The 144179-nt window shown below is 38.0% G+C and overlaps 3 protein-coding genes across 3 annotated transcripts; 2 read left to right on the plus strand and 1 right to left on the minus strand.

Annotated features, from left to right (window-relative positions):
- Nucleotides 1-7038: 7038 nt before the first annotated feature.
- Nucleotides 7039-13068, plus strand: LOC149782864 (sequestosome-1-like). Its single transcript, XM_089935182.1, has 3 exons — nucleotides 7039-7409; nucleotides 11358-11453; nucleotides 12779-13068. Exons 1-3 carry the CDS (start codon nucleotides 7241-7243, stop codon nucleotides 13066-13068), a joined length of 555 nt encoding a protein of 184 aa, XP_089791308.1. The 5' UTR covers nucleotides 7039-7240.
- A 1010-nt stretch (nucleotides 13069-14078) lies between these two features.
- On the plus strand, nucleotides 14079-16690 carry LOC149782865 (uncharacterized). The gene is made up of 4 exons (XM_089934399.1): nucleotides 14079-14295; nucleotides 14536-14807; nucleotides 16034-16178; nucleotides 16559-16690. The coding sequence occupies exons 1-3, from the start codon at nucleotides 14106-14108 to the stop codon at nucleotides 16151-16153; spliced, it is 582 nt and encodes a 193-aa protein (XP_089790525.1). The 5' UTR covers nucleotides 14079-14105; the 3' UTR covers nucleotides 16154-16178; nucleotides 16559-16690.
- A 5307-nt stretch (nucleotides 16691-21997) lies between these two features.
- Nucleotides 21998-73629, minus strand: LOC149782866 (mitochondrial calcium uniporter regulator 1-like). Its single transcript, XM_089934400.1, has 7 exons — nucleotides 73376-73629; nucleotides 56272-56385; nucleotides 48109-48212; nucleotides 41725-41826; nucleotides 36762-36875; nucleotides 35300-35414; nucleotides 21998-32732 (listed from the first exon to the last, which is right to left on the minus strand). Exons 1-7 carry the CDS (start codon nucleotides 73557-73559, stop codon nucleotides 32677-32679), a joined length of 789 nt encoding a protein of 262 aa, XP_089790526.1. The 5' UTR covers nucleotides 73560-73629; the 3' UTR covers nucleotides 21998-32676.
- Nucleotides 73630-144179: the final 70550 nt, after the last annotated feature.

The raw sequence follows: 144179 nt of genomic DNA on the forward strand, positions 1-144179 counted from the left end.
GCATTGTTTATAATAACGCGATTGATCTAAATTTATATCACATTTTTTCCACTGGAGCGTCAATGATCTCATTCGGCCACCAATACCTTCTAAAATTATAGTTCTATCGCTAAGTATAACAGCAATCGCCTTAAAATTAGCAGCACCAGGATTATGTATTTTGGCTTTAAAATGTATATCAACCACGGATTGTTTTAATAAATCAAGATGTTCTAGTGAAAAATAATAGATCGGATATAAATTTGTGAAATCTAATTGTGATATTTGTAAACCAGTATCAATATTTTGATCTCGCCCCATAAAACTTAACAGGCGATGATATGCACGTGCTACTGAATTAGTTTCAAATTCTAATGATATCTCCTCAGATGGTTCCTGATGTCCGTTTATTCGCAATGATACTTCACTGGCATCATATTTATCAAATACCATATGACTAAATATTTGATTATCTGCTGCTGTTCTTTCACTTCTTTGAAGAGCAATAAAGATATGTCTTGGTGCAGAAACACCTTGCTGTGATGATATATGCCAAGTGAAAGGATTATTTACGGTGGAATTAGCACTATCTGTGACCGTTGTCAACCAGGAAATTACTGATTTACCACCTTGATTCATGAAGGAAAGTAATTTACCTTCTTCAATAAGTGACGGAGTCATCACTGGCATCCACAGTGTAAGTTTAGATAAATACTACTTTACCATCAACGACACCAGCAACATCTTTTCTCCAGATAGCATCGTTGCTATCACCCTTTCGATAAAGAACAACCGTGTGCTTAGCCCCAAAACTTACTTTTCTAAAATCTCTACAAAATCCAAATATATGAGATAATGGAATTGCGCATGAAAAATTTCGACGATCACCTTTTAACATATTTTTACGTGTAGCAAATCCTAGATTATAGCTAGGATTGGCACTTTGCAGTGTTGAAAACGCAGCAGCTGGCTGAGCTATCGTTCCAGGTACTTGAGCAGCCCCGGCATTTTGACCTAATTGTACTTTAAGAAATGGTTCGTGATCAGCGTCATCAAAATTATCCTTGGCAAACATCATACTTGGCCCGGTTGATCTGGTATAATCATCTGAGTACCTTGCTAGGCCTATAATTGTTGTAGCAACATCGACGTTATCGTGAATCGATTCAATTTCTTTTCCATCAACCATGCATATGGCACTCTTGAATAATGCCATAATGCCATTGTTGACAAATCCAACTTTAACATTTGCGTTGTATGATCTATTAACACCGTGATCATCAACGGCGGTTGCTACAAGTTCACCTACAACTTCGATAAACGCCTCACATGGCAGAAAATATCTACTCGTATCATGAACCTGAAGTTCAGTTCGTCCACTTTGATCTGGTATTTTTGCGTCATATGAGTAATACTGATAATCGCGCACTGATTCGTCTTTGCTTACTGGTTCGTCCATGTCAAAAGTAGCATTAGATACTCGCGAGAACATTTTTATTGTAAATGTTATCTTCTAAAACGAAGACCACTTCCTGATATCATGCTAGTATTTATTATTTCGGTTCCTTGATTTATCAACAATGCTAGTTTTTTATTTGCTGCATCGTTTTTTATCTTTTTGTGACGTCGCTGGGCATCGCTGCGGTGCTTGGTAATTTTGCTGCAGGTTGTTTTCGGCGTACTAAATTTAATATTCTGTCTTTGACGGCGCTAAATGCTTTACTGGCAGCGCTACCAATGGCAGCGGTTGCTTTATCACGAATAAAATCCATTGCTTTCATTGATAATTGTTTAACGATGGGTCCCGCCTTAGGAGCTATTCTTGTGATGAAATCTTTAACGGTATCACCTAATCCGGTACCGTAGGTGAATTTGTACATGGGTAACTGCGCATTCACCACCCTGACAGGTACGTACTTGAGATAATTTTTATGCACGATCATCTTATTTAATTATTTATCTTTAACAACTAGTCGCTGTAATCGTCGATGATTTCATCGATGAGATCGCGGTACACGCTGATATCAATAATATTATCTTGAAATAATCTTCGACAGATATTAGTTATTTCCTGCTCGTTTTCATCCAGTAAGAACTTTAATCGTGATACATCGTTGACAACGTTGTCGAGGCAGATAGAATTATAACCGCTACCAGTAGCACCAAGTGATTTTAGTAAATCAAAAGATTCTTCTTCAGGAGATTGTGGTGCATCTTGAAATTCTTCTTTTGGAGATCTTGGTCTGTGAGATTGTTTTTTTTTCCTCAGCTATAAGTTTTGCAAATTCTTTAAAACCCTGATCTTTCATATTAAAATTTTCATTTTTAGAAGCAAAATATAATGAAGGAATCCAAATTTTAGGTGTTATTTTATTAATATGTTCAGGTTTTACATATTTATCTCTATCTTCATATTCAAATGCAGCAATTTGAATTAATTTATTTCTGTTCTCAAAAGTATCAAGAGCTCAGAGGTATCAAGAGCATCATCGGTAAATAGATGCGTGGGAAATATTTTTTTTACCCGCTGTGGAGGCTGCGGTAGAGGTTGTTGTGGGGGTTGCTGTTGTAAAGGTTGAGGTTGTTGTGGAGGTTGTTGCTGTAATTGTTCAAGATATCTATCTATCGCATTACTAAATGAAATAAATCTAGGATCAGATCCTCTGGCCTGATTAGTTCCATAATATATATTATATATCCACCTGTACCATGCTTCACGACTTACAGGCTTATTGGCGTATTCAGGTTTTAAAACCTCCCCCTCGTCGATTAAATGTCATTACAGCAATTTCAGCTAAATTATCAACGTTTTTAATTGCTCTTATACCATGAATACTATCTTCAGTAAATTTGTCAATCGCAGTAACCCTAGCAGCGGCTTGTTCTGTGTCATCATCAATTATCTCTGTGTCATCATCGGGTGTTTCTTCAACTTCAGTTTCAGTTTCAGCTACAAGTTTAGGTTTAGCTCGGGGTTTATATTTAAGTTTAGATTTAGATTTAAATTTAGGTTTAAATTTAGGTACAGGTTGAGCTGCAGGTACAGGTACAGGTTGAGGTCGAGTTTGTTCTTCAGTTTGTTTTAACACTGGAAGGATACCTCTTTTTCTCACATCGGGGTCTTCAGTATCTCCCAGTAGAATTTTTTCAGTGGTTGCAGTGAAAAGGTTTGAATAATAATTCAGCTGACTCAGCAAAACCTTGCCTTGCATCTTCAACTGCTTGTATTTTTCGTTTGACTGATTCTCTCACTGGAAGATATTTCTTTATTGATTCTAGTCGTTCTCGTGCTAATCTAGTAGTATATGCTTCTCCAACATTCATGATTATTAATATATCAGTGATTTTAATTTATATAGTAATTTTTTTTTTTTATCATAAATTTACAAAATATTTTGAAAAAACTACAGCAGCAGAGGGGCCCGTCCTGGAATTGTATTTTTATATTCTCGCATGCTTTTTTAATCATCGTGGAAGCGTTTATTTTGGGAAAGTAGCCTTTCTTCGAACAATATTTTCGTAGAAGGTTTATTTTTTTAAATACCCTCTTACCCACCCCCATTCTGAACAGTGAAAAAGCAAATGGAGATTTTCGCAAACGAGTACAAGCATACATAACAAAATGTAACAGGATGAAACGGAGTTAAGTGAGATTTTAACGAAGGAACTGAAAGCAATTTTGCGAATGGGGTGTTTATTTATAGTGTAATTGAATGATGAATGAATCGACACCAAACTAGTGCGCATAAAGTGCAATAATGAAATTAACAATGATGCACAACGAGTGAAATAATCGATATTAGGAAATTATATCGTTCTATACAAACTAATCAGAACATGTAACATACAAATAATGAACAAGATCAACGAATGGAAATCATATGCAAATATAATTTATATATGGATCTATTAGTGTAGATAATATCTGGAATTTAAAAAAAAAATTAATAAGGTTCCATAGATTCATACACCCGTACTGATTTAACGGAAAGTATTCAACTGGTGACTTAAAGCTGATGATCATTAACCATTTCCGGTTCCACCGATAACATCGAATGATCAAAGACCCACCACGCATTGCCGCCCTTCGTACGCTCGTGAATTTGTTTCGTTAACAGGACCGGCCCTAGGATGTGCGGGGCCCAAGGCAACAATTGATGAGCGCGGGGCCCCAAGCAACAAAAAAATTGCATTGCGGAGTAGCGCAGGACCCAAGGCAGTTGCCTCGTACGCCTTGCCCAAGGGCCGGCCCTGTTTGTTACGTATTAAATAATGTATCTACTGTACAAGATTATTATTATTATTATAACCACGTTGGGACATGAATCTGTATTCGACAAGAATAATCTCACTGAATTTGAAGAGCTCTAACATTACACATCCTTTAATACATGCAACATGTACATTAACTCGTTAATTCAGTTATAAAATTACTAACTTGAAACAGATTATAGTCTATCTAATAGCACGCGATATACGACATATGTCTATCTGTAAAATTAAGAATAAATACTGGAACATCCAATATATCAAACAATTGTATTATACAACACGGAAAAATAATTAAATTTTATAGTTCACATACCTCTACAGCTTAAGATTATTGGTGAATATCTATTTAAACAAAAAGATCAATACCAGACAGAACCTGCTGTAAGAAATGTTGCCTTATATGCTTTTTGTTTCTCAAAAATGTAGAGCTTCGCGACAAAACTCGTTATACTGTGATAATATAGTCAGACTTGAATCTGTAAGTACCCTGGCTATGGTGAAATCCACGTCTAGAGAAAGTATACAGTTTTCTCACTGTCAGCACTTTGCTCATGCAGCATTTGGTGAACTGAATTCAGCATTTTGAAATAACTTTGGAAGAAAACAGATCACCCTCGGACACTACTGTACGCAGCAGCTACACTCGAGTATATTTTGGCTCATTAATAAATAAAGCATTGTCATTAAGTACACAGTCATGACAACTGTAACTTTTATATTGTTTACTTCTGCAATGCCGAGTACGTTTCTTAATTAAAATAGGATATCAATATTTCTCACATCAATTTAATAAAATATAATCTATATTGGTCAAGATAATGAACATTAAAATATACGTGTAATATTGGTTGATACAGTGTTCATGTTTTAATATACCACACATATCATGCCATATTTTCCAAACTCGGCATTATAATATAAAATTTACTAATATGAGGAAAATTTAAGACAAATTTAGTTAATTATGTATATTACTGTGGGCCCTAAAACGCCGGATAATCATTTTACATTGAGGTACAATGTTCACATCAAGTCATGGAGACATGGTCGCATTCAAGATCCTAACTACTACTACCACCACCACTACTACTACTACTGCTACTAATACTACCACTAATAATAATAATAATAATAATAAATATCATTATCTTTTGCAGACACAATAGCTTTAAACAATCATAACAAGAATTAAAGAACTGTAACAAAATACCACAACTACCATCAAACAATAACTCTAACAAATGCAAATACTATCACTACTACTATCGTTCTTGTTAAGGAATACTATCACAGGACGTTTCTCTGTTTCATCAAAATCTTCGTTCTATACAAATGCCGTCACTGTCTGCGACATTATAGATAACGTGAGGAAAATAACAAAAAATCCTTGGAAGATGTTTTCACTGTCCCAAATCTGAGTAGATTGAAACTAGTTGTGTGGCGGGGGTTTATATAGCAATGTGGAGAAGACCTACTATGAATAGAATCCGTATATATAACCGTTTTATCAACGATTCCTGCTACTTAAGACTCTAGTTCAATATCCTAAAAGTTGCTCCATGCAAGTTTTAGGGTTCCCCATAAATTCGTTTGCGTGATTGCTGTGTAATATATACTTGTATTTCACCCAATTCGAAAAATGCAAAAAACTGACAACGAACAGTGCAAAACCAGTATCTAACTAGCCTGAGCGCTTTCGACTCTTAATGAGTCTTTTTCAAAGGTCAATATAAAATATTGAATAAATTTAAAGGTTTCGATCCTGTAGAAATAGTCATGTAAAGTTTTGTAAACAGAACGGTTTTTCTGTTTTATTTGTTTGTCTTGTGTCTGTTTTGTATTTTGAAAAAGACTCGTTACGAGTCGAAAGCGATCAGAAAGTTAGATACTAGTTTTGCACTGTTCGTTGTCAATTTATTGCATTTATCTTAATCAATCCCTGACACACGTGATCCCTTGCTTGATCCAGTGCACTTGAAAAGACTGTTGTTCGCCATTTGGTTTGTATTCTTTATATATATTGTTTAAATCATAAAAAAATAAATAAGACGTGCGTGAATGAAATTAGATTGGTAACCGGTTCTGTTACCAATTTCTTTTCGCGAATAAAGAGTAATGTAGATCACGAGTTTATAATCTCTACGAGATGTTAGGCGCCTGCAAAGTCAATCGATCGTCACTTTTAAGCAGCATTAATTTCAGACTGGGTCTATACATGTGTTTGACCTGGAATCAACATTTGATTGTTTTGTGAAACTATAATGAATATATGGTACATACAAGTCAGAAGTAAATTGAGAAGCCTTATATGTTTATAACAGTTGACGTATGTATTAGAAATAAGAACGTGCATGCATATTCGTAACATAGTCCACAGAATATACTGCTGTACCATTGGTACATCTGACCCCCCCTTCCCCGATCTCTCTCTCTCTCTCTCTCTCTCTCTCTCTCTCGGAAATGTTTTGTATAAACGTATCTGGGAAATAATTATTTCTGTTCATGTTTCTTTACTAATTCATTAATTTATATGAAATAATAAATTTATTAATTAATAAATTTAATTTAAATGCCTTCCTTCGAAACAGTTTATTGTCATGATAACCCGAAATTAAAGGAATAATGCGACCAAGCATAAAGAGATCACAGAGATTTTTTTAATACACTATCTTGACGAGCTATGTATAGCAACATGTATAGGTATAGATATGACCAACAGATTGGTCCTTTAGGCCGAGGTTAATTTAGAACGACCTTGTGACATAACATCAAGGTGTTGAATGGATTAGTACTGACTCGGCAAATTTTACTCTCGAGTCTTCGTATACAGTGACTATTTTCATCAGTGATTCGTTGTCACAAATTGCTGCCAGTAAGTCTCGGTATAAAATGTATTGAACGACAGTCTAAGTTTTAGTACGCTCTGAAACAAACAAGGAACGCTAGCAATTGTTTAGTTAAGGATAATTCCCAAAACGTCCGGAGAAAAATGTCACTGACAGTGAAGGCGTTTCTGCTGAAGTCGGGATCGGGAGACGAAGAAATTCGCCGATTTTCTGTTCCTGCAGATGTTTCAAGCTGTTACGATTATCTAAGCAAGAAAATTTCCGATATCTTCCCTTCGCTTCGACATGGCAGGTTTACTCTATACTGGAAAGGTAAGAAAATTGTTTAGTTTATATGTCAGCAAGTAGAAATAAATTGACCATGCTATTTTTTGCTGTTGGTATGAAAAATCTCCAATAAATAGATGTTGGGTAGAGGAAACAGCCCACCAATGACAAGTAAAAAGGTTAAGTAAAATTTAAGAACAATAAAGACTTTTATCACGGAAGCCAGAAATATAATGAAATAGATATATAAACAGAGATAATAAAAAAAAACTAATAACCAAAACGTGAACCAACTATGGCTGGTGAGGTAAATGTCTTTATATTTTGTCTACGTATGCTAACATGTAAGACTGATAAGTTGACTTTTATGCTCTTGTACTAGTCACATTGTGCCCGGATTAAGGATTTTGTATTTCTTTGGGGGCTGGTGGTGGTGACCTTGCAACAGTTTAACTGTCCTTAATGTGTGTACATGCATTTATTATAGCTATTTGATGCTAAATATTAGGCTGTTTAGACCTATATGTCGTCTCTTGAAACGTGTAATTTTATCAACGGCAACCGGGAATATCAGTACCGATACATTGATGTATCACAATGATATAATCCAGAATGTTTTCATTAATCCTGAAGCAATGTTTTCAATAATCCCAAAGCAGTGTTCGAAAAGCCAATGAACTAAAATATCATACAAGTATTGTAAGCATCAGATCGTTATAACTTTCCACGATGAGGAAATAGCAATTATTCACAACTGTTATGAGGAATTATTTATATATTCATGTAAATTACAAAGTGCTAATTGACTTCTGGACTAACACATTTGTTTAGAATTATTGTGAGTTCAAAGTCGTTCTGGGTTGCATCATTCGTACGTCAAGACATTCATGACTATTGGAATTCATTCGGCACGTTTTATACCTTTGGATTTGTTATAGGACAATTTAATGATCTTTCCTAATGTTTGTGCCATTGTAAGCATCAGATTGTTGTTATAACTATCATAATGCGCGTTGCATAAAGGCGTTAGCTATGCAAAGAAACTTAGTAATACAAATTCTTGCTAAATATTTTTAAGTAGTCTTTCCTTTCTAACGTGATAGATGAGCCTTTTGTTTTTAGTAACGGTCAGGATCTCCATTGTTTCCCAACCTTTCCGTAGACCACTTGAATGGAACTCAGAGGACCGCGTACCAGTCTGAAAACCTGATTTAGGCAAATATAAACATTGATAACGTTTGATCAATGAGATTTTGAAACCCGTCAATTCCAGCCATTGGTTAGCAAATAACACGAAACCCATCACGTCCAGCCCTTGGTTAGGAAATGACACCATGAAACCAAGTCATTCAGTTCTTGTCAAATTTAATCTGAATTAAGTTTCTTCTTAACACTGCCTAGTCCAGATGTATCGTCTTTCCCAATTTTGTTCGGATTAGACGGGAGTCTCTTAATACAAAGCATTCGTAATGACAAACACATTTCTAAAATGTCTTATTTGAAGTGGATAAAGCTGCATTACTCTGAAACCATGACATAGATGGGTGATGACTTAAAAGGGCTGGGATCTAGAGTGGGAATTAAGAAAAATGAAATGGTTAGTCTATATTGATCTCGTTTTCCCTGGGTTGGTCCTGTTATATTGCCGATGAATTAAGCTCACCTGGCAGTAATTGAATGCGTCCGTTGTGCATCGTCAGTCAGGTGTTGTTAATCGTGCATGTCCGTTCGTAAATTTTTTTTTACCACTCTTAAAGTCCATATTTACGTCTGAGTCAAACTTAGAATAGGGTTGATATTATAAAAATCTAGGAAGAGTTCGACAATGAGAGACCTCTGCTTATTAAAGAGGTGATCTTATATTTGATTGTTTCGCCTAGTTAATACTTCGGATGACATATTTCTGATTGGATTTTCATCAAACTTGGAAAGAAATGCCTGTATAAATATCTTGGACGAAAATAAGCGAGATTCTCCATAAAAATGAGGTGAGCATGTATTTTATCTGCTGAACTGGTGGTCGTATTTAGGAACCGGGTTTGATAAAACTTAGAATAATCTGCTTATATTAATATCCCCGACAAGGGCGATATTGAGCAAGATTTATGAAGACTAATAATGCAATCCTTCGTCTGATTGGCTGATCTTGTAAACCTTCTCGAGGTCGCACTAGACTACTTAAAATTGAAATGTAGAGTCAAACTTTGAATGAATGAGCATTTAAACTTTTTCATTTTGTCTGAAATTGATGGATTTTGTTTTTCTGTTCTAACTCAGTTCTGGATGTCAGCTTATAATGGACTGGGTCAATTCAGTACAGTAAGGTGAATGTGATTTCAGTTGGAAATATTGTCGAAATTACAGTAAAATTTAGTGTGTATCAGGTTTTCCATTACATGGGTCATGTCATGTTATTCGGAAATGCAGAAATAAGTACATTTTGAGTAAATTCAAAATGCATGTTGCCATTCTTATTACCAGCTAAAGAAGACGCGCGTTCATACCCTGTCACTATTATGGTCGCTGTTTGATGGACTGTGGCTATGACCTATATCATAGTGTACATCTTCGATCGCTAGCTTAATGTTGTATCAATAGTTAAACTGGGAAACTTGCGAAGCAGTTGTGACAGACCGTTTAGCCAGCGGAAATGAACTTTTTCTTCTTGTTTTATTTGCTATGATGCTCTTAGTTTCTTACAAAAACCTTCAGTTGCATCATTTTTATTGAATTTAGTATTTTGACTGACGTCTAAAATGGTACGTCTCTGATAGATATGCGATACCCTTTGGACTCAGCATGCTTTTCTATGCTATTTTTATAGATGCTATTTTGATAGCTAGTAGTGAGACTGATTATAATCTGAACCATTCTATTAGCGAAAAGTTACTAATATTTCTCCTAAATAACTGTTTAAATGATCACAATGGCGTTTTCAATTACTGCATCTCTCGTATTTGTTGCTGACATTGCGAATATGACGTTCCTTCGTTTCCTTTCAAAGTTTCGTTTGTGACTCAGTGAGCTCGTTCACATCATTAACTTTATCATCTGTACTTTCAAATGGATGTTTTTTTAATGTAAAAACATATCTAATCAACCAAAGCGTCTACGATCATGAGTGTACATGGTTTGTTTATAAAGTAGTTCTTATACACGAGACTATTTTTAGATCCACGTGTCGTGCAGAATGAAGCCGAGTAGTATCGAAAAATATTGCACGATTCGGACTGTAAATTTAACGGAGCAAAACATAAGCATTTAATAAATATCAAGATCCTGGAAAATATAGATAATCATCAAGCTCCATGCATATTGAGGTGATATAGCTTCTGATTGGCTGATCTTGTTATCACTCTGCAATCCATAATTCTAATGTGATGTTGATCGGTTGGAGAACGGCTTACATTATAAACATCTTGAACAATATGGAAATGGAAAATAATACATGCATATTGAAAAGGTGATCTTGCATCTGATTGGCTGATGTTGTTACTCGCTTCTAGCCATATTTATGATCTGATTTCGATAAAATTCAATATATATGCAATATTACTTTTATATACCTTGCTTCTGATTGGCTGAGCTTGTTGCCTTGATAAACTACATATTGCATCCACCGACTACAGAATTTGTTGGTTGGTGTATTATCATCAAAATCTTGGATGACTGTTTACGAGAAAGAGACATTGATTGTGCCATTATCTTTAGACTTCTTTTTTATCTTGATAACAAGGGAAAATCAAAATGATTATATAAAGATGGGAGATATTTTACATCGGTTGTCTACTTACAAGACTACGTTAGCATGTGTAGTGAAATTGTCAACTGTAAAGTTACGTAGATCGGGTTAACGATAACATAACCAATTTGTCTCTAGTTATTCTTCCAAACTAGCTTCAAAAGGTGCACTTAAAGACCATGCCTGCATATTTTAGGAACTGTATGATATTTTTAAAGCCCGATAATAACCGAATATCAATGACATTGTAGATTCCGATGGAGATCAGGTGGCTTTCTCCACGGATGAAGAATTGATTGAAGCTCTTGGCTTTGTCAAAGACAGCCTCTTGAAGATCTATGTGCGTGGTAAGTGTCATAAACTACTAATTACTGAGCTCGTATATTCTACAACATGGATAATTGGGTTGAAAAATGCAAGAAATTGTTGCTTCTTTAGTATATCAGAATTTGTTTTATTTTATGTGCTCGATCACTTCTAATAAGTGTTTCCGAATTTACGACGGTCCATTAAGTTTTGAGCAGTTGCCATCTTTCTTAAAATAGATCGATGACTTCTAGTCTTATCGATACAGTAGGCTTATAGTAAACTGAATTAAAATTGTTAGGTGTTTAGGCTCTCATAAACAGTAACAAAGAAAAGGTGAAGAAAACAATCTTTGTAAAATATAACAAATAATTTATTTCCCTAGAAAAACAAGGTAAAAGTGGGAAAACTTACGGTTTTAAGAATCAAATTCAAAAATAATCCAAGAATAATCCACGAATTAAAAACTAGAAGTACTAGTAATAAATATGATCTAATGAATTTGAGTTCGGAGTCCCGACGAAAATCCAAACTAGAAGGCGATGGCGATGGCGTATGCTATAACCTATATAGTACGGATGTGTCTACAGTTCTTTGTTGAACCACAGAAAATATCCCGGTGTTTGAAAGTTTAAATGCTTTGTTCAAGAATTTTGTATGAGCACTCAAATATTCCAGGGAAAAGAATTAATCTTTTAGAATCCAAATAATTTGAATAAAAATTAAAATGTAACTCAACTGGCCACAACAAAACTTTTAGTGTCGAAGGTAAAAAGCCCAAACTGAGATTATTTCTTTAAACATCGGTATAAAACCTGACTGCTGCTTAAAACATATGCCCGCATGAGGATCAACCCTCCTGTAAAACCAGAATTTCGAGAACATCGTAGAAGCTATTTACGTCTAAAGCCACTTAGCACCAGTCAGACTCGATTTCCCTCTTATACTCATGCATTAAGAATGAATAAAAAAGGTGTTTACTAATTTTGAATCTAGGTCAGAAACTATGTCAGCATTAGGTGTTTACGACAAAAAAAGTCAGGTCAAACTAATTTCTGGAAAAAATCAAATTCCATTAAACAAAATTACATTACTTTAACATGTAATGAAATAAACATTTTTTGGGAAAATTTTAAGGAAACAATTAAAATAAATCAAATATAAATTAAATCAAATATACATAACACATGTAATATTTAGCAATAACCAGAAGACAAGTGTTTCCTTGCTAGGTTTTGAAATGTCAAAGTCAAAGGGAAGGTGCTATATATTTTCATTTAAATAACAAATATTGATGGCGCATTTCCTATTGAAAGGATATCACAGCAATTTCATGTTATTTATCCATCATACATTTTTATTGCAGAGAAAGCTTCGAATGATAGTTCGAAAGATGCTAAGGCTGAACTTCATTTAGGAGTGGGATGTGATGGGTGTGATGGGGCTGTCGTTGGGAATCGTTACAAGTGCATGGAGTGCCCGGATTATGACCTGTGTTCCAAATGTGAAAAGAATGGAATCCACAAGGAACATGACATGATGAGAATAACCACCCCTATGGAGACGGGATATTGTAAAGCATCTCTCACCGGACATCATCCTCATATGGGGTTTCCTTTTGAATCCCATGAACCAGAATTACAAGGCGCAAGTTAAATTTTTATACATTATCCGAGTCTGATGTATAATGTCTTAATTGAAAATATAGTAACATTAACAGAGTGAAAATATTTAAGATTTACTGGCTAGTTTTTGATCCAAATTTTGAGAACGATATATAAATTACATCTCCGTCCAGCACAGCGACTGTCTGTTACCAGTGTCACATTCTGACCAATCTGAGGACACGTCTTGGAATTTACCTATTATTACTACTTCACGCGCGAATCGGTTCAAGTGGTCTGTCTTGAGTTCAGTACGTTACCTACTTGACTTGTACTATATGACGTGTCAAATTTCAAATTTGTTTTATTTAGACACCCACTGTCCAATTCTCACTTCATACTTAAAAGTTCCGTCAACCACATACTTTTTGAAGTAAAAAATTATTTTAAAGAAATCATGGTAATTTAGTAGAGACCGATCATTCTTGTCAAATCCAAATGGTCGTTTATAAAAGAACACTAAAATACAAATTCTTTTAAGTACGTATTGAACCTAACCTGCTTCAGTACCTAAGGACCCGAATACTATATCAACGTCTTTATAAAATGATTTTCTTGTAAACATTTAGATACATTTCCATCGCATTATTTGCCATAAATTGAAAATTTCGGCAAAATAGGGTGACAATATGAATTTGTGCATGTTTTATAGATAAAACTATCCAAGTGTCCGTGGCTTTAGCTGGAGAACTATGATAAAGAACGGTAACCAAGATATATACGGAATAATTCATAGGTGGCTCGTTCGTTACAGGAATCTAAATTGTCAGGTGTGTTTTGGGTTCGCTTGCAAACACCGTTTGATAGACGGTATTAATAGATCCATTTATTTTGAATTATACATTGTCATATTAACACAAAGCTCTAAAAACATATGTGGTATATAGCATGAACAACTTATACAAAGAAACTATTCTAGCATACTGATGTATCAAGGGCTTGCTCGATAGAACTTTGACTTGTGAATTTGTTTAAACTTTGTTCTCAAAATTCCAGCCGTTTGTTATCCCACACTATTTTCGTCGCTGGATGCAGAAGTACATGAGACGCTGGTTTAGCCGAAATGGTCCTGGACGTTCGACTGACAACGATACCGAGGAGGCCAAAATTCAAAATGGAGATAAGCCAAAGAACCTTGAAACTGAAGAGCACGAGAAAGACAGAGCAAATGTGGAAAAAAAGTTTGAAAAGTCTGTTGCTTCCCTGCTTGACCCTTTCGGTAAGTATTTGATTTAAATCAATGCGCTGAATTCTAGCAGAATTGTTTCTAAAATATTGTAATTTTTGGTCAATAAAATATTCACTGTTAAAATAACTTAAGTACGAAAACTCAAGTGTAAAACTTGCAAACAGCTGTTATAATATACCCAGATTACATACTTCAGACAGCAACGAAATATCTAGAAACAAGTCATGCCGAGGATAAACAATGAATACATTATTGCATTCTCAATTCTAGATATAGACGATTCTATATACATAGATCGCAACGGAGATCACAGCATATGTGGTAAGGGCGATCATGGTAGCTGCTTAGCGCGCGGAAATCGTATCCAAGGCATGGAAGTTGGATGCACATGGAAACAGATGGTGGAAAACTATGAGGGTGAGGAACCATCAGACTCGGTGCTGGTATCATTTGTTTCTGGAGAGAAAGCGAAGGATAACGGTACCAAGTCCATAGAAACGGAGTTTGAGAAGCGACCATCTTTATCTTCGCCCATGATGTCGGTACGTTCTATTATTATAATTGCTTTGATTAATGTTTGTATTTTATACACCTGCGATAAGACGGAACGTTATTATGCTATGAATACGTATATCCATGTTACCAATATTAGTTTCCGCACATTAGCTTCAGTCGTCGACCATTTACAGGTACCATACTTTCTAGACGGCATGGCCTAGGGTAGAGAAGACTACTATCGGAATCGGTCTCGAAAGTTTGAAGGTCATAGTCAACGAAGACTAAAAATAGACACCTTTCCGCACAATTCTCCATCTATTGTTACCAAACTATGTGGAAATCTTCAATGGAGTAAAGAAGTCTATTGATTTATCGGGGTAAAAAGGTCAAGGTTACTGTCTGATACAATAAATACGGTTTCAGCATAGTAACTAGCGTTCTCATTCAGCAGCAATTACCAAACTTTGGGAGTGGCTTGAACTTGGGATATGGAAGAACCCTATCGATTTCAGGCTACGTAAAGACGAATGTTAAGGTCGTTCTGAGTTTTGAAACAAAAATGCTTTCCACTCAACTATTAGTGGGTTTAACATAATTTTTTCAGCACATGATAGGCTATACATGGCAACCATTATATTTGGTGGAGCAGGAACCCAGGAAAAAACTCCAGGCAGAACAAGCAAACCACGGGAAGCTACAGGCAAGATCTTGACGTACCCTCGTTAGCAGAGTCTCGAACACATGCGGGCATGGGTGAAATGTATGTGATCTGTAACGATGAATGCCTGATACCACTTAGCTACCTGGAGCCCTCACACAATAACATGATTCTCCATCACTAATTACCAAACGTTGGCATGCAATTAGTGTAAGGAAATACCCCTATTGTTCACTGTATCATTTACTGAATAAACTAAATTTGCCAGTGAAATACTGATCTTGCTCTGCTGGTATTTTTTTCTTTTTTTATTAGTCACTAACTTTGGATTCCATGTGCATACATTCCTTGCATACGTTTCTTTCCTTCTGTGAGATTTTGATTACTTCACATCGATCTAAATCGAGGGCATTTCAAATGACATTCAACCAAAAGAATTCTAACACAAAAAAAAACTATGAAACTACCTTAACTATTCCATCTTTTGGAGTGAATTCATGAAACTGAAGAACCAGGAATAATGGAAGTTGCTGCTAAAGAAAATGGTTTTATTTATAATAAAAACAGTGATTTTACTTTGCACATCAATAGTAGTGTCGTTTTTGTTTTAAGGTTTCCAAGCAGCCGGAACCAAGATCAACTTCCAGTTCCCAAGTTGGTAATACAGTGCTGAAGGTCAATTCAGCAATCAGCAGAGAAACGGAGGCCCCATCTTCTACCCCATCAGAATAAAATCGTCTTCTTCCACTGCATCCAGGTGAGTGTATGCATATCAGATAAATACATAATTTTGTTTTAATCTGAAGCTGTTAAAATAAGATGAAAACTGGTTTACATTTTATAGTTTAACGTGAGGATAATAATAAACGCTAAACATTTTCAAACTGAACGAATTGAGACCTGGTGCATACTGTTATTTTTATCACGGTACCTAAATAAACTTGCCTATTTACAACATTAAAAAATTTCTTCAAATGTTTCATAACTAGTGTTATTTATGTACATGAATGTTGCTTCCAATCTTTCTTGAAATTGACTTTCATTGGCTGACGTAACTCTAAAGCGTCAATATTAATATAGCACGAGAAAAATGCATTGTCTTTTAATTTTAGTATTTCATATTTTACGTCCCTTTAGATCCGAAATCAATGAAGCTCTGCAGCAGATGCAATCCATGAGGTTCGACAATGATGGCAGTTGGCTGTGTCTCTTTGGATGGAGACATAGCCACGTTCTGGAAGCCTTGAATTTACCTAGTGCAGCTTTTACACACTTGTGATAAACTCCAGATGGAAACCTGACCTAAATCACACAAGGATAACATTGAAAATATATAATTTTTAAACATGCAGCACATTAAATCTTGAAATTACGTGTAAATGTTTCAGTTGAAAAGTTTGTGGTATTTGTCTTTTTTTAAAAAAAAAATATTTTTCTTTACAGTATCAGTTATAACTGTACATGTTTTGGTAATACATCTGATAGATTAGCAGCCAGATTGTGCCCTCATGTAAGTAGGATCAAATATGTAAGGATTTTAAAACTTTCAGCATTTCTTTAGGTTTATTAAAATGTGCGACTGGATTACTTTGTGTTTTGCCCACACCTTGGGCCGATATATAAAGTAGCGGTGTAAAATGTAATGTAAGCCACCTGCAACTTGACCCCTGGGATATTTATTTATTAAGTTATGTGACATTTCTTATGTGTTAATGGGCAATATTTGGTTAAAAGTTGTGGCAACTGGTTTTTATTGTCGTTGAATGTATTGACCCTTTATGGGCAATTCATTAAGGTTTGTTCTAAGATCCTATCATGTACCTGTAATTTTATCGACCCTTTGGAAATTCATTAAGCTTTGGTCTAACATTCTATGTTCCAGTAATGTCAAATGTAGTACAATTTGATTCTTAAATGAAGCAAGTGACAAACATAAAAAGCGTCTTCTCACATTTTGATTTATAGCATTGATACATGAAATTATATTGCAATAGTTGAGACATTTGAAAGAATTATGGTCTTGAAACAATATGAGCATACATTGATATTTCCTGGGTAAGAGAACATATATTTGTGAAAATGAGTGAAGAAAACATACATCTGCAGAGTTGTGATCATTGTGATTCATTTGTCAAATTCACTTGATGTCAATAATGGTACTAAGTAAATAACGGTAAATAACAAGGAAAGAAGGATATCCATAAAACCTGCGTTAATTGTTCTGCTAATAAATAGTATTCTCTAAGCAATTTGGGTTATCAATCATGTAAATACTTGTGTAATGTTTTTAGGAAGTGCTTTGGATATTTCTTTTCTTCTCTTCTCTCTCTCTCTCTCTCGTATATTTTGTACAAGGAATGTACATTTTCTTTTGAACAGGATATGAAATGTCTTTGCTTTCATATTTAGCAAAAAAACTAATCGTACAAACAGATTGAAGGGTAGATATTTACATCCAAATCAAATTGCAATTCTTCGAGAATTTGAGGTTTTATTTGATTTTTAAATAGTTTTTAACTTACCTGGTCAATTGCTTCATTTGGGGGCTCAAGGTTGTTTAAAGGGCTTGCCTTTACCGATCATTACCATCTCACCTGTCCCTGTGGGGTCGAGTTTTGGTCTCGGCCAATGTGAAAATGTAAGAAAGCATGTTAGTTGCTTCCCGTGGGTCAGTGGTTCTTACCGAGGTTTTCCTAGGCTCTTCCTCCACCATTTATATTTGCTGCCATGTATAGCGTATCATGTGCTGAAAAATGACCTTAAACCCCAAACAAGAAGAATACAAACTGCTCGTTATCACTCTCAAATCGTTATTTTCATGTCCAATTGTAAGCACTTGGCATATCACAATCTAGGATGAGTTCGATAACAAGCATGATCCATCCATATTAATTAATACAGTCATGATGCAACTGATAGGCTGCGAGTGTTACCACTTTGGAGGTCATATTTATCAAACTTGGAATATATACTTAACAAACTTAAGTCTCGAACAAATTTGATAATGAGTGATCCACACATACTAATGAGGTGTTCTGACGCCTAATGTACTGAACTTCTAACCACTAGAAATACCATAGAATCTGACTAAATAAGAACATTCGATCAACACCTTGTATATGCACAGTGATAATGAGCAAGTTCGATGCATACTGATGAGGTGGTCTTGTATTTGATTGGCTAGACTGGCCACCATCTTGGCGACTATTTCTGATGAGATGGTTATCAGACTTAGTAAAATGGTTTATTTCAAGATATCCACTGAGTCTTATGACAAGATCAGTGCGTCCTAATGAAATTAGAAGTTAATAAACTTGTTTCAGTTTGTATGGAATGGTAATGTTTTTTTTATATATAAAATGTTTATTTCTTCTCTTAAAAGGAGAGCAAAGAAAGGAACGAAAGATACTGAGTATTGAGAATGTTTTTGAATTAGTTACACCAGATAACAAACTCAAAAATACACACGAGCTACACGAGATTTTAAAAAATAGAACTAGATGCATACATCTTAATAGAACAGCTTATAAAAACTATCAATATGCTTTCAGGATTAAAATGAATAATTCATCATTTATAACTCACCAAAAGTATGAAATAGAAATGTGATAATGTAATACCCAAAGTTGGTGAAATAACTGGTCATAAGATTACTTTCTGAAACTCATGAATCGTTACAATCTTGTGGCACTATTATTATAATGAGTGTTGAGCTTGGACAACAGAGGAAACATTTGATTAGACGTGTAGGTGTCAAGGACAATGTCCAATTGCAGGCTAGCACAAGCTATGTAACAGTCTTTAACTACAACTGTTGATTATATATTTTGCTCCAATAAGAACATATTTAAAAACCAAATGTAAGTTTCTAATTATTCCTGCAGTGAATCATTTCTAAACATTAGCACAATTTACAATTCTTACAGATTTTGAAAGCAAATCTCTCATCCTCATGCTAAAGACTTCATCAGCAAACTGATCTTCCTCTACTGATTATTAACATCACCCGAGGGAACAGTGAGCGATGTTAAGATTGTCCCAAATATGCGCCATCAATGTAATGGCCCCAGTATGTGTTCATTGTTGATTTGTGTGCATGGATGTAGATATTCTAGCCACCCCCAACCACCGCTAATACTAGGCTTGTTCTTGATCTAAGATTTTCAATCAGTAGCAAGATACAGTATGGCCTGGACAAACATTGTGGATGTATCGTTATACTTCAGAACTTGAACATGGTCTTCTATATTCATTAAATCTCGCGTTTGATGTCCTTTCCGTTTCCTAAAGATGTCCGTGATGGCAATGGCTTTCACCCCGTTCTTCACACTTTAATTGTGATAGATAAGTCCACATATATCTTCCATATCAGTTTTATCCTTTGGGTGAACTAGCACATGTCTTAGGGTCTGGCATGACTGAAAACAACATTAATTTTGTGTCGTTGAAAAATGCGCTTTACGGGATTGAGACGGCAGGTCCTGGCCCACTTGCTAATACTTTTATGGACTCGTTGAATGTACAAATTTAGATATAAAACTGTTACAAACCAACAAAGCAAAATGTACCTCGATTAGAACTCAAAATAGATGAAAAATGACTGAAAAATACTAATACATATTGACTCCAGAATCCACCATCTGTCTTTACTATGGAAAATAAGGCAGATATCTATATTGCGAATATAAATGACTTCAAATTAGATAAGTTTATTTTGTCTGATTTTTACATAGGGTGTGGTGGAATCTTGTCTGGCAGTGAAACCATAATATGGTAGTCCCAAGTTACACTTCATCACATCTTCAGAAGTGAATTTGTATAATGGCAGTCAGTTTGTATAGCATTACACTGTATAACAGAATGAAAACTATCGAATGCTGCGTGTTTACGTATATTGACGATACTTTACATTTTGCTGCTTACTTATTGAATGAAAACTACAACACATCAGGTATACAGCTATCACGGTAATGATCCTGTAAAACTTAGTTTGATTCTTCACGTTCAGTTCCAGGTACTGCATAAACGTGCTTAGTCTGTCTTAACAGATTTGACGACGATGTAGACTGTTAATTCATTGTTGTATAAGTAGGTACGAACAATGATTGACAACCTTCCTAAATTATTTCTAAATTGGTTTTTCTTTTACCCAGTTATTCATTTCCAAAATTCTGTATTCTTTTATCTCATCCAGAACAGCTAACGGATCAAAACATTTTGGTATGTCATCAATATTATGATACACAGGGTATATCTTTTCATTTAAAATTGACATTACTCATCTGAACTCAGCTCAGATGAGCAAAGACCTGAATAGGAAAGAACTGTTAGAATGCCATAGATGAGATAAAGAAGAAATGTACAAAATTCACTAAGTTAAGGCCACAACTGATTGATGATGAATCAAAGTTTTGAATACTGACTAGTTTATAAAATTTTCCGACTTAAAAATCGAAGATTTTACAAGTAGGTGGAATAAGGAATTTAATTAAAATAATAAATTAAAATTTATCTTCCTTGTGAATATTGAAATAGTTTGCACCATATAAATATCTAAGTTTAATAACAATAGAAAATAAGTTTAATTTTAATTAAATATTGAAAAAATTTATTTAAGTTCATCGGCAATGGAAAAAATTTAAGTTTTCTTTTGTGCAGGAAACCAGATAATAGTCTAATGCTCTACCATAAAGTGTTCTAAAAAATATAATCACAAGGATTCAATATATTAGAATTACTTTTCAACCTTTGTTTGAAACTGTTAAATCAAGATCACATTTAATGGGTTAAATATATTAATAAATTGGAAAATATAAGATTTCATACTCCTGAAGAAGTAAAGGAATCAAAGGGAATGGAATAGTACAAGAAAAAGAATATGCCTAAGGAGAGGAACAGGTAGATGATATAAATGAGGCAAATGAAAGAGATGCAGAAAGAAATATTTGCAACATGCAAGATAGAAGTGAAATCAGTGAAGGTTCACTTTAAACTTCCAGTCGGCCTCTGCAAATATACTCTTGCAAGTGGCCAGGAGTAAATACAAATACTGACTTTTTCTAACTCAACTCTCAGTAAATTTTTGTTTTTTTTAATATATTAAATGTTCACTCTGCCAATGTAAATATTCAGTTTGGCTAAAAGTTGTGCTAATGTGGATGTTTTAATAAAACCAATGCGAATTATGTTAACACTGATAAATTAAAACTATTAACGAGTAGCACTTTCATAGATTTACATGACTATTAATGAGTAGCACTTTCATAAATTTACATGACTGAAGGAAAAAAATGCCCTTTCAAAACAGCTGCCAAGTTTATTTCATATGATCAAATCAAACCACTCAATTTGATCATGTTGGTCAGTCACTGAAATACAGTATAAACGAGTACTCATGGCTTGAAAAGGTGCACAGTGAAATTTGAAAATATAAACAAATTTGAAAATTATTTGAATATATTCATGTGCATGCAGTTGTTGAATACATTAAACCTGTTGCAGTTATAGAAAAGGAAATGGATCAGCACGATGTGTTGATAGTTTTTGTAGGATGCTAAAAATAATGAACAATATCACTATATAAGCATTAAATTTATCTAGATTTGTATTTACACACAAAGACTAAAAGTACATATGCATGAAGTGTTGCTGTTACTTCAAGATATATGAAAACCTACAGGTAAAATCAAACAGTTGACATTAGACCTGAGGAAGATTCTGTTGTTAAATTTAAAATGATCATCAGCTTAGTTTCATGTTGTTTGTGGTGAATTTTAACGTATACTGTTAGAAATGACAAAGAATCTACATTGCTAATAATAGTTGAAATAAAAAAAACTCGTATGAATCATCTTAAAAGTTCAAGGATAGTTGCAATGAAGCTGGAATGACAAACAACAAACACATTCCAATAGCAACTGCATGTACTTAAGAGGCAGATCAGAAAGAATGCTTACTATATTGTATTACTGATTGTATTCAGGTATTTTATAACTGTTAAAGAGGACTGCAAAGCTTGTGGATGAAAAATTGAGATACGATACTGTGAAACCTATTACCCGCCCTGAAGAACATAACATGTATTTAGAAATAAGACATTGGAAAACCAACGATAAAGCATGTGAAACCTATGACCTGAGAGTCTCCAACTTGGGTTTATAACTTATCATACCGTATGGCTTTTATAATTGCTATCTGACCCTTGCCTTGGAGGAAGTTGCACAAGCATGTCTATAATCATCACTGATGAAGACAAAATGCATTTCAATTTCACTATCAGTTGTCATATTTGTGATAAGATTTCGAGAAACATAGCTTGTTATCATGACCAATTAAGAAGGTAATGTAGATGGCCTGCAGATAACTAGTGCAATTTAAATTTCAAACTATGCCTGAAGCGATGTATCAAAACTAAATTATTTAGCAATTAATTATTTACACCAGGACAATAATTTCCTCAATAAGAATTTTAAATTTCAAACTATGACTAAAATACAATACATTAGATCAAAACCAGATTATTTATCAATGAATCACTTTTACAAGCAAGTAAAAATTTCCTTGATATGAAACTGAATAAAAATGACTCAGCTGCAAGAACATCCTTTATACCAGCATAAACATAGACATGTAGCCATACACATTCCTTTCAATGTACTATCAGTATAGGACAATTTGTTGAACTTATATTTTATATGACTACTCAAGCTTTATAAAATAATATTTTGTCAATAAATCATTCAGACTGGCTTATAACTACGTGATAGATCATTCACTGCTTAATTGTTTTAGCAATATTTATTGCTACCACTCCACTATACGTTTATAACTTTCCTTAGAAAACAGCTGAGTTAGATTTACAATAACATGGTGATATCTCTATAAATGTATATAATATAAAAAACTGGTAGTAAGAGAGAGGGGTGTTTGGAGGAGACCCTCGTTTGGAAATTATACTTTTTCCAGAATGTTTGGCATGTTTTTTTTATATACTACAAATTAATTTTATTATAATTGATTAAAAAATATCTGGATACAATTTGTTTGAAACTTTAGGATGAAGACATGCGTCTGGAAAATCCACAAAATTCATTCCAAATGCTGGAAATTATAACAAATGACTTCACTGTGTGATGTGTATATTTAATTTGTTTTGTGCTTGACCTTTGTCCATGATTAAGGGTATAGTTTTGGCCTATCTGACTTTTGTCGTTTTTCTAAAAAGATGTTAGTTATAGCCGAGTTCAGGACCTAGCCTTATTTACTAACTTAGAATGTAAAGGACACAAACTGGTTTACAATTTGATGGAATTTTTTTTTTTTAAAATGACCCACATTCTGGGCAGTCTAACGTGTCTTAGCTCGAGTAAATGTAGTGCATATATATATATATATATATATATGACAAAGTAGACAATAAAACAATTATTCATTCCTGTTTTAAATTCAATCTGTAGAATCATTTACTGTTGTCTACAGATATAATTTGAGAGGAAACTTAATTATCAACTGGAATTACAGAGTGCCCATTTGCTTTTTGGACTAAAACTCTGTCTATTGTGAATTCATTCAAAGGCATTCTGGATTATATCATTATGATACATCAAGACTATTGGTACATGAGCACCTTTAATACTGGAATTAATTCAGAACATTCTTTACTTTTGTACTTGTGATACAAAATTAAGGATTACTTGGTATTTAGGTCACATTACTGAAAGTTCCTCTTAAATTTTTATGTTGTGACTTTGAGAAACCTATTTGTTAATGTTAGGGGCCAACCATTTAGTATGTATGCATGGAGGGTGAAGGGGTAACCCACATGCATATGCTTGCATATGGGGGGGGGGGTCTACTGATAATGTACATATGCAGAAGAAACGGGTGTGTGAAAACTCGATAATAATTTGTCTAATACGTAATGTGTTTGACTGCATTTGAATTTTAGCAGACACTAGACAAACCTTTTAAAGTTATGCAGTTTATTTCTTTGATGCAGCCAGACATTCAACGTCAGTGAACTGTTTTAATAAACACGTTAATATCATTAATCCTTGATTGTTTCTGCGTGGATTAAATATAGGCTGTTCGACAGAATTCAGGATGGGGTGGGGGTGGGTGCATCAAGTATACATATGCATGTGTACAGGGTGGGAGAAGGGTCAAGCTTTGCCAGATTTGTACTAAATGGATGGCCCCTTACTAAACTTGTTGGTTTTGCCTCTTTCTGCTACTTGGTTTAAGACCATAAAGTCATAACAGAAAATTGAGGATCCCTCTGGGATCTGAATTCCTTCAAAATATTTCTGATATAAAATTTATCTTTAAAATTAAAATTGATTTTATGGGAATTTTCATTGTCCTGGATAAGGATTTGAATTTGGTTGCTGTTGTTGTTGTTGAGCGGTTTAACGCCATTTTTCATAACACGATAGGTTATGCATGGCAGCCAGTATTAATGGTGGAGGAAGAACCCGGGAAACCCCCTGGAAGAACCACCAACCCATGAAAAGCTACAGGTAAGCTCTCTCACATACCCACATTGGCCGAATCCTAGACTTGAACTGGCGCAGACAGAGGTGAGATGGCAGTGATCCATAATGGAGAGCGCTTTAGACCACTCAGCCAATCGGGGCCCCTTTTGAATTTGGTAGATTTGAGAAATCTTTAGCGGAACCAGCAAGCATTCACAATGTCATCAAATAAAATATATCATGATGTTGAAGTTGTAGATTCTACACCTGTGAAACAGCATCCTTTTGGGATGAATCCTTTCATGCATAAATGTTTTAAAAAAGTGATTCAATATAAAGTGATGACGTTAGGTATGAAAAATTCTCCATCAACATTCCTGTGTTTAATGAACATGATAACATCTGGTCTAGATAAATGTGATGCACACATTGATGACATCTTCATCTACAATAATACCTGGACAGATCACTTGGAAACCATTCAGAAATTCTTTGATCAGCAGCTCAATGAAGCAAATCTGACAAGTTAGGTAAAAGTGAAGTCTGCTGTGATTGTGTCACAAGTTAAAGTGAAACCTGTAGAAGTTAAGGTCTAGGCTATCTCTGAACACCCAGTGTCTGATGGTAAAAAGTAACTGATGCAATTTTGGGTATGGCTGAATATTAACTGATATTTTGCTCAGATTTTTCCATAATTGCTAAATCCCTGACCAATTTGTTGAGTAAGAAATTTAGGTTTCGTTTATCTGACAAATAATAATAATAATAATAACAATAATAATAATAATAATAATAATGAGGACTTTGTATAGAGCCTAATCTTTAGAAGCTCTAAGCGCTTTACAACATTAGACAACAGCTATAAGATAAAAAAACATATATAAGGATATGATTACAAACACAAACACCATGAAATTAGAAAACAGAGAAAAAAAACATGCTGTGAATATTTAAGGTAGGAAACATTATTAGGTCTTTAAGTTTGTTCTTGCAGTCGAAATAAGTGTTTTGAGAGCACTCTTGAATGGGATCACCGTGTCTTTGTGTCTAAGTTCAGTGGGCAATTCATTCCACGTTACTGGGCCCTGGTATGCAAAAGAACACTGTCCATATGACTTTGTTTTCATAGTGGGAATAATGAGTATACGATTGTCAGAAGAGGAACGTAAATATCTTGCTGGTGTGTACACATGGGTGAGGTTGGATAGGCATGTTGGACTAGAGTCTGTCAGTGAAACGTAGCACAGAGAACAAATTTTGTGTTTGATTCTGGATCGAATGGATAGCCAGTGTAGGGTACAGAGCAGTGGGGAGGTGTCCTCTGATCATGGTACTCTAAGTATGATCCAGGCAGCTGTGTTTTGAACTTTTTGAAGTTTCTGGAGTAAATATTGAGATGAACCAGACAGAATTGAGTTACAATATTCCAGTCTTGAAAGTACTAATGAATACACAAGTGTTTTAGTGGCATCAACTGAAAGATATTTGTGAATGGAGCTGATGCATCTCAGCTCAAGATATGCAGCCTTTCATATGTTCATGACATGTTGGTGCAATGTGAGAGTACTGTCCAGAGTAACACCTAGGTTTCGTACTGGTTGTGTGAATTTAATGTTGGTATTGCTGATATTTGTTTGAGGTAAAGGATGTGAATGAGAAAGTCTTTGTGTTGTAATCAGAATGGCCTCAGATTTATCATCATTCATCTGCAGCTTGTTACATGTCATCCAGGATTTCACATCAGAAATGCACATCTCTACACATTGGATAGTAGTACCAACTTCAGTTGGGTGGCTAGATTTGTATATTTGGGTGTCATCAGTGTACAACTGGTGAGACACTGGATGGTGATCTACGACACTTGAGAGCGGCTGAGTGTATAGGATGAAGTGAACAGGTCTGAGAACAGACCCCTGTGGAACACCACAACATAGATCAACTGGGCTGGAGTATATTCCATTTGCAGATACAATTTGTGTCCTGTTGACCAAGTAGGACTTGAACCACAGTAAGGCTGTATCATGAATGCCAAATACATGCTGGAGATGGTGAAGTAATATATCATGGTCTATTGTGTCAAATGCTGCAGACAAATCAAGGAGGGTGAGGACTGTAATCTTTCTGCTATCCAAAGCAGAGAGAATGTCATTAACTACTTTTAGAAGAGTTGTTTCAGTACTGTGGCAAGGGTGATATGCAGATTGTACATTGCTAAAAAGACTTTGAATTCAGATGAGATACAAGCTGGGATTGAACAACCTTGTCTAAGATTTTTTTATATGAATGGGAGATTAGAAAGTGGGCAGTAGTTCTTTAAATCATTATGGTCTAGTGTTGGTTTGTTCAGCAGAGGCTTTACAATGGCAGTTTTGAAAAATGATGGAATTCCCCAGATGAGAGAGAGGTAATAACATCAGTTAGTGAAGGCAATACTGGATCTAAGCACTCAAGTAGTAGTGATGTTGGAATTGGATCAAGTTCACATGACTTTGGTGCTCTCTTCATCAGGACTGTATGTACAAAATCCATAGAGACAGGTTCAAATGCTGCTAATAGCTGCTGCTCAAATTCTGTATCCCAACTGAATGGTGATGACGAGTCAACTGAAATTGTGGTGTCAAGCTTATCTCTAATGGTTTGTACATTGTCACGGAAGAAATTTGCAAACATGTCTGGAAGGTTGACTGGAGAGAAGGTAGTTGGAAGTGGTGTAGATTTGTTCCTTGACATTAGCTTGTTAGTAATCTCGAAGAGCTCTTTGCAGCTGTAATTTTCCATGATCTTAGTAGTGTAGTGGACTGATTTCGCTGCATGGACTATATCTGTTGCATTCTTCTTAGCGGCTTCATATATTTGCTTATGAATAGTGAGTCTGGTGGAAAACCAAAGCCTTTCAGCTTTACGGCGGTCTCTTTTAGCATTGCGAAGCTTGTCCCTAACACTGCTATACCATGGAGAACACTTCTGAATTGATACTCTGCACTTGGTAGCTGGGGCATGTTTGTCGAGCAATGAATGCAGGCAGTTATCGAGTTGTTCTGCTGTAGGAGGTAAGCAAGTTATTAGGTTTTCTTGGATGTCTTGCATTAGTTTGGTTCTATTTATCATACAGAGGTTTCTCTTAGTAGCAGATGAATGTGGAGGGTTAGGGACTGATACATCAAGATGGCATATAATGCAGAGGTGATCTGATGCAAGTTCATGGGATACCAGGGAGGACTGTATAATGTAATCATCAGGTCTATGAAGAATCCAGTCTAAAATGTATCCATGTTTATGGGTGGGTTGGTTAACCGCCTGTTTGAGGTTGAAAACATTAATATGATGTGTGTGGGTTTCCAGGACAGTCAAAGTGAAAGTTGAAATCTCCAAGAATAATCAGGTTGCCACCTATCAAATTTCCATGTGTGAGAAGGCTTTTGATAACTTAAAGTCATATTTAAGAGTACACCAGTTTTTTCAGCTCCAAAATTCAGTTAATTATTTAAATTGGCTGTTGATGTAAGTGATGTAGTACTGGGGGAGTACTGATTCAAGAGGATAGAAAATGGCATAGATCATCCAGTGTGTTATTTTTCTAAAAAACTAAACAAGCACCAGAGAAATGATTCCACAATTAAGAACAGTTTTCTTTAATAATGGCTTTGCAACACTTAGCTGATACTAATTCAGCTCATTCTCTGTTTTTTTTATTATGTGATCACAACCTCTTATTTTCAATAACAAAATGAAAATAAAAAATCCAAGATTGTTGCGATGAAGTTTGATATTATAGGAACACAACATTGATATTAGGCACATCAAGAGAAAAAGAATGCAATTGCATAAGCACTGCCACTTGCAGCATGCTGCTTTTTGTGACATTCATAAGACATCATCCTATGTAATTTTAATTATTATAGTATCATATGTATATGAGACTAATATGTAAACAAAAGCTGTATTTTACGAATCTTCATTTTTCTTTATGAGGGCAGGTATTATGTATATCATGATGTGTGCTTGACCTTTGTGCGTGAGTGAAGACAGAGTTTTGGTCTACCTGACTTTTGGCCTTTTTTTAAAAGATATTTAGTTCAATTTGAGTTTCAAGGCCTAACTTTATTTATGAACGTAGGATGTATTGGAAGCAAACCTGCTTACAATTTTATGGAATTTTCCTTTTAAAATGACCCACATCCTGGACATTTTATTGTACCTTAGGTCAAGTGAAATTAGTATATATAGGACAAGGAAAAGAATTATTCATTCCTGCTTTAAGTTCAGTCAGAGGAATCATTTACTGATGTTTTCAGATATAATTTGAGATGAATCATTTAAATTATTAATTAGAAATACAAAGTGCTCAGTGACTTTTTGGACTAAAACAATACTTTGGGTTAATTGTGAACTCATTCATAGATATTCTGGATTATATCATTCTGATACATAAAGACTAGTAGTACATCAGCACATTCAATATTGGGATTTATTCGGAAAATTCTATACTTTTTGAATTGTGATAGAATATTTAGGATTATTTGGGATTAATTCACAATACTGGAAGAGTCTTTTGATTTTTCACAATGTATTCTGGGGAAATAAATTGTTTGTTGAATTTTACTAAACTTGTTACTATAATAATAATAACAATAATGACCTTATTTAAAGAGGGTGACACAATTAGCTAAGAACTAATCTACCTTGAGGCCCTCATACAAAGGAATTATTTTTTTTTAGCTGCATCTCTGAAGCCACTGGATATATTGGGTTTGGAAGAATGAAACAGAGTGGTCATTTCTAATCTCAACTGGAATACTATTCCAGGGCAGAGTTCCAGAGTATTGGAAACTTTTTTTAAATAACACCTTATTTGGTTTGGGAATTTTATACTGTTTGGTAGACATGGATCACAGGTGGGGAGTATTACCAGATAGCCTATACTGGAACAGTGATTGTAAATATTCTATTATGAGATATCCTGTACATTAATTTGGCTTTTCTCAAACAGATTCGGTCTTTAATAGGTAATATTTTTAACCTACCAGCTAAATTTTCCTTGCTTTCTTTCTGGATTGATATTAGCCCAAATGCTCTTTTTTGAAGATGTGCCAGCTTTGCTATGTTTTTATCAATTTGAATTACCTCATATTGTATTACAGTAGTCTAAATAGGGTTGTATGTAACTGTTATAAAATAGTTTTCTGTGCCTTTCAGGAAGACAATGTCTTATCCTACTGAGAAGCCATAAACTTGAATCGACTTTTTTTTACTGATATGTTTGATAGGTACAGTCCATGATAGGTTATTATCTACCAGAACACCAAGTAGTCTATCATGACAGACCATTTACAAATTTTTATCCTTCCATGTCATAGTTCACCACTATCAAGATTTGTCTTTCTTTGCTGTGTTGAGATAAGTAATATTTTAGTTTTACCAGTATTCACCACCATGCCATTGCATGTGCACCAGTTTTCGTTTGTTTAGGGCATTCTGTAAAGAAATTTCAAGTTCAAGCTTTGTGTTTTGGATGTCTGACAAAGTTGTGTCATCTGCATAGAGATCTGTAGATGATATTGAGTCTCTTATTAGTAAAAGTGGTAGGTCATTAATAAATGAAATGAATAGTAGTGGACCTAGAATTGAGCCTTGTGGTACTCCATATCTAACTGTTACAGGTTCAGACAGAACATCATTTATGTAAACATGAACTTGTGCTTTTCACCCATCGATTCATGCATCACACTTTATTTTTTAAGCAAGATGGCTAAAAAAACATTGAGCCAAACCAGACCAAATCTGACATTCAGATATCTTGCATGGATCCCAATACAAGATTTAGGTTTTGGTTATTGTAGCCTTATTTTTCTTTGTATTTCCTTCACATTTTTAATTGTTGTGACTGAAATAAACCCTGTAAGCACAATTTAGCAAAATTATCTCAAGGTAGTCAAATTAACTTCTGTATGCTTATTTCTATTAATATATTGACAGCCTGATTATATTTTCATCTGACTGTAGAAACTTTTCCATTTTAGTTCAAATACTGATTTTGAAAAAAACGTTTTTGCAAAAATAATTGCATGTACATGTATATGGGCTAAACAAAAATTTCAAGTTTGAGAGAAACAATCTACCCTATTGATGACTGTTATGATTGTAACATATTCTAATTCAAAGTGATTACAATGAATATCTGTCTGTTAACCTTATTTCAATTCTTCTTGCTATCCTTTTATTTCTTCCTCAATCAGCCAAACACTGTTATATCTTATTGATAAGCATCAATGTTTAAATTTTACAAACAGCTGTACTAAGGTACCATATATACTTGCTTACAAGTTGAAACCAAATGTAAACAGCACAGACCCAGATATGTTATCACATTATGCACCAGCAGATCTTGGTCTATACAGTTTGCTAGGAGTAATCAGTACAACAGAGACCTCCACCTAATGGTGCATTATGTGTCAGATGGCAGATCATGGTCTATACAGTTTGCTAGGAGTAATCAGTACAACAGAGACCTTCACCTAATGGTGCATTATGTGTCAGATGGCAGATCATGGTCTATACAGTTTGCTAGGAGTAATCAGTACAACAGAGACCTCCACCTAATGGTGCATTATGTGTCAGATGGCAGATCATGGTCTATACAGTTTGCTAGGAGTAATCAGTACAACAGAGACCTCCACCTAATGGTGCATTATGTGTCAGATGGCAGATCATGGTCTATACAGTTTGCTAGGAGTAATCAGTACAACAGAGACCTCGACCTAACGGTGCATTGTGTCAGATGGCCCAATCAAGGTTTATGTTCTTTGTAGTTGGACTCGACTTGTGAGTATACACAGTACTTCAATGATCCATAAATGCACACAAAAAAGCAAATATGATCTAAATATTATAATAAAATAAGTAAAATATTATCCAGATCTTATAACATATGGACAGTATTTTGTCCCTAATTTACATCAGATTTTCTTGAAATTATTTGAATAAAAAAATAAGCAGTCTGATATTTTTAAAAAGAATACAAAAGAATATATTGTAGAAAATGTCACTATTTGTGTTCTTTATTTACATATAAATAAAACTGAAAAAATTCCTGACAAAGACACATTGAGGATATGAAAAAACTGGGCCCCAATTCACATAATTTGGCTCAAAATCTTACTGAAAAATAGTCTGACCATTTCCAGTAAGATTTTTTTGTCTGGGTTAGATACATTACCGTATCACTGACCACAATCTACCATCAAATAACGTGCCAGTAAATCAGGATCCATATTGTTTGTTTTAATAATTACTCCTAACAAACTGCATAGATCCAGATCTGCCAGTGCATTATACAATGGCAGACCTGGGTCTGTGCAGTTTACAGCTAGATTTGACAAATAAACATATTATATACTGTACACAATATGTTGAGCAAAGTTTTATGATTGAGGGTCCTGGTAACATAAAACACAATAAAACAAGTGTTATTACAACCCAATGTTTCACCTGCATGCATTGACTTATCTACCATATCTGACTTTGTCGATGACATTAGTGTCACCATTATCACCACCAGAAAAGTTACATCTTTGTTTCACCATGCTAATGCAAGAAAAGTGAAAATGGAGTTAATATTTCTCCCAGGATAATTCTTGTTGAAGTCAATTTATTATCTAGAATTAAAATGATGCATATCTTATATATCTGAAGTATCGAAAGTTATACATTATACTTTAAAATGATGAAACAATCACTCACATTTATGACTAAAATAATCAAAAATAATGCCTAATTAATCTGCTAAGACCACAATCGTAGAAAGCCCAGACACAGCGTAAAGCATGTCAATACAGTACCTGAAAGTAAAAATAAAAAGCATTCAGTTTATTTTCAGTCTTGGGAGTGAAAAAAAGATTGCAGCTTGCTGTGAAAAATATTCCCACTCCCATTCCCATTCAAGGATCCTGGCTTTTAAATTTGACCATGGAATCATTCAGGATAGTCCAAATGGATAAGAGCTGTATTCTTTACCTTTGTATAGTGTTCCTCTAACTGTAAAAGGTGTAGACTGAGAGCTTCATTTGCATTATGTGACAATAGATCTCAGTCTATGCTGTTCTGTTTGAGATTTGATGCAAACTTCATGGACGCTGATCTACCTCTGCAGTATGCTGTGGCAGATCTCAGTCAACAATGTCTATTTCATGTGAACGTACTCAATTCGACACATGACGTTCAATAAATGTAATTGTGTCCCTTTATTCAAAAGAATCTGAATATTCCTTTTATTCTTCTGTACTGATTATTAACACTTTTGAAGAGGCTCATTTTTTTCTTTCATCTTCAATATGTGTCACTTGCTGGATGCCAAATTTTAAAAATTTCTATAATCAAGTTTGATCATGCAGAAGCTTTACATGAAAAAATATGGGCAGATTAAAGCATGAGGCAGTACCGTAAAGTTAGTCTGTTTCCCTAAATAACTCACCTAAATCTACTATAAAACCCTGATCCAAATCAAACAAGAATGATCAAATTATCCAGAGTTTACTGAAACAAGCATATTTCTGTAGTTTTTGCTTTTATTCCTAAGTCCGTATTTTAAAGATCATTTTCATAAGACTTACAGAAAAATCATAAGGGTTGGCAGGTCTGTAAACATATCTTTCTAAAATGGCTTACCTACTATCATTCAGTTCTTAAAAGTTTACCTTAAACGTTAGATTTTGTTATAGTGCAATGATTTCAGATTAGCCTACTGTTGACCCTAATCATTGTCAGTGCATGCATCAAGTATTATTTTAAATGACTTAGCCCTTGGGAAATTTTTTCATCCATAAGCCTACTACAGTATTTGCTAACTGTAAATAATCTAGTCCTGAGTGTATTAGAAATTTTGAAGTGAATATATATTTCTAAGTTTGAAGTGAATTTCAGTTTTATGGTTTGTTTTGTGTTATAGTGTAAAACTGAAAATTTGGGTTGAAATTTGTTTTAGTTTTTGAAGTAGATGGATTTCTCTTTCCTAAAATATAAATGATAATATCAAAGAAGGAAAAATTCAAGACTCCAAATAAATTTTTGTGTTTTGGGGATCTGGTATATCAAGGGCTCACTATGAGGGGTTTCAATGTATATTTAACACCAACAGAGTGCAAAACCTAGGAAAAATGCATGAAAGTATGATGACAGAATGATATACATGCACATTTACCACATGTCAGTATTGCCTGTCTGGTTTCTAAGCAACCCACTGAGAATAAAGGAACTACCATATGCACTCACTTATAAGATGAATCAAACTGCAAACTGCACAGACCCAGATCTGCCATCACATAATGCACCAGTAGATCTGGATCTGTGCAGTTTGTTAAGAGTAATGTGTAGAACAAATGAAACTGACCATGATCTGCAAGTGTATTATTCCTCAACAGATCAGGATCTTTGTTGTTTGCAGTTTGACTTGATTTATGAGTGAGTATATGGCAGTTGCACACACAGGAATTATCCTATATACAATACTCATTACAACATTGCATAGAAGCCACTGAGTATAACACCTTACAGATAGTGAGACCACCTTATAATGAAGTACAATACAGTTAATCGAATAGGCTCCAAAACCACATTTGTCATTTAACAAAACGTTATAATGAAGGGATTTATAGTGAGGGAGTGCTGTATATTTAACAGTCATAGCATGTTAAATTCAACTCAGTAATGTCTGCCAAGTTTATAGGCAATACATTACAAGCTGTAAAACTAGTTGCAAACACAAGAATGATACCTCCGTATTAACATTTAACACTAAATAGGGGCAGATCTTTGGATAATTATATCAGCAGATGACAACATAATGATAAGCATATGTTGACCTCATGTCAATGTCTGCCACATTTCAGGACAGTTCATCAAAAATTCATCAAAAAAAAGGAAAAGAAAAAAAAAGGACATAACTCTAGAAAAAGACATTTGGGCCTGAAGACAAAATGATGGTATTGATAGTTTAGTCTTTTATTAATGAATGACATATGCTTCAAAAGTTTTTTTTTATCTGAATTTTTTCTCCACAGTTAAGCAATATAATTAGCAAAAATTTTTGTTGTTAGTTTAAGGATTATTTGAGCAGTGAGTTAATGAATAGTAAAGGTCTATTCTCTCGATTTTTGACAATCACTTTTCAATTTCTGATGTAAGGCAAGCCATTCCTCCACTATTTGAAAACAATATTAGTCTGTCTTATCACTGGAAAACAAAAAATGTGTCTGAAACAGTAGTGCTTAAAAACAAATTGTTTTAAAAAAATGTCTGACAAAATTTCAAAGCATGAAAACACTAATTTTGACAAAAACTTTTGTGTCCCCCCCAAAAAATGTCAAAAAGCAAAGAGTAGATATGTTAATTAACTGACTCATTTACATACCAGCTGCATATTTCTGGACATCATTTCTGTATTGCTCATAAGTAGTTCGTAAGTTGGCTATTTCTGTATCTATTTTGTTGCTAAGTTTCTGTAGATCCCTTTCATTATGAGCATGCTGAAAAAAAGAATTCTGACACTAAACAAAAAATCGTCAGTACTCACAAGGACTAGAATCTTGGCTGTTTATGTTTAGCAGCAGCCAACTAATCACACTGTTAGCTTCATGAGATGTTACTTAGATAAAGCATAAGAGCGGGAGAAAAGTGCTAAAACTGAACATTTGGCTTAGTGCCCCCCCCCCCCAGAGATGCATAAAACAATGCAAGATTTGTTTTTATTGATTGTTGGCAGATGCATTTAAATGATTATATAACCTTTAAAACACTTAAATACAAGTCAAATGTTTATGCAATTTTTCCCCCCTAGATTATAGGTTTAAGAGTTTTACCAAGGCTGCAATGATAAAGAGACATATATTCCTAACTTTTCATTAACAACAATAAAAACACTGTTTGTTGAAGAACCATCACTGGATTTGTCATGAGTAAGTCATGATAGGTTTAATATTAGCAACAACAGCTGCATGAATAATATACTCTTCTGTAATGTTACTATATTAACTGGTCCCTGTGATTAATAATTTTAAAATCCAAATCAGCTCCTTGATATGACTGCTTGTCCTAACAAAGTGCTCAATGCATATGTTATTTAACGCCTCAATGCATATGTTATTTAAGTCCTCAATGCATGTTATTTAAGTTCTTAATGACTATTTTATGTAACTCCTCTAAATGTTACTTATGTCATCAGTGCATGTTTTTTAAGCCATCAATACATGTTAAAGTCCTCACTGCATTTTATTTAAGTCCTCAATCCATGTTATTTAAGTCCTCAATCCATGTTATTTAACTCCTCAATCCATGTTATTTAAGTCCTCAATCCATGTTATTTAAGTCCTCAATCCATGTTATTTAAGTCCTCAATCCATGTTATTTAACTCCTCAATCCATGTTATTTAAGTCCTCAATCCATGTTATTTAAGTCCTCAATCCATGTTATTTAACTCCTCAATCCATGTTATTTAAGTCCTCAATCCATGTTATTTAAGTCCTCAATCCATGTTATTTAAGTCCTCAATCCTTCTGATATTGAACCCCTCAATGCATGTTATTTAAGTGCCAACTGAACGTATGTCATGTCCTACAATTCTCTGATGGTTTGCACTGCTAAAGTAAAATATACACTGACTTCAAAACCTTTTGTGGGGTACCAATTTTTGAATTTAAAGAGACAATGTACAATGAGTGAAAACAATAAGACACTGTCTCCATTTTACTAAGTGAAATACCATCAAAAATATCATTTTGTTTTAAATCACAAAAACATAAATGCACAAAACTAAATGAATTCACAGCATATTAACAAAGCATTGTGTGAACAAAGAGACACAAATTATTTCTACCGCTTCTGTAGCTCTGCTCCTTTCTAGATTTATATCTAAGGTAACCTGTCCCTTTAGTTTCTTGATCTCATCATCCAGATGTTGCTTTAACTGACGGATCTCAATTGATTGTTTCTGAAAGAAAATGATAACCGTGAAAACGTTTTTTCTTTGAGCATAATAATGATGGAAATGGATCTTGGAAACATTGACAGTAAGGCAATGTACACAGGAATCAATACCCTGGATTTATTGGCAGTGAGGAAATGTACAAAGGAATCAACACCCTGGATTTATTGGCAGTAAGGCAATATACACAGGAATCAACACCCTGGATTTACTGGCAGTAAGGCAATGTACACAGGAATCAACACTCTGGATTTATTGGCAGTGAGGAAATGTACAAATGAATCAATACCTTGGATTTGTTGGCAGTAAGGCAATGTACACAGGAATCAATACCCTGGATTTATTGGCAGTAAAGCAATGTACACAGGAATCAATACCCTGGATTTATTGGCAGTAAGGCAATGTACACAGGAATCAATACCCTGGATTTATTGGCAGTAAGGCAATGTACACAGGAATCAATACCATGGACTTATTGGCAGTAAGGCAATGTACACAGGAATCAATACCTTGGATTTATTGGCAGTAAGGCAATGTACACAAAAATCAACACCCTGGATATATTGGCAGTAAGGCAATGTACACAGGAATCGATACCTGGATTTATTGGCAGTAAGGCAATGTACACATGAATCAACACCCTGGATTTATTGGCAGTAAGGCAATGTACACAGGAATCAATACAATGGCTTCATTGGCAGTAAGGCAATGTACACAGGAATCAATACCATGGATTTATTGGCAGTGAGGAAATGTACAAAGGAATCAACACCCTGGATTTATTGGCAGTAAGGCAATGTACACAGGAATCAATACCCTGGATTTATTGGCAGCAAAGCAATGTACACAGGAATCAACACTCTGGATTTATTGCCATTAAGGTGATGTACAAAGGAATCAATACTCTAGATTTATTGGCAGTAAGGCAATGTACACAGGAATCAACACCCTGGATTTAATGGCAGTGAGGAAATGTACACAGGAATCAATACCCTTGATTTATTGGCAGTAAAGAAATGTACACAGGAATCAACACCCTGATAGCAGTGAGGAAATGTATACAGGAATCAACCCCCTGGATTTATTGGCAATGAAGAAATGTACACATAAATCAATATCCCAGATTTATTGGCATTGAGGCAATGTACACAGGAATCAATACCACGGATTTATTGGCAGTGAGGCAATGTTCACATGAATCAATACCCCAGACTTATTGGCAGTGAGGCAATGTACACAGGAATCAATACCCTTGATTTATTGGCAGCGAGGCAATGTACAAAGGAATCAATATCCCAGATTTATTGGCGGTGAGATAATATAGACAGGAATCAATACCCTGGATTTAACTGAAGTGAGGCAATGTACACAGGAATCAATATCCCAGATTTATTGGCAGTGAGGCAATGTACACAGGAATCAATATCCCTGATTTATTGGCAGTGAGGCAATGTACAAAGGAATCAATATTCCAGATTTACTAGCAGTGAGGCAATGTACACAGGAATAAACGCCCTGGATTTATTGTCAGTGAGGCAATGCACACATGAGTAAATACCCAATCCTGCAGTGAAGAAATTTAGTTTACTCAGAAAATCAGTTGAAATTTTTTTTGCAGATTTTCAAGAAAAATTATTTTTTTGGGGGAAAATTAATTTTAATTAAGTAAATCTTAGTTCTGTTATTACTTTGCCATCTCATTTTCTGGCAAAAATTCCTAGCCCAAGGTGAAATTCCCTCCTCCAATTAGCTGCTATAAGCCTAGAATAAAAATTAGCCACATTCTAATGCCTTATCCAATTCCATCATTGGGAATATCGTCCATTTTTGACCAAGCCAATACTAAAAGAACATCAAAGTGGGAAGGTTCATATCTTTAGATAAAAACACACAAAATGTTCTGCTTTGACATGAATGACCAAGAGACCGGTCTCCGGAGCTCAAAGCACCTGATAAGTTCTGAGACTAAATGGTAAAGACCATAAAGAGTTTAGAAGTATTAGTGATGGCTGTTCCTTAGCCTCTAACGATTTAAACTGAAAAATCTCTTTTTCTTAAATCAGTGATAAGAAAATCCACAATAGTTGGAACAGTTCTTCATGAATAAACTTGTTTAATAGGCAACAATGTTCTTGCACTGTTTGAAGCAAAAATTTCAGGGTTTTTCAGGGTTTTTTTTCCCCTGGATGAAACTGATTTTTTTCAAGGTTCACTTATGACACTGAACAGAATTTTAAAAATTTTACATTTGTAAAAAGAAGATTTTTAAAAAAATCCACTTATGTCTGGTTCATGGCATAAAATCTACTTTCAATATAATTTGACAACAAACTGTGTATTTAATGCAGTCATCATTGTCACGGACACCCAGAGCAAGGGATTCTACACTGAAAATTGCCCCAAGCTGTTAGTTGTTGTTGTTGTTGTTGTGGGGTTTAACGCCATTTTGCAGCACATAATAGGCTATACATGGTGGCCAGTATTAATGGTGGAGGAAGAACCAGAGAAAACCCCGGAAAGAACCACCGACCCATGAGAAGCTACTGGCAAGCTTTCTCACATACCCACACTGGCTGAATCTTAGACTCGAACCGCCGCAGACAGAGGTGAGATGGCAGTGATCCGTAACGAAGAGCGCTTTAGACCACTCGGCCACTCGGGACCCCCCCCCCAAGCTGTTAGTACATTTATAAGTATTTAGCATGGTCTGATAGTAAAACTTCACATCAAAGGAAAGTTTGGGGTGTCAAAGGATACTATTGATGAAAATTATTAACACCTTGTTCACAGTGTGAACTACCAAATAAAAGGTTAATCACAATACATTTTTGTCAACTTACCAAATGGGGAACTCAGGAAGATGGGCTTTATTAATTTTGTTTTTATTACAAACACCGAGATTGCACATCACAGATGTGTTGGCACATTGTGATGATAGACAAATCTTCATACCATCTCCAGTCCAACATACCTATCTGACCTCACCCATGTGTACACACCAGCAAGATACTTATGCTCCTCTTCTGAAAATCATATACTTCCTAATATTGAAATAGCAGCTCTCTTCTAAGTCCCACTTCATCTGCCAACAATGCAGTGAAAGGGCATTTGTCAATGCATGTACACTTAGTGCATGGCAAACTGGTGGGGTGGGGTGGGTGTCCTATCAAGCCTTTTATGCCCACATTTTTCAGTGTCTTGTGAGATTCTAAACGGGACCCTGGCAAGCCAAGTGGTCTAAAGCAATCTCCTTAACTGATCACTACCACCTCTTTTTGTGTGGGTTTGAATTTCAGGCTTGGCCAATGTTGGTATGTGAGGAAGCTTGCCAGTAGGTAGGTTGGTGGTTCTTCCCAGGGTTTTCCTTGTTTCTTCCTCCACCTCCACTATACTGGCTGCCACATATAGCCTCTCACAACAACCACAACCAAAAATCTTTCTAATAAGCTGAAAGAAAATAACCCAAACAAACAAATGATGAATAAAATTGCAAAGTGTAATTAATACCTACCCGGTACTAACAAGTAAAATAAATTTATGGAAGCACTGCTTAACTAGTATGTGAAGAAGATTCAGCATAATTCAAGAGAATGACACTTGAGTGCACTGATAAAACAAAAATAAATGTGAGGACTGCAGAAAAAGGAGACATGATGGTGACATTTTTATTTATAACAGTTGTCAGACATCAATATTGCCTAAATGCTGGAGTTATTCCTTTCCCAAAAACATGTTGAAATTTGGATGGATCAAGATTTATGGGTTGCTTTCATGGCCAGGCGAAGATGGACAAAACTGATTAGAATTAAGTGTTTGCACAGAAGTATGCAGAATAGCATGTCCAATTGATAATTTGAAGAAAAAAGGAAACAATTTTAAAAAAAAAAATAATATGTAAAACTGAACATGACTAGAATATGGGTAGAGAACGCCATAACTTTTGGGCTTTGTTTATCTTGTCTTCTATAGGAAAACTGAATTCCAAAATGCATTTTTTAAAATCCTGATTTGTCCCAAAATATAATACTTCATCAGGTTGATCTGTCAGAAACTTGAGTGACTCTTTACTTTCAGTGTTTGAGTTGAAGGAGAGGTGGGGGGTGTTAAGTTTTGTGATTAATAATAATAAAATACAAAACAATGGTTTCAGATATTTAACTTCTGACATATTAAGCATGTATTTACATGTTTACATCAACGTAAATCACTAATCAAAATTCCATCTCATGAACAGAGTTGAAATTTTGTATGACAGCATAGTTCTCAACAACTATATTTACAATATTGTTATATTTTTAATTCATTTATCTCAAATGCAGCATAAACAAAAGTCTGTTATTATTAATAAAGATAAAACTGTATACTAAATACAAAAACATGTTCTGAAGCAAATGTAATTTTAATTGAATACGTTCTCAAACCTCTTTAAAATTCATGATTTACTAAAATAAAACAAGTAGGTTATTACAATAATACTTGAGATACAAATATAAATATTGTCTCCAGCAGTATAATTTTATGCAATATGGTATTTTTTTGACTTTTATAGAATAATAAAAATAATTTTTAATAAACATTTCACTGAAACTGAAACACATTTCTTTGCCAAATACTGAATGTTTGTCAGTATTTAACAGGTCATCATATAACATGACATGGTTTGGTAGGTGACGCAATCTGTTATCTCACGTCAGGTCAATTCAAAATTGTCAAATTATGAAAATGTATGTGATGTTGAAAAGTTTCAATAAAGTCAAAGAGTCTTAAATTCTGTACTATTATACATATACCCACAGACAGAAATATAGAGAAAAAGAAAGAGCAGACCGAAGGAAAAGTGAACATAGTCCCTTACCTCTGTGTCATTTCTAATCATAGTGAACTCACTCTTCTCCAATATCACCATGTCCTTCTTTACAGAGCCGATGTGGGACATTAGCTGTTGTACCATTATTTCCTGTGGATATTCAAAATCAGAATTGATTAAGTTTATAACAGCAGTAGAAAATCAAGTTAAAAACTGTAAACAACATGCCTTTGAAGGTTAAGGTTCCTTATTCTCAAACCACTTTGAGCCAAGAAATCAGCCCAAGCTCAATGTCTCAAAGTGCTGATGGGTGCTGTAACTTTAATAGGAACTGAGGTGGAGTCAGAGAACTTTATCAGGAATTAAGGTGGAGTCACAGGACTTTAATAGGAACAGAGGTAGTATCATATGACTTTGATAAGATTTAGAGGTGGAGTCATAGAACTTATAGGGATCAAGGTGGTGTCATAGAACTTTAATGCAAATAGTGGTAGAGCCATAGAACTTTAATGCAAATAGTGGTAGAGCCATAGAACTTTTATGCGAATAGAGGTGGAGTAATAGAACTTTAAAACGAATAGAGGTGGAGTCATAGAACTTTAACACGAATAGAGGTGGAGTCATAGAACTTTAACATGAACAGAGATGGAGTCCTAGTACATTATGGCTTTTCTTAATTTGGTTCCCTTTCCTGTAAAATCAAGATTCCAGTGATGCAGATATTCTCCATGTATGGTGCATTTCCTGTTTTTGAAATTCCTCTTGAGTTTCACGCCCAGAATGTTTCAACAATTGTGAGCCACAGGTTTGCTTGAAGTTGTCATGTTAGAAGAAAATGGATAATCCGGAGAAAACTAATGACTTTGATTTGATGACTTTTCAACCCTGTCGTGTGCTGAAAATGGGTGAAATGTAGAAGTGCCAATAATGCATGGTGTCTCAGATTGTTTTGTTGGCTGTAGACCTTTTACCTTTTGATCTGTCTCTACCCGGCATATGGACTTAACTATTCTTGATTGTATTTTTTTTCTCATGATTATTTCTGAAACAAAAGCAGGAGTCACTTGAAGGAACTGATTCTCTAGTGGCTTAAAAAAGTTTTGAGGAATTCAACATGGTTCATAAAACTTTAGAGTGACAAAATTCAAGGACTTATCAAGGACTTTATCCAATTTTTTTAAAGGACCCTGAGGCCCAGCACACTTTAGGTATATTTAGCACTGGCCATTTGAATGATTAGTGAGAATGTTGTAATTTCCTGACAAGGGGCTTTCTAATATTTATGCAATAGGCTTGAAACTTTATAATTAAGAATAAAAATAAAGATCATAGGAGAATAACAACACTTTATTTCTACAAAAAAAAACCAAATGAATTTAGACCTTTATATGAAGAACAAAAAATACCCCTATAGATTACATAGCAAATAAGGTACACTAGGTTCAATAGTTCTTTAAATTCTTAACTCCAACTACACTACAAGTACAACTAATGGAGATCAGAGTCTGCTTGTATGACAGTCACAAATCATCATATGAAGAACAAAATACAATGGAAGGATAAAAAGTAGACAAAGTAGAATAGCCACAATTTTTTTCTTTAAATTCTACACTCAAATATATAATTTGTACACATGACCACACTACAACCAATGACTTTTTAAGTACTAAGTTCTTTAACATGGTCAGCAATTTCCTTTTTGATAGTTTCCATTTCCGACTGCTTGTGCAGGTTCTCTTTCTTTAATAAACTGGCTTGTGTAACAAAGGAGATTTTTCTGGTAGCTTGTGCCTTTGTCTGATGTTTTATCAAGATGCTGGAATGCTGTCCTCAATCCTTTGCTTCTATTTCTTCAACTCCTCCAAAGCTTTCAAGGTCTGTTTTCTTTTGGCTGTCTGTGTAGCTGATTTGGTCTTCAAATGCTCATCCTCAAGGTTCTGTATGTATCTTTGCCTAACCAACTTGCAGGACATCAGAAGTTCCTTTGAAATTTGTACACTGCCAGGCACAACACTTTCAAACAAAAATCAACAGGAAGGAAATTTAGATTGTGATTCAGAGTCGATAGCCGTGTTACTTGGTAAAGAAAAATTTGTAGAATGTTTCAATATGGAGGCATAATACACCATTATTTCACTTTCAAGTATATGGAAAATTAATTACCAGGTCTTGTATTATTGTTTTTGACACCAACCGGGGTTGAACACACACTTCCCAGGCATTTTGCTCCAAGTGAAATGGGTAAGCTCTCACAGAAAAATACCCAGATAAATCTTCCGCATTCTCAATGCAACGTACACGTGTTTATCCTTTGCCAGGTGTGAATGCAGCCTTCTGAATATTCTGTAGTGGTCAGAGTTTATAGAGATTGCCAAAGCCCACCTTCTCTCTCCGACACACTTCACGAAAACACATTGGCTGACCTCGTATATAGCGATTTGCATAATTTATGTGCACCTGAAGTTGTCCATGGCAGACAAAATTGATTTCTGGAATAACTTTGATGCAAGATATGATGCATTCATGTGGCATCTGCAAAAATATGTCATGTGTTGCTGCGTCTAATTTTTTATATCTGCAACTGTGTGATCGCTCATCAAAATTTTACAGGTACATTTATACGTAGATGTAAGTATATTGTGTAGAAAGCAGCCTTTCTGTTAATAGGCATATGGCCATAATTTATGCCCTAAGTTTGGTTGCAACACTAAAAACATCAAGAGACTTCCAGCAGACTTCCAAAGTTTAGATCATATGCTGAAAATCAGATGCATAATAAATTGTGACCATTTTTGTGTAAATTTTTCATTATCTTTTGTTTCGAGAGTTTGAACAGCTGATTCACCATGATTTAAAGTACAAAGATGTACCTCTGCCGCAGAAAGTAAACTGATGAAGAATGATCGTTAGAAAAGATTCACGCACTTTTTAATGCTCTCTGTAATCAGGTCTGTGCACAATTATAAATGTCTGATTGGTCACATGCTGTAAAGCACACAATAGCAAATTTGTAAACCACCCAATAGCAAACAGTTTTATTTTGATTACATGACGTAATGGTATGAAAAGAAACTTTCATACATTTGTTTGTCGATTAATTTTATATTTTTCAAAGACTGAGGCTTATTATTTTCAAGTACTTTTCAAGGATGAATTGAATTTCAAGTAGTTTGCAAAGTACCGTGCGAACCCTGTTCAAGATAAGACCCATTTTTCCTTTTAAATGCTGCGTGTTAAAGCCACATCTGGTATTCTTCAGCAATAACATGATTTTCACATTAACTGCTCTTGATGTTGGATTGGAAACATTACCATTTACATGAACAAGACATCATAAGAAATCTTCTGGTGGAAATCACATGATGATAAGATTTTCAATTCAGGAGAAGTAACAATAACAAGATTTTCAAGATGGCCATGGGATAGCCATACTAGTCATCACATTCACATAGGTGTCAACTTGTATGGTTTACCTGTAATTTGTACTGTTTTCTTCTTTTTTGTCAATGTACAGCCGTACAACCGTTTTGTGCACATCCGGGACTCTTGGCATAATTTTGTTTTAGCATGAGAATTCAGTGAGACTATGGCGGCCCGAAACAACCAATCAAATCATACTCAAAACCGTGCTTTTGCTTTCATAATGAAACGAGTTTCATTCATGGTTCAACTCCAGTGTGTGAAGATCTTGTCATTTATTGCTTTGAGATTAGACGCTCACTCAGATTTCTAATATCGACTAACTACCTGTGTAGTAAGTATGTTTTCTTATTTTATTATTTATATTACTATCAAATGCATAAAGTTTGCATCAATTTTCATACTTGACATAGTGTGGCAATCATGTTGGTGTAACCATAATTCATCCGACTTTTCTGTGTGGAGATAAAGTCGATTGATTAAAATTTTTAACAATATACTAATTAAAAATAAATACTCTACTGATTTTAGCACCAGCATTTTATTGTGCTGTTATAGTTTTGAGTTAAGTTTGTCAGATAAGTAATGCAAACAGGAAGATGCATTGCCATAATGAGGGACGTAGTACAGATGCTGAGTGACTCGAAGATGTGTAACACTGCCAATTTATATCAAGTCTGTGACCAAAACTGGCACACCATATAGCAAATTCATAACTTTCAAGCACCAGATATGCAATTTTACTAGAAAAGATCAACAGCTTACGTGGTATAAACTTCCGGAGTGCTACTTTGTAAAAAAAAAATTATTTCTATATTTCAATTTTTGGATAGCTCCTGGCGTAATATCTTGGGGTTTATGGAGACAAATATAAATTCGTAACATATTTGTAATCTGGAGATCTTCCTTTATCACATGTCAAATCTACATTTTTTAATTTTGTTTTTATTTCTCTCATCTAGTTCGAATATTCCATCCATCAAATGGCTAAGCCTAACTAAAAAAAACGCAAGCTTGAAGACACTGACCGAGGTCGTGGCATGTTTCAGGCTGATTATATTAAAGTCTTTGCTGGCATTGTAGATGTATCCAAGTTAGGATCTTCACATGCTTTTTTTACCAAAATATGCAGTAAAGACATTAAAGTGGTAATGTCAAGCATAAATGATCTGGAGGAACACTTCAGGACAAAACTGCATGAAAGAAATTTTGAAATGAAGAAGAAAGCATCCATCAAAAGCTTCTTTGCTTAGCCAAAGCAGGAAGATGATAGTGCTTTAAGTAAAAAGAATGAAATAAAGTTTCAGAAATGTAAATAATTATGTAAATATGTGTCATAATAATTTGTGTATAGCATTTGTTGTTTTAAAACTGTTGATCTTATATAATGTATTGAATACATTTTTTCATGTAAGGATTATTTGGTCTTTGTAAGGTTTTTATTGGTCTGGTGTACAGGTTTTCATCTCAAAAGGTTGACACCTATGCATTCATATCCATTTCATTTAAGAAAACTATCTTTCTGTGAAGACCATTTTGATATAAGCATCTGTTTATGAAGAGAAGCAACATGATTTTCAAATTGGCTTCTGTGCCGGCCCCAGTGGAAGTCCAAGTGCACTAATTTCATTTAGGATCAACTAGACCTTGGGATGAATGTGCATGTAAACTTGCATGGCAATCCTTTTTCATAAGAGGAGGAGTGATGACAAGCTTATGCTTACATATGGACACATTATGGATGACATATATTATGCCATCCCAATAAGTTCTTCTGGTCAATGGCCAGTATAGCTAAAACATTAAAAACATGGTAAATAAAGAATTGAAATAACAAAAAGTACAGCAAGATCACAAGTCTAAAATGAATAACATATTTTTTAATATCTTTAACTGTTGAGAGTTGTGATCCAGAAATGAAAGTGTGAATGATGGATGGATGGATGAATGGATGAAGAAAAATATTACAAGTATTGAAACTGAAAATTGTGAATAGTTTTTACTATTCACAATCTATCACTTTCTGTATTTTTATATCAGGACCACCAGTCTAATATGTCAATAGGAAAAGGCATGTCAGGACTACCAGTCTAATATGTCAACAGCAAAAGGCATGTCAGGACAGCTAGTCTAATATGTCAGTAGCAAAAGACATGTCAGGACTACCAGTCTAATATGTCAATAGTAAAAGGCATGTCAGGACTACCAGTCTAAAATGTCAATAGCAAAAGTTATGTCAGGACTACCAGTCTTATATGTCAATAGTAAAAGGCATGTCAGGACTACCAGTCTAAAATGTCAATAGCAAAAGGTATGTCAGGACTACCAGTCACATATGTCAATAGTAAAAGGCATCTACCAGTCTAAAATGTCAATAGCAAAAGGCATTTCAGGACCACCAGCATAAAATGTCAACAGCAAAAGGCATGTCAGGACTACCAGTCTAATATGTCATTGTCAATAGTAAAAGGCATGTCAGGACTACCAGTCTAAAATGTCAATAGCAAAAAGGCATGTCAGGATTACCAGTCTAATATGTGAATAACAAAATGCATATCTGGATAACCAATCTAATATGTTAATCAAGTTTCCTACCAATATCCGGAAGTTTTACAGCTTTACCCTGGAAACAAAAGTGTGGATTATGGATGGATGTATGGCCAAAAGAAGGGACAAAAGAAATAATGAAACTGAAAAATAGTGACTAGCAAAATACGCATCTGGAACATTATATTTACCAAGTCTGAACAAGATACCTTGAACAGAATGAAAGTTGTGCTCAGGAAACAAAAATGTGTAAGAAGTAAAGAATTTACCATAACTGGGATACAAACTGATAAACTTTTGTAAAATTAATTATTAGTCATTTCTAAATATGATATAGTGCAGAATACACTTTCACAAGTTACGTTTTTCTTTTCCAAAGTAACATTTTTATTCCCATGATAAAAGTACTGTGATTTACAATAAATATAAACCAAATCCTCTTTCAACACAACTGTTCACTGATACCTGTTGTGGTTTGGTCACAAGTGTTTTTGTCTGATACTCTATGGTGGTGTTGATCACATCTACAAAGGCTCGAGTCACAACTTCTGCCTGCTCCCTTGGAAAACCTAAACATAAATTACTGGTAACAGCCAAGTCAACTATCAAAAAAGGAGCGTGCTTTCTCCTTTAATTATTTTCTGAACATACAAAAGAATGTGCATATCAATAAAAAATAAAATAGGCATGCAGATAAAGAGGGTTATATAGTACCAACTTTACTCGCTTATACGTCAAACTGCAAAATACACAGAGCCAAATCTGACCTCACATAAAGCATCAGCAGATCTGGGTCTGTGCAGTTTGTTAGGAGTAATCAGTAGAAGAAACACACAGACTCTGATCTGCGGGCACATTAAGTGAAGGCCGATCTGGGTCTGTGCAGTTTGTAAGGAGTTATCAGTAGACCAAACACACAGACCCTGATCTTCTGGTACATTAGGTGAAGGCAGATCAATGTTGTTTGCAGCAGGACTTGACTTGTAAGCTAGTATAGACAGAACAAATTTTCTTGTGACAAGCTTTTTTTATTTAACTGATCTAGGCTACTGTATTTTAATGTGTGATTCATTACTGAACTGACCTAGGCTACTGTATTTTAATGTATAATATATTACTGAATGGACCTAGGCTACTGTAATTTAATGTATAAAATATTATTGAATGGACCAAGGAATTTTAATGTATGATTCATTATTGAACTGACCTAGGCTGCTGTATTTTAATGTATAATCTATTATTGAATGGACCAAGGCATTTTAATGTACTGTTAAACTGACCTAGGCTAATGTATTTTAAATTATGATTCATTACTGAACTGACCTAGGCTACTGCATTTTAATGTATGATTCATTACTGAACTGACCTAGGCTACTGCATTTTAATGCATGATTCATTATAAAACTGACCTAGGCTACTGTATTTTAAAGTACAATCCATTAATGAACTGACCTAGGTTACTGTATTTTAATGTATAATCTATTATTGAATGGACCAGGGCATTTTATGTATGATTCATTAATGAAATGACCAAGGCTTCTGTATTTCATTATTGAACTGACCAAGGCTTCTGTATTTTAAAGTACAATCCATTACTGAACTGACCTAGGCTACTGTATTTTAATGTATAATCTATTATTGAATGGACCAAGGCATTTTAATGTATGATTCATTATTGAACTGACCTAGGCTACTGTATTTTAAAGTATAATCCATTATTGGACTGACCAAGGCTATATTTTAAAGTATAATCCATTATTGAACTGACCAAGGCTACTGTATTTTAAAGTATAATCTATTATTGAATGGACCAAGGCTACTATATTTTAATGTATGATTTATTATTGAACTGACCTAGGCTACTGTATTTTAAAGTATAATCCATTATTGAACTGACCTAGGCTACTGTATTTTAATGTACAATCCATTCCTGAACTGACCTTGGCTACTATATTTTAAAGCATGATTCATTATTGAACTGACCAAGGCTACTGTATTTTAAAGTATAATCCATTACGGAACTGACCTAGGCTACTGTATTTTAATGTATGATTCATTATTGAACTGACCTAGGCTACTGTATTTTAATGTATCATTCATTACTGAACTGACCTAGGCTACTGCATTTTAATGCATGATTCATTATAGGACTGACCTAGGCTACTGTATTTTAAAGTATAATCTATTATTGAATGGACCTAGGCTACTGTATTTTAATGTATAATTCATTATTGAACTGACCTAGGCTACTCTATTTTAATGTATGCTTCATTATTGAACTGACCTAGGCTACTATATTTTAATGTATGATTCATTACTGAACTGACCTAGGCTACTGTATTTTAAAGTATAATCCATTATTGAACTGACCTAGGTTACTGTATTTTAATGTATGATTCATTAATGAACTGATCAAGGCTACTGTATATTATGGTATAATTCATTATTGAATGGACAGAGGCTACTGTATTTTAAAGTATAATCCATTATTGGACTGACCTAGGCTACTGTATTTTAATGTATGATTCATTATTGAACTGACCTAGGCTACTGTATTTTAAAGTATAATCCATTACTGAACTGACCTAGCCTACTGTATTTTAATGTATGATTCATTATTGAACTGACCTAGGCTACTGTATTTTAATGTATGCTTCATTATTGAACTGACCTAGGCTACTGTATTTTAAAGTATAATCCATTATTGAACTGACCTAGGCTACTGTATTTTAATGTATGCTTCATTATTGAACTGACCTAGGCTACTATATTTTAATGTATGATTCATTATTGAACTGACCTAGGCTACTGTATTTTAAAGTATAATCCATTACTGAACTGATCTAGGCTACTGTATTTTAATGTATGATTCATTATTGAACTGACCTAGGCTACTGTATTTTAATGTATGCTTCATTATTGAACTGACCTAGGCTACTGTATTTTAAAGTATAATCCATTACTGAACTGACCTAGGCTACTGTATTTTAATGTATGCTTCATTATTGAACTGACCTAGGCTACTATATTTTAATGTATGATTCATTATTGAACTGACCTTGGCTACTGTATTTTAAGTTATGATTCATTACTGAACTGACCTAGGCTACTGCATTTTAATGCATGATTCATTATAAAACTGACCTAGGCTACTGTATTTTAAAGTACAATCCATTAATGAACTGACCTAGGTTACTGTATTTTAATGTATAATCTATTATTGAATGGACCAGGGCATTTTATGTATGATTCATTAATGAACTGACCAAGGCTTCTGTATTTCATTATTGAACTGACCAAGGCTTCTGTACTTTAAAGTACAATCCATTAATGAACTGACCTAGGCTACTGTATTTTAATGTATAATCTATTATTGAATAGACCAAGGCATTTTAATGTATGATTCATTATTGAACTGACCTAGGCTACTGTATTTTAAAGTATAATCCATTATTGGACTGACCAAGGCTATATTTTAAAGTATAATCCATTATTGAACTGACCAAGGCTACTGTATTTTAAAGTATAATCTATTATTGAACGGACCAAGGCTACTATATTTTAATGTATGATTTATTATTGAACTGACCTAGGCTACTGTATTTTAAAGTATAATCCATTACTGAACTGACCTAGGCTACTGTATTTTAATGTACAATCCATTCCTGAACCGACCTTGGCTACTATATTTTAAAGCATAATTCATTATTGAACTGACCAAGGCTACTGTATTTTAAAGTATAATCCATTACGGAACTGACCTAGGCTACTGTATTTTAATGTATGATTCATTATTGAACTGACCTAGGCTACTGTATTTTAATGTATGCTTCATTATTGAACTGACCTAGGCTACTGTATTTTAAAGTATAATCCATTATTGAACTGACCTAGGCTACTGTATTTTAAAGTATAATCCATTACTGAACTGATCTAGGCTACTGTATTTTAATGTATGCTTCATTATTGAACTGACCTAGGCTACTGTATTTTAAAGTATAATCCATTATTGAACTGACCTAGGCTACTGTATTTTAATGTATGCTTCATTATTGAACTGACCTAGGCTACTGTATTTTAATGTATGCTTCATTATTGAACTGACCTAGGCTACTGTATTTTAAAGTATAATCCATTACTGAACTGACCTAGGTTACTGTATTTTAATGTATGCTTCATTATTGAACTGACCTATTCTACTGTATTTTAAAGTATAATCCATTACTGAACTGATCTAGGCTACTGTATTTTAATGTATGATTCATTATTGAACTGACCTAGGCTACTGTATTTTAAAGTATAATCCATTATTGAACTGACCTGGGCTACTGTATTTTAATGTATGATTCATTATTGAACTGACCTAGGCTACTGTATTTTAAAGTATAATCCATTACTGAACTGACCTAGCCTTCTGTATTTTAATGTATGATTCATTATTGAACTGACCTAGGCTACTGTATTTTAAAGTATAATCCATTATTGAACTGACCTAGGCTACTGTATTTTAATGTATGCTTCATTATTGAACTGACCTAGGCTACTATATTTTAATGTATGATTCATTATTGAACTGACCTAGGCTACTGTATTTTAAAGTATAATCCATTATTGAACTGACCTAGGTTACTGTATTTTAATGTATGCTTCATTATTGAACTGACCTATTCTACTGTATTTTAAAGTATAATCCATTACTGAACTGACCTAGGCTACTGTATTTTAAAGTATAATCCATTATTGAACTGACCTAGGCTACTGTATTTTAATGTATGCTTCATTATTGAACTGACCTATTCTACTGTATTTTAATGTATGCTTCATTATTGAACTGACCTATTCTACTGTATTTTAAAGTATAATCCATTATTGAACTGACCTAGGTTACTGAATTTTAATGTATGATTCCTTAACGAACTGATCAAGGCTACTGTATATTATGGTATAATTCATTATTGAATGGACAGAGGCTACTGTATTTTAAAGTATAGTCCATTACTGAACTGACCTAGGCTACTGTATTTTAATGCAAGATCCATTACAGAGTAGAACTTACCAATGCAAATTGGACTAGCAATCTGGCACATGGATTAGGTGATTATGGCTTGCATTCCAAACTACTTTTGATGCTCTTCAACAAGATACATATAATACAGTAAAACCTGTCTTGAAAGACCACCTCTTATGCCAAAGGACAATGTTCTCTCAAGACAGTTGGTTTCTAATAACTGGTAATAACATTATATAATTAATAATTCTGTGCATGGAGAACCCAGTCTCACAGGATATGTGGTCTTTGATAGCAGCAGTCTCTCAAGACAGGGGATGAAGAGGTTACGGGTGGTCAGTTACCTAGTTATCAAATTTTGCAACCAGTTACTGCCAATACTTGAATAATCAGCAGTGTTTTGGATAATCATTACAGACCTAATTATGATACATGTACCAAATTTCAATGAAATTTGTCAAAGAAAACTTAAATTCTGGTTCACAACAAAATGTAGAAGACAAATCTTGACTTTAAAAGTGGATTCTAAAAGGGTTTCTTCATGGGCTGAGGGAAGCCAATGTATAAAATCTTTACCAATGCTTTGTGCAGTAGTTTGCCAGTAGCTTCCCATGGGTATGTGGTTCTTTCCAGGATTTTCACGGGTTTTTCTGCCACCAGATTTACTGGCCACAATGTATAGCCTATCACGTGCTGATAAACCAACAACAAAAATAACAAAAATGAAGTGCACTGCTTCAGGAATTTCTAATTAAGAGGAGGATAAGTGCAAAACCTTCAGCAACGCGGGAACTTGCATTGATTCTTGAAGAATGCTGCACTTTTTTAAACAAAGAGTAATTTTTATAATAAAAAGAGGGAATTCAGCTGAAATTTTTTAAAATTTCATTAGTATTTTTTCTACAAACAGAAAAAGCACCTTCATAAATTATCCTACATTAAATAAACAGAAAAATAAGTGCAATAAATAGAAAGTGACAGTTTGGAGGCAGTGTTTAGAGTTTTTAGGACTGGCAGAGGGGTGGGGCTTGAAAAGAACTGAAGAATTACAGGAGGATGCAGAGTGGAGTGCCCTCTATTTCTGTCTGGAGCACTGGAATGCAATAGCCAATCATATTTTAGTGATAACAACCTTGACCTTGGAGATACTGACTCCCAAATTAATAATGTCCTTCCAAAAGTTATGGGAAACAAATGTGCACAATATGTAACTTAAGTTATTATCTAGAAACTCAACACATAAATAAACCTAGTTTAAAAAACAGTGACCTTGATCTTGGAGGTAATGAATACAAATCAACAGGGCTATTTTTTGAGCTATAAGTAACATGTTCTAAGCTGCAAGGAAATCTGTTCCCAAGAATTTAAGTTATCATCCAGAAAATAAATTGGATGGCTGCCTATCCACATGGACAGGAAACTACAGTACCCACAGCTTCTTGGCAGTAAAGAATTTCCAGAAATTCAAGACAAAACCATTTCTTCCTTTTTAACTGTGTGCAACAATGCCATTTGCAACCATGGCAGCATTTTAGTACACAAGATCAGCACTATTACATTTTGGACCACAGAGGTATTTTAGATAGCAATAATATATTTTATAGTGAAAACCCCAATTCTGACATAATTTTATGTTGAGCAGGAGAAGCAATAACAAGATTTTCATGATGGCTGCTATGGTGGCCATATTGGATGTCATATCAGCACTGTTTTTATTTTGGGAAAACTAGACATTATAAGAAGTCTTCTAGTGAAAACTCCATGTAGATATGACTTTACATTCATCAGGAGTAGCAGTAACAAAGTTTTCAAGATGGCTGCCATATTGGCTATAATGTATATCAAATAACACCATTTCATATAGGTTCAACTAGACATCTAAAAAAGTATTTTAATCAAAACCCCATGTTGACTTATATGACTATCCATTCAAGAGAAGTTGCAGTAATGATTTTCAAGATGGCCACTGTGTTGGCCATCTAGGATGTCTGAGGACACCATTTTAATATAGACCAATTAGACATCATAGAAAGTGTTCTTGTAAAAACCCACTGTCCATATGACTTTTCATTCAGGAGGGTAATGATAGCACTGTTTTCAAGATAACTACCAATAAGCTATACTGGACATCTGATAGGCATCATTTTCATCATTGACCATCTAGACATTGTAAGTTTTTGTGTGAAAACCCCATGTTATCATGACCATCCATTTAGAAGGAGTAGCAATAATACAATTTTCAAAATTGGTTGCTGTGACAATGCATTGAAAGAAAAGATGGATGCCCAAGATTGGCTGCTGTGGCAATACATTGAAAGAAAAGATGGATGCCCAAGATTGGCTGCTGTGGCAATACATTGAAAGAAAAGATGTGGCAGCCATAATGGATGTCCAAGATTGGCTGCTGTGGCAATGCATTGAAAGAAAAGATTTGGCAGCCATAACGTATGACCAAGATTGGCCGCTGTGGCAATGCATTGAAAGAAAAGATGTGGCAGCTATAATAGATGCCCAAGATTGGCTGCTGTGGAAATGCATTGAAAGAAAAGATGTGGCAGCTATAATAGATGCCCAAGATTGGCTGCTGTGGAAATGCATTGAAAGAAAAGATGTGGCAGCCATAATGGATGCTGAAGATTGGCTGCCATGGCAATGCATTGAAAGAAAAGATGTGGCAGCCAACTGATGCCCAATAACAAACTTGTGCTAATGGATGGATATACAATGGAGGCTGGACAACAGGTCATTTCATGAGCTCTTTTGGTTTAATACCAGCATAAAAACAACCCCCAACCCCCAAAAATTGATTGTCCAAATGTAATGGCCAGTGCGGATTCATTAGTTCTGGTTAAAAGTATTTGGTTCCGTAATTACTAAGATGCTTATTATTCAATACATTGTCTATTAAGTATCTATTATACACAAACTAGATGGCACAATCCAAATGAAATGGCTATCTAGCAATCTACAATAATCACAGTCAACTTTAAATGTCTAGCTTTTGTGATCAGAGAAAAGGATAATGTTTTATAAGTTCTGTAGAGACCCTATAAGGTATAACACCAAGCTGAATAATACCACTAACAACTATCAATGGTACAAAATATATCAAAAGTAAAACAAAGTTTCTCTACCAAAGGCTTATATGTCATTTTTTTTATATACAACAGAATGAAAAAAATCTTAATCCAAACAATCACCCATTTCATTTCTGTGTATGAGATCAGAAACAAATTTTTTATTTTTTGGGGCTTTAATTGCGAATTAACCTTTGATGATCTGGCCTTCCATGTAGGAGAAACTATGTACTCTCGAGCTAGAGATCATGGAAAATCAAATCAAGAAAACTGAAGCTCCAGTCTAAGGAGACAAATGAAGTTTTGCTACAAGCCATTTTAAGAACAGCACTACACCATGCCCATGTTGGCTGGTACCATACCCTTTTTGTCATTCACAATAACATAATTTTTCATAAAGATACTGTACAAATGGGCATGGTGAACGTTAGTAATACAAATAAAAAGCAAGTCCTTTCCCTTGCTTCTTTTGTCCTTGACTGAATGTCTTGTTCTACACAAGTCTTTAAATGTTGATTGGAAATGTTATTATTGTGTAATTACCTGCCTTCTCCAGTTTTGTCACCAAGGCCAGTGTGTCAACATACATAATATTGGATTTGGTGGCAGACAAGTTTACATCTCGAGACTCTCCCTGATTTGAAAGAGCTGAACTACCTGGAATAATAATAATAATAAATAACAAGCTATATAATGAATTTCACATGTAATCATATGCATACTATCACGAGTCTATGGTCTTAAAATGAGTAATAGAAAAGAGCAAATAGCAACAAGCTTTGTAAAATTCAACAAAAAATGTATTTCCTGAGAACACAAAATGAAAATGTGAACATAAACATGGTATTCTGAATTAAATGCCAAATAATACTAGAATATAACACAAGTCCTGATGAATAAAGTTCTAAATGAACATTAGTGGAATTCTACAGTGCAAGTCACATAACTCATGTATACAGTCTAAGTCACTTTTTGCAGCTACAGTTGTCATTTTTGAGAATTTGATAACACATACCTTTAAATGGCATTTATTCGCTGTATTTCATACCTTATACATCCCAATTCCATTCAAAATTATTGTATAAATTCCTCGAAAAAATGATTAACAGCAAATTCAATTTTATAAAATGTACTTGGACATTTTTAGACATAGTCAAGCAAGCAGGGTGATCTTGCTCAGATCGGTTTCATCATGCGCTATGATGTAAAAGGGAATGTGATTGTGGTAGGGAAAAAGTTGTACTACAAACATTGAGATTAATAACAAGCTAATGTCAAGGAACAAATCAACACCACTTCCAACTACTTTCTCTCCAGTCGACCTTCCGGACATGTTTGAAAACTTTTTCCGTGACAAAGTACAAACCATTAGAGATAAGCTTGACACTACAATTTCAATTGACTCGTCGTCACCATACAGTTGGGATACAGAATTTGAACGGCAACCATTAGCAGCATTTGAACCTGTCTCTATGGATTTCATACGTACAATCCTGATGAAGAGTACACCAAAGTTGTGTGAACTTGATCAAATTCCAACATCACTGCTGCTTGAGTGCTTAGATCTAGTATTGCCTTCACTAACTGATGTTATTAATACCTCTCTCTCATCAGGGGAATTCCCATCATTTTTTCAAAACTGCCATTGTAAGGCCTCTCTTGAAGAACCAACACTAGACCATAACAATTTAAAGAACTACTGCCCAGTTTTTAATCTCCCATTCATATATAAAATCTTAGAAAAGGTTGTTCTATCCCAGCTTGTATCTCATCTAAATTCAAACAGTCTTTTTAGCAATGTACAATCTGCATATTGCCCTTGCCACAGTACTGAAACTACTCTTCTAAAAGTAGTTAATGACATTCTCTCTGCGTTGAATAGCGGAAATATTACAGTCCTCACCCTCCTTGATTTGTCTGCAGCATTTGACACAATAGACCATGATATATTACTTCACTATCTCCAGCATGTATTTGGCATTCATGATACAGCCTTACTGTGGTTCAAGTCCTATTTGGTCAACAGGACACAAATTGTATCTGCAAATGGAATACACTCCAGCCCAGTTGATCTATGTTGTGGTGTTCCACAGGGGTCTGTTCTTGGACCTGTTCTCTTCATTCTGTACACTCAGTCGCTCTCAAGTGGTATAGATCATCATCCAGTGTCTCACTAATTGTACGCTGATGACACCCAAATATACAAATCTAGCCACCCAACTGAAGTTGATGCTACCATCTAAGGTGTAGAGAGGTGCATTACTGATGTGAAATCATGGATGATATGTAAGAAGCTGCAGATGAATGATGATAAAACTGAGGCCATTCGGATCACAATACAAAAACTTTCTCATTCACATCCTTTACCTCAAACAATAAATATCAGCAACACCAACATTAAATTCAAACAATCAGTACAAAACCTAGGTGTTACTATGGACAGTACTCTCACATTGCACCAACATGTCATGAACATATGAAAGGCTGCATATCTTGAGCTGAGATGCATCAGCTCAATTCGCAAATATCTTTCAATTGATGCCACTAAAACACTTGTGTGTTCATTAGTACTTTCAAGACTGGACTATTGTAACTCAATTCTGTCTGGTTCATCTCAATATCTACTCCAGAAACTTCAAAAAGTTCAAAACACAGCTGCTTGGATCATACTTAGAGTACCACGATCACAGCACTCTTCCCCACTGCTCTGTACCCTACACTGCCTATCCATTTGATCCAGAATCAAACACAAAATTTGTTCTCTGTGCTACGTTTCACTGTCGGACTCTAGTACAACATACCTATCCTGATCTCACCCAGGTGTACACACCAGCAAGATACTTAACGCTCCTCTTCTGACAATCGTATACTCATTATTCCCACTATGAAAACAAAGTCATATGGACAGCGTTCTTTTGCATACCAGGGCCCAACAACATGGAATGAATTGCCCACTGAACTTAGACACAAAGACACAGTGATCACATTCAAGAGGGCTCTCAAAATTCACTTATTTCGACTGCAAGAACAAACTTAGGACCTAATAATGTTTCCTACCTGAAATATTCTCAGAATTTTTTAAAACTTTTTTTTATTTTTTGATTTTTTATTTTTTTCTTCTTCTAATTTCATGGTGTTTGTTTTTGTAATAATATTATTATATGTTTTTATCTTATAGGTGTTGTCTAATGTTGTAAAGCACTTAGAGCTTCTAAAGATTAGGTGCTATACAAAGTCCTCATTATTATTATTATTATAAACAGAAACTTGACAATGTCATCATTTATAAACATAGTCTGGGAAAACACACCCAGGAAAATATCTGCACACAAGTTCTGACCAAGATAATGATCATAATATTTAACCTTCACTCACAGAGAAATGTAAACTATTTATTAGTTGTTTACAGAATTTAAAAAAAATATCAATCATTCTAGTCAGGTAAACATTTGGACAAGATCAGCTACAAAATACAATTTTGCATAACTCATAGCACATAATAACAAATAAAAACCTAACAGTGTCAGGTAAATATACATAATAATACCATGTACATCTCAATTTAAGCATCAGTAAATGGCAAACACACAGCCTAAAGTAATCTTTTGGCATATTTTCACTTTCATAAAATGATCAAAATTTACAATTGTTCTTAAAATAAATTTTTGACAGAAAAGACAAATTAAAATATAATGGAAGTACTATTGGATTTCTGTTAACACATTTATCAGTACTAAACATGTAAAATGATTGCTCCTTCCAGGCCAATATACTGTAGTGGGACCAATAAAACTGCCTGTCTGCTCAATTGTTTTGACTACAGCAACATGTTCAAACCTTACTGTAACTGATGTTACCACTAGCTGGTACAACTCTATGTATCCATCAAACCTTCTGAAGGTTTCACTGCACCACATGACTTACTTTTCAACAATAATACTGTGACCATTTATAAAGAAGTTTTTATAAACAGTGTTTGCCTTTTTACAAAAACATAAATAATGTATGATGTTTCTATGAATAATAGGTTAAAAAGACTCAGTAAAATTAACACCTACATACCACTTTTGAATTTAAGATGTAGCAACTGCAGGTACTATCATTAACTGAAAAGTTAGAGGTGAATTCCCTCATCCCCATGGGATTTAATGAGGAAAAATGGAATGACCTGAAACTATGACAATGATTTTTGTGTATTTGTTTTATTTATTTTTTATTTCACAATTGCACAATCCTAAAATAAAGCAATGTCTGTATGTTTCATGTCCATCATGCTCTTTGATATGTATTGTTGTCATGTGTATGTTTCACTTGTACATGACTGCTCTGGTGGCCTAGTGGTTAGAGCGTCCGCCTCGGAAGCAGGTCATGGGTTTAATCCCTGGCTGAGTCATACCAAAGACTTACAAAAATGGTACTAACAGCTGCCTTGCTTGGCGCTCAGCATGAAGAGGTTAGTGTTAGGACTGGTTGGCCTGGTATCAGGATAATATGGCTGGGTGGGACATCATGCTACATGTATTTGGCATGATGCCCTTGTGCTAGACACCACTATAAACTGCCACACTGCAGATATCATAGCGATATGACTGAAAAATTGTTAAAACGTTAAAAATCCAAATCACACACACACACACACTTGTACATGTCCTTGCTTTTTATGGATCTTTGAAAAACAACTGTAGAACATTTAACCAATACAAAATCTCAATAGACAGATCCACAGGTGGGAAGTGGAGAAATAAGAATTTTAGAAGATGGGTTAATCTCACAAACTACATATACCCTATGTGTTTTGTTTCTTTTAAAAATAATCTAAAATTTTGTAATGTTTACATGCATGTGAAAAACACTGGTCATTTACAGAACTATTAAATTCTGGTTATACTGTTTTACATAATAAGAACTTTATTCAAAAGAGTTCTTTTCCTTTCTAAGCTACACATAACAGTACAACTTCGATGGAGGGGGGCGCCAAGTGGCCAAGTTGTCAAAGGCGCTCACTGTTCAGATCACTGCCATCTCACCTCTGTCTGCGTGGGTTCGAGTCTCAGGCTCAGCTAACGTGAGTACGTGAGAAAGCTTGACGGTAGCTTCTCATGGGTCGGTGGTTCTTCTTGGGGTTTTCCCGGGTTCTTCCTCCACCAGTTATACTGGCCGCCATATATAGCCTATCTTGTGCTGAAAAATGGCGTTAAACCCTACAACAGCAACAACAACAACTTTGATAGAGAACCCTCTATGAATGATTTGTTAATCAATAACACGCTGCAACTGAAATTAACTGCTCTAGTTTTGTCTGTATAAGTATTTGCTTCAATAAAAATCACAATAATGTTAGTAAATCTACATCTAACTTATGATAGATAGATATTCACTCTCAATGTTAACGTAGAGAAGTTCATTTTACAACTAGTTGCATACAAAGAAATCTACAACACAAAATGCAGTAATATCATTAAAGTACATGTATTATAAAATTATACATGAGAAAAAGCTGTATTGAGATCTTAACACTGGAACATAATATTTCATTTTATGGACCGTTTATAACTGGATGCATTTTAGAACCATATAAGAAGAATGAACAGCCATGTAGATCTCAATAGTTTCCAAATGGTAGGGGTAGGGATGGACCCCAGGGTGAATACCAGTTGCATATAAAATCTATATGGTTTTAGAATGGGAATCACAAATGCATATAAGTTGTGACCAAGAGGCTAAATCCCTTGGGTTAGGGAAGGACCCTTGGGTAAATATCAGTTGCATGTACAAGCCTGTCTTTTCATGCCCATGTCATGATGTGGGGTGAAGTTCTGAAGGGAGTTCAGGTATAGACTACAGGGCATCACCCAAAGGTTTGAGTTAGACATGTGCTGACACTTGGGGCATTGATCACATTTACTGATATGAGTCATGTGTGACATACATCCCAGCAGGTTTGTTGAAGTTAGCATAAAATCACTCCAACATACAGTTTTATCCCAGGAGGAACGATCAATATAACAAAAGCGTTGGCGCAATCTACACCCATAGAGCTATCATGGACCCAAGTTTCATGTGTCTGTCAAATGGTGTCAAGATGAGTTCAAGGCCATTACAAACATAAATATGTACAAATATGTGTATATATGCACAGACAAAATTAATATGTACATCTACATGTATATGTATATATGCATAGACACATCAATATTAACAATATATATATATATATATATATATATATATATATATATATATATATATATATATATATATATATATATATATATATATACATATGTACATCTATTAGTAAATATACAAAGACACATGAATGTGTACGGTACATCTATATGCACAGACAAATATTTAATCTAAATATATATAATACATATGCATGTACACATGCACAGAAATATAAATATGAATGATACATCTATACGTACATAAGCACAGACAGATAAATATGTACATCTATATGTACATATGCACGGACACACAATTCCTTAAAAGCTCAGGGGTAACAAATATTCTCCAGTTCTGGTAACATGTATACTCATTATGTATACTCATTATGTATACATGTTGTTAGTAAGTGATGGAGAATAAGCTGATTCTATACAGAATTAGACCGCTCTGATGGAATAATATGGTTATAGTGTCTGCTTCGGATGCTGGAGGTTGTGGTTTCAAACCCCAGCCAAGTCATACCAAAGACTTATAAAAATGGTACTAACAGCTGCCCTGCTAGGTGCTTAGCATTAAGAAATTAAGTGTTAGGACTGGTCGGCCGATGTCAGGATAATGTGACTGGGTGGGACATCATGCTATATGTCTGCATCTTGATGCCTCAGTGCTAGACATCACTATAAACTGCCACACTGCAGACATTGTAGTGATATGATTGAAAAATTGTTAAGCTACGATAAAAATCCAAAACACACACACTCTATATGGAATTACCTGTGCATGTGCTGATAAAGCAAAATGAGACCAGTACTTGGATTGCAAATTCCAGTCATGCAACCAACAAATTCATGGAGATTTATTACAGCCTACTGTGATTAAACTACACAAACAGCTGAGAAAGTTCAGATTCAGGACAATACACAAAAACCTCATCTTGGCTAGATAAAGTTCCGATATGTTAATCAACTCTTAAGATTAACATATTGTAACCTTGACTAGACACAATGTAAGAACCTAGAATCAGACAGTAATCTCTACTGATAATGGAACTGAGGACCAGGCTAATAACAAATATTACAAGTTGAAGAATAGCCTTGGAATGTTCTGTTATGTAAACATTATCCATGAAGCTAATTTCATCTCGTAATCATCACTGGCAATAATAATAATAATAATAATAATAAATAATAATAATAATAGTAATAATAGTATCATTATTATTGCTGTCATTGTTTTATTATTGGAGTTTAATCACAGACAAATGTTTAGAGAAAGAAAATTAGTAAAAAAGCTATATATATATATATATATATATATATATATATATATATATATATATATATATATATATATATATATAAAATAATAATAATGATTAGTATATATAATGTATTAAGCACCTAAAGTACCAGTATTGGGCTAAACCAGCTCATTTAGATGCACGCATAGATTTTCGGAAACTTCTCTTTTTTTTTTTATAAAGTTTTTTAAACCATGGGTTGGTGGGGAGTGTGTGTGCTAAGGTAGGCAACAGAAACAAGGATGGTCGGCCTACAGGAAACATATTTGTTTGTGTGACTCCTCTGTGCAAAGCAATTCACACACTATGGTCATGGTACATGGTTTTAAACTAAAGTTATGCAAAATCCATTTTTCTATGGGTTCCTTTATTATCCAAAGTATAAACAATCCACAAACATTGATACAGGTACATGGTTGAGACTGACATTTTGGTGAAGAAAATTAGCAAAACATTTTCAGCCAAAGTCACAGTACAAGCCATCCATAAAGTTTAGCCCAGGCATGTGATGTAGAGCTTAAGTCATGTGGAAGCCATTTTTATTATTTCAGTCAGTGACCCTGACCTCTAATCCACCAAATTAACTGGTTTATTCCCTACTCTAAGTGCAAGACTTCTACAAAGTTTAGCCCAGATCTGTAATACAGAACTAATGGCACAGCGTGGAAACCATTTTTAGCTGGCCTCTACAAAGTAAATGAGAGCTACTGTACCTGGCCGTGGAACATATCCAAGGGAGATAACTGCTATAAGGTCCTATCAGACCCTACATTTGAATTGCCTCTCCTAATCTATCACAAAAATTACCTGAAAGGCCAGTGGAACTATACCAGTTACTAATTGCATTAAGACCCTACAATTTGCTAATATTATTAGTAATACCAACTATACAAACTACATTTGGTAAAGAAAATGGTTACTATGCTACAGACATGATGTAGATTGAAACCCATCCATGCCAGCAAGCATTTATAAAATAAAAAGATTTGCTGAAGGAACCAAAATCTGACATTACATAACCCCCTTGTTACAAGCCTAGCACATTTAGTGTGAGTGGTGTTGTTTGATAGGCAATGGATCGTATAAGTTGTTTATGATGGGTATATGTTTCTTCTTTGAACAAACATGGATTTGAAATGAATGGCTCTGGTAGTCCATCCTTTTCATCTCAACATGCCACACACTTCCGCAAGTTAAAAGATTTTAAATTTATGCTACCTAACTTTTTAATTCTGAACCGGAATGTCTATTAAATGAGACATACTGGATTCACCATTTTGATACTGTGTACCCAAAAGGTTCTGATGATGAGATTATGTATAGCAATAAGAACTGATCAATTCAGATAGGTAATTCTATAATTTTTAAAGGAAAACCATCTTCATTTCTTATGTTTTTACTGTTTAAGTTTTCTCTAGTCATACAGTTATCTTTATGATACAGTTTTATGTATCTTTAAACATGTCAATTTTTATCTTTTAAGATGTCATTTTTCTATGCTATTTATGTCTCTAAGATACTGAACAAAATTGTATCTTTTAACATGTAATTATTCTATGCTTATGTCTCCAAGACATTGAATAAAATTGTATCTTTTTACATGTCATTTTTCTATGCTTATTTACGTATCCGACATACTGAATAAAATTTTATCTTTCAAATGTAATTATTCTATGATATTTATGCCTCAAACATAATGAATAGTTTTATCTTTTGTCATTGTTCTGGGCTATTTATGCCTCGAACATCTTAAATAAATTTGTTGCTAGAACACATCTGTACCATTCATGCAATGTTGCCATTTTATTTATTATGTCGATCTCCCAGAAACCAAAGGGGTCTAATAACATAATTAATTATCTCAATTAGCAATAAAGTGAAACTGGTCTCAGATTTTAAGTGTTGGCATCGTCTATATTAAGTAAAAACCTAAGACAGATGATTTATCATATGCACCCAAATACTGTACAAATATGACCCAACATACTCAAGTGCCCTACTATCCAAGTATACTTGATGTGCATTAGTAAAATATAAAACCTCTGGTATATTACACAGGGCAGAAATAATTGGAAAATCCATGGTTGTCTTTGGGCAACTAGCTCTGAAAATAGATTTACCCAGCAGATTTTTTTAGGTTGCCTGGTAAATTACTGCAGTTGCCTTAAGACTACTATAATCAAAATTATTCAGCAACTTTAGTCAGTCATATATATTTAGTTAGTTCAAGTTGCACACATACTAGTAATTCACCATCAGTCCTGCAAATGGAAAAGTGTCATCGAAGTTTGTAGCCTTATTAATCATTAGCAAATAAAAGATAATCAATTTCCTTTTTGAAGCCATCTTGTTGTCTGTCAGCTAACTAGGGGCTGCTGAGTGGTCAAAGGCGCTCGAGCTTACAGATCACTAACACCTCAAATATGTCAGAGTGGCTTGGAATCTCAGGCTCAGACAATGTGGGTATGTGAGAAATCCTGCAAGTAGCTTCCATTGGTCTTTGGTTGTACCTGGGTTCTTCCTCCATTAGATATACTGGCCGTTGTGTATAGTCTATAACATGCTGAAAAGTTGTGGTAAACTGTCAGCTTATTACAAAATGGCCACCATGACCATAAACCTATACATATTTTATATTTATCTGGAGTTTACATCATTATGGTTCTAGTTATCCTTAATCCAATCCTATTATTAATCCCATGTCGAAACTGACAGGAACTGTAAATAGAGTTTTGTAGTATTACCATCATACCGGTTACTGCTGTATCTTTCTTCCAGTGGTACACAACACAGTACTTTTTCACTGTATCAATACGTTGTTACTTTCAATTAGTAAGATATGTTCAAAAATTCCCAAGGAATCTTGTTACAACGTGAACTTAATGAGATTAACAGCATGTTTTCATTATTCATGACAAACTAGTTCAATAACATATTTTTATTTGCAAAATGGATATTTCTGTCACAATTTAATGGTGAATATTACAAATATATTTAGGATGCTTTAATTACATCACTGACATATGTCACGTATGCCAACATAGTGGCTAATGGAATGTTTTAAAAAATATTCAGGCCAAATCCAACTGTTGGAAATATTTCTGTTTAAAAAAACATGCAATCTTTTAGTTATTTACTAGCATATATGAATGTGCTAGGTATATTTATTTCTTTGTAGTAATGTTATCATCCTAAAATTTTCACAAGCACACTTTTCTTCCTTTAGAACAGTACTTAATTTCTTGAGTCCACTAAATATTTTCTTCTTTGTTGAGCAAGTGTGTTTCATGTTTACTAGCCCTCTCTCTGATAAGCATCTTGCCGAGGTGTTGGCATCACAGTCAAAATTTCTTGTGTAGCTAGAAAACTGTAGGCTTCAGTATCAACACTTCCTTTTTTTTTCATTATGCTTTCTAATGTCTTTCACAGTATCAGCTACAGTGTAAGCTTAAACACGCTATTTTAGTTACAGTGTTTACATTGCACCTAATACAATTAACATATGCACAGCAAATAAATTCACCTACTATAAGGTACTGGTCATTTAATTTGGGGGGAGGGCTGTTGTTTTCTCTTGAGCTGAAACATTTTCTTTTCTTTTATCTCAAGATAATTATATTTTCCCCAAATAATATCATGGATACATTATGGTGTTACCGGTATTTGGTATATATTAGAGCAAGATATTTTTCTAGCTACCGACAGATGGAATTAAACAAGAGTGTCATACTCCTGCCCCCAAACATTGAATTGTTGGTCCTTAATATAACTGTGCTGATGTTCAACATAGCATTCCAAGAGCAATGTCTGATCTTGTACATGTTGGGAAGCTCGCAAATGTTTGGCAAATAACCCCCAAGTTTTGTCCTATGAAGAGAGGTCACTTGTGAAATATTACACCATAATTCACTACCATAAAATTGTTTGGGAAATATAACCTCTTTGATCAAGTTTGAAGTAATCAAAGGGTCTAAACCATTCTTTTTAATGCCAATACCAAACAGACAATGAAAAGAACTTTCACCTTTCCTGCATGCTTTGACTATATCATCATGTGACAGAAACTTTGACCTATGCCAGATGTGTTGCAAATTCAGCAACTGTCACACATCCAACTCAAAATTTCCCTCTCTTTTACGTTAATAGCTAGTAAATTATAGGCTTTATCATGAAATTACAAAATAAAAATATGTTGGCAATAATTAAGGAAGTAAACATTATGACCGCTTCTGTGGCCAAAGTGGTTAGAGCATCTGCCTCGGATGTGGGAGGACATGGGTTGAAATCTCAGTACAGCTATACCAAAGACTTTTTAAAAATCATACTAGCAGCTGCCTCACTTGGCACTCAGCTTAAAAAATTGTTCAGTTATTATATCACTACAAAGTCTGCAGTGTGGCAGCTTAAAGTTATGTCTAGCACTGAAGCATCATGCTGCAGACATGTAGCATCATGACCCACCCAGTTATATTATCCTGACACTAGGCCAACCAGTCCTAACACTAATCTCTTAGTGCCAAGTGTACAAGGTGATCTGATGCAAGTTCAGGGGACACCAATGAAAACTGTAGAATATTATCATCAGGTCTATGAAGAATCCAGTCTAAAATGTGACATTTGTTTATGGGTAGGTTGGCAAACTGAGTATTTGAAGTTGAACATGTGAATAGAATCTAGGAGTTTCGATGTGTATGGGTTTTAGGACAGTTAAAGTGAAAGTTGAAATCTCCAACAATAATCAGGTTGCCACCACTCAAATTTCCAAGGAGGTTAGGAAACTTTCCGGTGGTCCTACCGACTGGGTGTTGAATAATACAATGTGCAGTGGTTGATAAGACTTCAAGATTGATGATTTAAGTGGAATTTGAATTAAGTTTTCCAAATTGATGGTTGTGACGTTCTGTCGTATTGGGGTGGGGTTCTCCCAATATAATTTAATTAAACTAAATTGAAAGTTCCACCCTGGCTCGTTAGGTTAGAAAGTTAAATTAGTGATGATGTAGATTTACAGCTCTGAGCCCCCAGTTAGCAATGCCGACGGTTAAATTATAGAGAACATGAAGATGAAATTCAATCAATAACAATTTAATAAATGTGATAATTTAAAAACGATAACTTCCAATCACTCGTCTTTCCCTCGACCAAGTGACAGCCTAATTCATCCCGTGATTTACAGTGTGAGTTCGATTTTCCCCCTGTCCTTGCATCTACTCATCTATTTCTTCCCGCTGATTCTTCCTTCTTTCCGTTCCTCTAACTCCTTCTTTGTCTCTGTTTCCTCTCTACTATCTCCTCCGGCTTCGCTCCAGACTTCAACTTCTCCTTTCCCTCTCTATTATCTCCTCCTCCAGTTCCGCTTCCAGACTTCAACTCCACCCTCTTCTTCCCTCCTTTCCTCCGTCTCTCTATCCGAGACAACGGGACCAAACTTTAACTGGTCTGTCCCTCAAAGCTTCCTGTGAAAAACCACAAGGCGTTAACAAATGTTTTATCGAACCTCACCTCACACTATAACGACAATTAACCATCAGATAGCTGTCACTGTCTCGGCCACGCATGCATACACATCGAAATTCCCACACACTTCTTGCAGGGTAAAAATGGCGTAATAACACAGTATCAGTGAATTGTTATATAGACATCAATACATTGCGTCACGTCAGTATATACACATATATATTTAATCTCATCGTACTACAATCTGACAAAATCAGACGCATGTCTGTACATTACAAATATTCAACAATGGCAAAATCTATAATCATATGAACATATGTGTTAGTCTACTATAAAATACCCACATAGTAAATTACAATATTAACTCTTATGACGGCTGGCAAGCTATATAATTCTTTACAAATATCAACTCATTTCTTCAAAATATGCAAACATATTAACAAAACAAAGTAATTCTTCGTACTACGATTCTAGTACTAATAAAGTATACATACGACCTACAATTCAAATGCAGTCGCATTCCACAAAGACCGAACAAATATCTACTGACCTTTTGAAGCTTTCTGTACTTAGACCTTCCCGCTCTTAAGATTTTCGCGCCAATAACGAATGGCTATTCGGAGTTACGCTAACCTCTTCTCTGGGTAATTTCTCTCAGCGAACTAACTTTTGCCGGAAAACGCAGGGATATCATTCTACCCAAATCAAGGTCTCCCCCCATCTCGATTCTGATTGGGTGGCGCTGTGCCCCTGTCCAATCGTCTTAGCGGCCAGTTCAACCTGTCTGTCTGTTTGCAGGGGAAAGAAGTTAGGACACTCCCACTTCTTCAGGCAATTTCTTTTGATCTTGGAAACATTTCGACACCTAGGTGATAATTGGCTGTCTGTGACTTTGCAACTCCGATGTCCGGTTCTTCTATTCTAGCCACAACAATCTTACGTAACGGATTAGTGCTAGCCTTCGGCAATGTTCGACATCAAACAATGACCCGTCAGAATTACCTTGATTATACATGTTTCAAACTGGGCTACTCTGGGTCGGGGTAAACATGACACCGGTTGAGTTTTCAAATTGCTGTGAAGGAAAGGGCAAAAGAGAGATTAACTGCAACTTTTCTTCCTGTTCTATGCTGGTTGGTTTTCAAATTCTTTTTCTGTCGCCATTCACATCCAAGTAAAGAATAATGTAGTCCCAGGTCATTAAGTCTAGTGCACAAATGTAGTATGGATACCAAAGAGTGGTTATTTAAGGCATCTTAGCATAAATGGGTCAACTGGCAGGTATAATATGATGAAATCATGTTAAAAAAGAAATGACGGTTGTATATTAGTGGGGCAAAATGAATGAGAAAAATTTTAATAGTACTCTTCACCAAAGCAAGTAAATGAAGAAACACATTCCAACAGAAGAGTCGATGCATGATAAAATCACTAATCTAAATAAATACTGTCAACAATCACATCATGAAAATTGGCAAATCTGGAATAGTTGCCTCAAGCTTGTTAAGCGATAGCAACCATTTTTGTCAGTATTTTGAGCTGGGATATTTTATTTTCTGTGCTCAAGATAATTCCTTTTTTAAAATAACATAATGGATACAACATTTTGTTATCTTGCTATAAATCAGTGCAAGATACTTTTCAACTATGTGTGAGTTGGAAATTAAAAAGAATCCTGGGCCCCCTCACCTAAAATTAAAATTGTTGGTCCCTAATATAATTACAGTATAATGTGGTATTATTATAGTATGGTCAGAAATACTGGGGTATAAAATTTTTTATGGAACCCAGCTCTAACATGTAGCTAACACATTTAGATTATTGTGGCCTCTTGCTGACAGCAATCACACAGCACACAAATATGGAATTACATCTGGAAACAAATCTGGTTCCCTGCTGTTGATACCCAGTGGGTATAATTTTTAACATGACCAATCTTGTAAACAATATTTTTGGTTGCTTAATTGAACTTTCACTTTGGGGAAAATTTGTTGCTTTGATATACAAAATTTCAAAAGCTTTCACAAATACATCACATTTAGCATTTATAACATACTTTTTTCATCCCAAATTAATTTAGCTAAAATGCTGTAAAAATTCCTGCCTGTCAGAATTCTTGAATCATAAATAGTTTGACTATTCTTCTTCTAAACTGGAAAGCAGTTTTCCACCGTTAGGTTTCTAAATAGTTGAAAATAGTGGTTACATTTGCAGCCATTGTTTGCTATTCAGGCATGCCTTTCAAAGTTCATGCAAAGTTAATAGCTCAATCTATAGATTTGTGCGGATCCCTTAAGATGTCACAGACAATCATAAGCATTTTAGGGGCCATCAAACCAATGGTTACTCCTATGCTGTTCAATATATAAAGTAATTAGATTTAAGGGCCTAGCTTAAGCCAGATATTATCTCACCAACTCTACAAACTTAAAAGAATTTAATCAACTCTTACCAGTTCTGTATCATATATCTACAACATTTAATTAGTATGAAGTGGAGACTAAGATGTATTATATACTGTCCCTTCTGATTACTGACGAAAACAACTTAAGGAAAGTAAATCATGGCCTAACATGGCATCGACTAAGCTACAATGACAGTTCAATCCATTGAAAGCTGATTCACAGTCTACAATTTTCAAAATGAAATTTGTTCTCGAATTTAATCAAATTTTACCCATGTGTTCTTAATTTTACAAACAAATATTTTGCTTCTTGAAGTTTCATTTTGATGTTACTGGTTATGAATAATGTCCATGAGTAAGTTAACAACTTTATCTTAGCAAAAGAGCAATGAAAAGCCTGGAATAGTTAAGCGAATACTAAAACAATTTATTCCGGAATACCTAATGAAATGAAAATTTTAAACACCAAAGTCATGTTTAATCCAGAGAAAATGACTGCTACAATCAAGATTATTTTAACTTCAACATCATGCTAAGTTACAATCAGATTCAGGACACTTCCCTGTTTCACTTGACCCTTACCCCACATTGCAACATTTGTAGAATATATTCAAAAAGCCTGGCATATTCTTTTAAAAATGTACTGACGAATTATGCATCTCTGTACACAAACTTTTTAACATGTCTAAAAGGTCTAGAACTTTTCCTGATGTGTTCAAAAAGGCAGATTTTATTCAAATGTTTAAATCCAGTGACATTAATTTAGTGTCTAGATAAAACCCTCTGTCACTGATTTTTAAAAATAGGTGTGTAATTTCAGTTTAATGTATAATCTACTGAAACAATACCTTTGTAACATATATCTTTGTAATAAAATCTCAAACGAATGTTACATAAAAATGGCAAGCAAAAAGTAGATGAAGTATAGAACAGATTTTCAGTAAACATCTTTTATTTCTGCTGTTTTTGTACAATATTCACATAGATACTTCAAGCATAATAACTCTCAATATGTCGATCTTTTGATATTACACTTCAGTTATATGAAACATTTTTCTATAACAAATAAACTTATACTTATAACAAAACAAGAATTAATCAAGAACTTGAAAGATAAAATGTTTTTAATATAACACAACACATAATCACAACACATGGCTCAACAAAACAATACAGCTACAGTTGACACATATATGGGGTCGTACATTTAGAACGTACACATGGAGGGGGGGTTAACCCAAATACATATGCTTGCATTGGGGGGCGGGGGGTAATTTGATAATGTACGTAAATATAGGAAATGGGGGTGGGTGGGTGTGAAACCTTGATAATAATTTGTCTAATACGTAACCTGTTAGACTGGGTTCAGTTGGCGTTTAAATTTTAGTGGACACTAGACAAACTTTTTAAAGTTACACAGCTTATTTCTTTGATGCAGCCAGACATTCAACATCGGTGGACTATCTGTTTTATTAAACACATTAATATTATTATTCGTTGATGGTTTCTGCATGGATTAAATATAGGATGTTCTACTGAATTCGAGGGGTGGAAGGTGCATCGAGCATACTAGGCAGGTGGGGAGTGTGTATAAAAAAAGCATACATGTGTACAGGGAGGGGTCAAGCTTTGCCAGATTTTTGCATATGTACTAAATGGATGGCCCTATCTAGAATGCACATTGGACTAATATTTCGACCAAATGACCTTTCATCTGCCAGTATAGGCAAAATGCATTATTGAAGCTATCTTACGGCTGGACATGGTTGACTAAAAGTGTCCCAACCATTCAAAAATGAAATGGCTAATACCTTAAGTGCTTGTATTTTACTTTGTGTCAGCTTGTACTGACTCTAAATAAAATGATTTTACCATAAGATGCAAATGATCTAATAAATCTGAGGTTACTGTTTGACCTAAGAACCAAATCTTCTGGTTGCTTACCTTCTTGTGTCAGAAACAATTACTGAATACAGCATAAATAAATGCATCAACAAAACGGTTTAAACTATTACCTTAAACAAATGGTTTAATCATCTTTATCCTGATTTCATTAAAACAATATTGGTTTTAAAATGTACTGACCAACATATACATGCAAAATTTTAAAAATGTATAATTTGTTGGTTTCTTTTACGCATGCATGAAAATTAAACCCTCCGAAATATGTGATCCTCGGAAACATGTTACTGAACAATAACAATTTATAAACCCTTGACATACACAGTATAATTCTTCCATCTTACTGGAAAACGCTGCTTTAGTTTAGAGATATTAAAGACGAAATAAACATCATTCTGTAAAGAACATACTGTGTATTCCCCTGAGTACAACACTGAACCATGAGGGCCTGCTGCACGTCTTGCCGGTTGACCTGTCATTTGAGGTTAGGTTCCATATTGAAAGTCTGGACCAAGCTGCCGTTTCGTTATATAAATCAACATAACCTTTAGCCATGCTAGCTCTGCTGAAGATGATTCTCGCGGTTTTTATCATTTTTGAATAAAAAATAAAGCAAAACAGTCATACAATAGTTCCACTACGTACAAGCGCCCAACATCGTCTGTAGGATTCCAACGGTTATGTAAGCTTTTGAGTGATGGTGTTAGGGACTGACACTTGCATTGAAAGAAAGAATCTGGACCCAAAAGACTTTGAGAAAGATTCGTGTTCTGATTTTTTAGCATAGAAAAACCTTACTATATCCAGTATATTAGCTAAGGAAATAAAGTATCACGAGAGAAATGAAAAATAAAACAATATAGTGGTTGGAGGAAAATCATAGCTTAGAATGAAATGATTGGTCCCTAGATAATTATTGAAATATCACACAGTAGTCACTTCTAATGTCATCATGCCGTTTTTTGCTTTTTTTTTTTTTTTGCTCCTTTAGGGCCGCTGATATTCGCCATAGCCTACATTCCCCCATGACTTGGCAAGCGAGCGTTATCCTATGTGCAACTCGTGGATGCTAAAGCATTAATGAAACCACGTTCTTGAGGCTGCATAAGGTAGGTATGCTATCGATCAATATTCCCAGATACATCAAATTCGCAGATGAAACGATTGCTAAGCAGAGATGTTTTTGATTGATAATCAGGCCTTAATATCCACGCAGTGATAAAATTTGCCATATTTAATTGGTGTATATACTCGAAATAGTTTATCTTACGTGCCAGAAAATTCAGAGAGAGATAAGCTAATTTAGCAATGTATTCTTTTCGGTGTGCCAGAAAATTCAAAACGAAATTAATACAGGCTATCATTTTGCACTTTTATCACAAATCTGCTCTGTTAATACAGAAATATAACCCAAATATTTAGAGTGAACGAATTGGAAATGTCTGGTTTACCTAACATTACAGTTTCATGACTGCGTGTGCTTACCATTACACGGGCCATGTTTGGATATGCATAATGATGTTGCGATATAGCAATTTAAAATAGCGTATTTTTCGATATTAGCTTATTATGGGAGGGTTGGCTCACGTTTTTTTTTCAAAATAATTTCTTAAGGCCAAATACGAGAGTTTTGATTTACTGTGTTAACGTAGACAGTAACCTTGAGAGCGAAAGTGCCGTGCTATCAAACACAGCATTGTTATTCGAGTTTAAGATTCAAGGAATTTTTTTTTAATAAGTAGAAGGCTACCGAGCCTGAACTGATGAAATGTGAAAGTCAGTTTGATAATTGCAAAGTCGATGTCAGTCACGGATACCTGGCACGTATAATCTTTGAATCGTATCTGAAACTGTTAGTTGACTAAAACCTCACATGGATTATACTTAAAATTAGTTGCGTGCCAATAATTTCAAAGAAATAATTCAAAAGCACATCTTGAACGGAGAACTATAAATTAATATTACAGGAAACTATGGTATATCATTAATTGTATTAATGTACTGGACGGTTGGCATATTAAAAGTATAACAGATAAACTGAAATCACTTTAGAGATATGTCAAAGAGGCTCAAAATATGTTATATGCGTTTTCAGAGACATGTGTCCCATATTGATAAATTGGTTTACTTGGGAGTGACCTTATAAATCGAACGGAATAATACTAGGTCAGCGTTATGAAGGGTAAAAGAAGAAGAATTTCTGTAATTTTGTGCAAGAAAATGTAACGTCTCGGCTAAATTGCCGCTACATCTTTTAGCGAATATATCGACGTTTAAGTAGAAAACTCCCCGTCCAAGAACGACCAGACAGCACAAGTCATTGAACAAATCCAATGGGGGTTTTGTTACTTAGTAGTTACGTGTGACGGGCAAACTGAGTCACCGATGTTGTATCGTGGTAAGGATTCATCTGAGGCGTTTCTTAAATCGATTGAGGTTACAGCGAAATGGATTTAACAACAGCTGCATTCAGCCGCCAAAGGATTCGGGCTCGTGACAACATTCGTTGAGTTCTCCGCAGCCACATTGCTGGATCTGTGATGGTCCCTTTGGTAAAGGCAAATCCCTCGAGTACGTGATGATTGTGACATAGAGGCGCGTCTAACGCATGCAATTTACAGTTAAGAATTTACCGCAAGTAGTGAATGGGGTCACTTTGGCGACAATGGGAATTAGCATTAAAAACCACCCTGGGTCACTTTGGCGACAATGGAAATTTAACATTAACCACCCTGGGTCACTTTGGCGACAATGGAAATTTAACATGGGCAAAAAACCCTGGGTAAGATTAGCGACAATGGGAATTTAACATGGGGAATAGAGTTTGGGTCTGTCTAGGGACAAGGGGAATTAAACATGGGGAATAGAGTTTGGGTCTGTCTAGGGACAAGCGGAATTGAACATGGGAATAGAGTTTGGGCTTGTCTAGGGACAATGGGAATTGAACATGGGAATAGAGTTTGGGTTTGTCTAGGGATAAGGGGAATTGAACATGTTAGAAAAAAAAAACTACTTTAGGGACAAGGGGAATTGAACATGGGATTTTTTTTAAAAAAAACTTTTCAAAAAAAGGGTAGGCAATGGAAAGTCAGTCTCTTTTCGAGAAATGTGGGTGGCCCTGAAAAGGGCCTTTGGTTTTATGTTAATATTAACATAGACGGCATCTGTCACATCTTCTTCTTCTTAAACTCCTTCTAACTGCAGGTCCATACACAAGTACCCTCTTGAGGCATCCTTGTCTTTCTATGTAAACTCTTCTCATCCATAGACTAGTATCTGTCCTATCGACAACAGTCCACTTGGACCGGACATACATGGGTATGTACGTCCTGAACATCACTGTTGACACAAGGGTGGAAGATTGAACGTCGGTCCACATCTTGAGGCTCCGAAAACAGGTGAGTGATTGCGCTGAACTGCGCTTATTTATAGGGAGAGGAAGGATTGAAACGGATTGAGTTCATTGACCAATCCAAACACGCGTGACAAAATTCAGTCAGCCCGCATCCAATCCGAAGAGAGCAGTCTGTGACGTCACTTGGTCTATATAGATTCGCTAGCGCCTGTGTGCAGTCAATCTATGCGACAGTGAATCAACATGACGGAAACTCAGAAAACGATTCACTGGGGTGCACCAGCAGTGGAGACCGCCCAAGGTAACCCGGACTTACTTTCAGAAGAGGTACATTGGGATTTTGTGGATTTTCTTACCTCGCAAGAATTTGTTCCGGAACCTTCGTCTCATTCTTCATTACCGCAAGTGGAGAATTTTAGACAGAGACAGAAAGAAGAATTGGAGAAATTTATGCAACGACAAAAGGCAGCGGAACAAGCTTTTCTCCTACAGCAACAGCAACAGCAACAAGAAGAGGTAAGAAAAAAACAAGAAGAAGAAGAAGTAGCAGCAAAGAAACAAGAGGGTGAAAATCAAACGGTCACGGTACTGTTGGACATTTTAGCGGAGTTCAGAAGTCTGAAACAAATGTATCAGACTTCTTTATCACGACCGAAGAGAATACGACCTTCCCGAGCTAAACACCCCAACCCTGTGACTAAGCCTACCGTACCACCCTTAGTGATTTCAACCCAATCATCATCATCAGAAGTAGGCCTCGGCCGTGGCAAAGGCTTAAGGCAGTTAAAGTTGATTGCTTAAACTCATCCCTGCACCAAAAAAAGGCCATTTTCAGGGCCACCCACTTCTCTCGAAAAGAGATAGCCTTTCAATTTGCCAATAACTCAAAAATCAACAAAAAAAAAAAACATTTTACCCTTATAGTACGTGTCTGTGTATGAGTGCGTGAGTGTAGCTTCTTATTTAAAATCAAAACTCAAAGACACTTACCTTATATAATTAATGTATTCTTTTCTCCATAGTTACAATCCAATTCACAATTTACAACAGAACACATTATAAAGTTCATACACTTCTTCTGTTTCTTTTTTTACTCTCTCTGTTTTTTTCAATTTCTTCACCGTCACAGTCTTTTCCTCCTCTTCCTCCTCACTTTCTTCCCTTCTTCTTTTCTTCTCCTGTTTCTTTTTCTTCACCTGGCTGCTTTCTTCCTCTGAAGAATCTCTCTCTTCTTCTGAAGAATCCCTCTTTTCTTCTGACTCCTCTTGTTTTTTTTTTGGGCAATCTGGAGACCAATGTCCTTTTTCTTGACAATAATAACAGGTATCTTGACTTTTGTCTTTTCTAGTCCCTGTTTTTTTTTCTTTCTTGACGGTCTGGACACTCTGAAGACCAATGCCCCTTCTTCTGACAGATATAGCAAGTATCTTCACTTTTATCTCGAAAGGAAGGAGAGTAGTCCGTGGGCTGGTCTGAAGAGAATTTTCTAATGACCCCTCGCAAAGCTCTGATGAAACGTTCGATTTGGTTAGTCTCTTCCATCGTTGTGCTCGGTTTGAGAGTGAAATGAATAGTGAAAGGACAAGACACACACCCTTTTATATACGCTGGTTTGCCATGACTATAAATTAGTCTATGGTGTTTAAACTTGAGTCATTTGACGTTTTGCACTCAAGATGAAACGATCCTATTCATTCGAGAAGAAAGAAGAAGAAAGTAAGAGGCAGAAACGTGATCTATCGCCTTGTACCAGAGCTGAAGTCTTGGCACAAATTCATGCCAGTGATTTTGAAGAGGACATTAGTGAACCAGAATCTGAACCCTCTAAACAAAGTTCACCACCCTTAGTCAACCCTGAAAAGTACTATTCCATTCGAGAGACGGAAAAGCGCTCCTCTAGAAAATTTAGAACCACGGCTTACACCTACACAGTGAAGTTTAAAGATTTCAAGTCCGACGTACCATTGGAGAAAGCAGAAGGGTTTATCACCGAGATGTGGGATTCTTTGCTCACCGCACTCAAGCGACAATGTCAACCCAAAGAAGACGATCGCTTGACACTATCCATAGATCACGACAGCTTGAAATCCCCTGTTTGGATCGAGTTTAGCAGACCCGCAGAACTAACCCCTTCCAAAGTCATGGACAAGATTCAACACGTACAACAATCTAATGACCAGTTTGACATCACCGATGGTAAAGCCACACTGAAAATGGCCCACGTCTCTCTTCCTCAAGGGACAGGACGCAAAAAGGTCTTATTGGTGAACGACCTTCGCAGCACCAAAAAGAGTCTCGTCCAAATTAACAACTCTCAAGACCAGATGTGTTTAGCCCGAGCCATCGTGGTGGGACGAACCTATGCCAACAAGAACGACACGACAGAATGGAAAAGAGCCTGGAAAACTATTCAACGATCCGACCGAGCCAAACAACGAAACGAAGCAGAACTCCTGTTACAACAAGCTGGCTTGTCCAAAGACACACCCTGTGGCATTCCTGAAATGCAAAAGTTGCAAGATGTCCTAGCTCCACGCTACACCTTGAAAGTGCACCCTCAAGAAGTGCGTGGGCCTCTGTTGTTTCGAGGGAAAGACTTTAAGGATGGAAAATACATTCATGTCTATTATCACGATGACCATTTCGACACCATTACCACTATCACTGTATTCCTGGGATATGTTTATTATTGTGAGAAATGTGACTATGGCTATAAAAATCGAGAACAACACAAACATTGTGGATGGAAATGCTCAGGATGTTTGGCCTCTCCACCCTGTCTGAGCGAAGGACAAGAAAGAGTACATTGTCCTGCTTGTCAGCGTACGTTTGTCAGCCCTGCCTGTTACCAACAACATCTGAACACGCAAGGTTCACAGCAGAAATGTGCTTGTCAACTCCTGAGATTGTGCCCTACGTGTGGACAAGGCCTACGTACCAACAGTACCAAGACACACGTATGTTCAGGAAAAAAAAATGTCACATTTGTCATCACGTCGTGGACTTGGAACACCAGTGCTACGTGCAAAAACACCAACCCCCACCAGAGAAAGAGGATGGACACAAGAAGAAAGGCAATTTCATCTTTTTCGATTTCGAATGCATGCAAGAGACTGGCATTCACGTTCCTAATTTCTGCGTGGCTCATCGAGCGTGCGAGAAGTGCATTCAAGAACCTATCTTCAGTCATTGCCCTCACTGCAGCAAGAGTCCCTGAGGGCGTGAAAAAATCTTTCGAGGACCGAACACGTTAGCCGATTTTGCCCAATGGGTCTTAGACGCCATCGACAAGACGTGGAGCCAAGAGGACATCGAACGTTACGGAGATTGTCATCGTCATGCCACAGTGATGGCTCACAATTTCTCCGGATACGATGGACAGTTTCTTTTGAGGTATTATACGGAACAAGGCATCGAACGTCCTAAAGTCACTTTGAACGGAGCCAAAATCATTTTCATGCAAGTGGGACAAGTGCAGTTTAAAGATTCGATGAGCTACTTGGCCATGCCTTTGAGTCGAATGCCTAAAACGTTTGGAATGACAGAAATGGCTAAAGGGTACTTTCCACACTTTTTCAATACGGAAGCCAATCAACACACCGTTCTACCCCATTTGCCCGAGGCTCACTATTACGACCCAGACAACATGCGTACCGAACAACGAGAAGCTTTCTACGCTTGGTACCAGGCTCACGCCTCGGACCCTTTCGACTTTCAGGAAGAAATGTTAAAGTATTGTCGTTCCGACGTGGACATTTTACGACCTTTCTGTGGAAAATTTCGAGAACTGTTCATGGAACACGGAGGGGTCGATCCTTTGAAAGAAGCTTGCACCATTGCCAAAGCGTGTTCCTTAGTGTATCGACAACGATTCATGCCTGAAAACACCGTGGCTGTCATCAGTCCTCAAACGACCCACTATGTCAAACGTCAGTATTCGGTCAAAGCCCTACGTTGGTTACATTACTTGTGCGACAAGGAAGACAAATGGATTCAGCATGCCCGCAACGGAGGGGGTGAAAAGACCATCGGAACGTATTCGGTCGATGGTTGGGACTTAGAAAACCCCAAGATCGTGTACGAGTTTAACGGTTGCTTATTTCACGGATGTCCCGTCTGTTATCCTGACCGTGGCACTAAAAATCAGTTTTTACAACGAACCATGGAAGACTTGTACCAGGACACTTCTCACCGACGCCTAAAGTTAGAACAGCAAGGATACCAAGTGGTGGAAATGTGGGAACACGAGTACGATCACCGTATGAAAACCGATCCCGAGTTTAAACGTGTCGTGGAAGGTTACAAGCTGATGGACCCTTGAACCCGAGGGATAGTTTGTACGGAGGAAGGACCAATGCCACCTGTTTGCTGTACCAAACCCACGAAGAGAAAGGAGAAGAAATCAAATACTTGGACGTGTGTTCGCTGTATCCTTACGTGTGCAAATATTGTCGCTTTCCTGCAGGGCATCCACAATTGTTGACGGAACACATCGACCTGAAAAACATTCGACAATACGAAGGCTTGATCAAGTGTAAAGTTTTGCCTCCCACGAACCTATACCATCCCGTCCTACCTCACCATTGTCAAGGCAAACTGATATTTCCTTTGTGCCGTACTTGTGCCGAAACGTGCAACCAAGACCAACCTTGTCAGCACACCCAGGAAGAACGGGCCTTGACGGGAACCTGGGTCAGCGTAGAATTGTTCAAAGCTCTGGACATGGGATACCAACTGTTAGAAGTGTACGAAATTTGCCACTTTCCCAAGACACAACAATACCACAAGGGTGACCCCAGTCAGAAAGGCATTTTCGCCGACTACGTGGATGCCTTTTTGAAACTGAAGCAAGAAGCCAGCGGCTATCCTTCCTGGTGTCACACTCCCGAAGACCAAAAGACATTCAAAGAGAAATACTATGAACAAGAAGGCATCTCTTTAGACCACATCGAGAAAAACGAAGGCAGACGATCGTTTGCCAAAGTGATGTTAAATTGCTTGTGGGGTAAAATGGCACAACGACCGTGTTTACCCAAGACGGAATATTTGACAGAACCTTCCCGCTACTTCCAGATGATTCACGACAAAACCAAATACATGAAACACGTGGACGTCGTTCGCGAGGATTTGATCTTGGTCAATTACGAAGAAGATTTGGACTTTGTAGAAGACGACCCTTTTGGAAATGTCATCATTGCGGCTTACGTGACAGCTCATGCTCACTTAAAATTGTACGAAGCTTTAGAACTGTTAGGGGAACGTGTTCTGTACTTTGACACGGACAGTTGCATTTACATCCATCACCCGAGTCAACAGCACCCTGACATCGAAGGAGACCGTTTAGGAGCCTGGACAGACGAACATCCCGACGACAAGATTCTAAGTTTCGTCAGTGGCGGTCCCAAAAATTACGGCTACGAATACCGGGACCCACAAGGAGAAGTGCACACGACGTGCAAAGTGAAAGGATTGACTCTGAATTATCGTACCAGTCGTGTGGTCAACTTTGGGGTATTGAAAGAAGCCTTGCAATCGGGAGAGGATGAACACTTTAAAGTGACCACCTATCAACCGAACAAGATTGTACGTTTACCCACTCACCATATCGTCAGTCGACCCTTGGAAAAAGTCTATCAAATCGTGTACCAGAAGCGAGTGCGACTTTCCAATCATTTCACCTTACCGTATGGACACGTCGGTATTGGTCTGTATATAAAAAGGAACCCTAGGCAAGATCGATAGTTCATTGTGACTACCAAGCGAACAAGATGAATACTTTCAGAGAAACACAAAACAAGTTTAGAAAGGCACAATTCAAGTGTGGGGCTTCTGAAGTGGAATGCGATTGTGAGCCTTGCGACTTTTTCAACCTGTGTTAGTGACAGTACCAGAAGAACCCGTCACCCAGGACAGGACTGTCGTGGACAGGCCTGAAAGACCCTTTCGGGAGGACACTTTTGTGACCTTACCCCCTATAGAACTGGTCAGAACTTTACCCAGAACATGTTGTACAGACACTTGTTTTTATTCCACGTTAATGGTTATCATGTGCCTTTTATCCTTGTACTTAAGCCTTTGGCTTTTATGTATTTTTGTCTTTCGTATTCATGTTTAAAACATTCAATAAACGTATTCTGAAAAAAAGTTTATAAACTCTCGTGTTGTTTGTTTTTGTGTCACAAGTGACATTCCTCACACTATGGCTACCTCTGCTGTCTCTGCTCCCTCTTCCTCTACTGTCAAAGTCATCGACGAACACTTAGATCGTGCCAGTTGGGAGGCTTTGTATCTTCGCCATCCCTTTAACATGCTCATTGCTGGACCTAGCGGTTCAGGCAAAACCGAATTCGTCAAACGTTTGATCGAACATAAACATCATTTGATCGATCGGCCACCTCAGCGGATCGTGTGGTGTTACAAAGAGTGACAATCGGCGTACAGCCTCTTGCGAGAAAGTCAAGGCGATTCCATCGTGTTTGTGGAAGGCATTCCTAAAGAAGACGACGGCATCGTCTCTGACTCCCGTCTAACCCATTTGGTCATTTTCGACGACATGTTAGGAGAAGACGAAGAAGAAATTAAACTGTGGTTCACGCGCAAAGGGCATCACCGTAATGCCAGTGTTGTTTACATCACCCAAAATTTGTTTCAACAAAGTAAAGCCCATCGCACCATCAGTCTCAATGCGCATTACGTGGTCTTGTTTAAAAGCCCTCGAGATAAATCGCAAGTGCAAGTCTTAGCCAAACAGTTAGGGACACCTTGGCTGACTCAGGCGTACGACGATGCCACTCAAACCCCACACGCCTATTTACTCGTCGATTTGGAACCTACGACCCCCGACGATTTGCGATTTCGTACCCACTTGTTTCACGACTGGGGTCAAGACGGAGGGCCTGTCCTGTACACGTCTCCGTCCTCGACTTAATTTCACTCCACAAAAAAATCTATAGAAACCTCAGACCCTTTTCGTCTGTCTCACACACATTTTGAACATGACGTCCCTTCAGTCGCATCTTCCCGTCAAAATTGATTCGTGCCTTGTATGGCATCAGTCGAGAAAAATCCACAAACACGAGCTTGTGTCTTAGAAGCTAGTCTCAAAGAAGTCTTACGATGGTTCACGGTGACGGCACGTCAATTACTCCAAGGAATCATTCAGATTCCTCATCAAACCAAACGCTTTTTTGATCGAAACAAAGTCGCTTTGACCCAACTGGCCGATCCCCGCATCGACACTCAAACCAAAAAACAAATCATTTTGAAACCTGGAGGGAGCGGTACTCTAGGAGGGGTCATCATTCGCTCTCTCTTAAGATGGGATCCTAATGCCCCCAAACTTCTCCCCAAGAAAAAAGTCAAACGAAGCTCCAAGAAGAAGAAAAAGACCAGATCCCCAAGGAGAACTTCTCCAGTGGCGGGACCCTCCTCTTACCAGACACCACCCCGGAAAAAGAAAAGAAGCCCCCAGAAAAAGAAAAGTCCACAGAAGAAAACTAGTCGCAAGAGAGGCACTTCGGCCAGGACGCAACTTTACACTCGCAAACCACGACCTGCCACGGCGGTGACCGTGTCTCCGGCAGCCTCAAGTTCATCCACTTCTCCGTTTATGACACCAAGAACTGAAGAGTACTTGGAGACGTTGATCACACCAAGAACTTCTCCGTTGATGACCCCAAGAAGAACTTCCCCAGTGGCAGGACCCTCCAATTTAGTGACAGTGGCTGCTGCTCACAAAGTACCTTCTCCCAAAATCAAAGTCCAAGAAAGATCGGGCATGTTACAAAGTTTACTGGATTTGTCCAAGCAAGAACTGGCTCGATTTAGTCCGTTGCGTACCCCTGCACGACGTGTCATGCCTGTCCTCAAACTGATACAACGTAAAGACAATCAGTGGCGACGTGTTCCAGTATAAAAAAGGTGTGTGACCAAGTCGGGGTATTCAGTGTTTTTGGTGCTGAAGACTCAAAGATGTCACCCTCCAGAAAGCATCCCTCTTCTAAACAGCCCCAAGGAAAGAAAAGAAAAGGACTGCCTCCACGTTTAGTCAAACATGGGGACATGTTATCTGTCCTGTCCAAAGCTTCTCCACCCCTACGAAAAAACTCATTCAATCAGCCTCCAAGGAGTTCATCGATACCGTGTGCAAATGCTGTTTGAACGTCTTGAAAGACACGATCTCTTTGTCCAAACACCAGAAACTATGCTTAGGCAAACATCGTCACGTTCTTCGCCAAATGGTTCAAAAGAAAATTCCCATTCGTCAAAAAAAGAAGATGTTGGTCCAGCGTGGAGGCATTTTACCCCTCTTGTTAGGTCCCTTACTGAAAGGAGTCTTGGGAACCATGTTGGGAGGACTGGTGGGAGGAAGATAAAAAGGCCCTCGGAAGTCCCAAGATCTCAGAATCGACCCCTGACAATCCCATGGAAGGACGAAAACTAGCTTTAGTGCCTTACAAACGATGGATGGAATACCATCGTTGGCAAGAACAACGCACCCCGCATTTACCTCCCAATCCCCATTTGAGCGAGATGTCCCAGTTACAACACGAATTGCAGTCCTTGATGGATCGCCAAGATTTGTCCGAAACAGAAAAATCGCAAAAGTACGGTCAACTCTTGCAACGACTGCAACTCTTTCACCAGAAAGCTTTAGACGAAACAGCTCTACCCACTCTGAAAGATTTTAAGACCTTGATGAAAAGTTCAGCACCATCATCACTACCACCACCACCACCACCATCCCCAGGGGTCACCAGAGATGCTACCCCACGAAGACCTGAGGAAGAAGAGATGCGAGAAGTGTTTCAAACACCGTCAGCAGCACCCATTTCAAGTAAGATTGCAGCATTCTTGTTGACCCCGTCCCCCACACCCCAACGAGAAGAAATGAAAGCTTGGGCTAAAAAGATGATGTCCACTCCTCCTTCGACAGAAGTGAAAAAGAAAGAAGGGAAACCAGAAGTGAAAAAAGAAAAGAAGACCAAAGCCATTCCATTGTCACCTCCACCACCACTACCTTCGACTTCTACTCCCGTAGCCAATCGGACACGTAAATCCGTTTTCAAACCACCCTTTCGACCCACCCAAAGTAGCATCACCGAAGAGTGGGTGACTTATTAACACACCAAAAAAAATGGAGAAGGTGTTAGCCAGCATTTACTACGATCCCTCCCATCCTGCAGGTTACGCAGGAGTTCAAAAATTGTATCGTGCTGCCAAAATGCGACTGAAAAGTCTCCGTTTACCTCAAGTGCAACGATGGTTACAAGAACAAGCTACCTACACTTTACACAAACCCATTCGACGCAAGTTTGCCAGAAGTCGTACCGGAGTGGAAGGCATCGATCATCAATGGCAAACCGATTTAGCCGATGTCTCTCATTTGGCCAGCTACAGTCGTAGCTACAAATATTTGTTTTGTGTCATCGACGTCTTTTCCAAATTTGCCTGGGTCGTGCCCTTGACTTCCAAATCGAGCAGCGAGTTAGTGCGAGCCCTGCAACGGGTGTTGAAACAAAGTGGTCGTCACCCTCTTCGATGGCAAACGGACAAAGGTACCGAATTTCTGAACCAAGCTTTTCAAAAAGAATTAAAGAAACGTGACATTCATTTTTTTACCACCGAGAATCCCGAAACCAAAGCCAGCATCGTGGAACGTTTTCAACGCACTTTGAAAGAACGCATGTGGAAATATTTTACGCATCGCCACATTCTGAAGTACATCGACATCTTACCGCACCTGGTGCAAGCGTACAACCAATCTTACCATCGAAGCATTGGACTTGCCCCGCAAGAAGTGACTCCCGACAACGATGTGCTGGTGTTTGAGCCCCTGTTTGTACGTCCCCGACAAGGGCTGTCCCCAAGAAAAGTGGAGAGTTGGCCGTAGGAGATTGGGTGCGCATTGGCAAAACCAAACGCACTTTCGACAAAGGTTACTTACTTAACTGGACGAACGAATTGTTTCGTGTCACTGGACGAGTGCATGGTCGTCATCCTGCCGTCTATAAATTGGAAGACATGAACGGAGAAGTGCTCAAAGGAACGTTTTATTTGCCCGAGTTACAACGTGTCACCAAAAAAGAAGACGACTTGTATGACATCGAAAGCATTCTCGAACGCAGAACCCGTAAAGTAGGCAAACGACGTGTCAAAAAAGTCAAAGTACATTGGAAAGGATATCCACCCAGTTTTGATTCTTGGATCGACGCTTCGCAAGTCATCGACTATAAAAAGAAGTGACCATCATGCCCTTTCACACAGACGCAGCTACGTCGACCACTTCTTCACCTAGTTCTTCTGTGCAAGATTTACAAAAACAACCCTTGTGGGTGTGGTGTGGAGAACGTGTGCCTAAAACGCAAATCGTCTTTTTCTGCCAAATCTTCGTGGTGTATTGTGTCATCGGGGCAGCCATTGCCAATTTGAGTTTGCAACAAGGAGACAAACACCTGTGGACCATTTTATTGAGCAGTTGCATCGGTTACCTGCTTCCCAATCCCTCCCTGAAATTCTCCTCGAACGGGAACCACGGAAACCTTGTGTCCAGTGCCAGTGCCAGTCACCACTCCAACAACAACCAGAACCCCATTTTGGGCGGAGACACGCCTCTGACGTCCAGTAACCCCTCGGACATCCACAGAACTCTGGAATTATGAGTCACCAGAACCAATTTTACTTAACCTTACCCAGTGACAGTTCCATGTAGGTGTTTCCCCACAACACGTTGTGCTGTTACACGGCCAAATTACCTCAGGGCATCCCATTAGATCACGAAGCCCATTGGGAAGTGGCTTTAGTGGAAATGATTCACCCTACACAAATCCAAAACATCATCGAAAAGCAAAACTTTTTTGAGGTCGAAATCCTGAACCAACAATTGCATGAAGCCATGATTGACATCGGGTTTTCAGGGATCACAAGACCATCCAACAATCCACCCTTCAATATCTACACCTTGAAAATTCCGTCAGGGTTTTATTTTAGTGGCCAACATTTGGTGGATACCATTGCTTCCAGGTTCGAGTTAGCCTTTGGCAAAGCCCTGAACAGAATCAAAAAAGTGTCACCTTGGAGTACCATAAAGTGGCTCGTCGCTTACTGATGAAATTTCAGGATACCCAAACGTTGTCCCACAGGTTCAATGGTAGTTTGTTTGAAATTTTGGGTGGACATGCAGGAATGGTCGCAAACAATTGGAGCCCCAAGATCAACAGTAATATGGATTTTTACAAAGCTTTTGGAAACCCGGTAGAACTGAACCAAGGACTGAATTTGATCTTTGTGTATTCCGATGTGGTGGAGTGCAACATGGTGGGACACACCTCCGTGCCGTTACTGCATGTCATTCCTTTCAAAGTGGATAGTACCACGACGAGTGACCAGGAAGGTGGGAACACTTATCACGTCCACCGTGAATTTGTACATCCTCATTATTTGCCTGTCAGTAAGTCATATTTGGACACGGTCAACATTGCTATAAAAGGAGATCTGGGACAAAATATTCCATTCACCAAAGGAAAAGTCACGGTGAAACTCCATTTTCGAAAACGGTTCTCTCACGACTCGTAAGTCATGTATCCAGTGTACCGAGGGGTTGCTCGACAGCGAGGACACGGTTTAGGAGATATGTTGAAATCGGCCTTTCGTTCGGTGGCCCCAGTCTTGAAACCGATGGTGACACGCGGATTGCACGCCTTGAGAGATGCGGCACTGACGCAAGGCAAAGAATTTCTCCAAAATGTCATCATCGACAAACAAAACCCTAAAGAAGCTTTCATGAGGGCAGGCAAAAATGTCTTGCTGCAAACGGGTAAAGACCTTTTGGACCGACGCGAAACACCTATAAATGCCCTGCACGCTACCGAGCCAGGCATTCAGCAAGGACAAGGCAGAAAGAGACGACGAAGAAAACACCCTTTCACCAGACTTCACACTTCTAAAGCGAGAAAGACAAAGAAAAGAAGAACCGTTCGAGACTTAGACGTTTTCGATTATTGAGAAAGAACAAAACAAAATGATGCACCGAGAGTCTTGCGCTTGTTCCAAGTCGGAACTGGATCTGTTTGCCATGCCCCCCACGTTGACGATGATGCAAGAATCCCAACGGGTGGAATTTCACCCCGTCTCCTCATTGACAGATTCCGCTCCCATCGAGTTTGAAATCAAAGGACAGCCCGAAGATTACATCGACCTGAATAGCAGTTACTTATACTTGAAAGTCAAAGTTCTAGATAAGGGAGGAGATTCTATAAGCGGCGAAGAGAAAGTAGCTCCCGTCAACAATTTCATGCATTCCTTGTTCAGCTCAGTGGATTTGTACTTGAACAACAAACTAGTCAGTAGCAGCATGGATACTTATCCTTACCGTGCCTACCTGGAAAATCTTTTGACGTACGGAATAGATGCCAAGAACACCCATCTCAATGCCTGCGTGCTATGGGAACCTGACGAAGTGGGCGATTTTAATGATAAAGGTCTTGGTGATGACCAAAAAAAACAAAGCAGACACCATTGAGGGATTTGTAGAACGAAGAAACAAAATCAAAGATGGAAAGAATTTAGAACTGATGGATCGTTTGCATTTGGACATGTGGTTGCAAGAGAAATATTTTCTGAACGGTGTAAATGTTCGCTTGAGACTGAATCGTAGCAGTGCTGCTTTCCATTTGTTGGCTGATGCTGATGCTACTACTAGTGGCAATCCTAAAAGCAAAATCGAGGAGGGCAAACTCTACGTACGACGCGTGGAAGTGTTACCTAAAGTGGGAAACGACATCAGTCAGACGTTGAGCAGAACGACCGCCAAGTATCCCATCCGACGCGTGGAAGTGAAAACGTTCACTATTTCCCGTAACCATCAATCCATGATCGAAGATCATCTGTTTCAAGGACAGTTACCCAAGCGTTTAATCCTTGGTATGGTCAACAATGAAGCCTTCAACGGAGCCTTCGAAAAAAATCCTTTCAACTTTCATCACTTCAAGGTGAAGAAAATCGAAGTCAGTCGCGATGGCAAGACCTTGTGTACCCGTCCTTTCGAACCCGACTTTGACAAGATGAATTACTTGAGATCGTACTTGTCCCTGTACGAAGCCACCGGTCAGATAGGAACCAACACCAGTCACGGCATTACGTACGACGATTACGAAGGAGGCTATGCTTTGTAGGCTTTCGATTTCACTCCAGACCAAGGCAGCGACGAGGGACATTTCCACCCTATAAAATCTGGCCAGATTCGTGTGGAACTTCAGTTTACAGAACCACTGGAGGAGACAGTGAACGTCATCCTGTATGCAGAATTCGATAACACCATAGAAATCAACAGTTTGAGAGAAGTCATTCTAGACTATTAGAAGCCATGGAAGACTGTTATCCCTCTTTACCTACTGGAGAAATTTTAGACATGAAATGTGAGGAGACTGTGGAAGAAGAAGTTATCATGATGAAGTCGAGATGGCCAGAACAAGAAGCCCATTTAGTCTCCTGTTTTGCCAAACACTTGGTCGAAAAAAATGACGGAATTGATCAAGAAAAATTGCTATGGATGTCAAAACGATCATCCCAGTCAAATTCAACACGATAACTGCCTAATGCTGAGTCAAGAAGAAAAATTGAACGAGTATCTGGACGAAGCTTGGAGTCTCATCTCGGACGAAGTCGTGTTGCATCAGTGGTATAAAGACTTGCGTGAACATTCTTGTCCACCATTAACCATTCAAGAGATCCATCGTATCGAAGCTCTCCTGAATCAGAGTGAGGAGACGAAACGAAGAAACGGTTATTTGTCAGACATTTTCAAGCAAAAGGTCAGGATCGAATTGATCACTTATCATTACCTGTGAAGAAGGAAAAAAAACCCCACACAAAACATGGATACCTGGGAACTTTATTACCTTTTGAACCACAGTTCGTACACGGCTTCTTGGAATCCTGTCGTCTGTGCTAAAGATGAACTCCCTCATCGCAAACCTCAAGACCATCAAGCTTATGTCATCAACACGGATGACAGACATCTCCCAGGAACCCACTGGGTAGCCGTGTACTTTCCTCAAGAAGGATGTGTGGAATATTTCGATTCGTACAAATTGCCCCCTTTGGAAGACGATATCATTGACTTTATGAGAAGAAATGCTCAGACCACCCGATTCAATAATGTAAAATTACAAGGCACAGATTCCTTGGTGTGCGGACAGTACTGTGTGTATTTTCTGCATCATTGGAGCCTGGGCTATTCCTTAGAACATTTAGTGACTCATTTTGATCCTCGTTCTTCTTCTAGAAACGACGTGAAAGTAGATCGATGATTTTGTGACCAATATGCTTATCTTTTGTCTCAAGCTAGGAAACGTAGTGTCCATCAATGGCCTAATGACTTCCAACAGTGGAAATCACAATTTCATTCACAACGCTGTCAGCCCTGTTTAAAGTAGAGTATGAATTGAAAAAAAATGTTTGTCATTTGAAAAAATGTTTGATGTTATATGGTTGGATTATTGTTAAAAAATGTTAGAGTTGTTGGTTAGTGTTTAGTGATTTTGAATAAAAAAATGTTGTGTTTTGAAAAAAAATGCCTTTGTGGTTTGTTTGGCTATAAGAATGTTGATTTATGCTCTTTGACTTCTTACTATCCCTCTCATGACACTCATTGAACGTTGCGGCTCGAAAAAAACCGTGGAGGGATGTTTTCCTTCACGTCCGCGCTTTGACTTTAAAAACGGGGGCAGTTTCCAGTCTAACCATCCATTGTCGACTCATCCTCCTACGAAAATGTGCTCCAAACTAGCTAAGCTAAACGAAGCCAACGTGAATTTGCATAGGGTCAGACACAGTCTGATACCGAAGCCAGAAGAGATAGAGAATGTGGGAATGCTAAAAGTCACTGAAGACCTGATAGAAGAGCTCTTCAGAGAAGAAGTGAACGGGGAGAAAGAAGAATGGACAGAGAAGTACAGACTTCAGAGACAGCAGCAACAGCAACAACAACAACAGCAGCAGCAGCAGCAGCAGCAGGAGGAACCTGAACCTGAGAGAGCCTTTGTCGATTGTCGTATCGACACCAAAGAGTTCTTCTTCTCTTTCCGAAGAAGCAGACCTATCGTCAGAAAGTCTATCGTCAGAGGACGTCGCATTCTTAGAAACTAAAAGATTGCCATAGCAAACAAAAAACCCCAAAAAACAGCCCTTTTCAGGGCTACCCCAATACTCTAGAAAAGAAATAACAATCGATTTGCCAATGTGTGTAGGTAGAGTAGTGTGAATATAAACACTGACTTTTTTATAGTGAGAGGGTATGTGTTTGTGTATAGGATTGTGTGTTTGTAAGTGCTCACGTACGTTGGTGTGGATAGTAGATTAAGATCATGTTTTTGGCTGTTTGAGGTGTGGGGAGAGTAGATTTGAGGGTTTGATTGGATTGCCTTGCGTATGTTGATAGTATATTGAAGTGATTAATTAAATTTTTTTAGAATAGTAATGGGTAGTATAAAAAAGTGAGTGAGTGTTTGTTCTAGGTCCGCGCGTTGTTTTGGTCATGATCTAGGTAAGATCAATTTTATGTTTTAGGGGGATGTTTTCCTTCACGTCCGCGCTTTCAGTATAAATTGAAACTCGCTGGGCAGTCTAGCTACCCTTGTTGATTGATGAAGAGAATGAATACCAGAATTGTAAAGCTTCTAGAACTCCAGATGCACCTGAAATAGGCGAGGCGCCTGTTGAATGAACTGGCCGCGGAGGCCATTGTCGAAGAGGGAAGGATGAGAGAGGAGGAGGAAAGAAGAAAAAAAGAAGAGGAGGAAAAGGAGGGAAGAAATTTCAGAATCCCAGAGACAGAAAATTGGGATTCTGAAGCCACATATCCCGCCTCTGCTCTCCCCCAAAAACGAGTGAAAAGAGACTGGGGAAGAAGATGTGTGTGTGGCGCCAGGCCACGAAGGTGCCAGCATTAGATAGGTGCATCTGGAGTTAAAAACCAACAGCCCTTTTCAGGGCTACCCAATACTCTAGAAAAGAAATAACAATCGATTTGCCAATGTGTGTAGGTAGAGTAGTGTGAATATAAACACTGACTCTTTTTTCATAGTGTGAGTGTATGTGTTTGTGTTTGTGTTTGTGTGTTTGTGTTTGTAAGCGCTCACGTAAGTTTGTGTGAATAGTAGATTATGGGTTTGTTTATTGTTTCTTAGCGTATGTGGAAAGTATAGTTTGGGTTTTGTAACCGTTCACGTACGATTGTGTGGATAGTAGATTATGGATTTGTTTATTGTTTCTTAGCGTATGTGGAGAGTATAGTTTGGGTTTTGTAACCGCTCACGTACGATTGTGTGGATAGTAGATTATGGATTTGTTTATTGTTTCTTAGCGTATGTGGAGAGTATAGTTTGGGTTTTGTATCCGCTCACGTACGATTGTGTGGATAGTAGATTATGGGTTTGTTAAATGTTGCTTCACTTATGTGGATAGTATATTATATGAAATGAGAATGTAGGGGGATGTTTTCCATCACGTCCGCGCTTTTCGTATAAGAACCCACAAGGTTTGATGTTCAAACCATTCTACAAAGAATAAAAAGGAAGATGGAAGTGTCCCAACTGTTCAATGATTTAAGGCATGTTTATTTTTGGATGGTGGATGGTGAATATGGAGTTGAAAGGATTGAAAGAGATTGGAGGTTAAGAACCAGTGTGCACTATGTGAACGAACTAAAATTAGCCAGGGAGATGATAGAAGGATTAATTGAAGAAGAAGTGAAGAGACTGAGAGGGCTAATAAATCCCCCTTATGTCAGAGTGGGAACATTAAAAGAGGCCCTGGAGAAGGTAGAAGAAGTAAGAAGGTTTTTGGAAGAGATAGAAAAAAGGTCAGAGTGTCCCTTTGTCAAAAGGAGTGTTGAAAGATTGAAAAAAGGGGAAGAAAAGATGAGAAAGGTGATAGATGAAGAAGTGGAGAAAATAAAGGACAGGTGGGCAAAAGATAGAAAAGAAGAAAAAAATAGAAAGAAAAAGGAAGAACTAGAGAAACTGAACGATAACTGGATAAAAATCCAACAGAAGTTCCGAGCCATGGGTCACCCGGACTGGATACCAGAAACAGAAAAGAAGAAGAAGAAAGGAATGATGGAAAAAATAAGAGGATGGATAAAGAAGTTAAGGAGTTAGAAGAAGAAGAAGAAGAAGAAGAAGAAACCCAAAGGCCCTTTTCAGGGCCACCCACATTTCTCGAAAAGAGACTGACTTTCCATTGCCTACCCTTTTTTAAAAATTTTAAAAAGAAAAATCCCATGTTTAATTCCCCTTGTCCCTAAAGTAGTTTTTTTCTAACATGTTCAATTCCCCTTGTCCCTAGACAAACCCAAACTCTATTCCCATGTTCAATTCCCATTGTCCCTAGACAGACCCAAACTCTATTCCCCATGTTAAATTCCCATTGTCGCTAATCTTACCCAGGGTTTTTTGCCCATGTTAAATTTCCATTGTCGCCAAAGTGACCCAGGGTGGTTTTTAATGCTAATTCCCATTGTCGCTAAAGTGACCCCATTCACTACTACCGCAACAAAACAAAAATCGCTGCACTGCTTCGTAACCTGCTTGGATATAATGGTCACTTAATAGTGCAAACTGTCGCCACGGCATCAAACTGCCATAAGCGTAATCCACATCAAGGAAAAACACATGACGTTTAGGGTGGGCCAACTGCAGTTCATGGACGCATTACAGTTTCGGAACTCGTCCTTGGACAAGTAGGTGAGTAATCTAACCACGGAGAACTTTGTAATCACTCGTCGATACTGTCGATAGGACGCTAGCGTCTCGAACATTGACTTGTTAACAAGAAAAAGTGTGTATCCGTACGATTACATGAGCGATTGAGACAAATTTGCGAAATTATTTTACCACCGATCGAAATGTTTTATTTCATCGTTGTCTCGCGAAAGTATTCTCAAAACAAGATAACGCACGCAAACAAGGTTTGTCCGCATTCAAATGGACAAACACAAATTTAGATATCGCGCATTACTTCTAGTCACCGGACATGGAGTGGGATGCTTTGCTGTCCAAAAGCAAAATAGAGTTGGAACTGCTCACTGACACTGACGAACATCTGTATATCGACTGATCACTTTGTGGCGGGATCTTTATGGCGAGTCACAGACACGCTTGTACAAACAACCCAAACGTGAACGGATATGATCCCTCTTTCCTTAACAGTATGTAACGGGATCTGACCTGAATGGATGCTTGGGTTAAATGACAATACAACACAATGTGATGAAAGATGTAAGTTTTATGAAATGAATTATTAAAAATATGTATATCCTCTACAAATACAGTGTGATTCTTTTAAACTCTGAACACACGTCTTATTCAATTACTTTTCACCCACACACACACACACACACATTCACAGATGGGAAAACAAAAATGTGGTTCATATATTCTCATGTAATGAAGGTAAGATTCATATAATCTCATGTAAAGAAAGTAAGATTAATATAATCTCATGTAATGAAAATAAGATTAAATAATCTCATGTAATGAAGATAACTGTGCTCAATGAAAGTAAGATTAATATAATCTCATGTAATAAAAGTATGATTCATATAATTTCGTGTAATGAAGATAACTCACTTGTACTCAATTGAAACTACATAAACAATTGAAACAAACATGATCAATTGTAATCAACATAACAACTGTACCAAACATACGAGTCGTGACTCATAGTTATTTGTACAGTCCGTACGATTCATAACCACGTGTGACTCACAAATACTTGTATAAACATGCAAACGAAACATTTTGACCTGGTTCATATGTCCATTGTCAAACCACACAGGTCTCCTGAATTCTTGGGTTGGCCAATACTTTTATTGGCCACATATCCCCTTCATGGATCCACCATGCGCACAAGTTTACAAATCAGCATTTCCGTCCTTGTATGGCTCTGATGGTCGCACCTGCTTCCATCCCCATACAGTCATACAGTGAGCCAGACCGACAGCCTGATACACCTGCACACACACACATACACACACACAAACAAACAAACACACACACACACACACACACACACACACACACACACAACTACAATAAAGCCAAACTGGTCATAGTAACAGGTATGGAATTAAATACTACAGATACATGCTACTAAATTAAACTCTTAAAAGCAACTAGTAACAACTTAAAGGTTCACAATGTTTCAAATACGCGTAGTGGTAAAGGCATCATTTCACGATAAGACATTAAAAACTGGATATGCTTCAGTCATAAAATAAAATAAAAAAGTAACACTTGCCCCTATGACTGTAGAACAAAATGGAGAATGTACACTCCTTGACAAGATCCCCAAAAGACCAATGTGTCAATTAAAAAAGAAACTTACCTTAAATCTACAGGAGAAGGAGTATTAGTAAGGGTAAAATATCCGTGCATACCTTCCATCCGAAAGCGATCAACAACGAGATACATACTAGTTCAGTCACTTAACTATAATAAAATGTATCCACCCTAGGTAACGTTGTACGCATGTACGACGAAAAATGATCCAATCGTTCTAAGGCGAAGCCAAGTTATTTCTTGCCTTATTCTATGACAGTACACACACCCCAACAGAAAAATGTACACATTTTTTTTTTAGCTTTCACAGAATAAAAGAAAATAACTACTGACGATGCTTTACAATTTCTAAACTCGTTATACAGTAATCCGGATTTCCTATTTACATCCTACTCAAATAATCTGCACCTACGTTTTGGACCCCTCTGATTCCCTTAAATCGAAAACGATAATGTTGAAGTGTTAGCGCCCAACGCATCAATCGAGCTTTAGCGACCTTAGCTTTGTTTAAATACAACAATGATTGATGGTCTGTTTCGAAAACAAAATCTCTCCCAAAAATACATTCATGTAACTTACCAATCCCCATGCTACAGCTAAGCATTCTTTCTCAATCACCGATGGTTTCCGTTTTCTCATATGAACGCTCTTTTCCACAAAACTACAAACTGGTACTTGTGTGGTTTCAGGATCTTGTTCATGATTGATTTTTTTTTTGTCACCCCGATTAGAATGGAGAGAATGAGCAGTAAAATATCTCTTGATTGATAAATATCAGCAGCACAAGTGACTTCATCAGAAGACCGAATAACAAACGTGTGAACTAAAGCAATAATTTCCAGATCAACAGCATTTCTGAACGTATTTTAGCCACAGCTCTGGTAACTGCAAAAGCAGGATACAGAGCAGGAATTTCACTCCCAATATAATCAACTGTTCCAAACTAGGTTTACCAGTTAGAAACGGATTAACCATGACCAATTAAGTTATTGCATAGTAAAATATATGAACACCCTCAATAGGTAAAGACATGACTGTTCCAGCAGTCACATGTCTTAAGACTAATTCTGATTCCAAATTAATACAGTGGATACAATCGTTAATAAAGCCGAACACTACTTCGTGAAGAAGAACACTTTCACTAGAAGAAGACTTCTCAGACAAAGGCAAAGTAACTTTTAACAAAGGACTCCTAGAAGCCTCTATGTTCCTTAATATTTTTTGTTCGGATTGGCTCGGCAGAATCACCAGTAAATGAGAACCTTTCAACATGAATGGTTCATAACTCTCCAAAAGGGAATCAGATTTGGGTTTCTTTGACCCAACCAGTGCATTGCTTTCAACACAAAATCGTGATCTTCAACTCATTGATAGAAGAGTATTTGGAATAGATCTGTCTTTATTCTGTTTCTTTTTTCCACTGGTAGAAATCAGAACAAAACCTTTGTCAGTGTGTTTAGTACAAGATGTAGTGTACGTTTATTGTTTTATCACAGTCATTGCTTCGGCTACCTCCATTTTAGTGATTAGAATCGATCATGACAATTAAGGGAGGGATGAAATTAAGAAATAAATAAAAAGATAATTAAAACGATGGATGGATTGAAAATCAAGATGAAAATGAAACACATGAGTCCCGGCAAGAATTTATTGTAGGCCCAGTAAATATACACACAAATCCAAGTAAAATATGATTGTGAACATCTGTAAGAGTAGATTAAGTTATCTGCTATTCTATGAAAATGACACGGTGATCATTTGTAACTTTTGTAACAAAATTATTCTTTAAGATCTCTGACTTATTTATATTGCGTTTATAAATTTCTACCCAAAAAATTTTTCGGAGTCAGATATTCACAACATTTCCCATCACATGTCCATTTCTGATGTTAGGTATCTCTATACTCCACACTGAAGGTTTGTCCATAATTGTAGATTCTACCTCAAACTAATAGTCGTTTGTAAATACAGTGTTTACATATCATTTGAGATCAAGGCCAGTCTTGCATATGCTTTGACTGGGTTAACAGTTGGGGATGTTATATTCTGTTATGTTGTAGGTCAAGTGAAACTCTGTGTAAATAAGGCTTTGATATAATTATTTAAAAAAAACAGTCCATTCCTGCCTTGTATCAGTCTGTGGAAATCGTGATTAGATTTTACAGTTGTCTTCGGATATAATTCGAGATGAATGATTCATTTAAATTTTTCATTGGAGTTACAAAGTGCTCATTGAATTTTGGACTAACACACTACTTTGGATTATTGTGAACTCATTCAAAGACATTCTGGATTGCATCAGTGTGATACACCAGGACATTCAAGAATCATTTGAATGCATTCAGAACATTCTGTATGTCTGGAACATTCTATATATTTGGATTTATGATAGGAGATATAAGATTAAATGGGATTTATTTCAAAAAACTGTAAGCGTATTTTGAATTTTCATTTGCTATTATGTGGGAATAAATAACTTTGGTGGTTTCACTTCTTCTGTGTTATATAATTGAAGACCTTGAGTCGTAGCACTTATTATATTTAGTTCGGAAACATCATTCTCGTCGCGCACGAGGAAAGAAAACAGCATTTGGTATTTGGAACATACTCTCAAAAGAAATTCATCGGATGGGAGAAATATGTTCCGACGAGGACAATTTTGAAAATATAATTCCTAAGACCCCTTGAAAATTAACTTAATAAACGGATTTATTCACCGCTTGATAAATTCAATATTTATTAGTTATTTTGTAGGAGAGTGTGAAGATTTTACATGGTTTTAACCATGCATATTGACGGAAATAGAGCACTAGTACTACTACTACTACTGCTACAAATACTACTATTAGTATGAAAAAGGAAAAGGTCAGCAATATATCTGCAATAACAACAGTTGAGAAGGAAGAATATCAATTAAAAAGTTTATATTTCTGATCTACGCTACATCAGTTTTTATTTTCATATTTATGATCGTCGCTATCTTCTTTCTCCTTCTCTTTCTTCTCTTTTTCATCATCATCTACCTCTTCTTTCTTCTTCTTCTTCTTCTTCTTCTTTTTATTATTATTATTATTATTATTATTATTATTATTATTATTATTATTATTATTTGTGCCCTAAAACTGAAATACAGCAATATTTGCCATATTCGAGAACATGTTTAATGACTAGAAATGTAAAACAAATATGCATGATTTTAAGTCACTGAAACTGTCACGACATTTCAGATAGACGATCGAGATGGAGATTCTTGATTATTATGAGGTGATGTCCTTAAAGCTAGTAAATGTACTGGATACACCAGGACTAGGAGAGAATGCTTGATGGAAGAGAAATGAAATGTGGGTACAGCAAGAGGAGGTGCTGACGACGGCTTGTCGAGCAATTTCTAAATACCTGTCATTTCTTCGGGAGTACATTTGAGGGGACTACTACTTGGGGGGTTAAGATGAGATACTGATATCATCATTCGTATTGACAACGTATGAGTGCTGCAGGATCTGCAGTTCTGGGAGTCAGGTTCTAATACATTCTCATAATTACGGATTGCACCACACCACCAAGGTATGTCAAAATACAAAGAGTATATGATCATACACCGATTCCAGTATGTAATCAACAGACAGACAACCTAATGTTAGACAGATGTGGTCAATCTGTTCTGTGTAGTGATTTTTTTAAATATGACAATGTTGATGAACATCAGGGACCTGCCAATGCAAATCACGTTTCACAAGATTCATACGATCAAGTGTACGCGTGCCTAGATCAATCGTAGCCTTATATAGCCTCGGAGTGGATAACACGACCGAGACAATACAACCAGACATCACAAATGGCCGTCTAAAGAAACGGTTTCCATCATTCAACAGTCAGAAACACTTCTTGTGTCAGTAGGACACAAATCAAGATCTGAGAGACCTCTTGAATGGAGAATATCATTATCGTATGGAGAGAAGATACTTGTATGGCAGTTCAGCTCCTCTTTGTACAAGTGTTGTGTATTACTAAAAATGATCAGCAAATACTATATCAAACCGAAGGTTGGAGACAATGTGTTGACCAGTTACCACTGCGAGACTTGTACGTGATCAAGGGTGCAGCAGCAACTCTGTGACAGCCCCAAAATGTACTGGCTTGTATCCAGCTGTGTTTGAGAAAGTTGTATATCTGGGTTAAGGAAGGCAACTGTCCAGATTATTTCCATTCCGGCTGAAAATATTTTTCTGGGTAAAATGGAATGTCCCATTTAAAACAACATGGGTAATATTTTACATTATCTAATTAAACTAAAGGGAACGTTTCTTACTAGAATACCCTGTGACGGGATCGGATGCAAGCTGATTAGAGTCTGCTAGTCTCCCCTTACACAGATTGATGATGATTGCACATATAGTGTTATATCTGTGACAATTGCGGTTTCGTTTGTATTGGTGGAATTCTGTAACTCTTGGTTTGGTCTTTTAAATCAAGATGTTCGAATACATCCGAGGAGAATTCAATAGATATCTTCTTTCTACGAAGTACGACAGGAGGTTAACCTCATACTTATGTCCGAGGAGAATTCAATAGATATCTTCTTTCTACGACAGGAGGTTAACCTCATACTTATGTCCGAGGAGAATTCAATAGATATCTTCTTTCTACGACAGGAGGTTAACCTCATACTTATGACTTTTTGTTGCTCCAGTATTGGATCCCATCTGGTTTCAAAATGCCTTGAACTAGGCCACGAAGATCTAGACTTGGCTTGTGAGTTGTCACTGACAGCCACATAAACCAATAGAAAATCCATATTTTAATAAATCACAAACAATATCGTCTTTATAATAGAGCTAACGTAACTGCAAACATTAGAATTCAACTTGTTCCTTAACATGAATTCTGCAACCCTCCGCATGTATGTTTATTTGAATTTAATACCTGACCATGGGCATACAAACTCGGTTCTAAGGAGTCTCTATTCACGGTACATTTATTATAATCATTTTCAAAATTGCATGATAAACTCTCAGGCCTGACTCAGATTTTGAACTGTATTAAGTGCACATTAGAATGATCTTATGTATTGATCTGCTCTGTGAAAGTTTAAACAATCAAAACTCAAGGTTTCATTTGCTGCCAATACATTTCACGTGCTGGTTACTGATATAGCCTGAAACACCACTAAAGAGCATATATATATATATATATATATATATATATATATATATATATATATATATATATATATATATATATATATATATATCTGTGTGTGTGTGTGTGTGTACATGTATGTATTTATTTTAACATAGTCGGAACATTTTACATAAGGTATGTGCATTTTTTTTATTTTGATATGACAACATATTAAATATCACTTTATGCGATTCTGATTGATCAAAAATAAGCTGATAAAATTCTTACGCTTATTATCTATACTGATTGGCTGCAATTGTGGGAAAATTTCGTTTTCCGCCTATTCGGACTTTTTGTTTTAGCTATTATTACTAATATTTTTGCGGACGTTTTTTTTAATCGATTGCACAAACGGAATTGTAGGAAAAAGGTCACGTCTGTCTGTATATGGCCCATTTAACCCATATGGGCTCATTACGTTATTCATAGATTATCATGCGCTTAAAATTGTCATTCAACCTCAAACAAGAACAAGAATAACTACAAATACCACCACGGTAATTGGTCGATTGATAACATGTGTATGGAAAGGGGTGGGCAGTATACCTGTAACATGGAATCCACCCTATATACAAGATTGGTTTAAATAAATGTTACTTACAGGAGCAAATAAACTCACCTCTGTTGACAGGAGAATGTGTGACATAAACCGGTCTCCAAACTAACAGAACGTTATCCAACCACAGCATGTTTACACCGTGAAATAGCTCTTATCTTATGGTGCAATTCCGAATTTGTCCATGTCTACTATAATTTACTGTTCCAAATAGAATAATGCAAACATCCGGTCACAAATAAATTACTGTAAATCTGGAATATCTGCATCCATAATCATTCCTTCACATATCCAACAATTTGAATGCTTAGAAGTGAACCTGATAGTGACACACTCTCGCTGTTAAACATTTCTCTAACCAAATATAACCATTTGACATCATACTGAACTGACGTAGACATTGTGTGTTGAAAAGTTATGTTGTGTGAGTAAAATATTTTCCTTATTCGGAAGGAAGGTTGCTCTTCGAATTATAACTGATAAAAAAATAAAACTAATGAATGTTTCTCGTTATACAACAGCACAAAAATTTCCAGAGACTATTATTTCACTCCTTCTCTCCTATTTCCATTCAAATAAAAGCTATGCGATAAACCTAATCTGAAAAGGGTAATGATTTAATATTAAACTTATGGAACTCGTTGAATAATGTCTAGCCAAGGCTCGCAAAAGCTGGATATTATTCAACTCGTTTCATTTAATATTATATCATTAAACATTTAAAATCCTCTATTTGTTTGATATACCACAAGATGTATACATTTTTCATTAAAAATAAATGAGGCTTGCTTTCGCCCGTATCTTACTATGATGGTCAAGAGAGAGAGAGAGAGAGAGAGAGAGAGAGAGAGATTGTTGTGGGAAACATCACGCTTGGGTCGAAGATAAAACTGTGCACGCCCCCTCTTCACGTCCATAATCCCGTATGCAAGAGACATGTACCTTGACAGCAGAACTTTAGAGAAGAATGCATGCCTTAGATATGAGATGTTATCGAAGGATCCTGAAAATCTTATACTTAGATAACGTCCCTGATGAAGAGGTGCGCATCAGAATCCAAGAGTAGAGTATTGTACGGGTTGTACAAGATTAGGAGTAGAGTAAACTGGTATTCAAAGCTGTATGACCTTACCATTTAAAGACCTTTAATTACTACTGGAATATTTCTCCAGTTCAAAATGTACGGAGTAGTCACTAAATAGTATTTCGAAATATTCTAAATATGATGCTCTACTCCTCGGTTATGTATCCCATCCATCCATTAACAGCAGGGGGATGTTCTTATGTACTAAACTCTTACAGTATAACGTGTATGAATAAGTAAAGAAATACTTGTGAAGGAAAGTCTTTAGCTGGTAATTGTTATCTATACTCATATGTATTTCTAAACTGCTGAATATAATATGCAATGCATCTGATTATATATAGTGCTGATAAGATATAAAATTTGTTAATTGTATACAGTTGTATTATTCGACACGTTATTATTCTAAAATCCTAATATACGAACCGTGCACAATATGTAAAACGGAAATGCGGAAATACGGCTGGAAGAAAGTCTCTAGCCGGTAACTGTTACCTATTTTGGTATGCATTTATGAGTTTGTTAAGCGGAATATTCAAGTCGTTAAGAACCAAACGCAGTCCAAATACATTCTGACACAACTTTGACAATACAAATTGTAAATAAAACTAAGATACATTTAAATGTCTTCTCAATGTACTTGTAACAAATCATGGTAACAACATTGGTGTTATTTAAATTTGTATTTAAACAGTTTAACAAACTTTTTACGAGCTTTTCGAACTCTCAGAGTTTCAGAACAGAGTAACATGCCGGAGTATTAGTATAATCTAATTGATATTCTGCAGCTAATCCAGCAATCTGTTTTCATTGGCTTAGAAATACCAGTATGCTCTATTTTATAACTTTCAAATCCACATCATACATGACTCGATTTGATATTTTACAGCACAGACATAGTAGATTACTCGGAAATAAATATCAGTACAGATAGCAACTACCAGCTAGGGACTTTCCTCCACGTATGTGCCAAAATAAATATCAGTACAGATAGCAACTACCAGCTAGGGACTTTCCTCCACGTATGTGCCAGCCTTCGTACGTTTTACACTCTAAAAAAATACGGTATAATATATCCACCCATCTTCGCCAGCCAAGGTTCCGATAATCCTATGTAGATAGGGTTATCGGAACGTTGGCTAGTGAAGATGTTATTCACCCCGATAACACTTAACGACCAACTCGACTTTCCTGTCTACGTTCCGGATGACTACAGTAATATAAAAATTGGCACATGAATACTTTAATGCCTCTAGTTATATTAATTGCAGCTTGTTAGCACGGAGAGCCGTTGTAAATGAAACTGACTAATTAGATGATAGTAGGACTGGTGAATTGGTATACCAATTTTCTATACTACTAATAGATTGATGCATATGTTTGATGACCAACATAGGATCAGCGGATAGAGTGTTTCCTTCAGTAAGTGCATACACTGACGAAGATATTATTTGCTGCACTTGACTTTTAAATAACGTATGCAGTGCCCTGAATGTTTCCTGATATCATAAGAAAGCAGAAAGGCCCTGCGATTTGTTTGTCAGTATTTTATTCTGTCGATATGCAAGTTCGCGCCCCGGTCATCATAATCTCTTGCTAGGTGCTGTACTTGTTGCAGTGGGAAAATTTTGTACGTAGGGACTAGTTTTAAAATGTAAAATGAACTATCCATTTTCTGAAAGAGGTCGTGTGGGGTTGGGGTGGAGGAATGGAAAGATTATTTATTTTTATGCTGCAGAAGGTTTGATGAATTCTGAACATTTTCCTCCACCTTGCTTAGTCTCTGAAGACTCCTTAATAGCACGTGCATGGATTCTTTTTATTAAAAGTTATAACAACAGAAGAAAAAGAAGGAATCTAAAACTTCACATTTTTTAAATGATTTATATTTATAATCTTTACTTGTGTCTTCAGTACCAGATATAAATTAAGGTTCATTGATTTATTACTGCCTCACCTCATGTCATCTCCATTTAAGGATTAAAATGAATCGTAAAGAGTAAGGAAGAAAGGTAGAAACAATAAAGAAAAAAGAGAATAGGGAAGAACGGACACAGAAAGAAAGAAAGATAACTATATAGTTGAATGAATTACAGAAAGAGACAATAAATTAGTGAAATCATTTTTGATCTGAATATATTCTGACAAGTCACAGCAAGAGCTTATTGTATGCCAGTAAATAAGCACGGACATACAAGTTTTATTAAAATAAGATTCTTAACTGCAGTGATAGCACATATATCTACAATTGATGTACAAATTACACGATGATTATAGTTATTTTTTATTTAAGATATGTGTTTTTCACACCTTGTAATTATAATTTTCTAGCAAAAAATACATTTATTTATCGGGTTGTACTTAGGTTTTCCCAAGTCGAGTATTTCTAATGAATGTAGTAACACGTCATTCTCTTCCGCACACCCGACTTCAAAAATTTAGACGATTCACGGTAAGTTCTGGGTGTTTGTGTTCCGAGATTTTTCATGGCCACATACAGCCTCTGAGTCGATAATACGACCCATAAAACACAATTGACCATCACGAGAAACAGTTTCCATCATGCTACACTCAGGGACACTACTTGTGACAATAAGGCAAGAATTAAGCCCCGAGAGACACCTTCAATGGAGAATATCCTTATCGTATGGGTAACAAATACAAGTCTGGCAATTCAACTCAACTGAACACAAAAGCTATGTATTACTAAACATGATCAACAAATACTTCATGACACTGAAGGTTGGAGGCAACGTGTTAGTGACCACTTGTATGTTCTATATTATAGAGGCACACTAGCAACTATATGACAACCCCAACATTTACTAATTGTATGGAGATGCGTTCGAGAAACTTGTGTACCTGGGCGGAGGAAGGCAACTGTCCTAATGATTTCATACCGACTGAAAATAACTTTCTGGGTAAAGTGAATGGTTATATTCAAAGCATTCTGACTTATGTTTTCCGAGATCTATTTAGACCCAAGGGAAATTGTCTCACTAGGATACCCTGTGATGGGACCGAATGGAGGCTGAGCAGAGCCTGTCCGTCTCGTCTTGCACAGATTGACGATGAAAATAAATATAGTGTTCAGTCTGCTACAATAGCAGCTGTCTATGTACTGAGCGGTTTGTGTTTAACTTTTTTTGACCTTTTAAATAGAGTTGTTATAATAAATCCATGGATATTACAAATGTCATCGCCTTCCCAAGTAGTACAACAGGATGTTAGAACCATACTTAAAGCATTTTGTTGTTCCAGACTTGGATCTCATCTGGCCTCTAAATGCCTGGAAGAGGAAGAAGTACAGACTATGAAGGTCTAGACTTGGCTTTTAACCTTCTGTTAGGGTCATCCTCGGATGTTGCTTCTGGAAAACTGAAGCCGGATTTTGTCCACCTCATACAGAACAATGTCATATTGAAAATTATATACCTTAAAATATTGAAAGAAATGAACATGCCTTGTCTGGACTATACAAACACAGGAAACCAAGGACCTCGTCCTGCTTAGAATTGTGAATGCGAATCTTAACAACATCAATAGCACGATATTATCATGCTTATCCAGTGCCTTATTGGGCCTTAAGAAATCCATTATACACCGGAAACACTTATCCCCAGAGATGTTCCGCTCGACAGGATCATGCATCGATTCTTTAGAGTCAGTGAACCACTGGCATACATGGGCAGTGCTAGATCCCAGATTATAGCTTCCTTTTCTAGGGTATCAGTGTTATCAGCAGCAGAACAAGATCTTCTAGAATATGGTTTCTTTAGTCATTCGAAACGAGGGACTACAATACAAGGACTCCGCCCATAACATGTTGGCCTACTGTCCGAAGAAGGAGGGGTTACTTGTAAAGACCTACAAAGTTCTCTCTCTGTCAATAAAGTTGAAGGATCACCAAAACGCAGCCAAGTGGCAGGTTGACTGTCTTATTTAATGTAGCTTTCTGATGGCTTAGCACCAGACGTTAACTTGTAATATTTATAATCAAATGGTTGCAGTTCTTTACATATATATCAGGTTCCAAAAACTAAATATAAACAACTTGCCAGAAAATTGGTCTAGCTACTAGAATTAACCCTCAGTCTTGAAAAGTAATAAACATTTCACGTTCATTTTTTGCAGTAGAACTTATTTTTGTTGTAAAAACAAAGAAAAGATATTAAAAATAATATGTGTACTAATTATAAAATGTGGCCTGTCTATAAATTATTATTAATATCTCTTTATAAAAAATTTTTTATTGCGTTGCAAACTTTATTAGGTGTATCATTTATGTTTTGATTTCTAAAAATTGTGCCATATTGAGATTTGGAAGTACTCGTATGAGACTGAGTTGATCCTTAATACCCAAAAACTGCTGAGAGGAAGGCAAACTGACAAATGAAACAATGTGAGTCAAGAAATAATCATCCACCTTTAGGTATTTTATGACATCATTTTGGATGCAATTCTTGAACTCTTTGATTAATATGAGCCGTCTGAGGTTTTCGTAATCTTTATCAGCTTTCTTGGCTGAGCAGCACCTATTAAGTTATTGTTCTTTTCCCATGCAAATTCGACATGGGTTTGTCCAGTTTATTGTATGCAATTCCTAAACCTTTGTTGATACGCATCAGATATCAACTCATAACCTTTCAAGATATACTTCTTAACCACGTCATAATCAGCTTGGTTGTACCGATAGTGAAGTGTGAACTTCCGGAACTTTGTCAACAAGTATAGTTTATAGTCACAAAGTCAAGTGCTTTCTTGTCCCTTTCAAGTTTTCAGCAATTTTCTCAGACTGAGGAAAGTATTTATCTCCATCTTGTTATTGAAAAGGGGACATTAGCATAATATTTATGGTAACATTAAAACCTAAAATTGTCTGTAAAGTGATGGGGTATGCTCCAGTTTAACATATACTGTATTTCTCTTTCTTCTTTCTCTGTCATGACCACTCCGATGGCCTAAGTTGTTAGAGCGTCGGCCTCGAATGTGGAAGGTCGCGGGTTCGACCCCCGGCCGGGTCATACCAAAGACTTATAAAAATGGTACTAGCAACTGCCTCGCTAGGCGCTTAGCATTAAGAGGTTAATGTTAGGACTGGTCGGCGTGGTGTCATGATAATGTGTCTGGGTTGGACGTGATGCTACATGTCTGCGGCATGATGCCCCAGTGCTAGACATCACTATAAACTGACACACCGCAGACATCGTAGCGATATGACTGGAAAATTGTTAAATTACGTTAAAATCCAAATCACACACACACACACACACACACACACACACACACACACACACATTGTTTCTGTCTCTGTCTCACTTCTCTCTGCATCTGCATTTTTATTTACTTTTCGTCTTTTTCTCTCTACCTTTCTCTCTCTCTCTCTCTCTCTCTCTCTCTCTCTCTCTCTCTCTGTGCATTTACATTTGAATTCTCCTTTTCCTCTTTCTGAATGTGCATTTCAATCATTTCTTTTGGAACCTTAAGCTTTGTTAATTCCGATTCCATCTGGTTTTTCTTTTGTATTTCCTTTAATTTATTAGCAAATGCCGAGACAGATTTACTAATCAAACCCAAAGCACTACAACCAAAAGTGTCCTGTCTCACAAAACACTAAATCAAAATGCTCTTTATCTCCTGGTTTAGTTAAAGATACTTCCGCTTCAGAAAGATCATAATGTCTGGCAAGCTCAAGCAACTCGTCTTTTTTCATAGACTCTAACTCTATCTGGGTAGAATTTGAAACAAAGTTCTCAATATTAGATAAACCAGAGACAATGAAAATTCCGAAACAAAATCAAATGAAAGCTTCAAGTCAATTTTTAATATCTTTTAAATGTTTTGAAGAAATTCAGATCCAGTACTACAAGCCCCCAATTTATACTGCGACCCTATGGTCTTAAACTATGTAAAAGAAGGGAAGTGAAAACAACAATTTAAGTAAAATTCAACAAATATTTTATTTTTTAGAGTACAAAGTGAAGATTCAAAGGATGCAGTATTGTGAAATACATTCCAAATGATCATAAATGTTATATCACATGTCACAAAATATAAAATGGTCCGAATGAATTCTAACAGTTTTGAATATCCTGATGTATCATAATGATATAATCCAAAATTTCTTGGAATGAGTCATAATCAAAAAGTAGGGTTTTAGTCCCAAACATCAATGATCACTTTTTAATTCCAATAAATAATTTAAATAAATAATTGTTCTCAAATTATGTCTGAGCACAAGTAAACGTGATTCCACTGACTAGATCTTAAAACAGGAATGAATAATTGTGTACCAAACATCTTTATATACACACATTATTTGACCTGCGAAGAAAAGATTTTAAATAGAAAGCACACTATATCGTAAAGAAGGTTAGGTCTGGAGCTCAAAATCAAATAAACATCTAATTTGCCACTTATAACCATGACAAAAATCAGATAGGCACAACCTTTAATCAAGTACAAAATTAAGCTCACGATATAAATATACATAATAGTATAACTATTTTGAAAGCACCATCAGTATCCATCAAATGAAAGAGTTTAATACCTTTGTCTGAAGCAGATTTCATTAGAGAGCGATGTTTACTGTTTCTTGCAATATAATGAACACAATAAGAATTGATTAGTGATAACACAGTTATATACTTTTGATAAGTATTTCGGGAAAATATTATTTGAGAGCTTAGATTTGCACAAAGTCATTCAGTGAAGAGTTTGAATTCTATTTGCCAAGAATTGTTGCACAATTTCACAAGTGTTTAAACCGTTTCAGTTAGCTGTGTTTCTGACAAGCCAGATCCAGCCATTTTGTGCGTTACTAAAAAAGAAACAGATAACAACTGAAGAGGAGCGTTCAAAAAAGTTACGAAGACCTAAAATCAATTGGATAAGACTGGCATCAATCTCTCTCTCCAAGAAAGCAGTGTTGTGTGTACTTTTGTGAAGCAGTCAAACGCTTCGGAATAAATTAAGAACAGGCTAAGAATGCACAAGTATTGCAGTGCTGCCTATAACTACATTTAGTGACACGTGATGTCTGTCTGCAGATGCCATGAAGTAAAGAGAAATCAGTCATCTGTGCATCCTACTTAGGCTGTCTATTTTATTTGAACTTATTCTTTTTTTTATCGATATTCCTATTTTGCCTACTCATAAAAATTCAATATTAACCATTTTTGTTTGAAGTCGTTGTATCTTCTATTTCTCCTGAATGACAGACATTTCGGGGGCTGGGGTTGGGGTTTGGGTTAATTGGAGATTTTATAAGCATGAGAGAATTTGGAACTTTCAGGTTTTAAAAAATCAGCAGGCCGTAACATGTAAAAGTTGAAAATTCTTATCTCAAGTTATCTAGATGTTTCCTTAGTTAGTAATACTTTGAAACTTCGTCCTGAACTGTTATATAGGTCTTTATTAACTTTCGATACTCTGGGGTCTCCCGTTTTTGTTTTCTATCTAAGTCTAGGGTTACCATAATTCGTCTTTTTCCCGGAGATATCCTTTTCGGTATTTAAATCTCTGTACAGATACTGATAAATCCACTCCCTCGGAGTGTCCTCTTTTCAGAAAATTCAAATATGGTAACCTTAATGTGGGCACTGTCATTTATTATTACCTAGGAATTGCCGGGACCGGTAAATTAACTTTTAGCTTCCACATCGTTTCAGGCATCAGTGGATGCCTTGCCATTCTTTTCATACCATTCATATTCATATTTACACGCTGTATTTGCTTACTGGGGCTTGTCTTGGGGCAATCTGTGGAGTAAGAGAAGTGATTGATACGGCAATTCTACGAAATTTTTCCTTACATGACGTTCCTTCGTGGCCCTCCTGCTCACAGGTAGGGTAGACTCTTTTTCTCCTGCAACCTTCCTTGTGGTGACTATATTTCGTGCATTTTAAGCAGTGCAAATGCTTATGCAAGAAAGGCACTACTGGAATGTTTAAGAATCCGGCTTTGATTAATGCAGACAAAGTGACACGGTCGAAGATCAGTGTGCAAGTGGGAATCAACTTGCCGTTCCAACCAAAATTGATTCGTTTCTTTTGGGAGACATTCCGAGATCTGAGAAATCATTTACGACTGGAACCATTGAAATCCCTTGATCGCGCGACAATGAGATTCTTCGTTTGAATCACTGATGGAATCATTCCCATCTACTTTAGATGTCGTGCTATTACTGTTGATTGTTTGGTTGTTATTCCATACCATGATAAAATAATAGTATATCCCGACCCGTTATCTCAACCCGCCTTCGTGCCCAAACAAGAGGACAGATATGTACGCTAACGTATTGTAATTCTCATGCCGGGGATAAACAGATAGAGTCGAGAAAAAAGGATCCTAACTCTATTTACCCGCCCTTGGATATCACATCGATTGTAACGTTGCAACATTAAAACAATATAGGTTTCGTTAGTTCAAGGGATGGTCTCTAAGATCTGCAATTATGAATCTGTCATTGATACTGAGTGAAGTTGATGCCGAACTAGAATGTTGCATACCAGTGACAACAACTCTGCTTCATCCCCACCATCACCCCGCTCAAGTAGCAGGATCCGCTCCTCCATCGACACGGAACGCAACCGACGACTGGCTGCCTCAATTTGTCACCTCAAAGGACATTCAGGATGTTGTTGGGGTCTTGGATGATGCATTCCCAAGCCACCCATTGATGGGAAGATAGAACTATAAAACAAACACCACACATGTCAGTGTATCTATCTATTTGTCTATCTATTAAACAGTCTACATAAACTCATCTACCAGTGTATCTATCTATTAGTCTATCTATTAAACAGTCTACAGAAACTCATCTATCAGTGTATCTATCTGTTTATTTATTAAACAGTCTACATAAACTCATCTATCAGTGTGTCCATTAGTCTATCTGTTAAACAGTCTACAGAAACTCATCTATCAGTGTATCTATCTATTTGAGTAGTGAAGTGGGGCACCCTACGTACAATGGGAATTAGCATTACAGGGACCCCTGGGTCAATCTACGTACAATGGAAATTTAACATGGCGAAAAATCGTGGGTCAATCTACGTACAAGGGGAATTTAACATGGGAATAAATCGTGGGTCACTCTACGTACAAGGGGAATTTAACATGGGATTTTTTTTAAATTTTAAAAAAAATTTTTTTAAAAAAGGGGTAGGCAATTCAAAGACTATCTCTTTTCGAGATATATGGGGCCCTGAAAAGGGCCTTTGGGTTTTCTTCTTCTAATTTCTTCTTTTCCTCCACCAACTTCTTATTTTATCTCCAACACTCTTTCTCTTCTTTTTTTTCTCCTTCTCTTCTTTCTTCTCTTCCTCCTCCTCCTCTTCTTTCTTCCTCTTCTCATTTTCCTCTTCTTTTTCAATTTTTTCGTTCCATGTTCTTATTCTTATCTTTTCCTCTTCATCCTCCTTCTCCTCCTTTATTTCTTTCAACAGATCACTGATGATTACCTTCATTTTTCGTAAATTGTTTATCTCCATCTTCACTCGATGGGGACTATATGAATAGTGATCCTCGTTTAGGTTAACCAACATTTGCTCTATCATTCCTAAATTGTCGAGGACGTTTTGCAATTTTTCCATTTTGTCCATTTGGTTAGAAGCCATCTTCTTTGTATTCTTTGCAGAATGGTTTGAACAACGAGCACTGTGGCTTCTTATACGAAAAGCGCGAACGTGAAGGAAAACATCCCCCTAAAACATAAAATGGATCTTACCTAGATGATGACCCAACATCGCGCGAACGTGAAGGAAAACATCCCCCTACTTTTTTCATATAATATAACCCTAACTATACTCTTCACATACGCTAAGAAACCCATAATCTACTATTCACACTAACATACCTGAGCTCTTACAAACACAAACACACAAACACACAAACTCATACCCTCACACTATCTAAAATAAGAGTTAGTGTTTATATACACACTACTCTACCTACACACATTGGCAAATTAATAGTTATTTCTTTTCTAGAGTATTGGGTAGCCCTGAAAAGGGCTGTTTTTGTTTGGAACTTCATCGACACCTGGTTAATGGTGGCACCTTCCAGGCCTGGCGCCACATACACATCTTATCCCCCAGTTACTTTTTACCTTTTGGGGGGAGAGAGCAGAGGCAGGATATGTCGCTTCAGAATCCCAATTTTCGCTCTCTGGGATTTTGAAATTTCTTCTCTCCTTTTCCTCCTCCTCTTCTTTGTTTCTTCTTTCCTCTTTATATCTTCTTTCTTCTTCTTTATATCTTCTCTCCTCCTCTTCTTTGTTTCTTCTTTCCTCCTCTCTTATCCTTCCCTCCTCGACAATGGCTTCCGCGGCCAGTTCATTTAATATGCGCCTGGCATATTCCAGATGCACATGAAGCTCCAACAGTTTCTCAAGTCTCGTGTTCATTTTTTGGTGTTGATCAATCAACAAGGGTAGCTGGACTGCCGAACGAGTTTCAATTTATACTGAAAGCGCGTACGTGAAGGAAAACATCCCCCTAATAACATAAAATTCATCTTACCTAGATCATGACCAAGAAACAACAACAACGCGCGGACCTAAAAAAAAACACTCACTCACTTTTTTATGCTACCCATTACTATTGTAAAATTTTTATAAATCACTTCAATAGACTATCCACATACGCAAAGCAATTCAATCTAACCCAAAATATATACCTCTAACAGCCAAAAAAAACTAACATCATTTTAATCTACTATCCACACCAACCTATTTTACCACTTACAAACACACAAACACATACACTTCCACTATTAATAAAGAGTTAGTGTTTATATTCACACTACTCTACCTACACACATTGGCAAATCGATCGTTATTTCTTTTCTAGAGTATTGGGTAGCCCTGAAAAGGGCTGTTTTTTTTGTTTTGCTATGGCATTCTTTTTTAGTTTCTAAGAATGCGATGTCCTCTGAGGATAGACTTTCTGGCAATAGGTCTGCTTCTTCGGAAAGAGAAGAAGAATTCTTTGGTGTCGATACGACAATCGACAAAGCCTCTGTCAGCTTCAGGTTGCTGCTGCTGTTGCTGTTGTTGCTGCTGTTGCTGCTGTCTCTGAAGTCTGTACTTCTCTGTCCATTCTTCTTTCTCCCTGTTCATTTCTTCTCTGAAGAGCTCTTCTATCAGGTCTTCAGTGATTTTTAACATTCTCACATTCTCTATTTCTTCTGGCTTCGGTATCAGACTGTGTCTGACCCTATGCAAATTCACGTAGGCTTCGTTGAGCTTAGCTAGTTTGGAGCACATCTTCTTAGGAGGATGAGTCGACAATGGATGGCTAGACTGGGAACAACCCGGTTCTTAAAGTTAAAGCGCGGACGTGAAGGAAAACATCCCCACACGGTTTTCGAGCCACAACGTTCATGAGAGGGATAGTAAGAAATGAAAGAACATCAATCCAACATTCTTCTAGCTAAACAAAAGACAAAGGCATTTTTTTTTTAAACACAACATTTTTATTCAAAAATCACTTAACACTAAACAACAACATTTTTAACAATAATATAACACTATAACATCAAACAATTTTTTTTCAAATCACAAACATTTTTTTCTTCAATTACTAACTACTTTGAACAGGGCTGACAACGTTGTGAATGAAATTGTGATTTCCACTGTTGGAAATCATTAGGCCATTGATGGACACTACGTTTCCTAGCTTGAGACAAAAGATAAGCATAATGGTCACAAAACCATCGGTCTACTTTTACATCGTTTCTAGCAGAAGAACGAGGATCGAAATGAGTCACTAAATGTTCTAAGGAATAGCCCAGGCTGCGATGATGCAGAAAATACACACAGTACTGTCCACACACCAAGGAATCTGTGCCTTGTAATTTCACATTATTGAATCGGGTGGTCTGAGCATTTCTTCTCATAAAGTCGATGATATCGTCTTCCAAAGGGGGCAATCCATACGAATCGAAATATTCCACACAGCCTTCTTGAGGAAAGTAGACGGCTACCCAGTGGGTTCCTGGGAGATGACTGTCGTCCGTGTTGATCACGTAAGCTTGATGGTCTTTAGGTTTGCGATGAGGGAGTTCATCTTTAGCACAGACGACAGGATTCCAAGAAGCCGTATACGAACTGTGGTTCAAAAGGTAATAAAGTTCCCAGGTATCCATTGATTTGTGTTTGTTTTCTTCTTCACAGGTAATAATAAGTCGTCAATTCGATCCTGACTTTTTGCTTGAAAATGTCTGACGAATAAACGGTTATTCGTTCTGTTTCCTCACTCTGATTCAGGAGAGTTTCGATACGATGGATCTCTTGAGTGGTTAATGGTGGACAAGAATGTTCACGCAAGTCTTTATACCACTGGTGCAACACGTCTTTGTTCGAGATGAGACTCCAAGCTTCGTCCAGATATTCGTCCAATTTTTCTTCTTGACTCAACATCAGGCATTTATCGTGTTGAATTTGACTGGGATGATCGTTTTGACATCCATAACAATTTTTCTTGATCAATTCTGACATTTTGTCGACCAAGTGTTTGGCAAAACAGGAGACTAAATGGGCTTCTTGTTCTGGCCATCGCGACTTCATCAAAACTTCTTCGTCTTTGTCTTGAGATTCTTCTCCTTCCACGGTCTCCTCACATTCCATCTCCAAAGTTTCTCCACTAGGTAAAGAGGGATAACAGTCTTCCATGGCTTTCTAATAATCTAGAATGACTTCTCTCAAACTGTTGATTTCTATGGTATTATCGAATTCTGCATACAGGATGACGTTCACTGTCGCTGGTAGTTCTTTTGCAAACTGAAGTTCCACACGAATCTGGCCAGATTTTATAGGGTGGAAATGTCCTTCGTCGCTGCCTTGGTCTGGAGTGAAATCGAAAGCCCACAAAGCATAGCCTCTTGCATATTCGTCGTAATCAATGCCGTGACTGGTGTTGGTTCCTAACTGACCGGTGGCTTCGTACAGGGACAAGTACGATCTCAAGTAATTCTTCGCATCACCAAAGTCAGGTTCGAAAGGTCGGGTACACAAGGTCTTGCCATCACGACTGACTTCGATTTTCTTCACATCGAAGTGTTGAAAATAGAAAGGATTTTCAATGAAGGCTCCGTTGAAGGCTGCATTCGAGACCATACCAAGGATTAAACGTTTGGGTAACTGTCCTTGAAACAGATGATCTTCGGTTATGGATTGCAGTCCAGCAGAAATGGTGAACGTTTTCACTTCCACACGTCTTATGGGATACTTGGCGGTCGTTCTGCTCAACGTCTGACTGATGTCATTTCCCACTTTAGGTAACACTTCCACGCGTCGTACGTAGAGTCTGGCCACTTCGATTTGGGTTTTAGGATTGCCAGTCTTAGTAGCATCACCATTAGCCAACAAATGGAAAGCGGCACTGCTACGATTCAGTCTCAGGCGAACATTGACACCGTTCAGCAAATATTTCTCTTGCGACCACATGTCCAAATGCAAACGATCCATCAGTTCTAAACTCTTTTTGCCTGTGATTCTGCTTCGTCTTGCCACAAAGCCGTCATTGTCTTCTGCGTCAGTTATCTTAAACTTGCCCGCTTCGTCATCTGCCCACAGCACACAGGCATTGAGATGACTTGTCTTGGCATCTGGTCCGTACGTCAAGAGATTTTCCAGGTAGGCACGGTAAGGGTAAGTATCCATGCTGCTGCTAACCAGTTTGTTATTCAAGTACAAGTCCACTGAGCTGAACAAGGAATGCATGAAATTGTTGACGGGAGCTATAACCTCAGCGGGATCTACTCCACCATTATCCTGATCTAGAACGTGGACTTTCAAGTACAAGTAACTGCTATTCAGATCGATGTAATCTTCGGGCTGTCCTTTGATTTCAAACTCGATGGGAGCTGAGGCTGTCAATGAGGAGACGGGATGAAATTCCACCCATTGGGATTCTTGCATCGTCATCATGGTGGGGGGCATGGCAAACAGATCCAGTTCCGTCTTGGAACAGGCGCAAGACTCTCGGTGCATCATTTTTTGTTGTTGCTGTGTCTCAATAATCGAAAACGTCTAAGTCTCGAACGGTTTTTCTTTTCTTGGCCTTTCTCGCTTGAAGTCTGGTGAAAGGGTGTTTTCTTCGTCGTCTCTTTCTGCCTTGTCCTTGCTGAATGCTTGACTCGGTAGCCTGCAGGGCATTTATAGGTGTGTCTCGTCGGCCTAAAATGTCTTTGCCTGTTTGCAGCAAGACATTTTTGCCTGCCCTCATGAAGGCTTCTTTAGGGTTTTGTTTGTCGATGATGACATTTTGGAGAAATTCTTTGCCTTGTGTCAGTGCCGCATCTTTCAAGGCGTGCAATCCTCGTGTCACCATCGGTTTCAAGACTGGAGCCACCGAACGAAAGGCCGATTTTAACATGTCTCCTAAACCGTGTCCTCGCTGTCGAGCCACCCCTTGGTACACTGGATACATGACTTACTTACGAGTCGTGAGAGAACCGTTTTCGAAAATGGAGTTTCACCGTGACTTTTCCTTTGGTGAATGGAATATTTTGTCCCAAATCTCCTTTTATAGTAATGTTGACCGTGTCCAAATACGACTTGCTGACCGGCAAATAGTGAGGATGGACAAATTCGCGGTGGATGTGATAAGTGTTTCCACCTTCCTCGTCAGCGTTCGTGGCAGAATCCACTTTGAAAGGAATGACACGCAGTAACGGTACGGAGGTGTGTCCCACCACGTTGTACTCCACCACATCGGAATACACGAACATCAAATTCAGTCCTTGGTTCAGTTCTACCGGGGTATTAAAATACTGGCCAAAAGACTCGTTGTCGTAAACGATGGATAATTCGGGGTTTTTTTTTTGTTGTTCTACTTTCTTCCTCATCTCCATGTTACCGCCCAACATGTCAAACAATTCATTACAAAAATAGAAACCCATGATTTTATCCTCAGGAAATTTGATCAGGAAGCGACGAGCTGTTTTGTGGTATTCCAGGGTGACAGTTTTGTTCCTGACATTCTTAAAAGCTTCCCCAAACACGCCATTAAACCTGGTGGCTATGGTGTTGACCAAATGTTGACCACTAAAATAATAACCTGGGGGAATGAACAAGTGATAGGTGGTGTAATGTTGTTTTTTTGTTAGGGGTTTTATGCTTATATTTGCTATTGTCATCCATCCACTTTTGCAGTTGTTCGTCATAAACTTCCACATCAAATTTATTTTGATTGGGAAGGACATTGAGGACTTGGGTCGGGTGAATCATTTCTACTAAAGCCACTTCCCAATGGGCTTCGTGATCTAAGGGGATGGCTTGAGGTAATTTGGCCGTGTAACAGCACAACGTGTTGTTGGGAAACACCTCCATGGAACTGTCACTGGGTAAAGTTAAGTAAAATTGGTTTTGGTGACTCATAATTCCAGAGTTCTGTGGCTGTCCGAGGGGTTAGTGGATGTCAGAGGCGTGTCTCCGCCCAAAATGGGGTTCTGGTTGTGGTTGTTGGAGTGGTGACTGGCACTGGCACTGGACACAACGTTCCCGTTCGAGGAGAATTTCAGGGAGGGATTGGGAAGCAGGTAACCGATGCAACTGCTCAATAAAATGGTCCACAATTGTTTGTCTCCTTGTTGCAAACTCAAATTGGCGATGGCTGCCCCGATGACACAATACACCACGAAGATTTGGCAGAAAAAGACGATTTGCGTTTTAGGCACAGGTTCTCCACACCACACCCACAAGGGTTGTTTTTGTAAATCTTGCACAGAAGAACTAGGGGAAGAAGGACTGGTCGACGTAGCTGCGTCTGCTGCTGTGTGAAAGGGCATGATGGTCACTTCTTCTTTTTATAGTCGATGACTTGCGAAGCGTCGATCCAAGAATCGAAACTGGGTGGATATCCTTTCCAACGTACTTTGACTTCTTTGACACGTCGTTTGCCCACTTTACGGGTTCTGCGTTCGAGAATGCTTTCGATGTCGTACACGTCGTCTTCTTTTTTGGTGACACGTTGTAACTCGGGCAAATAAAACGTTCCTTTGAGTACTTCTCCGTTCATGTCTTCCAATTTATAGACGGCAGGATGACGACCATGCACTCGTCCAGTGACGCGAAACAATTCGGTCGTCCAGTTAGGTAAGTAACCTTTGTCGAAAGTGCGTTTGGTTTTGCCAATGCGCACCCAATCTCCTACGGTCAACTCTCCACTTTTCTTGGGGACAGCCCTCGTCGGGGACGTACCAAACAGGCGCTCGAACACCAACACTTCGTTCTCGGGGGTCACGTCTTGCGGGGCACGTCCGATGCTTCGATGGTAAGATTGGTTGTACGCTTGCACCAGGTACGGTAAGATGTCGATGTACTTCAGAGTGTGGTGATGCGTAAAATATTTCCACATGCGTTCTTTCAAAGTGCGTTGAAAACGTTCCACGATGCTGGCTTTGGTTTCGGGATTCTCGGTGGTAAAAAAATGAATGTCACGTTTCTTTAATTCTTTTTGGAAAGCTTGGTTCAGAAATTCGGTGCCTTTGTCCGTTTGCCATCGAAGAGGGCGACGACCGCTTTGTTTCAACACCCGTTGCAGGGCTCGCACTAATTCGCTGCTCGATTTGGAAGTCAAGGGCACGACCCAGGCAAATTTGGAAAAGACGTCGATGACACAAAACAAATATTTGTAACCACGATTGTAGCTGGCCAAATGAGAGACATCGGCTAAATCGGCTTGCCATTGATGATCGATGCCTTCCACTCGGGTGCGACTTCTGGCAAACTTGCGTCGAATGGGTTTGTGTAAAGTGTAGGTAGCTTGTTCTTGTAACCATCGTTGCACTTGAGGTAAACGGAGACTTTTCAGTCGCGTTTTGGCAGCACGATACAATTTTTGAACTCCTGCGTAACCTGCAGGATGGGAGGGATCGTAGTAAATGCTAGCTAAGACTTTTTCCATTTTTTTGTGTTGATTGGTGTCTTAATAAGGCACCCACTCTTGGAAGAGGCTACTCTTTTTCTCTTGGGGTATTTTCTTGGATTGCAAGGCTTTGCGTGTGCGGCCAGCAATAGGTGTCGAAGAGGAGGAGGATGTCTGAGCGGGGGATATCGGTTCTTGTTTCACTTCTGTCTTCACTTCTGTCTTCACTTTCTTTTTCTCTTGTGAGGAAGAAGGGGTGGCCATCATCTTTTTAATCCATCCAATTCTGGAGGTAGGTGGTGTTGTTAACTTGCGTACTTTTTCTGGTGGAGTTTGAAACCCTTCTTCTTCTTCTTCTTTTCCTTTTTCTGTGTTGGTCACGGGTACTGGTGGTACTGGTACTGGTACTGGTGATGGTGCTGGACTTTTCATCAAGGTCTTAAAATCTTTCAAAGTGGGTAAAGCTGTTTCGTCTAAAGCTTTCTGGTGAAAGAGTTGCAGTCGTTGCAAGAGTTGACCGTACTTTTGCGATTTTTCTGTTTCGGACAAATCTTGGCGATCCAGCAAGGATTGCAATTCGTGTTGTAACTGGGACATCTCGCTCAAATTGGGATTGGGAGGTAAATGCGGGGTGCGTTGTTCTTGCCACCGATGGTATTCCATCCATCGTTTGTAAGGCACTAAAGCTAGTTTTCGTCCTTCCATGGGGTTGTCAGGGGTGAATTCTGAGATCTTGGGACTTCCGAAGGCCTTTTTATCTTGCTCCCATCAGTCCTCCCAACATGGTTCCCAAGACTCCTTTCAGTATGGGGCCTAACAAGAGAGGTAAAATGCCTCCACGTTGGACCAACATCTTCTTTTTTTGACGAATGGGAATTTTCTTTTGAACCATTTTTCGAAGAACGTGACGATGTTTGCCTAAGCATTGTTTCTGGTGTTTGGACAAAGGGATCGTGCCTTTCAAAACGTTCAAACAACATTCGCACACAGTATCGATGACCTCTTTGGAGGCCGTTTGAATGAGTTTTTTTCGTAGGGGTGGAGAAGCTTTGGACAGGACAGATAACAGGTCCCCATGTTTGGCTAAACGTGGTGGTAGTCCTTTCCTTTTCTTTCCTTGGGGTTTTCTGGAGGGTGACATCTTTGAGTCTTTAGGAGCACCTAAAAACACTGATACCCTACTCGGTCACAGGCCTTTTTTATACTGGAACGCGTCGCCACTGATTGTCTTTACGTTTTATCAGTTTGAGGACAGGCATGACACGTCGTGCAGGGGTACGTAACGGACTAAATCGAGCCAGTTCTTGCTTGGACAAATCCAGTAAACTTTGTAACATTCCCGATCTTTCTTGAACTTTGATTTTGGGAGAAGGTACTTTGTGAGCAGCAGCCACTGCCGCTAAATGGGAAGGTCCTGCCACTGGGGAAGTTCTTTTGGGGGTCATCAACGGAGAAGTTCTTGGTGTGATCAACGTCTCCAAGTACTCTTCAGTTCCTGGTGACATCAACGGAGAAGTGGACAAACGTGAGGCTGCCGGAGACGCTGTGGCAGGTCGTGGCTTGCGAGTGTAAGGTTGCGTCCTGGCCGAAGTGCCTCTCTTGCGACTAGTTTTCTTCTTCTGTGGACTTTTCTTTTTCTGGGGACTTTTTCTCTGTTTCTTTTTCTGGGGGCTTCTTTTCTTTTTCCGGGGTGATGGTGGTGGTGTCTGGTAAGAGGAGGGTCCTGCCACTGGAGAAGTTATTCTTCTTGGGGACCTGGTCTTTTTCTTTTTCTTTTTTGGGCTTCGTTGGACTTTTGTCTTGGGGATAACTTTGGGGGCATTAGGATCCCATCTTAAGAGTGAGCGAATGATGACCCCTCCTAGAGTACCGCTCCCTCCAGGTTTCAAAATGATTTGTTTTTTGGTTTGAGTGTCGATGCGGGGATCGGCCAGTTGGACCAAAGCGACTTTGTTTCGATCGAAAAAGCGTTGGGTTTGATGAGGAATCTGAATGATTCCTTGGAGTAATTGACGTGCCGTCACCGTGAACCATCGTAAGACTTCTTTGAGACTAGCTTCTAAGACACGGGCTCGTGTTTGTGGATCTTTTTCTCGACTGATGCCATACAAGGCACGAATCAATTTGACGGGAAGATGCGACTGAAGGGACGTCATGTTCACACTGTGTGAGACAGACGAAAAAGGGTCTGAGGTTTTTATAGATTTTTTTCATGGGAGGAGTGAAATGAAGTCGAGGACGGAGACGTGTACAGGACAGGCCCTCCGTCTTGGCACCAGTGGTGAAACAAGTGGGTACGAAATCGCAAATCCTCGGGGGTCGTAGGTTTCAAATCGACGAGTAAATAGGCGTGTGGAGTTTGAGTGGCATCGTCGTACGCCTGAGTCAGCCAAGGCGTTCCTAACTGTTTGGCTAAGACTTGCACTTGCGATTTATCTCGAGGGCTTTTAAACAAGACCACGTAATGCGCATTGAGACTGATGGTGCGATGGGCTTTACTTTGTTGAAACAAATTTTGGGTGATGTAAACGACACTGGCATTACGGTGATGCCCTTTGCGCGTGAACCACAGTTTAATTTCTTCTTCGTCTTCTCCTAACATGTCGTCGAAAATGACCAAATGGGTTAGACGGGAGTCAGAGACGATGCCATCGTCTTCTTTAGGAATGCCTTCCACAAACACGATGGAATCGCCTTGACTTTCTCGCAAGAGGCTGTACGCCGATTGCCACTCTTTGTAACACCACACGATCCGTTGAGGGGGCCGATCGATCAAATGATGTTTATGTTCGATCAAACGTTTGACGAATTCGGTTTTGCCTGAACCGCTAGGTCCAGCAATGAGCATGTTAAAGGGATGGCGAAGATACAAAGCCTCCCAACTGGCACGATCTAAGTGTTCGTCGATGACTTTGACAGTAGAGGAAGAGGGAGCAGAGACAGCAGAGGTAGCCATGGTATGAGAAATGTCACTTGTGACACGAAAAAACAAACAAGACAAGAGTTTATATACTTTTTTCAGAACACGTTTATTGAATGTTTCAAATATGAACACGAAAGACAAAAATACATACAACCCAAATAGTGATGTACAGGAATATAAAACACAGCAAAGCGATCAAAGTGGAATATAAACAAGTGTCTGTACAACATGTTTTGGGTAACCAAGATGTCCTAGGGACAGTGTGTAATGTTCTTACAGTCTCTACATGAGGTATTGTCACACAAGTGTCCTCCCGGAATGACCTTTCAGGCATGTCCATGACAGTCCTGTCCTGAAGCGAGTGGTTGTTCTCGGTGACGGGTTCTTCTGGCACCGTCACTAACACAGGTTGAAAAGTAACTTTTTTCCTTGAACAACTCTTGTGCATACTGGGCCACTTCTTGGGTCCAAGCCTCAAAACCCCCCTTTTTCCAATCACGAACATCTGTCCAATGAGGGTGTAAGTCACAAGCTACACACACATCGTCATACACGTCTTGGGTCGCTAAAAGTTGACGAATCTTTTTTTCCTGTTGAGGTCGAGAAGTATCCAGATGAAAACGCAAGGCTTTGAACAAAAGGAGTTTTTCGTGACCATTTAAGGCCATGAAGGTGGTAAGTACTGATCGTAAAGAGTCCACAAAGAATCGGCTGGTAAACGAAATCCCAGAAAACAAGTCACTAAGACACACACCACTTGTCGTCCAAAATTGAATGGATGCAGTTCTTGTAATAATTGATGGTAATGATCCACGGTTTGAATATGGTCATTGAGTTCCTTCCACGGAATCTGTTGGATGACATGTGACATAAACCGTGGCATGGCAGCCTGTTTTTATATTCTCTTTTTTTCGGATGCAATAGACGTACTTTCTAGCCAGAGATCTTCGTTCTCCAGTAGGGAATCTAAATCTTGCATACTGTAACCGAAACTTCAGAGTTCGTTTAGGTGTTTCCTCTTCCTCTAAGTAGATTCCACGTAAAATATGTTGGTAATCCTTTAACTTGTCTTCCTCAATGTATTGCTGTAGGTGAATCTCGAAGTAACCATAATCATGAACATGTCGATCATTAGCGACCTCAAAGTTTTGAACAATGTCTGACCATTGAAAGAATTTCTGACGAATCAGTTCTTTTATACCATTCAAGTACCAGTGGTTAAAGATCTGGTGACGTATCGGATGCAATTGTTCTTTACGTTTCACTTGTATTTTCACCAGCTCTCGGTAAATGCGTTCTCTCAACTCCACAGGCAAAGCACGAATGTTCTCTTGTAAAGTATCCATGAATAGGTCATACTAAATCCTCTTTGGTCTGACACAAGAAATGTACTCTTTGCACAAACATGGTTTCACTTCAGTGTCGAATTTAAATCGTTGAGTCACTAATCTACACATTACAATTCGTTCAGAAGTTTCCTCTTTCACCAAGTTGACATTGTGTGAAAGATGTTGGTAATTCGTTAACTCTTCCTCTGGAATTCGATGCAATACGTTTACAATGTAGTAGATAGAATCGTCAATACCAAACCATTCCTTTTTATAACCAGGAGGTCGTTGATCAATGTCTGTCCAATGGAACACTTTCAATTGAATCAGTCCTTGTATAGCCTTCAGGTACCAGTGGTTCAAACACCGGTGACGTATCGGATGCAATTGTTCTTTACGTTTCACTTGTATTTTGACCAGCTCTCGGTAAATGCGTTCTCTCAACTCCACAGGCAAAGCACAAATGTTCTCTTGTAAAGTATCCATGAACAGATGATTATGGTAAGAAGTTACTTCAATGTCTCGGTCCCACTAAAGGTAAGTAATGACAATTCGGTGACCATCGAGCATGTTCTACGTAGGCCGAATCTTGCGGTTCCCAGTGGTGAAGTGACACACCGCAACTGAAGCACTTGACTTTATCTCCTTCGCCCAAGTAGAAAAATCCGGCTCTGGCTAATTCTTCGGGGGTCGGTCCTCCCAGATACTTTGGCCATTTTCCTTTGAACGATTGAAGACGATTTTCAAAGTCGCAGTATTCCGACGAACGCACAGGAAACGAATATTCGTTTTTCACAGGTTCGTTTCGATGAGGGTTGAGTGAAATGGGCAGGAGTTTGCTCAGGGCTGGATGACATCCGTAGGGAGGTAAACGTGAAGGTCGACATTCCCCTTTAAAACGAAACCCAGTAAAATGTCCAAGAGGACGAGCAGCATCGCTTTCGCATCCCACAGGTTTGACACGCACAGCATCACTTTCCATGATAGGGGTAGGGGCACTAAAGTCCCCATGATGCTTTACGGCATCGCTCAGGTCACAAGGTACAGCATCGTATCCATCGCAAGGCTCACAATCGCATTCCACTTCCGAAGCCTCACACTTGAATTGTGCCCTTCTAAACAACTTGTTCTGTGTTTCTCTGAAAGTATTCATCTTGTTCGCTCGGTCTTGGTAGTCACAATGAACTATCGATCTTGACCATAGCCCCCTTTTTATACTAGTCGCAATGCAGTCTCCAGCTTGTACATCTTTCCTTTTTTACGTTTTTTATGTCCTGTTCTGGAAGGTACCGTCTCTAAGGTACCGTCAACATTGTACCATAGTGTGATGGGTGGAAAGGCCATAGAAAGGTAAGGGCAGTGCGGAGACCATCGAGTATGTTCCAGAATAGCTGAATCTTTATAGATACATAGATCCATTCGTAACTTCAGTCCGCAAGCGAAACACTGTACCTCGTATCCCAATCCTGACTCAGGTCCCAAGTAGACAAATCCTGTTCTAGCTAAAACATGCGAAGAAGGTAATCCTTCCCTATCCGTAGGCCATTTCTGAAACGTGTCCAATCGACGGGCACAATCACAATAGTCAGGTAAGAAGACTGGAAAATGGTAGGGTTTGAACTTGGAGTTCTCATCGGGTTTCTCACTCGATTCTTGCTGTGGCGAAGTCATCTTTCTGGTGGGGTAACTATCCTCTTACAACCAATGTTTTATACCAACGTGTCCATACGGTAAGGTGAAATGATTGGGAAGTCGAACTCGCTTCTGGTATACAATTTGATAGATTTTTTCCAAGGGTCGACTGACGATGTGGTGAGTGGGTAAACGTACAATCTTGTTCGGTTGATAGGTGGTCACTTTAAAGTTTCCATCCTCTCCCGATTGCAAGGCTTCTTTCAATACCCCAAAGTTGACCACACGACTGGTACGATAATTCAGAGTCAGTCCTTTCACTTTGCACGTCGTGTGCACTTCTCCTTGTTTGTCACGGTATTCGTAGCCGTAATTTTTGGGACCACCACTGACAAAACTTAGAATCTTGTCGTCGGGATGCTCGTCTGTCCAGGCTCCTAAACGGTCTCCTTCGATGTTAGGGTGATGTTGAATCGGGTGATGGATGTAAATGCAACTGTCCGTGTCAAAGTACAGGACGCGTTCTTCTAACAGTTCTAAAGCTTCGTACAATTTTAGGCGAGCATGGGCTGTCACGTAAGCCGCAATGATGACATTTCCAAAAGGGTCGTCTTGTACAAAGTCCAGATCTTCTTCGTAATTGACCAAGATCAAATTCTCTCGAACGACGTCCACGTGTTTCATGTATTTGGTTTTGTCGTGAATCATCTGGAAGTAGCGGGAAGGTTCTGTCAAATATTCCGTCTTGGGTAAACACGGTCGTTGTGCCATTTTACCCCACAAACAATTTAACATCACTTTGGCAAACGATCGCCTGCCTTCGTTTTTCTCGATGTGGTCTAAAGTGATGCCTTCTTGTTCCCGGTATTTTTCTTTGAATTGTATTTGGTCTTCGGGAGTGTGACACCAGGAAGGATAGCCGCTGGCTTCTTGTTTCAGTTTTAAAAAGGCATCCACGTAGTCGGCGAAAATGCCTTTCTGCGTGGGGTCACCCTTGCGGTACTGTTGTGTCTTGGGAAAGTGGCAAATTTCGTACACTTCTAACAGTTGGTATCCCATGTCCAGAGCTTTGAACAATTCCACGCTAACCCAGGTTCCCGTCAAGGCCCGTTCTTCCTGGCTGTGATGGCAAGGTTGGTCCTGGTTGCACGTTTCGGCACAAGTACGGCACAAGGGAAACATCAGTTTGCCTTGACAATGGTGAGGTAAGACGGGATGGTATAGGTTCGTGGGAGGCAAAACTTTGCACTTGATCAAGCCTTCGTATTGTCGAATGTTTTTCAGGTCGATGTGTTCCGTCAGCAATTGAGGGTGCCCTACAGGAAAGCGACAATATTTGCACACGTAGGGATACAGCGAGCACACGTCCAAGTATTTGATTTCTTCTCCTTTCTCTTCGTCGGCTTGGTACAGCAAACAGGTGGCATTGGTCCTTCCTCCGTACAAACTATCCCTCGGGTTCAGCGGATCCATGAACTGGTAACTTTCCACGAGGCGTTTAAACTCGGGATCGGTTTTCATACGGTGATCGTACTCGTGTTCCCACATTTCCACCACTTGGTATCCTTCCTGTTCCAACTTTAGGCGCCGCTGACAAGTGTCCTGGTACAAGTCTTCCATAGTTCGTTGCAAAAACTGATTTTTAGTGCCACGGTCAGGATAACAGACGGGACATCCGTGAAATAAGCAACCGTTAAACTCGTATACGATCTTGGGGTTTTCTAAGTCCCAGCCATCGACCGAATACGTTCCGATGGTCTTTTCGCCCCCTCCGTTGCGGGCATGCTGAATCCACTTGTCTTCCTTGTCGCACAAGTAATGTAACCAACGTAGGGCTTTGACCGAGTATTGACGTTTGACAAAGTGGGTCGTTTGAGGACTGATGACAGCCACGGTGTTTTCAGGCATGAATCGTTGTCGATACACTAAGGAACACGCTTTGGCAATGGTGCAAGCTTCTTTCAAAGGATCGACCCCTCCGTGTTCCATGAACAGTTCTCGAAATTTTCCACAGCAACGCCGTAAAATGTCCACGTCGGAACGACAATACTTTAGCATTTCTTCCTGAAAGTCGAAAGGGTCGGAGGCGTGAGTCTGGTACCAAGCGTAGAAAGCTTCTCGTTGTTCGGTACGCATGTTGTCGGGGTCGTAATAGTGAGCCTCAGGCAAATGGGGTAGAACGGCGTGTTGATTGGCTTCCGTATTGAAAAAGTGTGGAAAGTACCCTTTAGCCATTTCTGTCATTCCAAACGTTTTAGGCATTCGACTCAAAGGCATGGCCAAGTAGCTCATCGAATCTTTAAACTGCACTTGTCCCACTTGCATGAAAATGATTTTGGCTCCGTTCAAAGTCACTTTAGGACGCTCGGTGCCTTGTTCCGTATAGTACCTCAAAAGAAACTGTCCATCGTATCCGGAGAAATTGTGAGCCATCACCGTGGCATGACGATGACAATCTCCGTAACGTTCGATGTCCTCTTGGCTCCACGTCTTGTCGATGGGGTCTAAGACCCATTGGGCAAAATCGGCTAACGTGTTTGGTCCCCGAAAGATTTTTTCACGTCCTCCAGGAATCTTGCTGCAGTGAGGGCAATGACTGAAGATAGGTTCTTGAATGCACTTCTCGCACGCTCGATGAGCCACGCAGAAATTAGGGATGTGAATGCCAGTCTCTTGCATGCATTCGAAATCGAAAAAGATGAAATTGCCTTTCTTCTTGTGACCGTCCTCTTTCTCTGGTGGGGGTTGGTATTTTTGCACGTAACATTGGTGTTCCAAGTCCACGATGTGGTGACAAATGTGACATTTTTTCTTTCCTCGACATACGTGTGCCTTGGCATTGTTGGTAAGTATGCCTTGTCCACACGTAGAGCACAATCTCAGCAGTTGACAAGCGCATTTCTTCTGTGAACCTTGTGTTTTCAAATGTTGTTGGTAACAGGTAGGGCTGACAAACGTGCGCAGACAAGTGGAACAAGGCACTGGTTCTTCGCTCAGACAGGGTGGAGAGGCCAAACATCCTGGGCATTTCGATCCACAATGCTTGTGTTGCTCTCGATTGTTATAACCATAGTCACATTTCTCACAATAATAAACATATCCCAGGAATCCAGTGATACTGGTAATGGTATCGAAATGGTCATCGTGATGATAAAGGTGAATGTATTTTCCGTCCTTAAAATCTTGGCCTCGAAACAACAGAGGCCCGCGCATTTCTTGAGGGTGCACTTTCAAGGTGTAGCGTGGAGCTAGGACATCTTGCAATTTTTGCATCTCGGGAATGCCACAGGGTGTGTCTTTGGGCAGTCCGGCTTGTTGTAACAGGAGTTCTGCTTCGTTTCGTTGTTTGGCTCGGTCGGAACGTTGAATAGTGTTCCAGGTTCTTTTCCATTCTACCGTGTCGTTCTTGTTGGCATAGGTTCGTCCCACCACGATGGCACGGGCTAAACACATCTGGTCTTGAGGGTTGTTAATTCGGACGAGACTCGTTTTGGTGTTGCGAAGGTCGTCCACCAATAACATCTTTTTGCGTCCAGTCCCTTGAGGAGGAGAGACGTGGGTCATGTCCAGTGTGGCTTTACCATCGGTGATGTCAAACTGATCATTAGATTGTTGTACGTGTTGAATCTTGTCCATGACTTTGGAAGCAGTTAATTCTGCAGGGGTGCTAAACTCGATCCAAACAGGGGATTTCAAACCGTCGTGTTGTATGGAAAGTCTCAAGCGATCGTCTTCTTTGGGTTGACATTGTCGCTTGAGTGCAGTGAGCAAAGAATCCCACACCTCGGTGATGAACCCTTCTGCTTTCTCTAACGGCACTTCAGCCTTGAAATCTTTAAACTTCACCGTGTATTTGTAAGCCGTGGTTCTAAATTTTCTAGAGGAGCGCTTTTCCGTCTCTCGAATGGAATAGTAATTTTCAGGGTTAACTAAGGGTGATGAACTTGGTTTAGAGGGTTCGGATTCTGGTTCACTCATGTCCTCTTCAAAATCACTGGCATGAATTTGTGCCAAGATCTCATCCCTGGTACGAGGCGATAGATCACGTTTCTGCCTCTTACTTTCTTCTTCTTTCTTCTCGAATGAATGGGATCGTTTCATCTTGAAAGCAAAAAGTCAAATGACTCAAGTTCAAACACCATAAACTACTTTATAGTCATAGCAGACCAGCGTATATAAAAGGGTGTGTGTCTTGTCCTTTCACTATTCATTTCACTCTCGAGCCGAGCACAACGATGGAAGAGACTGACCAGATGGAACGTTTCGTCAGAGCTTTGCGAGGGGTCATTAGAAAATTCTCTTCAGACCAGCCTACGGACTACTCTCCTTCCTTTAGAGATAAAAGTCAAGATACTTGCTATATCTGTCAGAAGAAAGGGCATTGGTCTTCAGAGTGTCCAGACCGTCAAAAAAGAAAAAAAACAGGGGATAAAAAAGACAAAAGTCAAGATACCTGTTATTATTGTAAAGAAAAAGGACATTGGTCTCCAGATTGCCCAAAAAAGAAACAAGAGGAGTCAGAAGAAAAGAGGAATTCTTCAGAAGAAGAGAGGGATTCTTCAGAGGAAGAGAGGGATTCTTCTGAGGAAGAAAGAAGACAGGTGAAGAAAAAGAAACAGGAGAAAAAAAGAAGAAGGGAAGAAAGCGAGGAGGAAGAAGAGGAAAAGAGTGTGACGGTGAAGAAATTCAAAAAACAGAGAGACTAAACAAGGAGAAAAGAAGAAATTAATGAACTTTTTATTAAAGTGTTGTGTTATAAATTGTGAATTGGATTGTAAAAAATGGAGAAAAGAATAAATGAATGATATAAGGTAAGTGTCTTTGAGTTGTGATTTTAAAATAAGAAGCTACACTCACGCACTCATACACAGACACGTATTAAAAGGGTAACATGGGTGAGTTTGTTTTTTTTGAGTTATTGGCAAATTGAAATTGTATTTCTTTTCGAGAAATGTGGGTGGCCCTGAAAAGGGCCTTTTTTTCTTCATGGTGTAGGGGTGAGTTTAAGCAATCAATTTTAACTGCCTTAAGCCTTTGCCACGGCCAAGGCCTACTTCTGGACTGCGTAATGTTGATGATAATGATTGGGTTGAAATCACTAAGGGTGGTACGGTAGGCTTAGTCACAGGGTTGACATGTTTGGCTCGGGAAGGTCGTATTCTCTTCGGTCGTGATAAAGAAGTCTGATACATTTGTTTCAGACTTCTTAACTCCGCTAAAATGTCCAACAGTACCGTGACCGTTTGATTTTCACCCTCTTGTTTCTTTGCTGTTACTTCTTCTTGCTGTTGTTGCTGTTGTTTTTTTCTTACCTCTTCTTCTTCTTGTTGCTGTTGCTGTAGGAGAAAAGTCTGTTCCGCTTCCTTTTGTCGTTGTATAAATTTCTCCAATTCTTCTTTCTGTCTCTGTCTAAAATTCTCCACTTGCGGTAATGAAGAAAGTAACGAAGGTTCCGGAACAAATTCTTGCGAGGAGAGAAAATCCACAAAATCCCAATTCACCTCTTCTGAAAGTAAGTCCGGGTTCCCTTGGGCAGTCTCCCCTGCTGGTGCACCCCACTGGATCGTTTTCTGAGTTTCCGTCATGTTGAATCACTGTCGCATAGATTGACTGCACACAAGCGCTAGCGAATCTATATTGACTACGTGACGTCACAGACTGCTCTCTTCGGATTGGATGCGAGCTGACTGAATTCTGTAACGCGTGTTCGGATTGGTAAATGAACTCAATCCGTTTCAATCCTTCCTCCGCCTATAAATAAGCGCCGTTCAATGCATTGATTCACCTGTTCTCGTCGCTTCAAGATGTGGACTACAGTTGAGTCATCCACCCTTGTGTCTTCCATGATGTTTCGGACAGACTTGCTCATGTATGTCCGATCAAAGTGGACCGTTGTCCACAGGACAAACACCAGCCTGTGGATACGTAGGATCTACGTCGAAAGACAAGGATGCCTGAAAAGAGTGCTGATGTACGGACCAACAGTAAGACGCAACCTAAGGACAAGAAGAAGACCAATGCGGTGCCATTTATGTTAATGAATACATTAACATAAAACCCAAAGGCCCTTTTCAGGGCCAGCCATATTTCTCGAAAAGAGATAGCCTTTGAATTGCCTACCCCTTTTTTAAAAAATTTTTTTTTAAAATTTAAAAAAAATCCCATGTTAAATTCCCCTTGTACGTAGAGTGACCCACGATTTATTCCCATGTTAAATTCCCCTTGTACGTAGATTGACCCACGATTTTTCGCCATGTTAAATTTCCATTGTACGTAGATTGACCCAGGGGTCCCTGTAATGCTAATTCCCATTGTACGTAGGGTGCCCCACTTCACTACTTATTTGTCTATTTATTAAACAGTCTACACAATGCATCTATCAGTGTATCCATTAGTCTATCTGCTAAACAGTATACAGAAACTCATCTATCAGTGTATCTATCTATTTGATAACATTTTTAGCAACCTTTTCAACCATTATATTAGTCACTAATATTTCAACCACGTTGAAATAAAGAAAGAAAGAAAGAGTTCAGGCTCTCTTAAAAAGAGGTGTCACTTTTAACGATGTAAATATGCCTACATATTGGGGAAGGCTGAACGAGAGGTTTGGCTTCGCTGTAAGAAAGACGAAGCTTTGGGTTTCTGGCGAATCGAACTTATTTGCCTACGGCGGCATACCACTTTATACACGATGTAGGGTGTATCAAAAAAGGGCGCACGTTTTGCTGAGTTTGCATCGTGGCTTCGCTAGAATCCCAAAAATTGTTGATCTTTTGCTAGTGACTACTCCCTAGGCCTGTATACGTCATTAGATAAAAATCTACTGTAACAGCTTTTTCCATGAAACACGTGAAATTTTACAGATATACTCAACAGAAAAGTATTCGGCCTGCTCAACACATCTTGCTACTGCGTCTACATTTGCTGACTCAGAATATAAGAAGAAATTTAGTATGTAATACGAGGGATTTTACAATTCCCACATAAAACGCAGAATCGTTATTAAAATAATACATATTTGTATTACAGGAATATAAAATTGCTATCAATACAATTTAGTGAAAAATTCAATACTAAGAATAATATCCCATAGTTTTTATAATTAGCAAATTATTTTCAGTGCAGACTTCAATACATATCTTCAAGACGTTAGAGAAGTACTTTTATATGTAGGGTGAATTGGTATCCGCCATAGGTAGTATTGAAAACAGGTATAACAATTAAATGAGTCAGTATCTATATTGGCATAATTGTCTTCGTTAGTAGTAAGGTGGGACGGTCTAGGGACTAGGGGAGTTCCATGTTAAAAAGGTAATATCCACTCTGGGGACTACGTAAATTTAACATGGGAAGCAATATCCACTCTGGGGACTATATAAATTTAACATGGGAAATAAAAGGTATCCACTCTGGGGACAAGGGAATTTAACATGGGAGAAAGGAAATATCCATTCTAGGGACAAAGGCATTTGAACAATGGGAGAAAAAAATATCCATTCTAGGGACAAAGGCAATTTAAACATGGGATTTTTAAATAAAAAATAAAATAAAATAAAAAATAAAGAGGGTTGGCAATGGAAAGTCAATCTCTTTTCGAGACCTATGAGTGACCCTGAAAAGGGCCTTTGGGTTTCTTCGTCTTCTTCTAACTCGTCCACTTCTTTATCCATCCCCTTATTTTTTCCATCATTCCATTCTTCTTCTTCTTCTTTTCATTTGCCGGTATCCAGTCCGGGTGACCCATGGCTCGGAACTTCTGTTGGATTTTTATCCAGTTAGCGTTCAGTTTCTCTAGTTCTTCCTTTTTCTTTCTATTTTCTTCTTCTTTTCTATCTTTTGCCCACCTGTCCTTTATTTTCTCCACTTCTTCATCTATCACCTTTCTCATCTTTTCTTCCCCTTTTTTCAATCTTTCAACACTCCTTTTGACAAAGGGCCACTCTGATCTTTTTTCTATCTCTTCCAAAAACCTTCTTACTTCTTCTACCTTCTCCAGGGCCTCTTTTAATGTCCCCACTCTGACATAAGGGGGATTTATTAGCCCTCTCAATCTCTTCACTTCTTCTTCAATTAATCCTTCTATCATCTCCCTGGCTAATTTTAGTTCGTTCACGTAGTGCACACTGGTTCTTAACCTCCAATCTCTTTCAATCCTTTCAACTCCATATTCACCATCCACCATCCAGAAATAAACATGCCTTAAATCATTAAACAGTTGGGACACTTCCATCTTCTTCTTTTTTTATTCCTTAGAATGGTGCGAACGACGAACTTTGTGGGTTCTTATAGTGAAAGCGCGGACGTGATGGAAAACATCCCCTAAAACAAAATTGATATTACCTAGATTATCACTTAAAACGCGCGGACGTGAAGGAAAACATCCCCCTATTTTTCTCATTTCATATAATATACTATCCACATAACTCAAGCAGCAATTAACAAACCCCAAATCTACTATCCACACACGCAAAGCATTATAATATAACCCAAATAATCTACTAACCACACAAACTTACTTGAACTCTTACAAACACACACATAAAAAACACACACTCACACAAATAAAAAGAGTCAGTGTTTATATTCACACTACTCTACATACACACACACACACATTGGCAAATGGATTACTATTTCTTTTCTAAAGGTTTGGGTAGCCCTGAAAAGGGCTGTTTGTTTTTGAACTCCAGGACACCTGGTTAATGCTGGCACCTTCCTGGCCTGGCACCACACACACACATCTTCTACTCCAATCTTTCCAGTTGACTCGTTTGACTGGGAGCGCAGAGGGAGGATGATCAGCTTCATCACCCCAATCCTCTTTCTCTGGTATCTTGTAAGCCAACCTCTCTCCTATTTTCTTTTCCTCCTCTTCCTTTTGTCTTCTCTCCTCCTCTTCTTTCTTTATCCTTGCCTCTTCTACTATGGCCTCCGCGGCCAGTTCATTTACTATGCGCCTGGCATATTCCAGGTGCATCTGGAGTTCTAGCAGTTTCACAATTCTGGTATTCATTGTCTCGTCAACGAATGAACAGGGTAGCTAGACTGCCCAGTGATTTTCAATTTATAGTAAAAGCGCGGACGTGATGGAAAACATCCCCCTAAAACAAAATTTATATTACCTAGATCATGACCAAACTAACACGAGGACCTAAAAGAAACACTCACTCACTTTTTTACTATCCATTACCAATTTAAAAATTTTCATTAATCACTTCAATATACTATTCACATACGCAAAAGCAATTCAATCAAACCCCAAATCTACTCTCCCCACACGTCAAACAGCAAAAAAACATGATCTTAATCTACTATCCACACCAACGTACGTGAGCACTTACAAACACACAATCATATACACAAACACATACCCTCACACTATAAAAAAGAGCTAGTGTTTATATTCACACTACTCTACATACACACATTGGCAAATGGATTGTTATTTCTTTTCTAAAGGTTTGGGTAGCCCTGAAAAGGGCTGGTTTTTTTTGTTTGCTATGGCAATCTTTTAGTTTCTAAGAATACGACGTCCTCTGAGGATAGACTTTCTGACGATAGGTCTGCTTCTTCGGAAAGAGAAGAAGAACTCTTTGGTGTCGATACGACAATCTACAAAGCCTCTGTCAGGTTCAGGTTGCTGCTGCTGCTGTTGTTGTTGTTGCTGTTGCTGCTGTCTTTGAAGTCTGTACTTCTCTGTCCATTCTTCTTTCTCCCTGTTCACTTCTTCTCTGAAGAGCTCTTCTATCAGGTCTTCAGTGACTTTTAGCATTCTCACATTCTCTATCTCTTCTGGCTTCGGTATCAGACTGTGTCTGACCCTATGCAAATTCACGTAGACTTCGTTTAGCTTAGCTAGTTTGGAGCACATCTTCGTAGGAGGATGAGTCGACAATGGATGGTTCGACTGGAAACTACCCCGGTTCTTAAAGTCAAAGCGCGGACGTGAAGGAAAACATCCCTCTACGGTTTTCGAGCCGGAACGATCAATGAGTGTCATGAGAGAGATAGAGTGAAGTCAAAGAGCATGAATCAACATTCTTATAGCCAAACAAAAGACAAAGGCATTTTTTCAAAACACAACATTTTTTATTCAAAAATCACTTAACACTAACCAACAACTATAACATTTTTAACAATAATCCAACAATATAACATCAAACATTTTTTCAAATCTCAAACATTTTTTTCAATTAACACTCTACTTTAAACATGGCTGACAACGTTGTGAATGAAATTGTAATTTCCACTGTTGGAAGTCATTAGGCCATTGATGGACACTACGTTTCCTTGCTTGAGACAAAAGATAAGCATAATGGTCACAAAACCATTGATCTACTTTCACATCGTTTCTTGAAGAAGAACGAGGATCAAAATGAGTCACTAAATGTTCTAAGGAATAGCCCAGGCTGCGATGATGCAGAAAATACACACAATATTGTCCACACACCAAGGAATCTGTGCCTTGTAATTTTACATTATTGAATCGGGTGGTCTGAGCATTTCTTCTCATAAAGTCAATGATATCGTCTTCCAAAGGGGGCAATCCGTACGAATCGAAATATTCCACACATCCTTCTTGAGGAAAGTAAACGGCTACCCAGTGGGTTCCTGGGAGATGACTGTCGTCCGTGTTGATCACATAAGCTAGATGGTCTTGAGGTTAGCGATGACGGAGTTCATCTTTAGCACAGACGACAGGATTCCAAGAAGACGTATACGAACTGTGGTTCAAAAGGTAATAAAGTTCCCAGGCATCCATGTTTTGTTTTTTTCTTCTTCACAGGTAATAATAAGTCATCAATTCGATCCTGACTTTTTGCTTGAAAATGTCTGACAAATAACCGTTTCTTCGTTTCGTCTCCTCACTCTGATTCAGGAGAGCTTCGATACGATGGATCTCTTGAGTGGTTAATGGTGGACAAGAATGTTCACGCAAGTCTTTATACCACTGATGCAACACGACTTCGTCCGAGACGAGACTCCAAGCTTCGTCCAGATACTCGTCCAATTTTTCTTCTTGACTCAGCATCAGGCATTTATCGTGTTGAATTTGACTGGGATGATCGTTTTGACATCCATAGCAATCTTTCTTGATCAATTCCGTCATTTTTTCGACCAAGTGTTTGGCAAAACAGGAGACTAAATGGGCTTCTTGTTCTGGCCATCTTGACTTCATCATGATAACTTCTTCTTTTTCCACGGTCTCCTCACATTCCATCTTCAAAGTTTCTCCACTAGGTAAAGAGGGATAACAGTCTTCCATGGCTTCTAATAGTCTAGAATGACTTCTCTCAAACTGTTGATTTCTATGGTATCATCGAATTCTGCATACAGGATGACGTTCACCGTTTCATCAGGGTCTCGTTTTGCAAACTGAATTTCCACACGAATCTGGCCGGATTTTATAGGGTGGAAATGTCCCTCGTCGCTGCCTTGGTCTGGAGTGAAATCAAAAGCCCACAAAGCATAGCCTCCTGCATAATCCTCGTACGTAATGCCGTGACTGGTGTTGGTTCCTAACTGTCCCGTGGCTTCGTACAAGGACAAGTACGATCTCAAGTAATTCTTCTTCTCAAAGTCGGGTTCGAAAGGTCGGGTACACAAGGTTTTGCCATCGCGACTGACTTCGATCTTGGACACGCCAAAGTGTCGAAAGTAGAAAGGATTTTTAGCGATAGCTCCGTTGAAGGCTTCATTCTCGACCATACCAACGATTAAACGTTTGGGTAGCTGTCCATGGAACAGATGATCTTCGATCATGGATCGCTGTCCAGCAGGAATAGTGAAAGTTTTCACTTGCACACGTCGGATCGGATACTTAGCGGCCGTTCTGCTCAACGTCTGACTAATGTCGTTTCCCACTTTGGGTAACACTTCCACGTGTCGTACGTAGAGTCTGGCTTCTTGGATTTTGGTTTTGTAATCGTCAGCATCAGCCAATAAATGAAAAGCGGTACTGCTACGATTCAGTCTCAGGCGGACATCCACTCCATTCAGCAAATATTTCTCTTGCAACCACATGTCCAAATGCAAACGATCCATCAGTTCTAAACTATGACTTTCATCAATTTTCTTTTTTCGTTCTACAAATCCCTCATTGCATGGTTTATTTTTATCAGTTGTAATAATTTCGAATGTTTCAAACTCGTTAGCTTCGTCATCTTCCCATACCACACAGGCATCGAGATGAGTGTTCTTGGCGTCTATTCCGTACGTCAAGAGATTTTCCAGGTAGGCACGATAAGGGTAAGTATCCATGCTGCTACTGACTAGTTTGTTATTCAAGTACAAGTCCACTCCACTGAACAAGGAATGCATGAAATTGTTGACGGGAGCTACTGCTTCAGTGTCTATATCACCTCCTGTCTTATCTAGAACTTTGACTTTCAGGTACAAGTAACTGCTATTCAGATCGATGTAATCTTCGGGCTGTCCTTTGATTTCAAACTCGATGGGAGCGGAATCGGTCAATGAGGAGACGGGATGAAATTCCACCCACTGGGATTCTTGCATCGTCATCATGGTGGGGGGCATGGCAAACAGATCCAGTTCCGACGTGGAACAAGCGCAAGATTCTCGGTGCATCATTTTGTTCTTTCTCAATAATCGAAAACGTCTAAGTCTCGAACGGTTCTTCTTTTCTTTGTCTTTCTAGCTTTAGAAGTGTGAAGTCTGGTGAAAGGGTGTTTTCTTCGTCGTCTCTTTCTGCCTTGTCCTTGCTGAATGCCTGACTCGGTAGCGTGCAGGGCATTTATAGGTGTGTCTCGTCGGCCCAAAAGGTCTTTACCCGTTTGCAGCAAGACATTTTTGCCTGCCCTCATGAAGGCTTCTTTAGGGTTTTGTTTGTCGATGATGACATTTTGGAGAAATTCTTTGCCTTGCGTCAGTGCCGCATCTTTCAAGGCGTGCAATCCGCGTGTCACCATCGGTTTCAACACCGGGGCCATCGAACGAAAGGCCGATTTTAACATATCTCCTAAACCGTGTCCTCGCTGTCGAGCAACCCCTCGGTACACTGGATACATGACTTACGAATCGTGAGAGAACCGTTTTCGAAAATGGAGTTTCACCGTGACTTTTCCTTTGGTGAATGGAATATTTTGTCCCAGATCTCCTTTTATAGCAACGTTGACCGTGTCCAAATACGACTTATTGACGGGCAAATAGTGAGGATGTACAAATTCGCGGTGAACGTGGTAAGTGTTTCCACCTTCCTCGTCATTGGTCGTGGCACTATCCACTTTGAAAGGAATGACACGCAGTAACGGTACGGAGGTGTGTCCCACCACGTTATACTCCACCACATCGGAGTACACAAACATCAAATTCAGTCCTTGGTTCAGTTCTACAGAGAATCGAAAAAACTTGTAAAATTCGATATTGCTGTTGATCTTCGGTTTAAAATTTGGAGCCATTTTTGTGTCTCCACCTAAAATATCAAACAAGTCACGATTAAAACTGATGGACAACATTTGGGTATCCTGAAATTTCATCAGTAAGCGACGAGCCACTTTATGGTACTCCAGGGTGACACTTTTTTTGATTCTGTTCAGGGCTTTGCCAAAGGCTAAGTCGAACCTGGAAGCAATGGTGTCCACCAAATGTTGGCCACTAAAATAAAACCCTGCCGAAATTTTCAAGGTGTAGATATTGAAGGGTGAATTGTTGGATGGTCTTGTGTCCCCTGAAAACCCCATTTCATTCATGGTTTCTTGCAATTGTTGGTTCAGGATTTCGACCTCAAAAGTGTTTTGCTTTTCAGTGATGTTTTGGAATTGTGTAGGGTGAATCATTTCTACCAAAGCCACTTCCCAATGGGCTTCGTGATCTAACTGGATGGCCTGAGGTAATTTGGCCGCGTAACAGCACAACATGTTGTTGGGAAACACCTCCATGGAACTGTCACTGGGTAAGGTTAAGTAAAATTGGATTTGGTGACTCATAATTCCAGAGTTCTGTGGCTGTCCGAGGGGTTACTGGACGTCAGAGGCGTGTCTCCGCCCAAAATGGGGTTGTTGTTGTGGTTGTTATTGGAGTGGTGACTGGCACTGGCACTGGACACAAGGTTCCCGTTCGAGGAGAATTTCAGGGAGGGATTGGGAAGCAGGTAACCGATGCAACTACTCAATAAAATGGTCCACAACTGTTTGTCTCCTTGTTGCAAACTCAAATTGGCAATGGCTGCCCCGATGACACAATACACCACGAAGATTTGGCAGAAAAAGACTTTGCGTTTTAGGCACAGGTTCTCCACACCACACCCATAAGGGTTGTTTTTGTAAATCTTGCACAGAAGAACTGGGTGAAGGAGTGGTCGACGTAGCTGCGTCTGTGTGAAAGGGCATGATGGTCACTTCTTTTTATAGTCGATGACTTGCGAAGCGTCGATCCAAGAATCAAAACTGGGTGGATATCCTTTCCAACGTACTTTGACTTCTTTGACACGTCGTTTGCCCACTTTACGGGTTCTGCGTTCGAGAATGCTTTCGATGTCGTACACGTCGTCTTCTTTTTTGGTGACACGTCGTAACTCAGGCAAATAAAACGTTCCTTTGATCACTTCTCCGTTCATGTCTTCCAATTTATAGACGGCAGGATGACGGCCATGCACTCGTCCAGTGACACGAAACAATTCGGTCGTCCAGTTAGGTAAGTAACCTTTGTCAAAAGTGCGTTTGGTTTTGCCAATGCGCACCCAATCTCCTACGGCCAACATTCCACTTTTCTTGGGGACAGCCCTCGTCGGGGACGTACCAAACAGGCGCTCAAACACCAGTACTTCGTTCTCGGGAGTCACTTCTTGCGAGGCACGTCCAATGCTTCGATGGTAAGATTGGTTGTACGCTTGCACCAGGTGCAGTAAGATGTCGATGTACTTCAGAGTGTGATGATGCGTAAAATATTTCCACATGCGTTCTTTCAAAGTGCGTTGAAAACGTTCCACGATGCTGGCTTTGGTTTCGGGATTCTCGGTGGTAAAAAAATGAATGTCACGTTTCTTTAATTCTTTTTGGAAAGTTTGGTTCAGAAATTCGGTACCTTTGTCCGTTTGCCATCGAAGAGGGTGACGACCGCTTTGTTTCAACACCCGTTGCAGGGCTCGCACTAATTCGCTGCTCGATTTGGAAGTCAAGGGCACGACCCAGGCAAATTTGGAAAAGACGTCGATGACACAAAACAAATATTTGTAGCCACGATTGTAGCTGGCCAAATGAGAGACATCGGCTAAATCGGCTTGCCATTGATGATCGATGCCTTCCACTCGGGTGCGACTTCCGGCAAACTTGCGTCGAATGGGTTTGTGTAAAGTGTAGGTAGCTTGTTCTTGTAACCATCGTTGCACTTGAGGTAAACGGAGACTTTTCAGTCGCATTTTGGCAGCACGATACAATTTTTGAACTCCTGCGTAACCTGCAGGATGGGAGGGATCGTAGTAAATGCTGGCTAAGACTTTTTCCATTTTTTGTGTTTGTTTGTGTGTTAATAAGTCACCCACTCTTCGGTGATGCTACTTTGGGTGGGTCGAAAGGGTGGTTTAGAAACGGATTTACGTGTCCGATGGGCTACGGGAGTAGAAGTCGAAGGTAGTGGTGGTGGAGGTGGCAATGGAATGGCTTTGGTCTTCTTTTCTTTTTTCACTTCTGGTTTCCCTTCTTTCTTTTTCATTTCTGTCGAAGGAGGAGTGGACATCATCTTTTTAACCCAAGCTTTCATTTCTTCTCGTTGGGGTGTGGGGGACGGGGTCAACAAGGATGCTGCAATCTTACTCGAAATGGGAGCTGCTGACGGTGTTTGAAACACTTCTCGCACTTCTTCTTCCTCAGGTCTTCGTGGGGTAGCATCTCTGGTGACCCCTGGGGATGGTAGTAGTGGTGGTGGTGGTGGTAGTGATGATGGTGCTGGACTTTTCATCAAGGTCTTAAAATCTTTCAGCGTGGGTAGAGCTGTTTCGTCTAAAGCTTTCTGGTGAAAGAGTTGTAGTCGTTGCAAGAGTTGACCGTACTTTTGCGATTTTTCTGTTTCGGACAAATCTTGGCGATCCATCAAGGACTGCAATTCGTGTTGTAATTACGACATCTCGCTCAAATTGGGATTGGGAGGTAAATGCGGGGTGCGTTGTTCTTGCCAACGATGGTATTCCATCCATCGTTTGTAAGGTACTAAAGCTAGTTTTCGTCCTTCCATGGGGTTGTCAGGGGTCGATTCTGAGATCTTGGGACTTCCGAGGGCCTTTTTATCTTGCTCCCACCAGTCCTCCCAACATGGTTCACAAGACTCCTTTCAGTAAGGGGCCTAACAAGAGGGGTAAAATACCTCCACGTTGGACCAACATCTTCTTCTTTTGACGAATGGGAATTTTCTTTTGAACCATTTGGCGAAGAACGTGACGATGTTTGCCTAAGCATTGTTTCTGGTGTTTGGACAAAGGGATCGTGCCTTTCAAGACGTTCAAACAACATTTGCACACGGTATCGATGACCTCTTTGGAGGCTGATTGAATGAGTTTTTTTCGTAGAGGTGGAGAAGCTTTGGACAGGACAGATAACATGTCTCCATGTTTGACTAAACGAGCAGGCAGTCCTTTCCTTTTCTTTCCTTGGGGTTGTTTAGAAGAGGGATGCTTTCTGGAGGGTGACATCTTCAGGAGCACCAAAAAACACTGATACCCCGACTTGGTCACAGGCCTTTTTTATACTGGAACGCGTCGCCACTGATTGTCTTTACGTCGTATCAACTTCAGGACAGGCATGACAGGTCGTGCAGGGGTACGCAACGGACTAAATCGAGCCAGTTCTTGCTTGGACAAATCCAGTAAACTTTGTAACATGCCCGATCTTTCTTGGACTTTGATTTTGGGAGAAGGTACTTTGTGAGCAGCAGCCACTGCCACTAAATTGGAGGGTCCTGCCACTGGGGAAGTTCTTGGGGTCATCAACGGAGAAGTTCTTGGTGTGATCAACGTCTCCAAGTACTCTTCAGTTCTTGGTGTCATCAACGGAGAAGTGGATGAACGTGAGGCTGCCGGAGACGCGGTCACCGCTGTGGCAGGTCGTGGTTTGTGAGTGTAAGGTTGCGTCCTGGCCGAAGTGCCTCTCTTGCGACTAGTTTTCTTCTGTGGGCTTTTCTTTTTCTGGGGACTTTTTCTCCGTTTCTTTTTCTGGGGGCTTCTTTTCTTTTTCCGGGGTGGTGTCTGGTAAGAGGAGGGTCCCGCCACTGGAGAAGTTCTCCTTGGGGACCTGGTGTTTTTCTTTTTCTTCTTCTTGGAGCTTCGTTTGACATTTTTCTTGGGGAGAAGTTTGGGGGCATTAGGATCCCATCTTAAGAGAGAGCGAATGATGACCCCTCCTGGAGTACCGCTCCCTCCAGGTTTCAAAATGATTTGTTTTTTGGTTTGAGTGTCGATGCGGGGATCGGCCAGTTGGGTCAAAGCTACTTTGTTTCGATCAAAAAAGCGTTTGGTTTGATGAGGAATCTGAATGATTCCTTGGAGTAATTGACGTACCGTCACCGTGAACCATCGTAAGACTTCTTTGAGACTAGCTTCTAAGACACGAGCTCGTATTTGTGGATTTTTTTCTCGACTGATGCCATACAAGGCACGAATCAATTTGACGGGAAGATGCGACTGAAGGGACGTCATGTTCAAAATGTGTGTGAGACAGACGAAAAGGGTCTGAGGTTTTTATAGATTTTTTTGTGGAGTGAAATTAAGTCGAGGACGGAGACGTGTACAGGACAGGCCCTCCGTCTTGGCACCAGTGGTGAAACAAGTGGGTACGATATCGCAAATCATCGGGGGTCGTAGGTTTCAAATCGACGAGTAAATAGGCGTGTGGAGTTTGAGTGGCATCGTCGTACGCCTGCGTCAGCCAAGGCGTTCCTAACTGTTTGGCTAAGACTTGCACTTGCGATTTATCTCGAGGGCTTTTAAACAAGACCACGTAATGCGCATTGAGACTGATGGTGCGATGGGCTTTACTTTGTTGAAACAAATTTTGGGTGATGTAAACGACACTGGCATTACGGTGATGCCCTTTGCGCGTGAACCACAGTTTAATTTCTTCTTCGTATTCTCCTAACATGTCGTCGAAAATGACCAAATGGGTTAGACGGGAGTCAGAGACGATGCCGTCGTCTTCTTTAGGAATGCCTTCCACAAACACGATGGAATCGCCTTGACTTTCTCGCAAGAGGCTGTACGCCGATTGCCACTCTTTGTAACACCACACGATCCGCTGAGGTGGCCGATCGATCAAATGATGTTTATGTTCGATCAAACGTTTGACGAATTCGGTTTTGCCTGAACCGCTAGGTCCAGCAATAAGCATGTTAAAGGGATGGCGAAGATACAAAGCCTCCCAACTGGCACGATCTAAGTGTTCGTCGATGACTTTGACAGTAGAGGAAGAGGGAGCAGAGACAGCAGAGGTAGCCATAGTGTTAGGAATGTCACTTGTGACACGAAAACAAACAAGACAAGGGTTTATATACTTTTTTTCAGGACACGTTTATTGAATGTTTTAAACATGAATACGAAAGACAAAAATACATAAAAACCAAAGGCTTAAGTACAAGGATAAAAGGCACATGATAACCATCAACGTGGAATAAACACAAGTGTCTGTACAACATGTTTTGGGTAATGTTCTGACCAGTTCTATAGAGGGTAAGGTCACACAAGTGTCCTCCCGAAAGGGTTTTTCAGGCCTGTCCACGACAGTCCTGTCCTGGGTGACGGGTTCTTCTGGCACCGTCACTAACACAGGCTGAAAAGTAACTTTTTTCTTTGGACGTTGAAAGGAAGGATCACAACTCTCGAGCATACTGGGCCACTTCTTGGGTCCAAGCCTCAAAATCCCATTTTTTCCAGGCACGGACATCTGTCCAGTGGGGGTGTAAGTCACAAGCTACACACACATCGTCATACACGTCTT

Source organism: Sinohyriopsis cumingii, chromosome 15, assembly GCF_028554795.1.
Source record: "Sinohyriopsis cumingii isolate HCF-2022 chromosome 15, ASM2855479v2, whole genome shotgun sequence".
NCBI classification, from domain to species: domain Eukaryota; kingdom Metazoa; phylum Mollusca; class Bivalvia; order Unionida; family Unionidae; genus Sinohyriopsis; species Sinohyriopsis cumingii.

Coding starts and splice junctions, on each gene's coding strand:
- LOC149782866 (XM_089934400.1), bottom strand. CDS start 73,559: ATGATAAAAACCGCGAGAATCATCTTCAGCAGAGCTAGCATGGCTAAA. Junction 48,213..56,271: donor GACAAAACTGGAGAAGGCAG/GTAATTACACAA, acceptor ATTTATGTTTAG/GTTTTCCAAGGGAGCAGGCA. Junction 36,876..41,724: donor TGATTAGAAATGACACAGAG/GTAAGGGACTAT, acceptor ATTTTCTTTCAG/AAACAATCAATTGAGATCCG.
- LOC149782865 (XM_089934399.1), top strand. CDS start 14,106: ATGCAGAAGTACATGAGACGCTGGTTTAGCCGAAATGGTCCTGGACGT. Junction 14,296..14,535: donor TTCCCTGCTTGACCCTTTCG/GTAAGTATTTGA, acceptor TCTCAATTCTAG/ATATAGACGATTCTATATAC. Junction 14,808..16,033: donor TATCTTCGCCCATGATGTCG/GTACGTTCTATT, acceptor TTTTGTTTTAAG/GTTTCCAAGCAGCCGGAACC.
- LOC149782864 (XM_089935182.1), top strand. CDS start 7,241: ATGTCACTGACAGTGAAGGCGTTTCTGCTGAAGTCGGGATCGGGAGAC. Junction 7,410..11,357: donor GTTTACTCTATACTGGAAAG/GTAAGAAAATTG, acceptor ATGACATTGTAG/ATTCCGATGGAGATCAGGTG. Junction 11,454..12,778: donor CTTGAAGATCTATGTGCGTG/GTAAGTGTCATA, acceptor TTTTTATTGCAG/AGAAAGCTTCGAATGATAGT.